This window comes from Dendrobates tinctorius, unplaced genomic scaffold (assembly GCF_039654945.1).
Source record: "Dendrobates tinctorius isolate UK_male_01 unplaced genomic scaffold, ASM3965494v1 ptg000164l, whole genome shotgun sequence".
Lineage (NCBI taxonomy): Eukaryota > Metazoa > Chordata > Amphibia > Anura > Dendrobatidae > Dendrobates > Dendrobates tinctorius.
In genome coordinates, this window is record NW_027361831.1 from 4996701 (window position 1) to 5112218 (window position 115518).

Sequence of the window (115518 nt, forward strand, 5' to 3'; positions counted from 1 at the left end):
ACACACACGGCTCTGCTCCGTACACCTTGTACACACACGGCTCTGCTCAGTACACCTCGTAAACACATGGTTCCGCTGCGTACATGTAGGGAAGGTGACCTGACGGACGGACTAGTCAGAGAGAAGAAGGAAAGGTTTGCACAGTGTAGGTAGGTGTCGGTTATTACAGTGGGGAAACAGCTAGGAAAGTGTAGTGGACGTGCAGTACCTTGGGTTGACCATTAGATAGCAGGGAGGAGTGTGAGCAAAGGACTTGACATCAGCTTAGGGCTTTAGAAACCGTTGGTCATGGGGGGCGTGGTGACAGTGACAGTTTCAAGGAACCGGGTTAGCTATAAATACTGAGGAAGGGTTCCAGAAAGTTCTAGTCCCCAGGGGGAGCCGCAGTGACAGGAGGACTGCGACGGTCTGTGCGCTGTGAGGTGAATCCAGACCAGGGGGACTGAGGAGAGAGAACAACAGGGGGGTGGTCCTGACAGATAGACCGCAACAGAGACGAGATAAAGGGAATAGGCACACCGTGTAAAGTACGACGTCTGACCAGTGAACGGACTGTTGGTGATTTGGCTTAGGGCAGCCACAGTGTCGTAACTACGTCAGGAAAGGAGAAAGGACAGGACGTATATATACGTCCCCGGCGAGAAACACGGTGTGTGAAGCGGCTCTGGATATAGAGGGCCATGAGTGAGGTACTGTGCTGTGTCGTGAAGCAGCTCTGGATACGGAGGGCCGAGAGAGAGAGATATTGCGGTGTGTTGCGAGGGCCGTCAGACGGACGGCGCGCAGAAATAAACTTGGACCTGTTGCACCCAGTACCTGCCTCCATCTTGTCTCTGTTTCGTCTCTGCGCGGTAAGAAGAGGGACCACCCCCCCAGCTCGACCCAGTACCTCTACATTTGGCGTAGTCGGCAGGATCGCCGCCGCTAATACATCATCTTCTGCGGCAGACCTGCCTCAAAGAATGGAAAAGGACTTGGACTACTCTGTTTGGATTACAATTACCTGTGGATTACAAATTACCTACCTGTGGAATACAAACGGGGAGCGCTGTGGCGGATCTGTGTGGCCAGCAGAGGATCCGGGGCGGTACCAGGTACTGTGCAGTATGGCGGTGTTGCTTCAGCGCAGAGGAGAGGTCCGAGTGTTTGCAGTCATGTTGAATGGACTGGGGCCCCCTCCAACGTACCCCCGTGGACAGCAGTATGTGCCCGGAGGCCGACGCTCCCATGTACTGGACCCTGGCAGATGGGTGGAAAGGTCTGCCAACGCCTCACCCAGCAGGAGGAGTGGCACAGAAGAAAAACTTGGCTGCGGCTGTCTGACGCCATTCGAGTGCTGCCCAACAGACGGTATGAGACGCTGCGGGTGTTGGGGCATCGGCCGCCTAGAGTGGCAATGGCGGCGAGAGATGGAGCTGCACGAGAAGTCATCTTCAAAACCACGGGCAGGCAGCGGGATGCTGAGCCGGGGAGCGGAGCCTGAGCGGAGTCAGCGAGAACGGCCGCCACCAATACCAGCAGAGGACTTCTCAGCGGAGCCCCCGAGTGATGATGGGACGGAGGCCGCAGCGCCGGGGAAGGTGAGAGTACCTCCGGCCCTACCAGTGCCTCCGCAAGCGGCCCCCACCATTCTGCTGCAGCACGCGGCCCCCTGCACACCGGAAGGCCTAGTTACCACGGGCCCCGTGGTGTTTCTCGGAGCTGAGCGAGGCCCCCGCTCATGTCCCCGAACTACCCCGGCCGGAGTCACCAGTGCAGAGCTCACCCAAACAAGACGCTGCTGCACTTCCCCTGCGAATAGCAGCTGCATCGTTGAAATTGTCCGTTACTCCGGCTCCGTTGGAAGTAGTGGATGCGGCCTGTCCTGAGGCCGCGGTTATGCCGCTGCTGGAGTCGACTGCGGCCGACTTAGCGGGCCCTGTGATTCCAGCCCCCGAGGACCCGGTTGTCCCCATTTGCCACCTGACCCCAGTGGCTGATGGGACACAGAAATCTTCGGCCGTTTCTGTCTTGCGGTCTTTTTCAGCGGAGTCCCACCCACCGGACTCCAGGGCCCGTGCTGTTCCCTCCGTGTGGGTAGCGGAGGTGATCAGGAAGAAGAAGGCCCGGGAGCAGGAAGTGTGGAACCTGCTCCACACTCAAGGAGAGGCCGGCATGGAAAAGAAGAGGACTTGAATGGACACCCTCAGTATCCCCGGGGGCTCCACAGCTGTGGGGTCCCTCACTACTAGCCACTGCGTAGTGAAGTAGACTGTCGAGAGTTGGGTGCACTGTAGTGCAGGTTCTGGAGAACAGTTCTAGTTTAAAAAAAAAAAATGTTTGATGTGCTGAGTTTGTTTTTAGTATGTTCCTCTTACAGGATAGTCCATGTTTACTTGTTAGACTGACAGAGCAGGGATACTTAGAAGAGAGGAGTGTTCAGGTCCAAGGAAGGGGGGAGAAAGAAGACATGCAATGTTATGCTCCACTCCGTACACCTCGTACACACGCGGCTCCGCTCCGTACACCTCGTACACACACGGCTCCGCTCCGTACACCTCGTACACACACGGCTCCGCTCCGTACACCTCGTACACACACGGCTCCGCTCTGTACACCTCGTACACACACGGCTCTGCTCTGTACACCTCGTATACACACGGCTCCGCTCCGTACACCTCGTACACACACGGCTCCGCTCCGTACACCTCGTACACACACGGCTCCGCTCTGTACAACTCGTACACACACGGCACTGCTCCGTACCCCTCGTACACACACGGCACTGCTCCGTACCCCTCGTACACACACGACTCCGCTCCGTACACCTCGTACACACACGGCTCCGCTCCGTACACCTCGTACACACACGGCTCCGCTCTGTACAACTCGTACACACACGGCTCCGCTCCGTACACCTCGTACACATGGCTCCGCTCCGTACCCCTCGTACACACACGGCACTGCTCCGTACCCCTCGTACACACACGACTCCGCTCCGTACACCTCGTACACACACGGCTCCGCTCCGTACACCTCGTACACACATGGCTCCGCTCCGTACACCTCATACACACACGGCTCCGCTCCGTACACCTCGTACACCTCGTACACACACGGCTCCGCTCCGTACACCTCGTACACACACGGCTCCGCTCCGTACACCTCGTACACACACGGCTCCGCTCCGTACACCTCGTTCACACACGGCTCTGCTACTCCCACCCTGTAAACCCCTCCTGACCCCACACAGAAACTTCCCCTCATCCAGCACCATGACAACCAGCACAGCGGTGTCCTGCCTACACTGAGGCCCCTGATCATGTGACCCCTGACTCCTCCCCTCCTGTGACCTCATCCCAGGTCCTGTGCGCACAGAGCAGCCATATATGTGGAGTGCGGCTCTGCAGGTGGAGGTAGGTGCTGGAGATTCCCCATTACTGGGCACAGGGGGCAGTAACCCCTTCAGTGCTGAGACTATTCTGGTGTTTCTCTGTTGCCAGTTTATAAGAATCTCAACTTTTTTTTGTTCCTTTTCCTCTGATACATACGACCCCACTATGGAAGACAGGACGTGAGGAAATGCATTGTTCTCATAGTACAGGGCCCCTTTCTTGGCCTCACTGTAATGCCCCCATTATACCCCTTATGCAATATGTATTGTGCCCCTTCACACAGTATAATGTTCACCCAGTACCGCCATTCCCCACACACAGTATAATGTTCCCACAGTACCACCATCCCCCACACACAGTATAATGTTCCCCCAGTACCACCATCCCCCACACACAGTATAATGTTCCCACAGTACCGCCATACCCCCACACACAGTATAATGTTCCCACAGTACCGCCATCCCCCCACACACAGTATAATGTTCCCCCAGTACCACCATCCCCCACACAGTATAATGTTCCCCCAGTACCACCATCCCCCCACACACAGTATAATGTTCCCACAGTACCGCCATCCCCCCACACACATTATAATGTTCCCCCAGTACCGCCATCCCCCACACACAGTATAATGTTTCCCCAGTACCGCCATCCCCCCACACACAGTATAATGTTTCCCCAGTACCGCCATCCCCCCACACACAGTATAATGTTCCCACAGTACCGCCATCCCCCCACACACAGTATAATGTTCCCCCAGTACCGCCATCCCCCCACACACAGTATAATGTTCCCCCAGTACCGCCATCCCCCCTACAGTATAATGTTCCCCCAGTACCACCATCCCCCCACACAGTATAATGTTCCCCCAGTACCGCCATCCCCCACACACAGTATAATGTTCCCACAGTGCCGCCATCCCCCCTACAGTATAGTGTTCCCACAGTACCGCCATCCCTCACACACAGTATAATGTTCCCCCAGTACCGCCATCCCCCCACACACAGTATAATGTTCTCACAGTACCGTCCCCCCCACACACAGTATAATGTTCCCCCAGTACCACCATCCCCCCACACACAGTATAATGTCCCCACAGTACCGCCATACCCCCACACACAGTGTAATGTTCCCACAGTACCGCCATCCCCCACACACAGTACCGCCATGTCCCCACAGTACCGCCATGTCCCCACAGTACCGCCATGTCCCCACAGTACCGCCATGTCCCCACAGTACCGCCATGTCCCCACAGTACCGCCATGTCCCCACAGTACCGCCATACCCCCACACACAGTATAATGTTCCCACAGTACCGCCATCCCCCCACACATAGTATAATGTTCCCTCAGTACCGCCATCCCCCCACACACAGAGCATAGTGTTCCCTCAGTACCGCCATCCCCCCCACACAGTATAATGCCCCTGTAAGCTGGTGACCAGATACACTCTAAACATGCAGAGGTGGTGCTCGAAGGAACGTAAAGTCAAACATTAGAACGGTGACTTTCGGCACTCAATAGATCACAAGGAAGTTCTGTTGCCAGTTAATTAAAATTTTATTTAACAGCCGACAAGATGAAGTATACAGATAAGGTCCTTCCCCAAAGTTTCGGCGCAGTTGTCTTTATGAAGGGTATCTATATATATATATATTTGACAAAAGTAATAGACATATGATTAGTTTTTGCATCACCATATTTTGAGAGCTAAAATTTTTCCATATTTCGGCTGACAGTCATGTGAGGGCTTGTTTTTTGTGGTAGAAGTTGATGCTTTTATTGGTACCATTTTCAGGCCTGTGTCATTTTTTGATCGCTTTTTATTCTGATTTTTGTGGAGGCAGAATGAAGAAAAACCAGCAATTCAGGAATTTTTTTTTTCTCCATTCTGCGTGAGGTAAAATTGGTAAAGCAGTTTTATTCTTCAGGTCAGTGCGATTACAGCGATGCCTCATTTATATCTTTTTTTTATGTTTTGGCACTTTTACACAATAAAAACTTTTGTAGAAAAAATAATTATTTTTGCATCACTTTATTCTGAGAGCTATAACTTTTTTATTTTTCCGCTGATGGAGCTGTATGGTGGCTTGTTTTTTGTGGGACAAGGTGGCGTTTTCAGTGATACTATTTTTATTTACATTCGTCTTTTTGATCGCGTTTTGTTGCACTTTTTCCTAGCAGTATGATGATAAAGCATTGTTTTCCACTTTTTTTGTGTTTTTTTATGGCGTTCACTGAAGGGGTCAACTAGTGTGACACTTTTATAGATCAGATTGTTCCAGACACAGCGATAACAAATATGTGTACTTCTTTTATTTTATTATTTTTTTTTTTTTTACATAAAATGTGTATTTATTAGTGGATTAAATACAATGCAGTGCACCAGCATTACATTAAATCTATACCAAAAGCTTCTGACACCATGCTTGTAAGCATGGTCTTAGAAGCTTTCTGTAGCTTGGTGACCCAAGGATCGTCATCACGACCCCGGGTCACCGTGGCAACAATCGGGCCCCCGCAATGATGCCGATCTGAAGGTAGAGGGAGCTCTCGTCCCTCTGCCCCCTCCTGAAAGCTGCGATCACGCTCGATCGCAACATTTAGGGGGTTAACAGCCAGGGGCAGCGCTGACAACATTACTGGCTGTTAGTGCAGATGCATGGCCACTGGCACACCTGAGCTGCTGCACTGATTGGGCAGGAAGTGCTGATATTTCAGCATCTTCTGCTCGATAGTGCTGTGATCGGTCATAGCGATCTGATTGCGGGGACTGACAACTTGGGTCCTTGCTCCTCTTCCCGTGCCTCTCAGCTGTCACAGACAGCTGTCGGCACTGAACTGTTTACACGCAGTGACAGTTTAAATGCATGACGGGCATAATTGTCCTGGAGCGGTAACTGACACCTGGCCATGACGGGCTATGTCTGTCATTGAATGTTAAGGGGTTAACAGGGAGAAATGCAAAATTCTACATCTGGGCAAAAAAATGAAAATAACATCTACAGAATAGCAGGAATAGAACTAAGCAACAGCACTTGTGAAGAGACTTGGATATACTAATAGATTACAGACTGCACATGAGTTAACAGTGTGATGCAGCTGCAAAAAAGGCAAACAGTTCTAGGATGTATTATGAGAAGCATAGAGTATAGGTCATGTGAAGTAATTATCTCATCTGGAATACTGTGTCCATTTCTAGGCACCACATTTTAAAAAGGACATTGCAAAACTGGAGCAAGTTCAGAGAGGAGCTATCAGAATGGTCAGTGGACTGCAAAGTATGTCCTATGAGGAACTGTTAAAGGATCTGGAAATGTTTAAGGCTTAATAGCTGTCAACAAGTATCTGAAGTCATGTCACAGTGTTCAGAGATCATCCTTATTCTCATTTGCATGATACACGAGAAGCAATGAAACTGAAAGGGAGAAGCTACAGATTACAAATTAGAAAACACTCTTTGAGAGTGAGGGTGATATGAGATCCACCAAATGAGTGGACGGGGATTAACTCGGCGACGATATTGAGGCACACAGGAACACTTTTGCTTAAAGTAACAGTCTGTGTGGTTTATTTCCTTCATAAACCAATGTCACAGGAACACGAAGCAAACAGTCTAAGGGTGTGTGCAGACGCTGCGGAATCCGCTGCGGATTAATCCGCATGGATTTTGCAAAAACCGCAGATAAACCGCAGGTCAAAAGACCTGCAGATTATCTGCGGTTTTGCCTGCGGTTTGGTCCTGCGGATTCACCATCTTCACAATGGTGGAGATAGGAACCCGCTGCTTCGCTCTCTCAGGCCTGTGGGCACACAGGCTGTGCCATGTCCAGCAAACATGCAGCGTTACCATGTAAAGCATACAAAGTCTCTTACTGACCCCGGTCAGTGTTACGCACTGGATCACTGTTCCAGACAGTGCCTTGCTCACTAGGCCGTCTACAGTTGCAGTGCCACAACCGGGCAGTAGCTTCCCTACACAGAGCTGTCACAGACTCTACCAGGTCCAGGCCTTTCCACGTGCTCTTCCAGGAAGTTCAGTCCCTGACACTTCCAACACACACAGGCCTTCCGGGACCTTGCACTCTGACCACTCAGGATCAAACACACAACCCATGTGATCAGATCTCAGTCACATTATATATCCCAAACCACCCCCATATGTGGGCAGTGTATGTGTGGCTAACAGATCCCGCCCAGCTCTCTGACTAGCCATATAAGCCGCCCTTATAGATAAACAACTCGTGGACTACAAGTCCCAGCATAACAACGCTATTTTGGCTTATAGCGCAGAGAACCTCTGCGACACATACTGGACATTTACATCCATGCCAGTCACTGTTTTACCATCAATGCCCACATGCATTTTCTGAGTCGCATATGCAGCACCCCCTAGCTTTAACAGAGGTTACTGCACCACAGTGATCAATGAGTGGAACAGGCTTCAATCAGATGGTGAGTGAATCCTGCATTGCGCAAGGGGTTGTGTTGTGAATTCGCTTTTTGGCCTACCTCTGGTTACTAGTGAAGGTAGTGGAGCTGGTTATATTGATAGAGGGGTTGCGAGTTCTCTTCCCTGGCTCCCTCTGGTGGTTACTGGAGGTAATGGAGCTGATCTAATTAACAGATGCCTGCCACCTGATAATGAGGAGGATGACTGGAGATCTGGAGTTTCTGACTGGATTTAAGACAGCTGAATCCCTCTCTCCTTGCTGGTGATTTTTTTTCCTGCCTCCTGAGGTCTTAGTTTCCACCTCAGTCCCTGCATGCTCAGCTAGGTGTTCTTTTGCTATTGTTCACATTTGATCTGATTTTGTCTATTTCAGTTTTGTGTGGTCAGCCAGCCCCGGCTGGGGCTGTGCTGAATTCCCATCCTTATGTTACTGCTTGTGCCAGTTTGTTTTTGTCCCTTATTAGATTGGCCTCTTTTTGCTCTGCTTTCAGAATATATCAGAGTGCTGATATAGTGGGCGAAGTCTAGTGACTTCAGTAATTTTTCTATCAGACATGTTGGGCATTTTTTGCAGGGTTTTTTGCGTGATTGCAGACAGTGTCTTTCCTTTCCTATCCTGTCTAGTTAGTGTGGGCCCCATCGTTTGCTCAGTCTATTTTCCTACCCGCGTTTGTGTTTTCATCTTGTCTCTCCGACAATATACTGTATGTTTGGGGGCTATTTATTCCTTTGGGGTCTGCTCTGGGGCAGTTTAGATTTCCCCTTTCTTGCTTTAGGCTTATTTAGTTCTCCGGCTGTGTCGAGGCATCTAGGATCATCGTAGGTACGCCCCACGGCTACTGCTAGTTGTGTGGCTAGGATCAGGGGTCTGCAATCCGCTTAGTTACCAACCTCTCTGGTTTTCTGTGGCTTAGCCTGGTCTTGCTTTCCTCCTCGGTGACCCAATCATAACAGAATCACCAGCCCAAGGGTACTCAAAGGCAGGAGAGAATTGTAAAAAAAAAAAGTGTCAGAATTTTTTTTTTATATATATTTTTTCCTTTTTTTCTTTAATGGAGATTAAGCAATTGTCTGATCGTGTTGAGCAGCTCGCTGCTGAAGTGCGGGGAATTTCCGCCTATCTCACGCAATCATCTGCTGTTGAACCAAAAATCCCTACTCCTGATGTGTTTTCTGGGGATCAGTCTAAATTTTTGAATTTGAAGAATAATTGTAAACTATTTCTTGCCTTGAAGCCTAACTCATCGGGGAGCTCTGTGCAGCAGGTTAAAATTGTCATCTCCTTGCTGCGCGGCGATCCCCAGGATTGGGCTTTTTCTCTGACACCTGGAGATCCTATTCTGACTAATGTGGACGCGTATTTTCAAGCCTTGGGGTTGTTGTATGATGAACCTAATGCTATTGATCAAGCTGAGAAAACCCTATTGGCATTGAACCAGGGTCAGGATTCTGCAAAGTTATACTGTCAAAAATTCCGAAAGTGGGCGGTCCTTACTACATGGAATGACTGTGCCTTAACAGAGCTCTTTCGGAAGGGTTTGGCAGAAACCGTAAAAGATGTTATGGTGGGATTTCCTGTTCCCTCTGGTCTTGATGATTCTATGTCATTAGCCATTCATGTTGATCGGCGTTTACGTGAACGTAAAACTACACGAGAGGCGTTGCCGCCTTTTGAACAAACGTCTGAATCCATGCAATGTGATAGGGTTTTGTCTTAGGGCGCAACGTCAGGAGTTTGGAAGGCTTTATAAGCTGTTTTTTTTTCCTGTGGAGACGCCTCTCATACTATTTCTGTCTGCCCTAAACGAGAAAAACGTTTTGCTCACACATCTGCTGTGGGCAATGTACAGCCTACAGTTGTGGCCAAAAGTATTGACACCCCTGCAATTCTGTCAGATAATACTCAGTTTCTTCCTGAAAATGATTGCAAACGCAAATTCTTTGGTATTATTATCTTCATTTAGTTTGTTTTAAATGAAAAAAACACAAAAGAGAATGAAGCAAAACATTGATCATTTCACACAAAACTCCAAAAATGGGCCAGACAAAAGTATTGGCACCCTCAGCCTAATACTTGGTTGCACAACCTTTAGCCAAAATAACTGCGACCAACCGCTTCCGGTAACCATCAATGAGTTTCTTGCAATGCTCTGCTGGAGTTTTAGACCATTCTTCTTTGGCAAACTGCTCCAGGTCCCTGATATTAGAAGGGTGCCTTCTCCAAACTGCCATTTTTAGATCTTTCCACAGGTGTTCCATGGGATTCAGGTCTGGACTCATTGCTGGCCACCTTAGAAGTCTCCAGTGCTTTCTCTCAAACCATTTTCTAGTGCTTTTTGAAGTGTGTTTTGGGTCATTTTCCTGCTGGAAAACCCATGACCTCTGAGGGTGACCCAACTTTCTCACACTGGGCCCTACACTATGCTGCAAAATTTGTTGGTAGTCTTCAGACTTCATAATGCCATGCACACGGTCAAGCAGTCCAGTGCCAGAGGCAGCAAAGCAACCCCCAAAACATCAGGGAACTCCGCCATGTTTGACTGTAGGGACCGTGTTCTTTTCTTTGAATGCCTCCTTTTTTCTCCTGTAAACTCTGTGTTGATGCCTTTGCCCAAAAAGCTCTACTTTTGTCTCATCTGACCAGAGAACATTCTTCCAAAACGGTTTAGCCTTTTTCAGGTAAGTTTTGGCAAACTCCAGCCTGGCTTTTTTATGTCTTGGGGCAGGGTGGATTTGATTTAAATCTAACTGATTTAAATCACGATTTAAATCACTAGTCAGTAAGGCTTGATTTAAATCAGTGATTTAAATCAAAGTTTCTACCTAAACTAGTTCTTGCTACTTTAACATGCAAGTAGATGAAGATTTTTAGAATCACTTTTTATATTACTTTTTTCTCCCCAGTTTAATGGGTTAATCATTCATATTTGGACACCACTGTTCTGTTGTACTTAGGAAGGAGAAAAATAATCCTGACTTTAGTAACAATTTAAATAGATTTATTCAACTGAAACAATAACAACATTACAGCATAAGTTAATTGCTTAAACAAACATCCATGTTTGTTAACTAATTTGGCTAAACAAAATATATATATATTTTAAGAAACTTAGACTGTCAGCCCAGCCGACACATGAAAAACTTAAATACTACTGTCCCTGCTGTCCTCTGTAGCTCACTTGTCGTCATCTTCATCATCATCTTCTTCTTTGTTCCTATTCATAATCTGGAAAAGAAAAACAAGCTTTCCTGCTTTATTGGGTCCCAACCGATTTCTCAATTTAGAATGAATGAGTCCAAAGGAAGAGAATATTCTTTCAACGCCTGCAGAAGAAGCTACTGCTGTTAAAAGTGAAATCATTACTTGAACAGTCTCTAAATCCAAGCGCTTAAGTGACTTCCACCAGTTTACTGGTGTGACCTTCCTTAAAATATCTTCAGCAAACATATATTTCTTGAATGGTTCCCCCTTAGCTCTGAAGTTTATTATAGTTGGCATTAAAGATGGATGATTGCTGGATACCCATGTCATAGCTAACTCCTCTTCCTCAGCACTTAGGTTTTGACCCTGATATTGGATATTGACAATATTTGCCAAAAAATGAGCTGGAGTCAGTGCTTGTCCCATTCGTTTGTTTACTGCTTGTAATTTAATTCTGTCCATGTGTAGTTCTGTTTTTAAGTGTTCACTCAGTTCCTTCCAAATTTCAACAGCATCCGCAATAAAACAGCTATTTTTCTGTATTTTGTTTAAAGCTTGAGAGATGGGTTTCAGGAAGCTCAGCATATGTTCAACATTTCTCTTAAGCCCAATGTTGAGGATTTTGGCCGTGATAGTGCCATCTATTTTATCTCGATTTTCTTCACAAAGTGTCATCAGAATAGGCCAGTTTTTGATATACTGCTCAAAACAGTCCACCACAGAGTTCCATCTAACATCTTGTGGGAGCGTTAGCTTGGTTCCACCCATCCTTTTCAGAGCTGCTGCAGCAAAATGATTATTATGGAAGTATTTAGCAATTTCGACAACATTAGCCTTTATTTCTGGAACACTTAAGTCTTTGGCTAAGAGGTGCAGCAAATGAGCACTGCAACCATATGTTATTAGCAGCTTTGTATTCCCTCCCTGCTCTTCTAAATCTCTTCTCATCTTGGATACGTTTGCAGCATTGTCAGTGACCAAACTGCGTACTAGACATTTGAATTTTTGTTCACATGATGTCGTTATAGCTTTTACTGCCACTTCTTGTAAGTATTCTGCTGTGTGTGCATTTCCTGACGTATCAGTTGTTTGTGCAAGGAAGACTTTACCTTCTTCTGTTGTTATACAAGCACATACAATAGGATCATTGTGGACATTACTCCACCCATCAATACTTAGGTTAACAATTTTACCCTCCAGAGCTGTTGCACATTGCTCCATTTCTCTGTCATACACTTGATCCAGCAGTTTCCCTGCAACATCAGCTCTGCTGGGTGGACTGTATCCTGGTCTCAGTGACTGAACCATATTAATGAAATGTGGGTTCTCAGTCAGACGGAAAGAAGAGTTCGTTGCATAAATAAACTGGGCAATTTTTTCATCAATCAACTCTTTTTCTAATCTGCTAGTTCTTATCACAAGCCTATCTATGGTGGTTCCAGGAGGTAAAGGTTTTTTCTTCCTTTTGGGTGATGGTGATATGTGGCTGTGGGTGTCTGATGATGATGCTGCTGCTAATGAAGCACTATCCTGGATGGATAACTCTGAAACTGTAGAACAGGATGATGGTGATCTTGGAAGTGGATAGTTTCCAGAATCCATGAATTCCCCTAAACAAAAAGTCAATGCTGTTATTTTATTGTTTATACAATTTCTGCTTATTGTACACAACACATCACTGCCCCTGCCCCAAAAGGAATATTTGTTTTTCTTCATAACTGTACCAAATGACAGTAACATGCAGTAATAATAAGAAATATAATTTTTCTCACACATGACAGTTCAGTCTTTAGAAATAGGATTCAATAAAAATGTTTACCAACCTGAAGATCCTGCCTGTTCAGAAGTGTTTCTTTGGTCATCTTCATCACCGCACTTCTCATGATGTTGCCTCATTCGCGCCACCAGGCCTTGCATCGTTTGCATTTTGCACGCATGCCTGCCTTACCGATAGGCGAAGGAGCATCATTAAAATATTCCCAAACTGGGTCTCTTTTACGGCCTGCTGCCATTATAAGGAAATAATGTAATAAACCTCAGATCGTACACACAAACAGATCCAGACTTGTCTGTCTGTGGCTATGCTGCAGTATTGTGCTCAAAGTTTCACTTTCATTTTCTTGTCTGCTTGCCCTTCCTCCTCCTCACACTTAGATTCACATTCTTCTTGTGTTGTGCAGATCTATTCCACTCCAAACAATCAGAAACATATTGTCTAACTTCTTGGACTTGGCACTGAAGGGGTTGATTCTGTATTCATAGGTTTGTAGAACAATAGGATTAAGGTCTTTTTCTCAACTCTGTTCATGTTGTAACATTTTTGCCGTGAAGAAGAGACTGGGACCTCTGCGGAGTCAAATTCAGTTTTGAGAACTGCGTAAGTAAAGCGAGCGTCTGTGATAATATAGGAGAGAAACTGCCCACTAATCCTACAGAAACCTCTGGAAGAGCATGGCATTGTGAATGTTACACATATACAGCCTTTATTCTACTGAGTTAAACAACTCAGCTTTATCTCATGATGGAAGAACCTTTGGATGGTAAAATATTTTCCTCAAAAAGCAGTTTATTGAAAAAAATCCGATTTAAATAAAAAAAATCCGATTTAAATAAAAAAAATCCGATTTAAATAAAAAAAACATTGATTTTTATCCACCCTGTCTTGGGGTAAGAAGTGGCGTCTTCCTGGGTCTCCTACCATACAGTCCCTTTTCATTCAGACGCCGACGGATAGTATGGGTTGACACTGTTGTACCCTCGGACTGCAGGGCAGCTTGAACTTGTTTGGATGTTAGTCGAGGTTCTTTATCCAACATCCGCACAATCTTGCATTGAAATCTCTTGCAATTTTTCTTTTCCGTCCACATCTAGGGAGGTTAGCCACAGTGCCATGGGCTTTAAACTTCTTGATGACACTGCGCACGGTAGACACAGGAACATTCAGGTCTTTGGAGATGGACTTGTAGCCTTGAGATTGCTCATGCTTCCTCACAATTTGGTTTCTCAAGTCCTCAGACAGTTCTTTGGTCTTCTTTCTTTTCTCCATGCTCAATGTGATACACACAAGGACAGAGGTTGAGTCAACTTTATTCCATGTCAGCTGGCTGCAAGTGTGATTTAGTTATTGCCAACACCTGTTAGGTGCCACAGGTAAGTTACGGGTGCTGTTAATTACACAAATTAGAGAAGCATCACATGATTTTTCGAACAGTGCCAATACTTTTGTCCACCCTCTTTTTTATGTTTGGTGTGGAATTATATCCAATTTGGCTTTAGGACAATTCTTTTTGTGTTTTTTCATTTAAGACAAATTAAATAAAGATAATAATACCAAAGAATTTGTGTTTGCAATCATTTTCAGGAAGAAACTGAGTATTATCTGACAAAATTGCAGGGGTGTCAATACTTTTGGCTACAACTGTAAGTTCCTTTTGGTGATTACTCTGATCTGCTCCTTGTCTACATTTTCCGCTAAGGCTTTTGTAGATTCAGGAGCAGCTTTGAATCTGATGGATTTATACTTTGCTAAACGTTGTGGTTTTCCTATGATACCCCTGCGGACTCCTATCCCTTTGAGGGGTATTGATACTACTCCTTTGGCGGAGAATAAACCCCAGTTTTGGACCCAGGTGATAATGCGGGTCGCCCCGGACCACCAAGAAAATTGTAAATTTTTGATGCTGCACAATTTGCATGATACTGTTGTTCTGGGTTTTCCCTGGTTGCAAACTCATAATCCTGTTTTGGATTGGAAATCTGTGTCTGTGGTGAGTTGGGGTTGTCAGTGTGTTCTTAGTGACACTCCTGTTTTCTCCACCTCTCCCCAGTCTCATAATCTTCCTGATTATTTGGCTGATTTTTCTGATGTATTTAGTGAGAGTAAGTCTGCGTCTTTGCCTCCTCATAGGAGTTATGACTGTGCAATTGAGTTAATGCCCGGGTGTAAATTTCCCAAGGGTTGATTTTTCAACTTGTCGGTACCCGAACATGATGCTATGTGATCTTATATCAAGGAGTCATTGGAGAAAAGTCATATTAGATCATCCTCTTCACCCTTAGGTGCTGGGTTTTTTTTTGTGGCCAAGAAAGATGGTTCATTAAAGCCTTGTATTGACTATCGTTCCCTTAACAAAATCACTGTTAAATATCAGTACCCTTTACCCCTGATTTCTGATTTATTTTCCAGAGTTAAAAGGGCCTGCTGGTTTACCAAGCTTGACCTCAGGGGGGGCGTATAATCTTATTCGCATCAAGCACGGGGATGAAATGAAGACGGCGTTTAATACTCCGGAGGGACATTTTGAGTACCTGGTGATGCCTTTTAGCTCACTAATGCCCCTTCTGTCTTCCAATCTTTTATGAACAATATTTTCCGGGACTTTGTGGATAAGTTTTTGATAATTTATCTGGATGATATTTTGTTCTTTTCCAGTGATTGGGATTCTCATGTGGAACATGTCCAGACTGTCTTCTGGATTTTGAGGGAAAATTCCCTGTATGTTAAGGGATCGAAATGCCTCTTTGGTGTACAGAGGATTTCATTTTTGGGATTTATTTTGTCTCCGTCGGCTATTGAAATGGACCCGGCCAAGGTACAGGCCATTTATGGTTGGGTTCAGCCCACTTCTTTGAAGGCTCTCCAGAAGTTTTTGGGTTTTGCTAATTTCTATCGTAAATTTATAGGTAATTTTTCTGGTATTGTCAAACCACTGACTGATCTGACCAAAAAGAGCGCTGATGTGGTGAATTGGTCTCCAGAGGCAGTCTCGGAATTTCAGGAGCTTAAGCGGAGATTCACTTCTGCTCCGGTTCTACGGCAACCTGATGTCTCACTTCCATTTCAGGTGGAGGTAGATGCTTCTGAGATTGGTGCAGGAGCCGTTTTGTCCCAAAAAGATCCGGTGACTTCTAAAATGAATCCCTGTGCCTTCTTTTCTCGAAAATTCTCCCCATCTGAACGTAACTATGACATGGGGAATCGGGAATTGTTGGCCATGAAATGGGCATTTGAAGAGTGGAGACATTGGTTGGAGGGAGCTAGACATCAAGTTGTGGTCCTCACTGACCACAAGAATTTGATTTATCTTGAATCAGCCAAACGCTTGAATCCTAGACAGGCTAGGTGGGCCTTGTTTTTCACGCGTTTTAATTTTGTGGTCTCTTTTCTTCTGGGCACTAAGAAAGTTAAGGCGGACACCCTTTCTAGGAGTTTCTTTGCGGATTCTCTTGTTTGACCAAGCCTACTACCATTCTAAATGACGGGGTAGTTCTTTCCGCCATCTCACCCGATTTGAGACGTACCCTGGTGGAATTTCAGGAGGACAAACCTGAACGTTGCCCTATGGGAAAATTGTATGTTCCTGATCAGTGGAGGAAGAGAGTAATGTCTGAAATTCATTGCTCCGCGTTGGCTGGTCATCCAGGTATTTTTGGTACCAGAGATTTGGTGAGTCGGTCTTTTTGGTGGCCTGCCTTATCTCGTGATGTCAGGAATTTTGTGCAGTCCTGTGGGACTTGTTCTCGGTCTAAACCCTGTTCTCTTTCTAGTGGGTTGTTGATGCCCCTGCCGGTGCCCAGGAGGCCATGGACCCATATCTCAATGGATTTATTTCTGATCTTCCTGTCTCTCAGAGAATGACTGTTATATGTGTGATTTGTGATAGGTTTTCTAAGATGATCCATATTGTACCACTCCCAAAGTTGCCATCTTCTTCAGAGTTGGTGCCCTTGTTTTTACAACTGGTGGTTCGGTTGCATGGGATTCCTGAGAACATTGTGTCGGACAGAGGAGTCCAGTTTGTTTCCAGATTTTGGAGAACTTTTTGTTCCAATCTGGGAATTCAGTTATCCTTCTCCTCTGCATTTCATCCTCAGACCAATGGGCAGACTGAGAGAACAAACCAGACTTTGGAGTCCTATTTGAGATGTTTTATATCTGGTGATCAGGATGACTGGGTCTCATTTTTGCCCTTGGCCGAATTCGCGCTAAACAATAGAGCTAGTTCTGCCACTTTGATGTCGCCCTTTTTCTGTAACTTTGGGTTTCATCCTCGATTTTCTTCAGGGCAAATGGAATCTTCAACTTGCCCAAGTGTGGACACTGTGGTAGAGAGAATGCAGCAGATTTGGGACCAAGTGGTGGATAAGTTGTCCCTCTCTCAGGAAAAAGCCCAACGGTTTTCCAACCGGCATAGGACCATTGGTCCCCGGTTTAAAGTGGGTGATATGGTTTGGTTGTCGTCAAAGAATATTCCTATTAAGGTTGCGTCTCCAAAGTTCAAGCCAAGACCTTATAAGATTTTGGAGATTCTTAATCCTGTTTCTTTTCAATTGGCTCTTCCAGTTACGTTTAAGATCCATATCGTGTTTCATAAATCTCTGTTGAAGAGGTTTGTGGAGCCAGTAGTTCCTATGGCGGCACCTCCTGACCCTGTATTGGTTAAAGGCAATGTGGAATATGAGGTAGAGAAAATACTGGATTCTCGTTTGGCTAAACGGAGACTCCAGTACTTGGTCAAATGGAAGGGTTATGGCCAGGAGGATAATTCTCGGGTCTCTGCTTCTGACATTCATGCCGATAGATTGGTTCGTGCTTTTCATCGGGCCCATCCTGATCGGCCTGGTGGCGTGGATGAGGGTTCGGTGACCCCTCCTCAAGGGGGGAGTACTGTTGTGAATTCGCTTTCTGGCCTACCTCTGGTTACTAGTGAAGGTAGTGGAGCTGGTTATATTGATAGAGGGGGCACGAGTTCTCTTCCCGGGCTCCCTCTGGTGGTTACTGGAGGTAATGGAGCTGATCTAATTAACAGAGGCCTGCCACCTGATAATGAGGAGGATGACTGGAGATCTGGAGTTTCTGACTGGATTTAAGACAGCCGACTCCCTCTATCCCTGCTGGTGATTTTTTCCTGCCTCCTGAGGTCTTAGTTTCCAGCTCAGTCCCTGCATGCTCAGCTAAATGTTCTTTTGCTATTGTTCACATTTGATCTGGTTTTGTCTATTTCAGTTTTGTGTGGTCAGCCAGCCCCGGCCGGGGCTGTGCTGAATTTCCATCCTTATGTTACTGCTTGTGCCAGTTTGTTTTTGTCCCTTATTAGATTAACCTCTTTTTGCTCTGCTTTCAGAATATATCAGAGTGCTGATATAGTGGGCGAAGTCTAGTGACTTCAGCATTTTTTTTATCAGACATGTTGGGTATATTTTGCAGGGTTTTTTGCGTGATTGCAGACAGTGTCTTTCCTTTCCTGTCCTGCCTAGTTAGTGTGGGCCCCATCGTTTGCTCAGTCTATTTTCCTACCTGTGTTTGTGTTTTCATCTTGTCTCACCGACAATATATGTTTGGGGGCTATCTATTCCTTTGGGGTGTGCTCTGGGGCAGTTTAGATTTCCCCTTTCTTGCTTTAGGCTTATTTAGTTCTCCAGCTGTGTCGAGGCGTCTAGGATCATCGTAGTTACGCTTCACGGCTACTGCTAGTTTTGTGGATAGGATAGGGGTCTGCAATCCGCTTAGTTACCAACCTCGCTGGTTTTCTGTGGCTTAGCTTGGTCTTGCTTTCCTCCTCGGTGACCCAATCATAACAGGGTTGGACGTGATGACTCTGGAGGTCCCTCCCAACTCTAACATTTTATGATTCTATGAACCCCACACAGTTTAATGTTCCCACAATACCGTGATCCTCCCACGCATATTATATTGTTTCCACAGGACTGCCATCCCCCACACACAGTATAATGTTCCCAATGTACTTCCATTCCACCACTCACAGTATGTTACCACAGTACCACCATCCCCCATACAAAGTATAATGTTCCCACAGTACTGCATCCCCTCATACAGTATAATGTTCCCACAATACAGGCTTCCCCACACACACAGGATAATCCCACTGTACCGCCATTCTCCCACAGACAGTATAATGTTCCTACAACACCGCCATCCCCCGTACAAACAGTACCGCCATCCTCCCTACACATAATGTTCCCATAATACAGGCTTCCCCACACACACAGGATGATAATCCCATAGGACTGGTATCCCCCTTACACACAGTATAATGTTACCACAGTACTGCCATCCACCACTTTCTAATGTTCCACAGTACTGTCCCCTACATACACAATATGGTACCATCCACCCCACCGACTACCCCCTGGCTAATTAAGAAATACTCAATTAGCCCCATTCTTGGTGCAGATACTAATGAACCCAGGACCTATGAGATATTTACCACATGATATTTGGATAGGCAGGGGCGTATCACCCATAGCAGCAGGCCTCAGGACAAATATGATGTCCATGAATTGAGACGACTCGGTGAGGTTTGGCACTAGTCACCTTCTCCTTCTCAATCATCATAATTTCAGCAATTTCTGCATACCCTTGACTGTGATACCATTAAATAGAATAGTGAATCATGGAGTCAAAAGCTCCTGATCCACCATTCAGACTTTGCCTGTGAGTCTGAGACTCCGTGCACTGCAGACACAATGACGTCACTACATCACACCTGTAGTGTGGAGCCTCAGTACTCACACTCCAAAGATCGGAGCAGTGCACCTCGAGAATGGGGTTGGGTGAATAATGTGTGTTTATTTTTAAATATCAGGATTTGTGGGGGTATCATATTAAGTGAAAGGTTGTCGGGCTATCATACTGAGTGGGTGGTTGGTGGGGGCCATTATGCTGAGTAACAGGCTGTAGTTGACTGTAAGGACCTCCATACTGAGTGGGAGTCCCTATTTTGTGTAGCAGGCTTTGGTGGCCCTAATAATGTATGTGGACCATCATACTGTGTTGGGTCTGTGGGGATCATCATACTGTGTGGGAAACCTCTTTATGAGCTACATGAGCAAAAAGAATGAGTCAGATAGGGATACATAAGTAAAGGCCCCGGTCTCACATAACGAGATCGCTGAAACGTCACAGGTTTTGTGACAAAACAGCGACCTCGCCAGTGATCTCGCTACGTGTGACACATAGCGGCGACCAGCCCCCCCCCGCTGGATATCGCTGATCGTGCTCGAATGTCCTGGGTCATTTTTTGATCGTTGGCGTCGCGTTGGCCAGCACGCATCGCTGTGTTTGACACCACCGAGCGACCTCGTTGGCGATGAACTCAGGGACGCAGGCGTGAGTTGTCAGAATAGCTGCTGTGTGAAAGGTCCCAACGACCGCCGAGGTCGTTATACGGATCGACGTATCGTTGCTGCGTCATTGAATAGATCTGCCTATTTGACAGCTTACTAGCGACCATGTAGCGACGCACCAGTGATCCTTACCAGATCTTATCGTCGGGATCGCTGGAGCATCGCTATGTGTAACTGGACCCTAAGAAATACAGACCTTTGGTCTATCTTTTTGCAGACTTGAATTCATATGTGTTGGGTGCCAGGAGGAAGACATCAGATAGTACGTCCTGAAGGAAAGTAAAGATATAATGACAATGGGAATCCGGATTCCAACCAATGAGCATAGCAGAGACAATGAGCAGGGCAAGGTCTTTAGTTCAGGCCTGGAGGTCTACTTAAAATGTAGGGAACTTTGTATGGCGCCCCAAGGAGTATGGTCGCCACAGTGGTATTGCCTTCCTCCTAGGGAGTGTGATGTCATGCGTGGAAGCAATAAAGGATCTCTCTGGCAGTTAACCACAACACACAGCACAGTTCTCATCCAGGCCAGCAGCGGGAGCTCTGAACCAAAACTGGGGGAAGAGCTACTCTCTGGGGGCCAGGAAGGAAAAATGAGGAGTTCGTGTGAGGAGGGCAACGTGTGTGGACGTGGAGGAGAAGTGCTGGGAGATTGAGCAGGGAGATCAGGCTCATTCCCAGCTATAGCGCATGATCTGGAGCCCGGTCTCCAAGGCTGTACGGACACTGATGGTCCTGCAACAGAAACCGGAGGAATAGGAAGCTGTAAATGCTCTATTCCCACATAAGACTCGGAGGCTCAACAGCGACGTGTGAGCCAGAAGAAGAAGGCTACAGCTGTCTGCCATACAATGGAGTTCTAAAGAGAATAAGCAAGTGGAACTTCAGTGTAACACAGTACTGCAAGTACCTAAAACTAAGCGCTAGGAAGGAGACTACACAACCCATGTGCCCAGAGAGATTCCTAAGTTGCTTCCAGGCTAGCCAGCTTCTGTACCATCTGTAATCTGGACCCTGGACTGCATTTGCCAAGCAAATTAAAGGTAAAGAAACTGCACCCTGTTGTGTCCTTGCCTTCTTCCCGCAACCCCGTCAGCAGAGCTACATCTCTGTGCCAGACACTATACCCTCTTCCTCAACACCTATCCTCACTGCCCTGGGATTACTGCCCTAAATGTGGAGGGCCACAACATCATAGCTAAACCACACCATCTGTCCCAGGGGATCTGTCTGCAGCGTAGGCTTAACATCTCCATTGCCGAACACCACAGGTGGCGTCACGAATCATTCACTCATAAACTTTATTCCATCACTTAATCCCTTTTACATGGGCGCCCAGGGCCACAGACCATGTCACCGCTGCTGTGACATTCCCCTTTGAGAGACCGGCCCGGTACCGAGTACCCCACAGCCCTGGGAGGGCGACCCATTTGCCCTGGGTGCACAGAAGGGTAATTAAAGGGAATTAAGATAAGGAAAGATTCCTTATATTAGACAAACCAGATTTAAGCAAACAATTGTCTATACAAGAGAGAAAGCTACAGTGTCACCAAACTGGGACAAAAGTTCCCCTACAGAGTGCTGGAGATGTAGTGCCAAAGGAAAGAATATGTGGCCCTCATCGAATGGACTTTGAGAGTAACATACATAGTGAAGGGTTTGATCTTTATCTCTCAATCGGAGATCTTCAGATATACCGGATGGTAGCCAGATTGATAGCGTATTGCCCGGGCAAGGTGACAGATCGACACCTTGGCTCTAGTGGTTTCCGTGTATGTCTCTTGACCACCACCCAATCTCCTGGTTGGAGGGAATGGGTTCCTTCTTGATTCTCTGGGTCTGGAATAGAATCAAAGACTTTTTTATGCACAAGCGAGAGCCTCTTCTGAAGGCTCTGGACATAGCTAGTGAGATTGTCACACTGTAGCTGCAGTGTCTGTGGGAAGTATAGGCCTAACCTTGGTGCCGACCCAAACAAAACTTCAAAAGGAGAGAGTTTTGTCTTTCTATTAGGTGTGTACCTAATGGAGAACAAAGCTAGGGGTAAACATTCTGTCCAAGGTCCAAGGTTTTCCCAATTCCTCACTTGCTTTTTGAATCTTTAACTTAAGTGTCCCATTCAGCCGCTCAACCTTACCACTTGCTTGGGGTCTGTAGGGTGTGTGGAATGCTTGTGTGACCCCCAACATTTGCATAACATGCTGCATTACCTCTCCAGTGAAGTGGGTACCTCTGTCGGACTCTATGGTTTCAGGTAGTCCGAACCTACAGAAAACTTCTGACATCAGCTTCTTTGCAGTAGCCCTTGCAGTGGCTTTCGGCATCGGGAATGCTTCTGGCCACCCTGAGAAGAGGTCAACACACACGAGTACATATTCATACGTTGCTACTGGGGGTAACTGTATGAAGTCAATCTGCAGTCGTTGAAACGGGTAGAGGGGCTTAGGTATGTGTTTCTGTGGTACTTTCACTACACCTACTGGGTTATGTTGTGCGCATGTCAGACATGCCTGTGTGAACCTAGTAGCTACTGTTGTAAAACCTGGAGCGATCCATTGCTTATCCACCAAAGAACACATAGCATTTTTAGAAAGGTGCGTCGGTCCATGGGCTGCTTGAGCCATGACGGGATACAAGGATCTTGGCAGACACACCCGCTGTCCCACCATCCACAAACCTTCATGGTCACGTGCTCCAGCTTTCGACCAAGCCTTTTTCTCTTCCCTGGTTGTCTGCCGAGTAAGAGCCTGCAAGATACTCAAGTCGAAGTGGTTACACTCAGTGCTTACCATAACCAGTGGAGGTGCCTCAGGGGTCTCATTGTGTCTGGGTCTTCTGGCTGCTTCCTTGGCAGCGCGATCCGCTTTGTCGTTTCCTCTTGCTTCGGTGGTATTAAGCTTTGTGTGTGCCTTTACCTTAATTATGGCAACCTCTTTGGGCAGCAGCAACGCTTCCATCAGTTGTTTGATGAGGTGCCCATGTTTAACAGGAGTGCCTGTTGATGTAAGAAAGTCTCTTGCCCTCCATATAGGACCGTAGTCATGGGCCACCCCGAAAGCATACCTTGAGTCTGTGTAAATGTTGTAGCATCTACCGTCAGCCCCTTTAAGCGCTTCAATGAGTGCCGTCAACTCCGCCTCTTGTGCAGACATATGAGGAAGGAGTGGTTCTGCTTTTACTACCTCATGCTGTGTTACCACTGCATATCCAGTGTAGAACCGTCCGTCTACAACGATGCTTCGAGATCCATCTATGAAAAGCTCAACATCTGGATTAGCAAGGGGTACATCAGAAACATGTGAAAAACCTGCTGTCTCTTGGGCCATAAGGGCCATACAATCATGTTCATGATATACATCAAAAAGCTCTTCTTCAGTCAAATTATGCAAAAACAGTGGTTTACCCTGTCCATCCCCCCCCCCCCCCCTTTTTGAATCCTCCACATTAATGGGAATGAGAGTGGCTGGATTCAAAGTTGTACATCGTTTCAGAGTGACATTTGGAGGCATGAGAAGTGCACACTGCAGTCTCAGATGTCTGGCTACAGAAATGTGCTTGGGTTGAACTTGGTTAAGAATGCTATGTACAGTAAGTCATGTGGAGTGTAGATGGTGACAGAGTAGTCCAGTATGATCTCTGATGCTTTGTCAAGAAGGAGTGTGACAGCTGTTACTGCTCGGACACAAGATGGTGCTCCTCTCGCTACAGGGTCCAGGCGGGCAGAGTAGTATGCCACAGGCCTGTTCTGCTGACCATGTTTTTGGGCTAGGACCCCTGTAGCATGTCCTTGCATTTCTGTGCAGTACAGGAGGAAAAGTTTGGCATAGTCTGGGGTGCCTAGAGCTGGGGCAGAGACGATTGCTAGTTTGAGTGAGTAGAAACTGTCTAGTGCTTCCTGATCAAGTTTGAAAGGTTGAGAGGGCAGACAATCATAGAGTGGCTGCATGAGAATGGATGCAGAGCGAATCCAAGGCCTACAATATGATGCCAGCCCCAGGAAGGTACGTAGATGTTGAACCCCTGTAGGTGGTTTTAACACCTCAATCGCCTTTTTCCTGTCCTCTGACAGATGGCGTGCACCCTGTGATATGCAATGTCCGAGAAACACAACTTTTGGCTGACAAAGCTGTAGCTTTTCTCTGGAAGCAATGAGATTGTAGCTTCGCAGCATACATCTCTGTTTGGGGCACAAAGGAGTAGGTCATCAACATACTGAAGTAAAACAACCTCAGCATGTTTGTTGTCCCAATCCTGCAAAATGAATTGCAAAGCAGCAGTATACAAGGTTGGAGAGTTTTGGGCTCCCTGCGGTAAAACCAACCAGGTATACTGTCGATCCCTGAACGTAAATGCGAACAAATACTGACAGTCCGGGTGCAGAGGGACAGAAAAGAAAGCATTTGCCAAGTCAATGCAACTGAAGTAAGCAGCTGTTGAAGGGATCTGTGCCAAGATTGTATGCGGATTTGGAACTACTGGTGTCAGTAATTCCGTGACAGCATTTATGGCTCTGAGATCATGAACCATCCTGTAACTGGCTCCCCTTTCCTGCCTTTCTTTTTCACTGGAAACAAGGGGGTGTTGGCTATAGATTTTGTTGGTTTTAGAGCCCCAGAAGCAATTAGATCTGCAATATTTTTGCTTATCGCCTCCTCTTGAGCGACTCTTAGTGGATACTGCTTTAATTGCGGTGGTTTCTCTCCTGATTTCAGGTTAATCATTACAGGAGAGACTGGCATGTGCCCGATATCAGTTTTAGACTTCGACCACAGTGAGTCTGGGATCTGCGCTAATTCCTTATTCTCTTCTGAAAGGGCGGGGGAGTCAGAGAAATACATGCAGGCTAGAACTCTTCACAGGGCGCTTTCAGAGACTCCTGCCGTTAACTTCACAGTTCCGTCAGATCCGTACAAAATGTGGGCCTGAATCGCTTGCAGTACATCAGAACCGAGTAAGTTTACAGGTGTTTTGTCACTAACTAGCAACTTAGTTAGGCATGTGTGGTCAGCCAGTCGAAGGGGCAATGGTTTTGTCATTTTACATTCCTGTATCAGTCCCTCAAACCCTTGAGTGTAAATGGTTTCATTGGATATGTCAGATGGTTTAACATGTTCCTGGCGAATAACAGTTTTGGCTGCCCCCGTATCCACCAGGAATGGGATTTTCTTACCATCTGGGAGAGATACTGAGATTACCCCTTGTGGACCTGTTTTTACACATGATGGTGTCCTAAGGGGGTAGATGTCTACGGGGTTGCCTATTTCCTATTGTGGGTCTTGGGTCGGGACGTCCGTCCTGGCCTGATTCTCTTTCCTGGCTGATCTGCACTGTCGGCTAATGTGGCCCATCTTACCGCAATTATAACATTCAATCTGTCTGAGGTGATTTCTGTCTGTGGTAGCTTTCTGACCTGTCTGGGTGTCATTAGATACATACTGTATCTGTACTGGCTTTATCCTCTGGTCTAACTCAACACCTTTTGCCACACGCCCTAAGTCTTCTATGAGACATGTCCTCCAGTCGGGCTTAGCTGCTTGCACCCTCTGTCTGAGCTGTGACCTAAGCCCCGCCATAAAAGCTCCATGGAAAAGTTTCCTTCCTGCTTCTCCCATGCTGTCATAGCCCAGATCTGCATATCTCAGCTTCAAGTTCCCCCAGAACTGGTCTACTGTCTCTTTAGGACCCTGTACCACATCCAAAAGGGAGATAGTGGATTCCCCCACCTTCCCGACACCATGTGTGCAGACCTTTCAGGAAGTGCATCCCTGACTCTATAGTCCTTACGTACTGTGTCCCCAGTCTATGTTCTGCACTGTATGAACTTCCAGCTCTGTTTATATCCTCTAATACTGACTCCATTCGTGCATCCCCAATTTTCCCCCTCAGGAGGGACTCTTAAGTCCATCCATGTGCAGGTGTAGGTGTTGTTTAATCCTACCATCCATCTATAAAAGGCCATTGGTAAGTCAAATGGGTCTGGGGCGTCTTTGACTAGCGTCATTTGGTCCTTTGGACTCCATGGTCAGTAATGAGACACAGTAGTTGTCTGTATAGTCGGTCTTGCGGGGGTAGATGTTGCAGCTGCTGTGATACCAGTCGCGTCCATAGTTTGATAGTCCCCCTCTTCCATTGTAATTAACATACTGTCTTCCGGTTTTATTACCGTGTTATTATACCCAGGGACCTGATACTCAGTCTGACCCTGTAGGACTGGGTATATCCCTGTGCTCTTATGGGGTCTTGGCCTCCCGCAGGCAGAACATTGTTCACGCCAGTCAGGGTTCTGCTGTCCACACACGCAAGTCCATCCTTCTAGTCCTGTCATAGGATGGGCCTGATAAGGTGGGGGCGTTTTTTTTTTCCTTGCATACCTCACTCCTTTCGGGGTTTCTACCTTAACCCAACAACCTTCTCTCTTCATTTCCTTTGCTGCCTCTGCCCAAGCCTCTGCTTGTTTTATTAAATCATTGTCAGCAATCCATCCCCTGCTACCTGCTAAAGCAGACTCCCAGAGAGAGCAATCCAGTGGATCGCGCTCCATTCCTAAACCTTTTAACAACTTCCTTGCGTCTTTTACAGCAAACTTTCCTTTTCTTTTCTCAACTATCTCACACGCCTTGCACCCCTCCTGATGCTCTGAACTTTCTGCATTTCCCATTTTGCCTAATCTCTGTCTGCTTCTTTCTCTGGTTGTTACTCACTATTTTCTTAATACGTGCTGTTATTTTGTGCCCACTTCTCAACTTCCTACTTTTTTATCACTTTGCTAGCAATTTCTTGACCTATGCCGACTGCACTTCGCTAATTCGATGCATAGGCTGCGAGCCGTTGTTATAAGGGGTTCCTGCTCAGTGTCTGAACTTGCATGTCCTAAACTGACGTGACGTCAGTTGATAGGCATCAGACCCATAGGAATCCTGATAAGAAGGTTAATTATTAATTATTTAGTGGTTTGGCCAACGTGACCCACCCGGTCATTTGCCACTAAATCTCTACGTGCTCAGTATGAGATGGCACTTCTCTGTAGTTAGTCCTAGCGTATTCAGCAATTCTATATATCAACCAGAGAGCAAATCCAACTAACCATAGGCAGGCTAATATAACCCAAATCTTCTCATAATCTTCTAATCCCATATGAAGCAAGGCAGAAATTGAACAGCCCTATATCATGGAGGGTGCAATCATGCATAACCCACACAGTTGCAGCTTCCCCAAGATATTGGCTAAGTTGTTGCAAAACCATAGGCCACCAGAAAAGCACGGACAGGACAAGCCCGACTACGTGTAATCCAGTCTTTCTGCGTAGCTCCGCAACAATAGCAAAATATATTGGTTTCAGCTTATCTCATTCACTCAGGTGTGACTATGTGTTTGACTTCCTAGTGTTCCTCCACTCTATTTCTGGTACCAAGGTACCAAGTAACCAGTTAGCATACCTAACGGACTCCCTTATACATTCAGGATTGTGTGTCACAATCCTTATTACATGCATACAGTCATTCAATTCATTCAGGGAGTCTCATTGTCCACAAATGCGTACACATACATACCTCCAATCCGGTATACCCTTAATGTATCACAAGGATATTCTACGGTTCTTTGCTAAACAACTGGTCATATAAGAAGACGGCTATACTTGTACCCGGGGCCCAGCTGCAGAGTATGCGGCAAGAGGAGATACAGAGAAATGTAAGAAACAATGGCTCTTACCTTCACCGGTGATTTTGGTCTGTGTGTCCTCTAGGCCTCAGTCTGCGGTTGCCGGATCTCGGATACTGGGTGTCTTCTGGTTGCGACCAGCCCTCCCAATTGGGACGCCAGATGAAGGGTTTGATCTTTATCTCTCAATCGGAGATCTTCAGATATACCGGATGGTAGCCAGATTGATAGCGTGTTGCCCGGGCAAGGTGACCGATCGACACAGAGACAGGTTATGTATCTGCAAGATGCCATGCTACGCCTGGCCAACTTTAATTAGGTCAAGCTTATATGCTCATTTGAGTAGGCGGTTACATTACATTATCGTATTCCATTGGACAATTGATTATTCAAAAGTAAGCCTAAATGGTTTCAACCAATCATATTCATACTCGTTAACCAATCAGATTGTATTCGGCCGTTAATTATTAGATACATTCGGGAATTTCCAGAAAAGGTTAATGCAAGTTGGTTGTTATACAATACTCTAATATTGCCCTCATTAACCTGTCTTACTAAGGGTTCATAGCCCCTTTATCTATCTATTTCTAAGACTTTTGTACTCATTAGGGCTACGTGGAACTACTGATACATGAATCATAAGTGTCATAGATGTGAAAGCACAGAATAACAGGATCAGGCGAGAGATGATTTCTTCTTTGTCAGCTAATATCATATAAGTATGGAGTGTGAGACCCTAAAAGTGTATGAAGGGACCCCACAGAATCATGGTTTCCCTATCAATAGTAACATATTTTTGAAGGCTGAAGGAAGACCTAATGTCCATCTAATTCATCCTATTTTTAGTGCAGCTGTTCTGCATTGTTGATCCTGAGGAAAGGAAAAAAACCCAGAGTAGAAGCCAGTTTTCTCCATAGGTAAAAAAAATTCCTTCCCCTAAGCTGGGTCAACCTCCTACCTATATAGTACTAGTGAGGAGTCGTACCGCTGCAATTCAGCCAGTGAGGTCCTCACAAATCACATCCGGAATCACCGCGCGTTCTGAAGGGGGCGAGGCTTTGGGCGGATCGAGCTTTTCAATCTGTCCAAAGTGCAGGCAATGCGCTTAGTGGAAACATACCCTAAGGCTCCTAACACTATAATACTACCTTAGGCTAGTTTCACATTTGCGTTTAAGGCAGCGGCGGCCTGCGCACGGCCGCCGCAAAGCCCCGCCCACTGTCGTGCCTCCGCCAGTAGCTCCGCCTACGGGCGCATGACGCTGCATGCGTCATGCGTCCCCTATCTTTAGCACTGGGGACGCAGGCTATGCGCAGCTATGCGTTTGGCAGTGCATGCGTCCTTTTGACGCTGCGCCGACCAGCGCCAAACGCAACAGGTTGCAATTTGGTGCGCTCGGCGCAGCGTCAAAAGGACGCATGCGCCGCCAAATGCATACCTGCGCACGGCCTGCGTCCCCAGTGCTAAAGATAGGGGACGCATGCAGCGTCATGTGCCCGTAGGCGGAGCTACTGGTGGAGGCACGGCAGGGGGCGGGGCTTAGCGGTGGCCGTGCGCAGGCCGCCGCTGCCTTAAACGCAAATGTGAAACTAGCCTTAGGTGGCTGTTATAACTGTTAAAAGTGCGCAACCACCAATGTGGGAGTCTGTGTGGTTCATATCCTGGCTCTGCCCTACATAATATACCAGTAGTGGTTCTTGGGCAAGCCTACCTCAATAAATATGAGAGTGCCACGAACAACAAGGTCCGCGTCGGATGTCAAAGAACCAGGACAATCTGATGATAAATGGGCTACTGGAACAAACGATTCATGGGCAAAACAAGAGAACCTAGATCTGATGAAATGAGAGAGACCAAATGAAAGAGGATATATGAAGCTCTGGATGGATATAAGATCTGCATGTCCACATGAAACAACTAGTCAACCAAAGTTTCAATATCATAAAGAGAAAGCTATTATCACAACTTGAGATGGATCAACTGCACACACGCAGATCCAACACCCATTCTGGACATGCAACTGGAAAGTTCCTGACTCTGCAAAAGCATTCATAAAGTGTTGTGCCTGCTATCTGATGTATATACTTCTCATCAAGTTATTTTAATGAGAAGAACAACACGTGCAACCCCCTGAAGATCCTGATCCAATCCTGCAATTAGAGAGCACTGAAACAGAAGATCTTAGATAATCTAAATACTATCAATATCAGAGATCGACTGCTAAGGCCCGGCAAAGAAACACCACCAGATGAAGATGCCAATAGAGTACTTGCATCAATACCTACCACCACCATAACTCAAACTAATAAACTTATCTATGTTACTGCCTCAGCAATCATGGAAATGCTTGGCTATACAACCAGCAAGAACAACAGAAGTATGCGCCCCCCTTGGAAAAGATGGCTGGAGATAAAAATCATGGTGACACGAAGGGAAGTCAGCCAACTAACAGAAATACAGAAAGTTGTAAAGATCAAGAATAAGACCTCCAAAGTCTACCACTATCCAAAGTGTATTCCATCAACAGCACAAAAGCAGCAACTCCACCAATAGCAGAGACTGAACAATACTGGAGGCACATAGGGGAGAAGGAAGAAACACACAACACCAGTGCAATGTGGCTTTAAGATCTGAGAATGCAACACAGCAACCATCGAGAGCAAGAACCAGTCACCATTACAGAAGCAGACATCCAACAGCGGGTCAAGAACTTGAAGAGCTGGACAGCATCTGGCCCAGACATGATCCACACCTACTGGCTAAAGAAATTAACAGCGGTACATGAACGCATGGCAAAGCAGATGAACCAACTGCTAGAAGCAGGCCACCACCCAGCTTGGCTAACACAAGGTAGAACAGTGCTGATCTTGAAGGATCCTCCTAAAGGAACAGTTCCATCCAACTACCGCCCAATAACCTGCCTTACAACAACATGGAAACTCCTGTCAGGCATCATAGCCACCAAGCTACAGAACCATATGAATCATTACATGAATCCAGCTCAGAAAGGCATCGGGACCGACACCAGAAGCTCTAAGCACCAGCTCCTAGTAGATAGAGCAGTCACTCAAGATCCAGACAGACCAATCTTGGCACAACCTGGATTGACTACAGGAAAGCCGATGATTCAATGCCACAAACATGGATCTGTGAATGCTTGGCTCTCTACAATGTCAATTTAATTAAGAACCTTCCTCAGAAACTCAATCATAGAATCATAGAATTGTAGAGTTGGAAGGGACCTCCTGGGCCATCTGGTCCAACCCCCTGCTCAAAGCAGGATTCGCTAAATCATCCCAGTCAGATGTCTGTCCAGCCTCTGTTTGAAGACTTCCATTGAAGGAGAACTCACCACTTCTCGTGGCAGCCTGTTCCACTCATTGATCACTCTAACTGTCAAAAAGTTTTTTCTAATATCTAATCTGTGTCTCCTCCCATTCAGTTTCATCCCATTGCTTCTAGTCTTTCCTTGTGCAAATGAGAATAAAGTTGATCCTTCTACAATGTGACAGCCCTTTAGATATTTGTAGACAGCAATTAAGTCTCCTCTCAGTCTTCTCTTTTGCAAACTAAACATTCCCAAATCCTGCAACCTTTCCTCATAAGACAGGGTTTGCAGACCGGTCACCATTCTGGTCGCTCTTTTCTGAACTTGCTCCAGTTTGTTGATGTCTTTTTTAAAATGTGGTGCCCAAAACTGGACACAATATTCCAGATGAGGTCTGACCAAAGAGGAGTAGAGGGAAATAATGACTTCACGTGATCTAGACTGTATGCTTCTGTTAATACATCCTAGAACTGCATTTGCCTTTTTTGCTGCTGCATCACACTGTTGACTCATATTCAGTCTGTGATCTATTAGTATACCCAAGTCTTTTTCACATGTGCTGTCACTTAGCCCTATTCCTCCCATTCTATATATGCTTTTTTCATTTTTATTGCCCAGATGTAGTACTTTGCATTTCTCCCTGTTAAAAACCATTCTGTTAGTTACTGCCCACTTCTCCAGTTTATTTAAATCTTTTTGAATCCTCTCTCTCTCTTCTCTAGTATTAGCTATCCCTCCTAGCTAATATGGGGCTATGGAGAACAACACTAGAAGTCAACTCAAGACAACTAGCACAAGTGACCATCAAATGCGGCATATACCAAGCTGATTCACTGTCCCCATTTCTGTTCTGCATAGGCTTGAACCCACTCAGTCAGATAATTACAGAGTCTGGCTATGGACACAAGTTCAAGAGTGGAAGCACCATTAGCCACCTCCACTACATGGATGACATCAAGCTGAATGCGAAAAACGAACGAGACATCGAGTCACTGATCCACCTGACAAGGATCTACAGTAAAGACATCGGGATGTCCTTCCGACTAGAGAAGTGCGGCCGGCTGGTAATAAAGAGAAGCAAGGTAGTCAAGACTGATGGAGTGGAATTACCTGCAAGGTATGTAGCAGATCTATAGACATGCTACAAGTATCTCGAGATCTCACAAGGATACGCTAAGCATGATGAGGAGGCAAGGAAAGCGGGAACATACAAATACCATCAAAGGGTAAGACAGGTTCTGAAGAGTCAGCTCAATGGGAAGAATAAAATCCGAGCCATCAATACATATGCTCTGCCAGTTATCAGATACCCTGCTGGCATAGTTTGCTGGCCCAAAGAAGAGATGGAAGCTGCAGATGTGAAGACACAAAGGCTCCTCACAATGCATGGAGGTCTCCACCCTATGTCTAACACCCAAAAATTGTATACCAACAGAAAGGAGGGTGTTCGAGGCTTAATAAGCATCCAAGCCACCATCACGGATGAAAAAAGGAGTATCCAGGAAAACATCAGAAGAATGGCGCCAAAAGATGAGATGCTGAGAGACAGCCTAAGGCAGCAACAACCACAGATCTGGAAGGAAGAACAGGAACATGAAGCAAGCCGATGCATGGGATGTACCATCGACAGATAATGGAGGTGGGTGACATGGAACAATCCTACCAATGGCTGGAGAAATGCCTTAAACGCAAATGTGAAACTAGGGGAGGATGTCAGGATCGCCTCATCTGACAGGTAAGTAGCGACCCCCGACTCCAGCGATGTCGCTGGTGAGATCTGCCTGTGTGGCAGCTCACTAGCGACCACTTAGCGATGCACCAGCGATCCTGACCGCGTCATATCGCTGGTCGGGGTCATTGGTGCATCGCTAAGTGTGATAGTACCTTTAGACTCCCGTCTAAGTAATTCCAACGTAATATCTCCACCCCTGATGTCAGGCTGAACTGACTCTAGTCCAAGAATCTTAGTTCCCCTCCATTGAGAGTTGTGCATGGCCAAAAAATGTGAGGCAACTGACATGATTGCTTTGCCTTTCTCTTTATCCTTTTTTGCGGTCACTATGTTGGAAAAATGCTGCTGTATTCTTTTCCTTACCTTTTTGGGGTAGCCCCTGTTCTTGAAGCGGAGGGTCAAATCCTTTGCTTGTTCCAAAATTTCCCCCTGCGTACTGCAGTTTCTCCTTAGGCGATAAAACTGCCCCTTGGGTGGGTAGTATTTTTGGTGATTGTTCTATAACAGCAGCTAGTAGCAACACGGAGAATACGGATTTTCAGATGGTGTCAAGAGAACTTATCGGTTTACATAAGTCCCTTACTAAAACCTGGTGGAACATTAAAACTTTGGAGGAGTATAAGAAAGCTGGGTTGGTTCCCAGAGGTCTTAGAATTCAAATTTTTCCAGCCTGGGAGGCTGATGATGGTTTCCAAAAAACTTGGGAGAATGAATTACTCAAATGTTCCAGTATTATTATGGACATGCTCATTGAGCATGACCGTAGTGTTCTGACCAGTTTTAAAGGATAAAATTAAAGTCAGTGAAGATAAATTGGTCAAATTTGATCAGAAAACTTTAGTAGAACCCTTCAAACACAATTAAAGTCCACTATTGATAACTTTGAAAAGGATGTTATTGGGGGTAAGAAACAGAAGTTTAAGGGAGAACAAAATGACTTAAAGAGTGGACGTGCTTACAGATGGGTACACAAAGGCAATAAAAGAGCCACTGGTACAGCCACCATGGCTAACAAGGATGTAGCAACACTATATGAATTACCATCGAGTGATTTTTTTTTTTATCATTCGAACCGAGCGACGTCGAAGGCGAATAGGAGGGGCCGACGTAAGAGACATGTCACAAAGAAAACGTACCCGGAATTTCAGGACATGGTCTCCGAAATACAAACTGGAGACACGGCAGAACAGGAAACGTTGATTGGTTCGGCTGAAACGGGCGATATTTCTGACTCTGGTAAGCTTCAGATTATTAATTTGTCTTCTTACGTTTTGTCAGATGTAGAAACCTCTGTTCTGGAAAAGGGCTTTCTTTTTGCCCGACAAGTTGCCTTGATAAGTTTACTTTGATTAAAGACGTCTATTTATTTTGTAGACAGTTATCCTTCAAATTACTTTATCATCAACCATCTGTCATTGACAATCTGCCGATGGCTGAAAGACAGGCGTTTAGAGATTTATTGGATGAAAATGATGGAGCACTTGCAAGAACAAATTTCTCTGGTAGGTTACCATCGCAAGCTACTCCCTCTTTTTCACTGTTTCCGGCGGTGCAGAGCTTTTTCGATGCTGTTTGTGGAGAAATTAACTCCTTGAAACTTGATCCGACTAGAGATAGAAATTTGAGCAAAATTGAACAAGCGGCTATCAGGAGATTAGGATCAAACAAGGATTTTGAAGTCCGTGAGGCGGACAAGGGGGGGGAATTTGGTTATTTGGCCGGTTGACTTGTATCTCAAGGAAGCCAAGCGCCAATTATCTGATTCTAACTGTTACCAGATTCTCCCTTCAGATTCATCGGATGCCTTTAAAGCAAAACTTGATCGACTATTGGACTCTGCTTTCGCCTGTAACATCATCAATAAGCTTGAGAAAGACTTCATGACCAACCGCCACCGTAGAATGCCTACCTTCTATATGATTCCTAAAGTCCATAAATCTCTTCAAAATCCCCCAGATAGGCCAATAGTGTCGTTGTGCGCCCTCGTATGCAAATTTGTTTTTAGGGTAGTGGGAGATCACCAGGGTGTACTGTCTTGAGATCTTTTCCATCCATGTCATCAAATGCTTTCGATACATTGATGACATTCTATTTTTCTGGACAGGCACCCTGGAGGATTGTCAACAATTCGTGGAGACATTAAATACCAATCCTTGGAACATCTGTTTATCTTCACATTACTCACAAACAACGATTGAATTCCTGGATCTGAAACTCAGCGTTAATGGCTCTGAAATAACCACCAACCTTTATCGTAAGCCTACGGCCACTAACAGCTTGTTGCATTTTGCAAGTTTTCACCCACAGCACCTTAAAAAAGGTATGCCCAAGGGGCAGTTTTATCACCTAAGGAGAAACTGCAGTACGCAGGGGGAATTTTTGGAACAAGCAAAGGATTTGACCCTCCACTTCAAGAACAGGGGCTACCCCAAAAAGGTAATTTCACGTGCCTTTGTTACTGCTAGAGACACTTACAGGAGGAGTCTCTTACAACCTCGGGTGACAAGACCCCCAAAACCACTTGGCATCATTACTGCTTATAACAATCAGTGGCAAGAGGTCCGTGATATTTTGTCTAGGTATACTCCTTGGCGAACCAAGACTCAAACCCCATATTGCGCCGAGGCCAAGTTTAGTAGCAAGGAGGGCGAAGAGTCTGAAAGACTCCTTGAGCCATAGCCATTTTAAACGACCCACGGTGCGACTCAACAGGGGTATTCGCCTTACTGGGACATTCCCTTGTGGGAACTGTAATATTTGTCCCTTTACCATCAATAACAATGTTCTTATGTTGCCTTCTTTTCCGTTTCAGATCATCACTAAGGCCTATTTTAATTGAAAATCTCGAAATCTGATATATGCCCTGGTTTGTCCGTGTTTCAAGATATATGTTGGACAAACGACACAAGAGTTAAGGAAAAGAATACAGCAGCATTTTTCCAACATAGTGACTGCAAAAAAGAATAAAGAGAAAGGCAAAGCAGTCACGTCAGTTGCCTCACATTTTTTGGCCATGCACAACTCTGAATTGAGGGGAACTAAGATTCTTGGACTACAGTCAGTTCAGCCAGACATCAGGGGTGGAGATATTACGTTGGAATTACTTAGACGGGAGTCTAAGTGGATCTTTAATCTCAACAGTTTAGTTCCGTCTGGACTGAATGAAGATTTGTTATTTACTGGATATTACAAACAACTTTGAATTTCCGTCTCAGTTATGATGTCTTGAAATTTCTGACCATGTTTTATATCCTCTTGTTCAAGTCTACTTATGTAATCAGTTCTCTGTGGTCTGTTTTTGTAGCCCATTGGGGGAAACATACAACACATTTTTTCTACATATATATATTTTTGGGGGGGTTTATTTGTTGGGCTTATGTGCTGTGGTCAAATTTGTATGTGTTTTACCCTTTCAGTGGGATCTATTAAAGCGGCATACCATCTGTCTACACTTTGGGTCTCCTTGTTGTGATTAAGTCTTTTTGTCTGGTCTGTTTCCTAGGGGAACACAGGAAAATGGCATTTTATTGCTTTTCTTCATAAATCCACTTGGGTTTCAATCAAGTGGTTTTTGAGTTACCATGATCCGAGCTCTTTTCTGAGCCGTCCTAAATATTTGAATTTTTCACCATTATGGTCAGGTGGGATTCTTTTCAACTACCCGCCTTTCAGATACAGTATTTCTTTTATGTATGGTTAATATATATTTCATATGTTTGACCAATCTCTCTCGTGTTTTCCTTTTTTTATATCCTGTTCATAGTTGAATGTAATAACACCATAGCACTATATTCATTTATGAAGTGTGATTAAATTCTTTCCATAGCCATGACAACGTATGAAGAATCAAATTTTCATTCGGGCATCAAGTATGCCTCTATACATGTGTATCGTTTATTAATTATATGCATGCTTATTAAAGGTGGCCTATAGCACTTGGAAATAAGAGAATGGCCATAGTCTTCCTTTTGGTTTTGTTCTTTATAACCTGAGCCCTATATAATCTCCTTTACATTTATGGGTGCGTTTTGCCAAGAGTGGACGACACAGGCTCGCCATGAATATTGCTGGGCCACTAGAGGGTAACTGGACTTTCTACCTTTTGAAAATATGATTATGTTTTTACAGTCTATACCCTGGTGGACATGTACTTTTCATATATGTTTTTTCAGCAATTTGTCCCAGTGTGGTTAATATTTTATGGCTATGAGTGGTGACGCACTTTTAAATGACATGTATGTATATCAATTTCTAATACGAGAATATAAGCGCCATAAGGGCATTATTGGGCATATTTTGCTATGCCAAGAATTTTACTCCAGCACCTATAGAGGTATATTATTTGTAGTCAATAGGTCACTATGTTGATTGTTTTATCAACTGACAATCTGTGAATTTAATCGTCTTTGACAAAGTTTGTACTATTAGGCTAGTTTCACACTAGCGTTTATTCGACGCAGCGCATGGCGCCGCTAAGCCCCGCCCCCTGCCCGCCCCATCCGGTCATCGCCTCCTACTATCGCACATGGACGCTTTCGATCTGCGCACCCTATCTTTAGCATAGGGTGCGCAGATCGTGCGCTGGCCGTGCGCTAGTAGGATTTTGGCGTGCGCTGCGCATTTTTGAAGGTGCGCCGAAATGCAACATGCTGCGTTCGGCGCACACGGGCGCACCTTCAAAAGTGTGCAGCTCACGCCAAAATCCTACTAGCGCACGGCCAGCGCACGATCTGCGCACCCTATGCTAAAGATAGGGTGCGCAGATCGCAAGCGTCCATGTGCGATAGTAGGCGGCGATGACCGGATGGGGCGGGCAGGGGGCAGGGCTTAGTGGCGCCATGTGCTGCGTCAAATAAACGCTAGTGTGAAACTAGCCTTACACTGGTCACCTGTGTCAGTCCGAGCTTTGGGTAGCTATGGGGTGGATATGATAAACACAGTATTCCATCATGATTGACCGGTTCGAACTTTGCAAGTATTTATGCGTTTAATAAATCTATAGTAAACATGACCTCGTGTAGCTACAGTACTTCACCTTTAACAATTACATCAATGCTCTCATCCGTGAGCGCTCGCTAGCGCACGTGTGGTATTGGTATCACATGTTGGCTTATATTTGCTCGGAGAAATGCCTTTTGAATATTTTTAACACCCGATCAGTTTAAATGGCTATGTGTCGCTCGAGCACCTCGATTCTAGTGACTGTATTGCCTCTGGTCATGAGTGTTAGCGCATGCGCAATAGTGGCAAAGTTCTGTTTGATTAAATAGGCTCGGATAAATGCTTTGTGAAGGTTTTCAACATGTGAGCGGTTCATATGACTATGCGCCGTTCAAGCAATTGGTGTCCAGCAATTGGACTGCTTTTGGCTGTAAGTGTTTGCTAATATATGCATACTACTGGCTTTCTGTGTCTGATCAGATGTGTTCATATGAATATCCGTCAATTTTCCTCAGTACACCAACAGTTAATATGGCTATGCGTCGCTTCAGTATCCTGTCATCAATGTCTGTACTGCTCCTGGCCGCAAGTGGTGGCTAACGCATGCGCAGTGACGATATTATATATTTTTGTACTGAGTACCTTGTATTCTCTTTGGCTCTCACATGGATCGCTGCGCTATACTTTGCTGAGCTGGGACGCACTGTATATTTTTTTGATTTTTTTTTTGATATTACGCCGCTCAGCGGTCTGCAGCGTTGGATATTGGTGGCGCAGTGTACATGTTGACTGGTTGCTACGGCAACTATGTTAAGGAACTTACTTTGGGAGTTCCGGATCTGTGAGCTTCCGCGCATGCGCCTGAATATGACGACATGAGTCATCCTTAGCGTCCTGCAGCTCCTCTAACGCCATATACAAGAGACCGTGTATCAGGCTTGGCGCCGTGTACGGCTCTTTGGTAAGTGGCACAGCTGTCACTAATGTGATATCTTTATTGAATGTATATAGGGGCACAGTTTCTAGAGTGTGATTACCCCTGACGAAGCCACCAAGCATGGCGACACGCGTCGGGTCATTCATTTTACCCAGATAGGCTTCATGTGTGCCTTATATGTGCTTTATTTGACAGTGCTATAGCTGCACCTCTTATTTAACTATGGGTAGTTTTCACAGTAATTTTCTGTGACTCCCATTTTCGTCCACATTTGATCCTTCAAACTGAAATCCCTGTGTATCTTTAGCGGGTGATTTTTGTGTCACAGCAACTCTTGTCTCCGGTGCAATTATTGTCTTTCCACACTGGATTGTGTGGGACCTTTCATGGGTAAGCTGCGTTATAGTATAGGTTTCAGTATCTTTATCTGTGCATATTGAATTTAGTGCAAGCTACCTGAATGCTCTTCACTCCAACAGGGGACTGCTTTATTTGCTGGGGATATTTGTGGGGTAATTGTGAAGTTATATGTATCAAAAGTGGATTTGTGATATATTCCTTCAATTATTGCTTATGGTTTGATGGTATGCTGCTTATATGGGCACTACACATACTATGCACACTGGAGTCTCATGGGTAATGGCTTTATTATGAGCCTATGTATTGTTCATTTGTTTCACATGTGTGACCATTTTTAATGTTTTTAATGTTTTCTGTGTGTTTCTATATGTTCAATAAAACTTATGTGTTTCTATGCCTTGTGGTGATCCCCTCATTATAGCCTATACTTTTCTTCTGTTGCTCTATTTGCAAAAATGTTACTGAAGAAACCTGGAACCTTTTTAATGGAAAAATAAAAGTTATATTTTACCCCACCATTGGACTGATCGCTGGAGAAACCATACTATTTCTTTTACATGCAAGGAATTATACCAATACGTTTTCTGTGCGAACTGCTAACACAGGCTGGACTTATTCCTGGTTTTCTTCAAAGCGGTGAGCTGGCTGTGCCAAAAAATATTTTTTCATTATTCGGCCCCCTGGAACTTTTCAACCTTTTCCCACATGTGCTTCAAACATAAAGATACCAAATGTAAATTTTTGGTGAAGAATCAATAACAAGTGGGACACAATTGTGAAGTTGAATGAAATTTTTTGGTTATTTTAAATTTTTGTGGAAATTCAAAAACTGAAAAGTGGAGCGTGCAATATTATTCGGCCCCTTTACTTTCAGTGCAGCAAACTCACTCCAGAAGTTCATTGTGGATCTCTGAATGATCCAGTGTTTTCCTAAATGACTAATGATGATAAATATAATCCACCTGTGTGTAATAAAGTCTCCGTATAAATGCACCTGCTCTGTGATAGTCTCAGGGTTCTGTTTGAAGCACAGAGAGCATCATGAAGACCAAGGAACACAACGGGCAGGTCCGTGATACTGTTGTGGAGAAGTTTAAAGCCGGATTTGGATACAAAATGATTTCCAAAGGTTTAAACATCCCAAGGAGCACTGTGCAAGCGATCATATTGAAATGGAAGGAGTATCATACCACTGCAAATCTACCAAGACCCGGCAGTCCCTAAACTTTCATCTCAAACAAGGAGAAGACTGATCAGAGATGCAGCCAAGAGGCCCATGATCACTCTGAACTACAGAGATCTACAGCTGAGGTGGGACATTCTGTCCATAGGACAACAATTAGTCTCATACACTGCACAAATCTGGCCTTTATGAAAGAGTGGCAAGAAGAAAACCATTTCTCAAAGATATCCATAAAAAGTGTCATTTAAAGTTTGCAACAAGCCACCTGGGAGACACGCCAAACATGTGGAAGAAGGTGCTCTGGTCAGATGAAACCAAAATCGAATTTGTTGCCAAACAATATGTTTGGCGTAAAGGCACACAGCTCATCACCCTGAACACACCATCCACTGTCAAGCATTGTGGTGGCAGCATCATGGTTTGGGCCTGCTTTTCTTCAGCAGGGACAGGGAAGATGGTTAAAATTGATGGGAAGATGGATGGAGCCAAATACAGGACCATTCTTGAAGAAAACCTGTTGGAGTCTGCAAAAGACCTGAGACTGGGACAGAGATTTGTCTTCCAACAAGGCAATTATCCCAAACATAAAGCAAAATCTACAATGGAATGGTTCACAAATAAACATATCCAGGTGTTAGAATGGCCAAGTCAAAGTCCAGACCTGAATCCAATCGAGAATCTGTGGAAAGAGCTGAAAACTTCTGTTCACAAACGATCTCCATAAAACCTCACTGAGCTCGAGCTGTTTGCCAAGGAAGAATGGGCAAGAATTACAGTCTTTCGATGTACCAAACTGATAGAGACATACCCCAAGCGACTTGCAGCTGTAATCACAGCAAAAGGTGGCGCAACAAAGTATTAAGTTAAAGTGGCCGAATAATATTGCATGACCCACTTTTCAGTTTTTGAATTTCTGCAAAAATTTTACATAACCAATAAATTTTGTTCAACTTCACAATTGTGTTCCACTTGTTGTTGATTCTTCACCAAAAATTTACATTTGGTATCTTTATGTTTGAAGCATGATGTGTGGGAAAAGGTTGAAAAGTTCCAGGGGGCAAGGCACTATATATATATATATATATATATATATATATATATATATATATATATATATATATATATATATATATATTCGAGTATAAGCCGAGGCCCCCTAATTTTGCCATGGAAAACTGGCTAAGCTTAATGAATCAAGTAAAAGCTGGGTGTACATTGTCCCCTCATCCCTGTCCTGCTCTGTGTGGCTCTCCCCCCTCCCAGTACGCGTGGCTTGGCTCCCCCTTCTATGTATGACTCAGCTCCCTGTCCTCCCCCGTGCTCCTCCGTGCTTCCAATGCCCTCTGTGCTGCCCCCGTCCTCCTCCGTGCTGCACCCGTCCTCCGTGCTTCCAATGCCCTCTGTGCAGCCCCCGTCCTCCTCCATGCTGCCGCCATCCTCCTCCGTGCTTCCAATGCACTTTGTGCAGCACCCGTCCTCCATGCTTCCCCCGTGCTGCCTCCATCCTCCTCCTTCATACTCACCCTTTTGTGCCGTCGCTGAACATCCCTGCATCATCCGTTGTCCAGCGCTGACAACTTCTTCCTGCCTTCAGCAGTTACATGGTACCGCTCATTAAGGTCATGAATATTCTTCCACGCCCATGTGCGTCCATATTCATGACCTTAATGAGCAGTACCATGTGACCTCTGAAGGCAGGAAGAAGCTGTCAACGCTGGGACAAGGAGGATGCAGGGGACCTTCAGCGAGGCACGGGAGGGGTGAGTATGACTTGCCAGCCATCGGCTCCTGCCGCCGCTCCCCCGCTGGTTTCTGCTGAATGACTCGTGTATAAGCCGAGGGGGTATTTTCAGCACATAAAAACGTGCTGAAAATCTCAGCTTATACACGAGTATGTACGGGGTGTATATATGTGTATGTATGTGTGTGTGTGTATATATATATATATATATATATATATATATATATATATATATATATATATATATATTCCATTATTTCTAAACAATGTTTTTCGGTGATTACTTTGTATCTCCGTTCATACTGCACCCACAAATATTACACCATTTGAAAGGTAAACTTGCTCCCTTCAGCAAGAAAAGAGCCAAACAAACCACACATTCATGATTTAAAACTAAATACAGTGTAAACATTCATTTTCATAAACCCGCAGAAAGACACAATGACCTGCAGGTGACACCTCAACCGAAAGACATTTTTTGGCCTCTACTACTGTGCCCCCAACGAACAATGTGCGAAAGTTTCACATGGGCCAAGATGTGTGTGTGTGTGTATATGTATATGTATGTATGTATATATATATATATATATATATATATATATATATATATATATATATATATATACACACGAGTATTGTATATACATAATTAAAACTGTGATTTTTTTTTTCACTTTAAACCTTTTTAAAACCCCTCATGACCAGGCCTATTTTGACCTTAATGACCTGGCCATTTTTTGCAATTCTAACCAGTGACCCTTTATGAGGTAATAACTAGAGTTGAGCGAAACGGGTCGAACAATTTCAAAAGTCGCCGACTTTTGGCAAAGTCGGGTTTCATGAAACGAAACCCGACCCTAGGATGAGGTCGGCCACGAGGTCGGCGACTTACGCGCCAAAGTCGCGTTTCAAAAGTTTGTTTAGCGCTCTTTTTCAGCCAATCAGGATCCACGGACACTGTGGGCAACGTGATGACATAGGCAGGGGTCGCCACCATCTTTCAGAAGGGCATGCAAGTGATTGGCTTGCTTTGGTGGGCGTCACAGGGGTTATAAAAGGGCGTGCACGCCGACCGCCATCTTACTTCTGCCGATCTTAGCATAGGGAGAGGTTGCTGATTCTGTAGGGAGAGCGTTAGGCAGGGAAGAAGACAAAAAAACTGCTTCTGCTGCTAGCGATTTTGCCTGTGCAACACACCAGTCACTGTGTGTACAGTGCAAGGGGAGGCTATATTGTGGTGGATCAGCGGTGTTGGTTGTTAGGCTGCCTTCTAAGGCTTCCTGACAGCTGCATTGCTGTTTACCCACTGCTCTGCAAACTGCTTTTTTAAAAGCAATCCCAATTTTTTTTTTTGTCCTGCTAAGGTACTGAGCGTGCATTTATTCACACCATACAGCGGTGTACGCTCCTCACACAGTACCGTGTAACGGCTGTTATCACAGCCACAGTGAAGCTATCTGTGTGTCACTGTGGAAGGATAAGTGAAGGACTTGTTCCGTTCTTACAGACCTACACTCTAGGGAGATTCCTATTCTGCCCAATTCTACAATTCACTTTTTTCACACCTGTGCCATCGAGCCTGTGACATAGCGCTCTGATATTCAGTGGGCCTCACACAATCCAAAAGTGTCCAGTGACCACAAGTGTCTGCAGAAATTCAAAATCTCCCTTATCCTGTAGTCACTTTTTTCACACCTGCTGCATCGAGCCTGTGACATAGCGCTCTGATATTCATTGGGCCTCACACAATCCAAAAGTGTCCAGTGTCTGCAGAAATTCAAAATCTCCCTTATCCTGTAGTCATTTTTTTCACACCTGCTGCATCTAGCCTGTGACATAGCGCTCTGATATTCATTGGGCCTCACACAATCCAAAAGTGTCCAGTGTCCACAAGTGTCTGCAGAAATTCAAAATCTCCCTTATCCTGTAGTCACTTTTTTCACACCTGCTGCATCGAGCCTGTGACATAGCGCTCTGATATTCATTGGGCCTCACACAATCCAAAAGTGTCCAGTGTCCACAAGTGTCTGCAGAAATTCAAAATCTCCCTTATCCTGTAGTCACTTTTTTCACACCTGTGCCATCGAGCCTGTGACATAGCGCTGTGATATTCAGTGGGCCTCACACAATCCAAGTGTCCAGTGTCCACAAGTGTCTGCAGAAATTTAAAATCTCCCTTATCCTGTAGTCACTTTTTTCACACCTGTGCCATCGAGCCTGTGACATAGCGCTGTGATATTCAGTGGGCCTCACACAATCCAAGTGTCCAGTGTCCACAAGTGTCTGCAGAAATTCAAAATCTCCCAGAAATTCAAAATCTCCCTTATCCTGTAGTCACTTTTTTCACACCTGTGCCATCGAGCCTGTGACATAGCGCTGTGATATTCAGTGGGCCTCACACAATCCAAGTGTCCACAAGTGTCTGCAGAAATTTAAAATCTCCCTTATCCTGTAGTCACTTTTTTCACACCTGTGCCATCGAGCCTGTGACATAGCGCTGTGATATTCAGTGGGCCTCACACAATCCAAGTGTCCTGTGTCCACAAGTGTCTGCAGAAATTCAAAATCTCCCAGAAATTCAAAATCTCCCTTATCCTGTAGTCACTTTTTTCACACCTGTGCCATCGAGCCTGTGACATAGCACTGTGATATTCAGTGGGCCTCACACAATCCAAGTGTCCAGTGTCCACAAGTGTCTGCAGAAATTCAAAATCTCCCTTATCCTGTAGTCACTTTTTTCACACCTGTGCCATCGAGCCTGTGACATAGCGCTCTGATATTCATTGGGCCTCACACAATCCAAAAGTGTCCAGTGTCTGCAGAAATTCAAAATCTCCCTTATCTGTAGTCACTTTTTTCACACCTGTGCCATCGAGCCTGTGACATAGCACTGTGATATTCAGTGGGCCTCACACAATCCAAGTGTCCAGTGTCCACAAGTGTCTGCAGAAATTCAAAATCTCCCAGAAATTCAAAATCTCCCTTATCCTGTAGTCACTTTTTTCACACCTGTGCCATCGAGCCTGTGACATAGCGCTGTGATATTCAGTGGGCCTCACACAATCCAAGTGTCCAGTGTCCACAAGTGTCTGCAGAAATTTAAAATCTCCCTTATCCTGTAGTCACTTTTTTCACACCTGTGCCATCGAGCCTGTGACATAGCACTGTGATATTCAGTGGGCCTCACACAATCCAAGTGTCCAGTGTCCACAAGTGTCTGCAGAAATTTAAATCTCCCTTATCCTGTAGTCACTTTTTTCACACCTGTGCCATCGAGCCTGTGACATAGCACTGTGATATTCAGTGGGCCTCACACAATCCAAGTGTCCAGTGTCCACAAGTGTCTGCAGAAAATCTAAATCTCCCCTGTCCCATAGACACCTTTTACCTTGTTTTACATTACTATATAGTTTGTAGGATTTTGTCTACATTTCTACCAAAAATGAGGAAGGCTGGTGGAAGAGGCCGTGGAATTGGGCGGGGGTTGGCAGCTGGTAATGATGGTGTTGGTGGTGGATCTGATGGTAGTGGCAAAAGCAAAATAGGACCGAATGCAGGAGGTGTTGAGCCTGCGTCATCGTCTGGCTCCATAAGGCTTCGAAGGCTTAGTTTTCTAGGAGTTGGCAAACCGCTTTTAACGCCAGAGCATCAGGAAAAAGTTTTGTCTTACATTGCTGACTCAGCCTCCAGCTCTATCGCCTCCTCTTCTGAAGTTGTAAAAAGTAAAAGCACTGAGTCGTTATTGGAGGCTCATGTTAATGAACCACACCTTTCCTTGTGTCCTTCACCACAACCAAGATTGAAGGATGACGCAGGCCATACTACTGATTACTCCATGGAGCTGTTTTCACATACCATGCCTGGATTATCAAGTGAAATGGTGAATCACCCAGGCCAAGATGAATCTGACATGGAGTGCACTGATGCACAGCCGCTGATAGATGATTCTGCTGGTACATTCACTCAGAGCACTACATTGTCCTCGCAGTGTACAGAGCCAGATTCTGACCCTGATGAGACTCGGGTGCCCCTTCCCGCACACAATACCACCATACACGGTGACACAGAGGAAGGTGCACATGACATTGAAGAGGAGGTGATGGATGACCCAGTTGTTGACCCAGATTGGCATCCATTGGGGGAAGAGGGTGCTGCTTCCAATAGCTCAGATGAGGAGCATCCACAGCAGACATCAACATCGCAACAGCTGTTATCTGGCAGGCCCGGAGCACTCCAAAGACAGGTTCCAAAATCAAAAGAGTTGCTGGACAGCTTGTCCAGAGGGTCAAAACATCACAGCGTGCTAGGCAGCAAAATGTCTGCCAAAGTAGGAAGAGTGCAGTGTGGCACTTTTTTGAACAAAATCCTCATGATCAGGCCAAGGTTATCTGTAAGAAGTGCGCAAAGACCTTTAGCCGAGGGAAAAATCTGAAAAATTTGAATACCAGTTGCATGCTTAGACATTTAACCAGCATGCACTTGCAAGCGTGGACACAACACCAAACCTCAAGTGCCACATGTGCAACTGATCACAAAGAAGGTAGTCAGCAACGCTACATTGTTTCCCCCACTGTAAGCCCACCGGTTAGCACAGCAGCAAATGTTGAGGTGTCGTTGCAAGGCCACAGCAGTCAGGGAATCCCACTGTTATATCAACGAAATACTGAATCTAGGCCATCAGAAAGAACACCAACTCCATCACCATCATCAACCCTCTCTCAGTCTGCCCTGTCCACCGCTACTTCCACCATATGCAGCTCTCAAGTCCAGCTCACCCTCCCAGACACTATGAGTAGGTCAAGAAAGTACTCAGTCTCTCATCCGCGTACACTGGGTTTGAACGCCCACATTGCCAAACTAATCTCGTTTGAGATGATGCCCTATCGGTTGGTGGAAAGCGCAGCTTTCCGCGAACTCATGGCCTATGCAGTACCACGCTATGACCTACCCAGTCGCCACTTCTTCTCTCGCAAAGCCATCCCAGCCCTCCACCATCATGTGAAAGACCGCATTGTCCATGCACTCAAGCAGTCAGTGAGTGGAAAGGTGCACCTCACAACTGATGCATGGTCCAGTCGGCATGGCCAGGGCCGTTACGTGTCCATCACTGCGCACTGGGTTAATGTGGTGGATGCAGGGTCCACAGGGGACAGCGGTGGTGGGACAGTGCTGCCTAGCCCACGGTATAGGAAACAGTTGGCTGTAGGCGTTCAATCCTCCTCCTCCTCCTCCTCCAGAAGCGAAAGCTCGTCCACAGAGCGCAGTCGTACGAGCACTCCATCTGCAGCTGCCACTGTTGCACACGAGGTGTCCCCCTATCGAGCAGCTAGTGGAAAGCGTCAGCAGGCTGTGTTGCAGATGATGTTTGGGCGACAGACACACCGCCGAGGTGCTGGCCGAGTACTTGAAGCGACAAACTGAGTCATGGCTGGGCAGTGTACATCTTGAGGCAGGCAAGGTAGTTGGTGATAACGGCCGTAATTTTGTGGCAGCCATAGCCCTTTCAAAACTCAGCCACATACCTTGCTTGGCTCACACCTTGAACCTGGTGGTGCAGTGCTTCCTCAAAAATTATCCGGAGTTAACAGCCCTGCTCCAGAAGGTGCGAAGACTGTGCGCGCACATCCGCCGGTCGCCTGTACACTCCGTTCGTATGCAGAAGCTGCAGCGATTGCTCCACCTTCCCAACCACCGCCTCATTATTGACATTGCAACAAGGTGGAACTCCACCCTGCACATGGTGGAGCGGCTGTGCGAGCAGAGGCAGGCCATAATGCATTTGTGGGAGGATACACGGCCAGGCACTTTGAGAGCAGACATGGAGTTGACAGGTGTGCAGTGGTCGAAGCTGAAAGACCTCTGTAAAGTCCTTCAGTGTTTTGAGGAATGCACACGGCTGGTAAGCGCAGACGACGCCATCCTAAGCATGAGCATCCCACTTATGCGTCTGCTCATGCAAACTTTGACGCACCTTAAGAAGCAGGCGTCTGCAGCCAATGTTGACGAGGAGGAAGAGGTGGAGGGAATCCTTGATGACATTCAGCCATTGTCTGCTCAGGGACCTCTCCTGGACGAGTTGGAGGAAGAAGAGGAGGAGGATGATGATGGGGATGATTACTTAGGGGAGGAGGATGCATCTCGTGGGGCAAGTGAAAATGTTGGCGTGGCAAGGTCTGGTACAGGGTTTGTGCGTGACTGGAGGGATGTGGATTTGCCAGAAAGTGCTCCTCCAACCAGCACTCGCAGTGCATCATTGACACCGGGAACATTGGCCCACATGTCAGATTATGCCTTGCGGATCCTAAAAAGGGACCCCCGCATTGCCAAAATGATGAACGATGACGACTACTGGTTGGCCAGCATCCTGGATCCACGCTATAAAGGCAAATTACAAAACATCATGCCACAGGAGAACCTTGACCTAATATTGGCTAATAAACAAGCAACTCTGGTAAATCGGTTGCTTGAGGCATTCCCAGCACACAGCAGCGGTGATGGTTCTCACACGAGCCGTACGGGCCGGGGGCAGCTTGGCAGAGGTGTTCGTGGTGCACACAGCAGAAGTGGCGTTGGAGACAGGGGTTTCATGACAATGTTGTGGACTGATTTTTCAAGTACCGCTCACACAACTGGTAATACAGCATCGATGGAAAGTGACAGGAGACAGCAGTTGTCAACTATGGTTACAAACTACTTTTCCTCCCATATCGATGTTCTCCCACACAGGTCATTTTCCTTTGACTATTGGGCTGCTAAACTGGACACCTGGCCTGAATTGGCACAATATGCCTTACAGGAGCTCGCTTGCCCAGCTGCAAGAGTGCTATCGGAAAGAGTCTTCAGTGCAGCTGGATCAATCCTGACAGAAAAAAGGACCCGTCTGTCAACCCAAAATGTGGATGATCTAACCTTCATTAAAATGAACCATGCATGGGTTTCCAAGGATTTTGTCCCACCTTCCCCTGATGACACATAGGGTGACAGAAAAATGGCTTGCTTTGGTCCACCTCTTCCTGGGACTTGACCTATTTCGCCTTTTGCATCAGCTGAATGTCCAACATCAACATATGCCACTTTCTAAAACTCCCTAACTGTGCTGCCTCCCCCCCCCCATGGCCGAGGTCACCACCTAGCGCACGACACCGTGCGAGTGCCGTTGCCCTGGACAGGTGGGTATGCCGACTCTTGGGCGCGGGCACTGGCACAGCGTCCCTCATAGTGCAATCAAGTGTCTCTGACGGTGGTGGTGCACACCCGCCGTCAGACACACCGCCGTACTATGAGGGGCCCAGTGCCAGTACCGACGCCCACGAGTGGGCCCCCCTTGCTTGGGCAGGGCCCCAGCATTTGCAATCTTTACCTTTCTCTGCTCCGCTGTGTAGTCTGGGCCGTCAAATCCATACTGTGCCTGACACCGTCTGAGCCTGCCTCCTGATGTATAGACATATCTTTTGAATGTGTACGCTATCCATACATGTTATCCGGGGATACGGTACCCTTTCTCACCTTTGTGCAATAACTTGCAAGCCATACTGGGCCTTACACCGTCTGAGCCTGCCTCCTGATGTATAGACATATCTTTTGAATGCGTACGCTATCCATACATGTTATCCGGGGATACGGTACCCTTTCTCACCTTTGTGCAATCACGTGCAAGCCATACTGGGCCTTACACTGTCTGAGCCTGCCTCCTGATGTATAGACATATCTTTTGAATGTGTACGCTATCCATACATGTTATCCGGGGATACGGTACCCTTTCTCACCTTTGTGCAATAACTTGCAAGCCGTACTGGGCCTTACACCGTCTGAGCCTGCCTCCTGATGTATAGACATATCTTTTGAATGTGTACGCTATCCATACATGTTATCCGGGGATATGGTACCCTTTCTCACCTTTGTGCAATCACGTGTAACCCATACTGGGCGTGAGAACGGCTGGCGAGCTGTTAAGCAAGCTACAGCACCTGTTGTTTGCACACGTAAGTTTTTCATTTTTTTCAGGAATGACGGTTAGGCCTAATTCCGGAACTGCGGTTGACCTGCACTTACTGGGAAATCATCGTTCGCGAGTAATAATTGTAATCAGTGATCCCCATCACTAACGTTGTTCAGCGGGTTATCTGCACCTGTAAGCGACAAACGCTGGCCTTTTCAGTGTAGCGCACATGCAGTCACGGACATGTAAGGGCATGACACACCAGTTATTGGGCAATCTCATGTGCCAGAGCCTCACGTGTCCCTCTAGTAAGCCGGACTCGGACCGCGGGGCATGACGGAGTCTCGTTCGTTAACGGAATTAAGCTTGCAATGTGTGCATCTGTTCTGTAGCTGGCATGTTTGAGGTTGCCCGTGTTGAGTCAAATTACGCCGTAGGCTCCACTTTTGGTGGTGCCCTTCTGGACATTCCTTTAAGGTTCAGCTTTGCAACCATACTGCCCACGTAAAACAAACACTTTGCCTTCATGAACGCTGTTTGGAGGGTCATGACTCATGGGAATAACGCCGCCCAATCATTTAACCTGCTAGAGAGATCGTTCGTTGCTCCCAAGCATGACATCACACTCCCTAGGAGGAAGGTAATGCCACTGTGGCGACCGTACTCCTGGGGGCGACACAAGTGCACTGATGCCCAGCCACTGCTCGATGAATCTGCTGGTACATTGACCCAGACCACTACATTCCCCTCGCACGCTACCCGGCCTGAATCTGACCCTGATGAAACTCAGGTTACCCTTCCCATATACAGTTCCATCTTACACGGTGACAAAGAGGAAGCTGCAGATGAAAGTGCAGGTTCGGCCCACCCGCCATCAGACACACCACCGTACTATCAGGGGCCCTGTGCCAGTGCCGTCGCCAATGAGTGGGCCCCCCCTGCTTGCTCAGGATCACAGCACTTGCAAGGTTGAAATACTGTGCAGTGAGATGGAAGATGGGGACGACGAGGAGTCCAGACTAGTACAGGGATTCCCTAGCGAGGAGACTTATTTGATTGTTTTCAATGTTGGGACAGCAATTTTTGGGGAGCACTATACTCTGGAGAATGATAGATGGGGCCCACCATACACTGGAACATTCCAAAGGTGGACATCAGACACTGGAGCAGCATTTACAGGGCCCATTATACACTAGAGCATTAGAAATGGGGCCCATTATGTTTGGAGCATTATTTGGGCCCATAAGACAGTGGAGCTTCATCCATGGGGACCAACATATACTGTAGCATTATGTGGAGCTCATCATATACTGTTTCAAACATTATATGGGACCAATGATTCTGTATGGAGAAATAGATGGGCCTAGTCATGAGATGTAAAAAGTGAAGTATTTTTCATTGTACTATACCGCTATTTCTCTGCCTTATCGGAGCATGATGAGTTGTGGTATTATGTGTTAAAGGGGCGCTCTTTCGCCCAGGGCACATGAAAACCTGGAGCCAGCCCTACCCCCCCACAACTTTAGCCAAATAACCCCCATTTTTCAGTGCGTAACTTGTATTATGAAGTTAATTAAGGTTGACCAGCTTAAGTAAGAAGAATTGATGCTTTTGGCATTCAAATGAGCACTGTTGGTGTGTTTCCTGTCCTCCTCTCACTGCCGACTTTTATTCCCCATTGACTTACATTGGGTTTCGTGACGACCCCGACTTTTCCCTATAATCGGCCGATCTTGCTCGACCCGACTTTTGGAAAAGTCGGGTTTCACGAAACGAAACTCGACCATAAAAAACCAAAAGTCGCTCAACTCTAGTAATAACTTTTGAACGCTTCAACAGATCCTAGCGATTCTGAGATTGTTTCTTTGTGACATATTGGGCTTTATGTTAATGGTAAATTTAGGTCGATTAATTTTTGCGTTTATTTGTGAAAAAATCGGAAATTTGGCGACAATTTTGCAATTTTCAAATTTTGAATTTTTATTCTGTAAAACCAGAGAGTTATGTAACACAAAATAGTTACTAAATAGCACTTCCCACATGTTTACTTGACATCAGCACAATTTTGGAAACAAATTTTTTTTTTGTTAGGAAGTTATAAGGGTTAAAAATTGACCAGCGATTTCTCATTTTTACAACAAAATTTACAAAACCATTTTTTTTAGGGGCCGCCTCACATTTGAAGTCACTTTGAGGGGTCTATATGGCAGAAAATACCCAAAAGTGACACCATTCTAAAAACTGCACCCTTCAAGCTACTCAAAACTACATTCAAGAAGATTATTAACCCTTCACGTGCGTCACAGGAACTAAAGCAACGTGGAAGGAAAAAATGGACATTTTAATTTTTCCAACAAAAATTTTCTTTTAGCATCAATTTTTTTTTCATTTTCACATGGGCAACAGGACAAAATAAATTCTAAAATTTGTTGGGCAATTTCTCCTGAGTACATCGATACCTCATATGTGGTCATAAACTACTGTTTGGGCGCACGGCAGGGCCCGGAAGGGAAGCAGCGCCATTTGACTTTTTGAATGGAAAACTAGCTCCAATCGTTAGCGGACACCACATAGTGTTTGGAGAGTCCCTGTGTGCCTAAACAGTGAAAACCTCCCACAAGTGACCCCATTTTGGAAACTAGACCCCTTAAGGAACGTATCTAGATGTGTAGTGAGCATTTTGAACCCCCAAGTGCTTCACAGAAGTTTATAACGCCCGGGCGTGAAAATAAAAAAAAATCATATTTTTTCTGCAAACATGATCTTTTAATTCCGTTTTTTTTATTTTCCCAACGGTAACAGGAGAAATTGGACCCCAAAAGTTGTTTTACAGTTTGTCCTGAGTACGCTGGTACCCCATATGTGGGGAGGAACCACTGTTCGGGCACACGTTGGGGCTCGGAAGGGATGTAGTGACATTTTGAAATGCTGACTTTGATGGAATGGTCTGCGGGCGTCATGTTACATTTGCAGAGCCTCTGATGTGCCTAAACTGTGGAAACCCCCCACAAGTGACCCCATTTTGGAAACTAAACCCACCAAAAACTTATCTAGATGTGTGGTGAGCATCTTGAACCCCCAAGTGCTTCACAGAAATTTATAACGCAGAGCCGTGAAAATTAAAAATAATTTTTTTTCCTCGAAAAAATGATTTTTAGCTCACAATTTTTTTTTACACAAGGATAACAGGATAAATTGGACCCCAAAAGTTGTAGTACAGTTTGTCCTGAGTATGCTGGTACCCCATATGTGGGGGGGGAACCAGTTCAGGCACGCGCCGTGGCCTGGAAGGGAGGGAGCACCGTTTTTGACTTTTTGAATGCAAAATTGGTTGGAATCAATGGTGGCACCATGTCGCGTTTGGAGACCCCCTGATGTGCCTAAACATTGGAAACTCCTCAACTCTAACTCCAACCCTAACCCCAACACACCGCTAACCACAATCGTAACCCCAACACATCCCTAATCCAAACCTAACCCCAACACACCCCTACAGTGCCTTGCGAAAGTATTCGGCCCCCTGGAACTTTTCAACCTTTTCCCACATATCATGATTCAAACATTGATACCAAATGTACATTTTTGGTTAAGAATCAACAACAAGTGGGACACGATTGTGAAGTTGAACGAAATTTATTGGTTATTTTTAAATTTTTTTGGAAATTCAAAAACTTAAAAGTGGGGTGTGCAATATTATTCGGCCCCTTTACTTTCAGTGCAGCAAACTCTCTCCAGAAGTTCATTGTGGATCTCTGAATGATCCAATGTTGTCCTAAATGACTAATGATGATAAATATAATCCACCTGTGTGTAATCAAGTCTCCGTACAAATGCACCTGCTCCGTGATAGTCTCAGGGTTCTGTTTGATGCACAGTGAGCATCATGAAGACTAAGGAACACAACAGGCAGGTCCGTGATACTGTTATGGAGAAGTTTAAAGCCGGATTTGGATATAAAATGATTTCCAAAGGTTTAAACATTCCAAGGAGCATTGTGTAAGCGATCATATTGAAATGGAAGGAGTATCATACCACTGCAAATCTACCTAGACCCAGCTGTCCCTCTAAACTTTCATCTCAAACAAGGAGAAGACTGATCAGAGATGCAGCCAAGAGGCCCATGATCACTCTGGATGAACTGCAGAGATCTACAGCTGAGGTGGGACAGTCTGTCCATAGCACAACAATCAGTCGTACATTGCACAAATCTGGCCTTTATGGAAGAGTGCCAAGAAGAAAGCCATTTTTCAAAGATCTCCATAAAAGGTGTCGTTTAAAGTTTGCAACAAGCCACCTGGGAGACACACCAAACATGTGGAAGAAAGTGCTCTGGTCAGATGAAACCAAAATCGAACTTTTTGGCAACAATGTCAAACGATATGTTTGTTGTAAAGGCAACACAGCTCATCACTCTGAACACACCATCCCCACTGTCAAACATGGTGGTGGCAGCATCATGGTTTGGGCCTGCTTTTCTTCAGCAGAGACAGGGAAGATGGTTAAAATTGATGGGAAGATGGATGGAGCCAAATACAGGACCGTTCTTGAAGTAAACCTGTTGGAGTCTGCAAAATACCTGAGCCTGGGATGGAGATTTGACTTCTAACAAGACAATGATCCCAAACATAAAGCAAGATCTACAATGTAATGGTTCACAAATAAACGTATCCAGGTGTTAGAATGGCCAAGTCAAAGTCCAGACCTGAATCCAATCGAGAATCTGTGGAAAGAGCTGAAAACTGCTGTTCACAAACGATCTCCATCAAACCTCACTGAGCTCGAGCTGTTTGCCAAGGAACAATGGGCAAGAAATTCAGTCTCTCTATGTACAAAACTGATAGAGACATACCCCAAGCGATTTTCAGCTCTAATCGCAGCAAAAGGTGGCGCAGAAAAGTATTAAGTTAAAGGGGCCGAATAATATTGCACTCCCCACTTTTCAGTTTTTGAATTTCCACAAAAATTTAAAATAACCAATAAATTTCATTCAACTTCACAATTATGTCCCACTTGTTGTTGATTTTTCACCAAAAATTTACATTTGGTATCTTTATGTTTGAAGCATGATATGTGGGAAATGGTTGAAAAGTTCTAGGGGTCCGAATACTTTTGCAAGGGACTGTAACCCTAATCTTAACCCTAATTCCAACCCTAATCTTAATTCCAACCCTAATTCTAACCCTAACCCTAATTCCAACCTTAACCCTAATTCCAACCCTACCTCTAACCCTAATTCCAACCCTAATCCTAATTCTAATCCTAGCCCTAATTCTAACCCTAACCCTAATGGAAAAATAAAAATATTTTCTTTATTTTATTATTTGTGCCTACCTATGGGGGTGATAAAGGGGGGGTTTATTAACTTTTCATTTTATTTTGATCACTGTGAGAGTTTATCACGGTGATCAAAATGAATTAATGAATCTGCAGCCGGCAGATTCCGGCGGGCGCACTGCGCATGCGCCCGCCATTTTGGAAGATGGCGCCGCCTATGATCCAGGACAGCGGGACACCGGGAGCGACAGCGGCACTCGGAAGGTACCGGGGGTGGGAGGGGGGGTGATCGGAAGTAGCCATGACATCATCTGTCGGGAGACCCCCAATTACATTATATAGTCGACCAATCCCCCAAAATCAGTGCTTTCATGCAAATATAGCCTAATGTGTATGGGGACGTTAAAAGGTAACTTATTGGACCCTTCATCTGGCCTGGCCTAATAGACCTTCATACATTGCAGGCCCAGACACCATTGATAGGTATGTAAGTATCGTGGTAATTAGGCCTCCCATACTATTGAGTACTTGGTGGAGGACGGCATTCAGCCAAACTCTGTCACACCTACTTAGATGACATGTTTGCTTTTGACAACAGCAAGTTTTTAAACTGCCAGGGTTTATGTTGCAGCCGCACCTGTGCCATTCCTGCGGTGTACATCTATGTTCTGGTTCACAAAAGGGTTAATTTTGTTTCAAAACAAATGTTTAACAATAATGAATATCTCCTGCAGTATTGCTACTGCCGATTCCAGTGTCGGTAAATGAGACGAGAATTAGTGTTATGGAAGATGAGGCTATGAGGAACGTATTCAGCTGCCGACTCCGAGGAAGAAACTGCTTTTTATGATGTTACATTGACTACATCTTCTTCTCATTCAGGTCTCTACAATATCCGATCCACTCAGTGAAGATCTTCTATATAAGAGAATTTTCCTGATTTACCCATCAGATGAATATGGACAGGGAGAAGATGGCGGAGAGGATATTACACCTCACCCTAGAGATCCTCTTCCGGCTTACTGGAGAGGTGAGAGATTCTGATGACGTCACATTACATCATTCTTATCTATGGGAATAACAGATGGACAGAACTGGAGAGGTGAGGACTCTGGAAATGTCTGTAGTGAGATTTATTAATGTGTCTCTCCATAACCAGGATTACACAGTAGTGAAGAAGACCTCTAGTGAGCGCTGTCAGGCCCCTGTGTCTGAGGGATGGGGAAGATCCCTGAGCCCATTTATGGAGCCTCGACCTCACCCCCTGATACATGAGGACATCAATGACCAGAAGATCCTAGAACTCACCTACAAGATGATTGAGCTGCTGACTGGAGAGGTGACACTGCTGGGAATGCTGGGACATTATACAGTAATGCTATGATGGGATCGGGGGGATGACGGTATCATTGTATGTGTCAGGTTCCTATAAGGTGTGAGGATGTCGCCGTCTATTTCTCCATGGAGGAGTGGGAGTACTTAGAAGGACACAAAGATCTGTACAAGGACGTCATGATGGAGGTTCCACAGCTCCTCACATCACCAGGTAATAGACAGGACTAAATACACACGGCCTATAATTATCTGTATGTAAAGAATGAATTCAGTCCCGGTGTGTGTTTCCTCCAGCTCTATCCAGTAAGAGGACAACACCAGAGAGATGTCCCCGTCCTCTTCTTCCACAGGACTGTAAACAAGAAGATCCCGATGTTCCTCAGGATGATCAGGTAGATGGAGAGAAGGTGTCATGAGATCTCCCCTATGATGTGTAGACGGCTGTGAAGATCTTGTGCTCAATCTTGTTGTATCCACCAGTATTACAGTGGGGCAAAAAAGTATTTAGTCAGTCAGCAATAGTGCAAGTTCCACCACTTAAAAAGATGAGAGGCGTCTGTAATTTACATCATAGGTAGACCTCAACTATGGGAGACAAACTGAGAAAAAAAAATCCAGAAAATCACATTGTCTGTTTTTGTTTCATTTTATTTACATATTATGGTGGAAAATAAGTATTTGGTCAGAAACAAAATTTCATCTCAATACTTTGTGATATATCCTTTGTTGGCAATGACAGAGGTCAAACGTTTTCTGTAAGTCTTCACAAGGTTGCCACACACTGTTGTTGGTATGTTGGCCCATTCCTCCATGCAGATCTCCTCTAGAGCAGTGATGTTTTTGGCTTTTCGCTTGGCAACACGGACTTTCAACTCCCTCCAAAGGTTTTCTATAGGGTTGAGATCTGGAGACTGGCTAGGCCACTCCAGGACCTTGAAATGCTTCTTACAAAGCCACTCCTTCGTTGCCCTGGCGGTGTGCTTTGGATCATTGTCATGTTGAAAGACCTAGCCACGTTTCATCTTCAATGCCCTTGCTGATGGAAGGAGGTTTGCCCTCAAAATCTCACGATACATGGCCCCATTCATTCTTTCATGTACCCGGATCAGTCGTCCTGGCCCCTTTGCAGAGAAACAGCCCCAAAGCATGATGTTTCCACCACCATGCTTTACAGTAGGTATGGTGTTTGATGGATGCAACTCAGTATTCTTTTTCCTCCAAACACGACAAGTTGTGTTTCTACCAAACAGTTCCAGTTTGGTTTCATCAGACCATAGGACATTCTCCCAAAACTCCTCTGGATCATCCAAATGCTCTCTAGCAAACTTCAGACGGGCCCGGACATGTACAGGCTTAAGCAGTGGGACACGTCTGGCACTGCAGGATCTGAGTCCATGGTGGCGTAGTGTGTTACTTATGGTAGGCCTTGTTACATTGGTCCCAGCTCTCTGCAGTTCATTCACTAGGTCCCCCCGCGTGGTTCTGGGATTTTTGCTCACCGTTCTTGTGATCATTCTGACCCCACGGGGTGGGATTTTGCGTGGAGCACCAGATCGAGGGAGATTATCAGTGGTCTTGTATGTCTTCCATTTTCTAATTATTGCTCCCACAGTTGATTTCTTCACTCCAAGCTGGTTGGCTATTGCAGATTCAGTCTTCCCAGCCTGGTGCAGGGCTACAATTTTGTTTCTGGTGTCCTTTGACAGCTCTTTGGTCTTCACCATAGTGGAGTTTGGAGTCAGACTGTTTGAGGGTGTGCACAGGTGTCTTTTTATACTGATAAGTTTAAACAGGTGCCATTACTACAGGTAATGAGTGGAGGAAGGAGGAGACTCTTAAAGAAGAAGTTACAGGTCTGTGAGAGCCAGAAATCTTGATTGCTTGTTTCTGACCAAATACTTATTTTCCACCATAATATGCAAATAAAATGAAACAAAAACAGACAATGTGATTTTCTGGATTTTTTTTTCTCAGTTTGTCTCCCATAGTTGAGGTCTACCTATGATGTAAATTACAGACGCCTCTCATCTTTTTAAGTGGTGGAACTTGCACTATTGCTGACTGACTAAATACTTTTTTGCCCCACTGTATATGTTTTATACTTGTGTAATGAGAGCGGTGGAGATGGCAGGATTAGAGCTGATCATAGATGGGACTTCTCCATCAGTCTGTGACGTTTACAATATTTGTTTCAGGGTGAATATCTGACCCATATTATTACTACAGAGACATATGTGATGAGTGATGAGCAGTGTAAAGAGGAGATTCCTACATATGACTACCCAGGTGAGTAGTAACCACTAAATGCAGAGAAGTCGCAGATTCTTCTGCGTCACCGGCTCTGGCTGCTTTATTGGTGGGGTAACAAACAAATAAAGTTGCCCTCTGTAGTGCTAAAGCATGAATATATGAAATCTAAATAGCATTACTGCTGTAGATAATAAGAAAAAATTTAGATACTTAGCACTTAAATTTGGCAATTCATGCATGTCCATCAGCCAACGACAAGGCGATCTCCGGTTTTGCTGGGAACCTATCTAGTGTGAACACCTAAATCCTAAAGCCTAAATTTATGGGTAGGAAGGATCCTGCTGCAATTAAAACTGTGGTGTTTATATTTCATATATACATGCTTTAGCACAGAGACTGCAAGTTTATTTGCTTGTTATGTATAGAGATGGCTACTCTCAGTTGGCATCTGTGCACACCAATTTCCTGATTTGGAAGTGCCAGTCAGTCTTTTACTATTTATCGGTGGTGTAGTCTGGCCATATCCCAATTGTGTGATAATTTAAAGAAAAATATTATGATGAGTCTGAAAGACAAAGTGGAGGGGTAATGATGATGTTGTCTTCCTAAATCTTATTGAATAAAACTTGATTCTCTCCCTTCTGTGCTGCTGAATGCGCCCATATGGTCCCTACAAGAACATCCTTAATAGGCACTGTAAGCAGTTTATACCTTGTGGGAATAAAAGGACAAGAAATAGGAAAAACCCAATGTGGCTAAACAAAGAAGTAAGAGGGGCAATTAACAGTAAAAAGAAAGCATTTAAACTACTAAAGCAGGATGGCACCACTGAAGCTCTAAAAAACTATAGGGAGAAAAATACTTTATCTAAAAAACTATGAGGAGAAAAATTCTTTATCTAAAAAACTAATTAAAGCTGCCAAAAAGAAAACAGAGAAGCACATTACTAAGGAGAGTAAGACTACTCCCAAACTGTTCTTCAACTATATTAATAGTAAAAGAATCAAAAGTGAAAGTGTAGGCCCATTAAAAAATTGTGAGGAAAGAATGGTTGTAGATGACGAGGGAAAAGCTAATATATTAAACACCTTCTTCTCCACGGTATTCACGGTGGAAAATGAAATGCTAGGTGAAAGGAGACAAAGAAAACCCAATATTAAGGGTCACCAATCTAACCCAAGAAGAGGTGCGAAACCGGCTAAATAAGATTAAAATAGATGAATCTCCGGGTCCAGATGGCATACACCCACGAGAACTAAGAGAACTAAGTAATGTAATAGACAAACCATTAGATATATATATGTCTAATATATAAAGCTCAAAGTGTGTATGTATGTCCGAGATAGGCATCCGCACCGTCGCAGCTACAGCCACAAAATTTGGCACAGTCACACGTCTGGACTCCGAGAGCGTCCTAAGCCATGTTGTGAGGTGAAATTTTAACCCTGCATGTTCCAATTCACCAAACAATTTTGCCCCTATCTACATACTGGGGAAAAAGTGTGTGCACGTCAAGCCCCGCCCCTCATTATGATGTAATAATGCCCCTATTTGCATAATGGGGAAACAGTGTGTGCATATCAAGCCCCGCCCCTCATTATGATGTCAATGGTTGCCATGGCGACGCTGATGTCATAGGTTGCAAGCCCCGCCGCTCATTATGATGTCATAATGGTTGACTATGGGATGGAGGATGTTTGATGGGTATATGGGCACTGGACTATGGGATGGAGGATATGTATGATGGGTATATGGGCACGGGACTATGGGATGGAGGATATGTATGATAGGTATATGGGCACGGGACTATGAGATGAAGGATGTGTGATGAGTATATGGGCACGGGACTATGAGATGGAGGATATGTATGAGTATATGGGCACGGGACTATGGGATGAACGATATGTATGATGGGTATATGGGCACGGGACTATGGGATGGAGGATAATCATAATTTGTTATAACTAACCACAGTTAGTTACTATGCCCGGGCAGCGCCGGGCTCTTCAGTTAGTTTCTTATATTCAAAAAGGGCTCTAAAAGTGAACCTGGAAATTATAGGCCAGTAAGTCTAACCTCTATTGTTGGTAAAATATTTGACGGGTTTCTGAGGGATGTTGTTCTGGATTATCTCAATGACAATAACTGTTTAATGCCATATCAGCATGGGTTTATGAGGAATCGCTCCTGTCAAACCAGTCTAATCAGTTTTTATGAAGAGGTAAGCTATAGACTGGACCAAGGTGAGTCATTGGATGTGGTATATCTTGATTTTTCCAAAGCGTTTGATACCGTGCCACACAAGACATTGGTACACAAAATGAGAATGCTGGGTCTGGGGGAAAATGTTTGTAAATGGGTAAGTAACTGGCTTAGTGATAGAAAGCAGAGTTCGTTATAAATGGTATATTCTCTAACTGGGTCGCTGTGAGCAGTGGGGAAATATAATAATAATTAATAATAATAAATTTTATTTCTATAGCGCCGACATATTCCGCAGCACTTTACATTTCAGAGGGGATTTGTACAGGGGTACCGCAGGGGTCGGTGTTGGAACCTATTTTCTTCAACATATTTATTAACGATCTGGTAGAAGGTTTACACAGTAAAATATCGATATTTGCAGATGATACAAAACTATGTAAAGCAGTCAATATAAGAGAAGATAGTATTCTGCTACAGATGGATCTGGATAAGTTGGCAACTTGGGCCAAAAGGTGGCAGATGCGTTTTATCAATGATAAATGTAAGGTTATACACATGGGAAGAAGGAATCAATATCACCATTACACACTGAACGGGAAACCACTGGGTAAATCTGACATGGAGAAGGACTTGGGGATCCTAGTTAATGATATACTTACCTTGAGCAGCTCCAATGATCCACCATAAATGAGTGTTAATCCGGTTTATAGTTGGAGTTCTCCCCTAATACGTACGTTGTTGTTGTAACATAGAATAAAAAAAAAATGTCTTTTTTTACAGGTTCATTCTGTATGATTGTTTGATTGTGGTGGGATTGGCCTGCCTCACTTATGTGAGTCTGTAACTCCCATGTAGTCTTTAAAAAAAAGTCTCAATTACCTCTTCCAAATATCCAAGATCGAAATTTAAAACAACTCAGCTCTGCACTATTATAAAGAGTTCTCTTTAAAAGTCTATTTCTTCTTGAAAGTCATCTGACAGAAAATATTGGCCCTTACAATAGTTTAAAGTGCCAAGAGCCACCAAGCCACTTACTCTGATTAAGCCAGAGAGATTTCACCATTATTTACTCATTTTTCACTGAAGAAGACAGTTGAGTTGATCATTTCAGTAGATGAGTTATTTTCTATATTGACAGATATTGACTACAGTAGCTAGTGCCCAAAATACTCTGATTGAACCACTTCCTGCAGCTAGTTTTCTGTTCCTAATCAGGACCCATTTTTCAAGTGTGCCCCTTTATGTGATAACTTTGGGATTCTTCACAAAGGGTAATTGGAAACAAATCGACCTTATAAAATATTTTCCAACTTCTCTTGAATCCGAAAATACCCTAAATACGATTGTACGCTGCTGTGTGGACACATGGCATGTTTAAGAAGGGAAGCGGCGCCATTTATCTATTTGAATCCAGATGTTGTTGGATTAGTTTGTAGACACAATGTGTTGGGAGCACTGTTACACATGGTCATCTGGCAGCTCAAAAGATGGCTACCACGAACAGGCTTGGTGCTATCTAGTTTGTTTTCCAGATCCCTGGGATCGCTTTGCTCATTGCCTTTTAAACCCTCTACATGGATCTGGACTCACACAGAGGTCCCTACTTGGGGCCATGTCGTTACCTGCTGTTCTGTAGAGTGAGATAGCAAGAAGAATAGTCAGGAAGCCAGGGCAGAACAAGAAAGACCGAGAACTGAGCACGCAGGACTGAACCATAGGAGAACAAGGCTTTATCTGGTTGCTTCTGGCAGTATTCTTTGAGCTTTAATAGTGTGTGGTGCTTTCCAATTATTGCCTAAATCAGTGAGCAGATAATAATACATTTTATTTTTATAGAGCCAACATATTCTGCAACACTTTTAATTAAGCCGTGACATATACAGACAATAAATTCAGTACAATGTAAAACAGTTGAATAGTTGCAGGATTACTTTTGTTCCTCCTCGCAAGCTTACAATCTACAAGAAAATAGAGGGGGACACAATAGGTGAAAAGTACTTATTTCAGGTCCAGCAATTATAATAAATGGGGATATCATATAAAGCTGCATGATCCAGTCATCAGTCATTATGTTAAAGTGCAATTATCGTGTGTATGGAGGATGTGGAGATCGATGAATAGGAAGGAGCAGATTCTGAGTAACATTTAGAAGGAGGAAACAGGAGTGGCGTAGTGCCTACTGTGTGTATTGGGGAACACACGCTTGGCAGCGGATTAACATAGTCAGGCACGGGTTTTTCACACAAAACAGTCCATACGGTTTATTTAAGCGCCATCAACCGTGCCGTAAACCAGGTTGCACATCGTCGGAATACACATAGTTCATTACTTTTATCACATAAGCTTGAACAAGCATTCACTATTCACGCCTGACTTTCTCCAGTCACCGGGTGACCGCACAGTTCAATAACTGACCTTTGCCAGTGCACACAGTTCTTTCCCCATGCCCTGGGTTACCTCTCAAGAGCTCCTGCTCCACAGACTTTCCGCTTGTCTGTCCTGGTTCCTGGGGAAGCTGCTGAACTGGGATCACCGTCCTTGTGCCCAGTGCACTACCGACAGTCCAGATCCCCAGACGGAAGGTAGCTCCCCCAAACGCAGTGCCTTCACAGACTCCGCAAGCACACTTGGCCTGTCCGGGTGCTATTCAGGATATTTGTCCAACACCCAGGCCACCAGGTCCAAGGTCTCACCATGTGCTCTAGGAATCCTATCCTACTCCCAGGATCTTCCAACACAGACCTTCCAGGACCTTGCACCCTGAACCATTCAGGTACACACACTCTGACCATGTGACCAGACCTCAGTCACATTATGTGGTTGTAACCACCCCCATGGATGGGGGGTGCACGTGTGGCTAGTCAACTCCGGCCCAGCTCTCTGACTAACCCTATAAGCCCCCCTTATAAGTAAACACACCAAATAGTTGTGCATAATCTTATCATTTTTGGCTTACAGCGCAGAGAACCTCTGCGACACATACCGGCCATTTACAATAATGCCAGTCCCTAATTCACCATCATAGGTTACTGCACCACACAGGGCAGACTTACAGTAGGTTAGTAAGTTGAGGTGATAGGCTTGTTTAAAGAGAAGTGATTTTAAAGCGCACCTATAAATGTGGGGGCTAGGTATCAGTCAGATCGTTTGGGGGAGTGCATTCCAGGGAACTGGTGCAGCACAGAAGAAGTTTTGGAGATGGAGGTGCAAGGGTCAGATTATAGAGGATGTTAGTCTTGGGTCAGTTGCAGAACGGAGGGCACATGTAGGGCGATAGACATAGAAGAGGGAGGAGATATTGGGTGGTGCAGAACTGTGGGGAGCTTTGTAGGTGAGAGAGATGAGTTTATATGGTATTATGTACCGAATGGGCAACCAGTGTAATGACTGGCATAAGGAGGAGGCATTGGTGAAGCGACTGAAAAAACAACATCGGATACTGCAGTCAGGACGGACTGTAGAGGAGAAAGTTTGGTTAGAGGAAAACAGATCAGTAAAGCGTTTCAATAAGCCAGTCGAGAATGAATAAGAGTAACACTCAGAGTTTTAGCAGTTTCAAAGGTGAAAAAAGTCAGATTCTGGAGATGTTTTGAAGGTGCAGGTGACATGAGGAAGTGAGTCTTTGGATATAGAGGATAAAATAAAGTCCTGTCAAATATAACCCTAAGACACCGGGCATGCAGCTTGGAGTTATGGTTGAACTCTCCAAGGTAATTTCAATGTCAGGTAGAGTAAGGTTAGTAGAAGAAGGAAACACAAGATGTTCTATTTTGGAGAGATTCAGTTTCAGATACAGGGAGGACGTGATATTAGTATGGGGGCGATGTCAGGGGAAGAAGTATATAATTGGGTGTCATCAGCATAGAGATGATGCTGAAACCCAAATCTACTGATAGTTTGTCCAATAGGGGCGGTGTATAAAGAGAAGAGGAAGGGGCCTAGGACTGAGCCCTGAGGAACTCCGATAATAAGGGGACGAGGAGAGGAGGTAAGAGTCAGCAAAAGTTGAGCCTCTAGTAATGTGGAAACCTCTCTTTCTCTAGTCACCTTCCACGACAGCATAGGGAGGTTGCCTCTTAGCCCTGATGGGGGACAGGAAACAGAGAGGTTAAAAGGCCCTCCCACTTGCCAGTGTCTTTCCTGATCCACATGGGGCAGGGAGAGGTCTCCGTGTGCTGTAGTGGCTGGCGACTGCAGTACCTTTCCTCCACAGGCCTGTATTGCCAGGCAGCGGTGGTCGCCCTGTGTCTCCTCCATGCTGCTCCTGTCGTCCCCCCTTGCGGTGGCCTCGAGACCCCTCCTGGCCTTCCTGCGCCCCCGCGAGGGTAAAGTAGGTCAGGGATCCCAACCGAGGGCCTCCTGTAGCTCCCCGGTCTTCTCCCCCTCCACGGCGCGTTCCTCGTCATCCCGGAAGCAGCGTCATTGGAACGCGCGCGTCACTTCCGGGACTTGCGTTCCACACTGGAACGCACCTGCACTTCCGGCCTACTTGCTGGGGGCTCAGCGGCGCGCGGTGCTCGCAGACGGTGCTCCGGCCTGCACATGGACCCAGGGAGGAGGAGGGGATCCTAATCACGCTGGGGTCAGGGGCTGGCCGCCATATAAACCTGCCTGAAGTCGCCACAGAGGTAAGACTGATAACCTGCCAGTATGGAAGGCATTTCATGTCCTGCACCTGCAGAGCCCAGCGCTGCCCCTACTGCATTAAGTTGAACGTCCAAGGAGGGGGTCCTTGGACGGTCTAGTCTTAGAGGGCTTCTTCTGATACTACTCTCCCTCTTCTTTTTAGGGAGACAAGTCTATCCCCAGAGCTACTAACAGAAAGAAATGTACTATCTGTAATGTAAAGCTACCCTCCCTACGGGATAAGAAGCTCTGCCAAACATGTATTGATAAAGTAGTTGGAGCAGAGCAACCCTCCCTTCTGGAAGAGATTTGCTCCCTGGTCAAACAGGAGGTTCAGTCCTCCTTGGTGATATTTACTCCTCCACCCCCACCACCCCCTTCTCCAGGGAAGAAGAGGAAATACCTTTTTTCCTCTGATCATATAGAGGAGCTGCTGTGCACAGCACTATGGGGATGAAATAGTAGTCAGAACCTCAGTCCATTCAGGACCAAATGTTTGGCGGGCTGAAAACGGGGAAACGCATAGGGTTCCCGGTACATGGTAATATCCTTGACATGATTTCACGGGAGTGGGAACTGCCAGAGAAGTGCCTCAGCATTCCCTCAGAGTTAAAAAAAAAAAAAAAAAGATTTCCCCTGGAAGGTGATTCCAGTAAATGGGACATACCCAAGGAAGACATACAGGTGGGAAGGGTTGCGAAAAGAACTGCACTCCCTTTTGAAGATTCCTCGCAACTAAAAGATCAAATGGACAGAAAAAGAGAGAGCCTCGTAAAGAAGTCTTGGGAAACATCCACTTCTGCATTAAAGGCTAACATAGCCTCCACCTCTGTGGCCAAAGCTCTCTCCCGCTGGCTAGAGGAATTGGAAACTCTTATATCCCAGGGCACCTCTAGGGGGGAACTGCTGGATTCTCTGCCTATTCTTCATAGTGCCACTAGGTTTTTAGCGGATGCCTCTATGGAGTCCATCAGAGTTGCCGCCACATCGCTTGTACAATCTAACTCCGCTAGAAGAGCCCTCTGGCTCAAAATATGGAGCAGGGATATCACCTCCAAAGCAAAATTATGCTCAATACCCTTTAAGGGTGAGTATGTTTTTGGGCATGCTCTAGATGAAATTCTAGAAAAAGCCACAGACAAGAAAAAAGCCCTCCCGGAGCAAAAACCACCCAAAAGACGTTTTTTTAGTGCCTCCCAGCCTCAAATCTCCCAAGCAAGGGGGAAGGGGAAAACAAAGAGGTGGAGCAATGCCAAGGGTAGGGGGAAAAATATTCTCGTCCACCAGCCCCAACAGGATAAGAAACAACTCCAACCCGGTGGGGGGAGACTCTCAAAATACGTTCATCAGTGGCAAGCTATCACCTGCTGTCACCGGGTCCTCAATGTCATCAAAGCGGATCTACTGACAGAGTTCAACTCCTCCCCTCCACAGGGTCTAAAGGTCACCTCCCTTCCAGCTCCAAGAGCTCAAGCAACACTACTAGTAGGCCTCAGAGATCTTGTAAAATCAAATGCGATCTCTCCGGTTCCAGGGTCAGAGTGGGGCCTAGGCCACTACTCCTGGTTATTTCTAGTAAACAAGCCTTCAGGGGAGGCACGTATCACTATAAATCTAAAGGGGCTGAATCAGCATGTATGGTACCACAAGTTCAAAATGGAATCGGTGAAGTCAGCCATTCCTCTGATTGGGCCTCACTTCGTCATGTCGACCATCGACTTGAAGGACGCTTATTTCCATGTCCCAATCCACCCGAGACACAGAAAATATCTCAGGTTTGCGGTACAGGGGAGCCGGCAGGTGGAGCAGTATCAGTTCAACATCCTTCCCTTTGGCATCTCCTCAGCGCCAAGAGTCTTCTCCGAAATAATGGCGGAGGCGGTGTCTTTCATCCGGAGTCAAGGCGTCTGTATAGTGCCTTACCTGGACGACTTATTGATGATAGCCTCCACCGCGGCAACCCTAGAATCTCATGTGTTGAAGACTCTCTATATTCTAAAATCTCTGGGGTGGCTTCCAAATTTGAAAAATTCTCAGCTGCAGCCCTCCAAGACCAGGAAATTCCTGGGAGTACAACTGGACTCTGCAAAACAAACATCCTTTCTTCCAGAGGACCAGCATCTGACCTTAATAGCAACGGTAACAAGATTCAGGGATCTGAGATCCCCCTACACTTTGGGAGGGCATGTCGGTCTTAGGCTCCATGACAGCCTGTATTCAATTGGTAGCATGGGCCCAAGCCCACTCCAGAGTTCTTCAGGCTCATATTTTGGAAAACTGGAACGGGCTTCCCAGTACCCTGAACAGGAGAATACACACTCCATGTCGTCTAAGAGCCTTCCTGGCATGGCGGTTAAGTTCCAAAAACCTTTCACAGAGGCGTGAGCTGGACTCAGGACTCGCTGATTTCAATTACGTCAGATGCCAGCAAGAGGGGCTTGGTGGCCACGATAAATCATATCCCCTTCCATGCACTCTGGGATCAAAGAACGAGCAAAAAATCATCCAACTTCAGGGAGTTGAAGGCTGTTGAGGAGGCCCTTCTGGCAGCAGGTCGCCAGATCGCTGGACAGCACATCAGAGTATATTTGGATAATATGACTACAATCGCTCATATCAAACATCAGGGAAGCACAAGGATCAACAACCTGAGGAGTGTTTCCAATTGAATATTTAGTTGGGCCGAAAAGCACATACTCTCCCTGACAGCAGTTCATTTGAAGGGCTCTTCCAACATACAGGCGGACTTTCTAAGTTGCCAGGACATCCAGCCGGGGGAATGGAGCCTAAACAGGCGAAGCTTCAAGATACTGGTAGACAGGCAGGGCTTACCAGAGATAGATCTCTTTGCGTCACGCAAAAATGCACAAGTCGAAGCCTATTTTTCCCTAAACCCCAGGGACAATTCCAGGGGAGTAGATGCCTTAGCCCAAAAATGGGACTTTTGCTTGGCTTATGCGTTCCCACCAATTCCAATACAAGTGAAAGTTCTACGGAAAATCCGAGAGGATCGGACCCCCAACTATCCTGGTAGCCCCATTATGGCCAAAAAGAAGTTGGTTCAACCTGGTCATCGAGCTGCAGATAGACAGTCCGGTTCAGTTACCGGTGGAGGCCGACCTCTCGCAGGGGCCCATTCATCACCCGTATCCTCAGAAGTGGAAACTAGCTGCTTGGTTACTGAGGCCAAGGTGCTGAGAGCCAAGGGGTTGTCGGACTCGGTAATTACCACTCTACAGAGCTCCAGAAAGCCAGTAACCAACGCTATCTACAATAAGGTCTGGAAGAAATTTTCATACTTTTGTCTCCCTAACCTACCGGATCCACTTCACCAAAATATATCACAAATCCTGGATTTTCTTCAGAAGGGTCTAGAGATCGGTCTTAGACCTAGTACTCTAAAGGTTCAAGTCTCTGCCCTGAGCTCGGTTTTCGACCAGGATATAGCCGGTCATCGCTGGATTAAAAGATTCTTGACTTTGGCCCTCAGAATGAACCCTAAGAAACAGTTAGTAGTTCCCTCATGGGATCTTAATCTAATGCTCCAGGGGCTCACAGGTCCACCGTTCGAATCCTTATCCTCCTGTTCTCCACAATTCCTTACATACAAGATGGCTTTCTTGGTGGCTATAACCACAGCTAGAAGGGTAGGAGAATTACAAGCCCTATCAATAAGAGAGCCTTATTTATTAATTGGAGATGACTCAATAGTTCTTCATCTCGATTATTCCTTTCTCCCAAAAGTAGTCTCTAATTTCCACTGTTCCCAGGAAATTGTCCTCCCATCCTTTTGCCAAAATCCAGCAAACCCAAAGGAGGAAAAATTCCACACTCTCGACGTCCGACGCATCGTCTTGCATTACTTAGAGCAAACCAGCTCTTGGAGAGTTGATCAAAATCTGTTTATCCATCAGTCTGGGCAGAATAAAGGGAAAAAGGTGGCAAAAACCACTATCTCTAATTGGATCAAGAGAGCCATAGCAGAAGCATATCATGCTCAAAATATGTCACCTCCAACAGGGGTAAAAGCCCACTCAACAAGGTATACATCGGTCTCCTGGGCAGAAAGAGCAGGCACATCTGCGGAGCAGATCTGCAAGGGCTGCGACATGGTCTTCGCTACATACTTTCTCCAAACACTACAGATTGTACATATCGTCCAATAGGGATCTAGTCTTTGGCCGGAAAGTACTCCAGGCTGTTGTCTCACCCTAGCGCAGAATCAGTTGGTATTCCTCCCTATGCTGTCGTAGAAGGTGACTAGAGCAAATAGAATTAGTCTTACTGGTAATTCGGTTTCTAGGAACCTTCCACAACAGCGCTAATTCCCTCCCTATGTTCCTGGATAAAAAATCTGGGATTCAGAAGGTAACCGGTGCTATGGTATCAGTTATAAGTCACTGGCAAGTGGGAGGGCCTTTTTCTCTGTGTTTCCTGTCCCCCATCAGGGATAAAAGGCAACCTCCTTATGCTGTCGTGGAAGGTTCCTATAAACCAAATTACCGGTAAGACTAATTCTATTTTTTCCATTGACAGATGATGGACCTGCGTGGGGACTTGTTTTTTTGCGGGGTGAGAAGTTTTTATTGGTATTATTTCTGCCTTAAGAACATTGTTTTGTGTTTTTTTTTTATTCCATATTTGTGAGGCCAAATGACCAGTTGAACACCACGCTCCACTGGTTCATGCTGTGAGGTTTTCTTTTAGACTGTGAACGGTCATTAATTTGTGAATAATTCAATTTTTCTACTTAACGTTTATAGACAATTTAAGTAGAAATGTTCAAAAATATAAAATTCAAGCATATTTCATTCAAAAATAATAATTTTCTTTTTCTTGGCAGATGACTGTACCAGGAGATTAGACGAACAGCTGTCATATTCAATTTTTAAATCAGATGATCTTGAGATCCCAGTGGATACAATTGAAGTGAATGCCATTACTCCAGATATACCATCATTCTCATTTGATCTTTTGAAACAGGTCCTATGTTCTGATTCATTTCCAACTACTATGGAAAATCAAAGTCACAAACTAAGCGTTAAAAAACAAACTGCTCATAAAGGAAAGAAGCCATTTTTATGTTCAAAGTATAGAAATCATTTTCCCCTCGAAAAGTGTTTTTTTAATCAGCAAAAAATTAACACAGTAGACAACAGATTTTCTTGTTCCAAGTGTATGAAATGTTTTAAATACAAATCACACCTTGTTAGTCACCAGAGACGGCACGCAGAAGAGAAGCCATTTTCATGTTCAGAATGTGAGAAATGTTTTACAGAGAAATCAAGTCTTATCAGACATCAGAGAACTCACACAGGGGAGAAGCCCTTTTCATGTTCAGAATGTGGCAAATGTTTTGTAGATAAATCAACTCTTGTTAGTCACCAGAGAACTCACACAGGGGAGAAGCCATTTTCATGTTCTGAATGTGGAAAATGTTTTAGGAAGAAATCATCTCTTCTTAGTCACCAGAGCTGTCACACAGGGGAGAAGCCTTTTTCCTGTTCAGAATGTGGGAAATATTTTAGACAAAAATGTAATCTCATTGTACACCAAGTAACTCACTCAGGGGAGAAACCTTTTTCATGTTCAGAATGTGGGAAATGTTTTAACCGGAAAGCAAATCTTGATAGCCACCAGAGAATCCATAGAGGAGAGAAGCCTTTTCCATGTTCAGAATGTGGGAAATGTTTTAAACGTAAAGCAGATTTTATTATACACCAAAGAACCCACACGGGGGAGAAGCCTTTTTCATGTTTAGAATGTAGGAAATGTTTTAAACGGAAAGCGCTTCTTGATAGTCACCAGAGAACCCACACAGGGGAGAAGCCTTTTTCATGTTCAGAATGTGGGAAATGTTTCAGCTGGAAATCGCTTCTTGATAGCCATCACAGAACTCACACAGGGGAGAAGCCTTTTTCATGTTCAGAATGTAATAAATGTTTTAACCGGAAAGCGCATCTTGAAAGCCATCAGAGAATCCACACAGGGGAGAAACCTTTTTCATGTTCAGAATGTGGGAAATGTTTTAACCGGAAAGCGCATCTTGAGAGACACCAGAGAACCCACACAAAGTAGAAGTCTTTTTCGTGTTATTAATGTGGGAAACGTTTTACACGGAAATCAACTCTTAAAGGGAACCTGTCACCAGTAAAAATGCTATTAACCTGCGGATATGAGCTTAATTTGCCGGTTAATAGTGTTACTATCTTGCCCGGTGCTTGCATGTAGCCAAACACTGCTGGGAGAAAATTGACTTTATTCTCCCCAGCTGTATTCAGTCTCATTCACGAGGGCAGAGAATACAGAGTGGCTGCTGTAAACCCCCCCCCAGCCCTGACTGACATTGACTCTGCATTGGGGTCAGCTGTCGGTGCTGGGGTGCTGTTACAGCCACCGCTCTGTATACTCAGAGCAGTGACTGAACCAGCGCTGTCACCGCCAAGGTGACTGAAATCGAATGCTGCCTGGCAGAATAAGGTTAATTTTCTCCCAGCAACGTTTGGGTATGTGTATGCACCAGGCAGGTTAGTAACACTATTAACCTGCAGATTAAGACTATATCTGCAGGTTAATAGCGTTTTTGGTAGTGAACATCAGAGAAGTCACAAAGGGGAGAAACATTTTTCATGTTCAGGCTGTTGGAAATGTTTTATACAAAAATTGTATCATTTTAAAGAGATTGTCTACTACTAGGACAACCCCTTGTCAATCCTCATGTTTGGCCTTGTTAAATTAAAAAACACTCATGCTCAGCTATCGTGCAGGTGCCATTCCAGCCGTGTCTGGGTTCATGTTTCCGGGGCTCAGGTGAGGTTGTTACATCTGACGAGCCCTGCGCCCAATCAGTGCCAGCTTCACTGTCCCCACCTTTGAACGTATTGAACATCATCAGGAAGCCAGAGCAGCAGCTGCTCTCTGACTTCCTCGTGATGTTCGATTTGTCTGAAGGTGGGTTCTGTGATGCCAGCGCTGATTGGGAGCAGGGCTCACATGACATAACCTCACATGAGTCGCGAGAATACAAGTGCCGTCACCGGTGGGATGGCGCCGCATGGGAGGCTTGTATAAGTGTTTTTATTTTAACAGGACCAAACATGAGGAATGAAAAGGGCTTATCCAGGTAGTGTACAACTTTTTTAAACATAATGACTTTTCACTGTGTGGGATTTATTATCACACCTAGAGTGTGAAAAATAAATTACTGAAAAGTCGTATTTTGTTGTCCATCAAAAAAACTCACAGTGAGAAACTATATATGTTTTTGACAAATTTTTCAAAAACATATAACAGACAGTTCTATAATTAAATGAAAAAGGGAAATTACTTTAGAATTCACTGTATTTTGTAGAAATGTAAGTTAGAAAAAAATCTTGCTAATAAGTGAGTGCGTCTTATAGAATGGAGACAGCTTCATGTGACAGAGTAGAACACTGAGACAGTGTCCTTCCTGATCATTGAGACAACTGTTCTCTCCTCCAGACCCATGCTTATCTACTTGATTAGTGCAGAGCAGAAGAGGAATGTAGTGGGACCTGCACAGAGGCTGCACGTCCTGAGTGAACAGCTTAAGAACTAGCGTAAGGACCTTTCAGATTATGTAACACTGTTTTACATATTTTGAAAAGTTGTCAGGTTCATTTATGCAATGAGCCATTTCTTTATGACTTTGACCATTTTAGTTATCTCTTGTTTTTATGATATCAAAGACTTTTCCTTTTACATCTACATATAATTAATGAATAAAAGTTTCAGCATGTTGAAACATTATTTTTGCTAATATAAAGATACAGAATATTTTGTCAATTTTCTGATATTTATTTAGACGAAACTAAGCAGCAATTAAATAATAGTTAAATAATAACTAGATGTGTATTTCCTGAAGGAAGTACAGATAGTGGTTTGAAATGGTGCCCGGGCTGCCCCTTTAAGAGAGACTTGCCTGCTGCCCCTGCAAGACTTTCAACTCAGGATCCGTTTTAAGTGTGGGTGCCTCTCGGGGGCCACTTTGGCCTCAGGGTCTAATTTGGTGGGTGGGGCCCCTCAGAATCCGATTCGGTGGCCTGGGCTCCTCAGTGTTTGAATTGGTGGCCGGGATCCCTCAGGGTCCAATTTTGTGGGTGTGGCCCCTCAGGGTCTGATTTTGTGGGTGTGGCCCCTCAGGGTCCGATTTTGTGGGTATGGCCCCTCAGGGTCCGATTTTGTGGGTGGGTCCCCTCAGGGTCCGATTTGGAGGCCGGGGTGGATCAGCCTCCGATTTGGATGCCTGGGTGGCTCAGCCTCCGATTTGGATGCCGGGGTGGCTCAGCCTCCGATTTGGAGGCCGGGGTGGATCAGCCTCCGATTTGGAGGCCGGGGTGGCTCAGCCTCCGATTTGGAGGCCGGGGTGGCTCAGCCTCCGATTTGGAGGCCGGGGTGGCTCAGCCTCCGATTTGGAGGCCGGGGTGGCTCAGCCTCCGATTTGGAGGCCGGGGTGGCTCAGCCTCCGATTTGGAGGCCGGGGTGGCTCAGCCTCCGATTTGGAGGCCGGGGTGGCTCAGCCTCCGATTTGGAGGCCGGGGTGGCTCAGCCTCCGATTTGGAGGCCGGGGTGGCTCAGCCTCCGATTTGGAGGCCGGGGTGGCTCAGCCTCCGATTTGGAGGCCGGGGTGGCTCAGCCTCCGATTTGGAGGCCGGGTTGGCTCAGCCTCCGATTTGGGGTGTCGGCCCTTTAAGACTCATTTGGGTGCGCTGGCCCTTTAACAATCACTTTGGCGCGTTGGCCCTTTAAGAGCTAGTTTGGCTCACTGGGCTTCTTTTAAATCCACTTTGGCGCACACATTCTCTCTCAGGGGCATGTGTCATGTGATGAAGCTAGATTTGCATTTGTGCTGTGGGTTTCGCTTTAAGAGCTGATATGTGGCAGAGGCTCTGTGCTGGGGTTCAAGTGAAGTTCGTAGGCGTTGGCATAGTAACTGGGTCTGCCTGCGCATATCAATGAGCTCAACTGTCATTTCAATCGCCTCAGGGCACGTTTTGCCATTTCCTATTGAAAAGCATTGGAGACAGTGCATTCCAATGACGGGGAAAAAAATTTTCAAACGGAAATTGCGCAAAAACTACAAATCCGATCGACACGAAAAATACTTAGCACACCTCTCATGGACGCTGGCTTCGAAACGACACCTCAACGGAGTCTGTGCGTGTAGCGGATCGGGCCGCATTAATTGCCGAAATCAACTTAATAATTAGATGTGTATTTCCTGAAGGAAGTACAGATAGTGGTTTGAAATGGTGCCCGGGCTGCCCCTTTAAGAGAGACTTGCCTGCTGCCCCTGCAAGACTTTCAACTCAGGATCCGTTTTAACTGTGAGTGCCTCTCAGAGGCCACTTTGGCCTCAGGGTGTGATTTGGTGGGTGGGGCCCCTCAGGATCCGATTCCTTGGCCTGGGTGCCTCAGGGCTTGAATTGTTGGCGGGGATCTCTCAGGCCCCGATTTTGTGGGTGTGGCCCCTCAGGGTCCGATTTTGTGGGTGGGGCCCCTCAGGTTCCGATTTTGTGGCCGGGGCCCCTCAGGGTCCGATTTTGTGGCCGGATCCCCTCAGGGTCCGATTTTCTGGCCGTGGCCCCTCAGGGTCCGATTTTCTGGCCGGGGCCCCTCAGGGTCCGATTTTGTGGCCGGGGCCCCTCAGGGTCCGATTTGGTTGGCGGGACCACTCTGGGTCCAATTTTGTGGGCGGGGCCACTCTGGGTCCGATTTGGTTGGCGGGACCACTCTGGGTCCGATTTAGTGGGCGGGGCCCCACAGGGTCCGATTTGGTGGGTGGGGCCCCTCAGGGTCCGGTTTGGTGGGCAGGGCCTCTCTGGGTCCGATTTGGTGGGCAGGGCCACTCGGTAGGATTTGGTGGGCGGGGCCACTCTGGGTAAGATTTGGAGGCCGGGGTCGATGAGCTTCCGATTTGGAGGCCGAGGTCAAAGAGCCTCCGATTTGGAGGCCGGGGTGGCTCAGCCTCCGATTTGGAGGCCGGGGTGGCTCAGCCTCCGATTTGGAGGCCGGGGTCGATCAGCCTCCGATTTGGAGGCCGGGGTGGCTCAGCCTCCGATTTGGAGGCCGGGGTGGCTCAGCCTCCGATTTGGAGGCCGGGGTGGCTCAGCCTCCGATTTGGAGGCCGGGGTGGCTCAGCCTCCGATTTGGAGGCCGGGGTCGATCAGCCTCCCATTTGGAGGCCGGGGTGGCTCAGCCTCCCATTTGGAGGCCGGGGTGGCTCAGCCTCCCATTTGGAGGCCGGGGTGGCTCAGCCTCCCATTTGGAGGCCGGGGTGGCTCAGCCTCCCATTTGGAGGCCGGGGTGGCTCAGCCTCCCATTTGGAGGCCGGGGTCAAAGAGCCTCCGATTTGGAGGCCGGGGTGGCTCAGCCTCCCATTTGGAGGCCGGGGTCGATCAGCCTCCCATTTGGAGGCCGGGGTCGATCAGCCTCCGATTTGGAGGCCGGGGTCGATCAGCCTCCGATTTGGAGGCCGGGGTCGATCAGCCTCCGATTTGGAGGCCGGGGTGGCTCAGCCTCCGATTTGGAGGCCGGGGTGGCTCAGCCTCCGATTTGGAGGCCGGGGTGGCTCAGCCTCCGATTTGGAGGCCGGGGGGTCGATCAGCCTCCCATTTGGAGCCTGTGGTCACTCAGCTTTCGATTTGGCGTGTCGGCCCTTTAAGACTCATTTCGGTGCGCCGGCCCTTTAACAATCACTTTGGCGCGTCGGCCCTTTAAGAGCTAGTTTGGCTCACTGGGCTTCTTCTAAATCCACTTTGGCAGACATTCTCTCTCAGGGGCATGTGTCATGTGATGAAGCTAGATTTGCATTAGTGCTGTGGGTTTCGCTTTAAGAGCTGATATTATGTGGCAGAAGCTCTGTCCTCGGGGCGTCATGTGACATTAGGCGCTGGCATAGTAACTGGGTCTGCCAGCGCATATCAATGAACTCAACTGCCATTTCAATCGCCTCAGGGCACGTTTTGCCATTTCCCATTGAAAAGCATTGGAGACAGTGCATTCCAATGACGGGAAAAAAAATTTTCAAACGCAAATTGCGCAAAAACTACAAATCCGATCGACACGAAAAATACTTAGCACACCTCTCATGGACGCTGGCTTCGAAACGACACCTCAACGGAGTCTGTGCGTGTAGCGGTTCGGGCTGTATTAATTGCGGAAATCAACTTAATAATAATAATTAGAAGAAGAATAATTTAGCAGCGTTCGGATTACAATATAGTGGTTTTTTCAAACCACTATAATAATAATAACTAGATGTGTATTTCCTGAAGGAAGTACAGATAGTGGTTTGAAATAGTGCCTGGGCTGCCCCTTTAAGAGAGACTTGGCTGCTGCCCCTGCAAGACTTTCAACTCAGGATCCGTTTTAAATGTGGGTGCCTCTCAGGGGCCACTTTGGCCTCAGGGTCTGATTTGGTGGGTGGGGCCCCTCAGGATCCGATTCGGTGGCCTGGGCTCCTCAAGATTTGAATTAGTGGCCGGCATTCCTCAGGGTCCAATTTTGTGGGTGGGGCCCCTCAGGGTCTAATTTTGTGGGTGTGGCCTCTCAGGGTCCGATTTTGTGGGTGTGGCCCCTCAGGGTCCGATTTTGTGGGTGGGTCCCCTCAGGGTCCGATTTTATGGGTGGGGCCCCTCAGGGTCCGATTTTGTGGGTGGGGCCCCTCAGGGTACGATTTTGTGGGTGGGGCCCCTCAGGGTCTGATTTTGTGGGTGGGGCCCCTCAGGGTACGATTTTGTGGGTGTGGCCTCTCAGGGTCCAATTTTGTGGGTGGGTCCCATCAGGGTCTGATTTTATGGGTGGGGCCCCTCAGGGTCTGTTTTTGTGGGTGGGGCCCCTCGGTACGATTTTGTGGCCGGGACCCCTCAGGGTCCGATTTTGTGGCCGGGGCCCCTCAGGGTCTGATTTTATGGCCGGGGCCCCTCAGGGTCTGATTTTGTGGGTGGGGCCCCTCAGGGTCCGATTTTATGGCCGGGGACCCTCAGGGTCCGATTTTGAGGGCGGGGCCCCTTAGGGTCCGATTTTGTGGTTGGGGGCCCTCAGGGTCTGATTTGGTTGGCGGGGCCCCTCAGGGTCCGATTTGGTTGGCGGGGCCCCTCAGGGTCCGATTTGGTGGGCGGGGCCCCTCAGGGTCCGATTTTGTGGGCGGGGCCTCTCAGGGTCCGATTTTGTGGGCGGGGCCCCTCTGGGTTCGATTTGGTGGCCGGGGTCTCTCAGGGTCCGATTTTGTGGCCGGGGCCCCTTAGGGTCCGATTTTGTGGTTGGGGGCCCTCAGGGTCCGATTTTGTGGGTGGGCCCCTCAGAGTCTGATTTGGTTGGCGGGGCCCCTCAGGGTCCAATTTGGTGGGCGGGGCCCCTCTGGGTTCGATTTTGTGGCCGGGGTCTCTCGGGGTCCGATTTTGTGGCCGGGGCCTCTCAGGGTCCGATTTTGTGGTTGGGGCCCCTCAGGGTCCGATTTTGTGGTTGGGGCTCCTCAGGGTCCGGTTTTGTGGTTGGGGCCCCTCAGGGTCCGATTTTGTGGCTGGGGCCCCTCAGGGTCCGATTTTGTGGCCGGGGCCCCTCGGTCCGATTTTGTGGCTGGGGCCCCTCAGGGTCCGATTTTGTTGGTTGGGCCCCTCAGGATCCGATTTTGAGGGTGGGGCCCCTCAGGGTCCGATTTTGTGGCCGGGGCCCCTCAGGGTCCGATTTTGTGGTTGGGGCCCCTCAGGGTCTGATTTTGTGGCCGGGTCTACTCAGGGTCCGATTTTGAGGGCGGGGCCCCTCAGGGTCTGATTTTGTGGGCGGGCCCCTCAGGGTCCGATTTGGTGGGCGGAGCCATCAGGGTCCGATTTTGAGGGCGGGGCCCCTGAGGGTCCGATTTGGTGGGCGGGGCCCCTCAGGGTCCAATTTTGTGGGTGGGGCCCCTCTGGGTTTGATTTTGTGGCCGGGGTCTCTCAGGGTCCGATTTTGTGGCCGGGGCCCCTCAGGGTCCGATTTTGTGGTTGGGGTCCCTCAGGGTCCGGTTTTGTGGTTGAGGGCCCTCAGGGTCCGATTTTGTGGTTGGGGCCCCTCAGGGTCCGATTTTGTGGCCAGCGCCCCTCAGGGTCCGATTTCGTGGCCGGGGCCCCTCAGGGTCCGATTTCGTGGCCGGGGCCCCTCAGGGTCCGATTTTGTGGCCGGGGCACCTCAGGGTCCGATTTTGTGGTTGGGGCCCCTCAGGGTCTGATTTTGTGGCCGGGTCTACTCAGGGTCCGATTTTGAGGGCGGGGCCCCTCAGGGTCTGATTTTGTGGGCGGGGCCCCTCAGGGTCCGATTTGGTGGCCCTGAGGGTCCGATTTGGTGGGCGGGGCCTCTCAGGGTCCAATTTTGTGGGTGGGGCCCCTCTGGGTTCGATTTTGTGGCCGGGGTCTCTCAGGGTCCGATTTTGTGGCCGGGGCCCCTCAGGGTCCGATTTTGTGGTTGGGGCCCCTCAGGGTCCGATTTTGTGGTTGGGGCCCCTCAGGGTCCGGTTTTGTGGTTGGGGGCCCTCAGGGTCCGATTTTGTGTCCGAGGCCCCTCAGGGTCTGATTTCGTGGTTGGGGCCCCTCAGGGTCCGATTTTGTGGCCAGCGCCCCTCAGTGTCCGATTTTGTGGCCAGCGCCCCTCAGGGTCCGATTTTGTGGCCGGGGCCCCTCAGGGTCCGATTTTGTGGGTGGGGCCCCTCAGGGTCCGATTTTGTGGCCGGGGCCCCTCAGGGTCAGATTTTGTGGTTGGGGCCCCTCAGGGTCTGATTTTGTGGCCGGGTCTACTCAGGGTCCGATTTTGTGGGTGGGGCCCCTTAGGGTCTGATTTTGTGGAGCCCCCTGGATCCATTTTGGTGGGCGGGGCCACTCTGGGTCCGATTTGGTGGGTGGGGCCCCTCAGGGTTTGATTTGGTGGGCGGGGCCCCTCGGGGTCTGATTTGGTGGGCGGGGCTCCTCAGGGTCCGATTTGGTGGGCGTGGCCTCTCTCGGTCCGATTTAGTGGGCAGTGCCCCTCAGGGTCCGATTTGGTGGGCGGGGCCCCTCAGGGTCCGATTTGGTGGGCGGGGCCCCTCTGCTTCCGATTTGGTGGGCGGGGCCCTTCATGGTCCGATTTGGTGGGCGGGGCCACTCTGGGTCCGATTTGGAGGCCAGGGTGGCTCAGCCTCCGATTTTAAGGCCGGGGTGGCTCAGCCTCCGATTTGGAGCCTGGGGTCACTCAGCTTTCGATTTGGCGCGTCGGCCCTTTAAGACTCATTTCGGTGCGGCGGCCCTTTAAGAATCACTTTGGCGCTTCGGCCCTTTAAGAGCCAGTTTGGCTCACTGTGCTTCTAAATACACTTTGGCGCACATTCTCTCTCAGGGGCATGTGTCATGTGATGAAGCTAGATTTGCATTTGTGCTGTGGGTTTCGCTTTAAGAGCTGATATTATGTGGCAGAAGCTCTGTTCTGGAGATGTCATGTGACGTTCGTAGGCGTTGGCATAGTAACTGGTTCTGCCTGCGCATATCAATGAGCTCAACTGCCATTTCAATCGCCTCAGGGCACGTTTTGCCATTTCCCCATTCAAATGCATTGAGACAGTGCATTCCAATGACGGGGAAAAAAATTTTCTAACGCAAATTGCGCAAAAACTACAAATATGATCGACACGAAAAATACTTAGCACACCTCTCATGGACGCTGGCTTCGAAACGACACCTCAACGGAGTCTGTGCGTGTAGTGGTTCGGGCTGTATTAATTGCGGAAATCAACTTAATAATAATAACTAGATGTGTATTTCCTGAAGGAAGTACAGATAGTGGTTTGAAATGGTGCCCGGGCTGCCCCTTTAAGAGAGACTTGCCTGCTGCCCCTGCAAGACTTTCAACTCAGGATCCGTTTTAAGTGTGGGTGCCTCTCGGGGGCCACTTTGGCCTCAGGGTCTAATTTGGTGGGTGGGGCCCCTCAGGATCCGATTCGGTGGCCTGGGCTCCTCAGTGTTTGAATTGGTGGCCGGGATCCCTCAGGGTCCAATTTTGTGGGTGTGGCCCCTCAGGGTCTGATTTTGTGGGTGTGGCCCCTCAGGGTCCGATTTTGTGGGTATGGCCCCTCAGGGTCCGATTTTGTGGGTGGGGCCCCTCAGGGTCCGATTTTGTGGGTGGGGCCCCTCAGGGTCCGATTTTGTGGGCGGGGCCTCTCAGGGTCCGATTTTGTGGGCGGGGCCTCTCAGGGTCCGATTTTGTGGGCGGGGCCACTCTGGGTCCGATTTTGTGGGCGGGGCCACTCTGGGTCCGATTTAGTGGGCGGGGCCCCTCAGGGTCCGGTTTGGTGGGCGGGGCCTCTCTGGGTCAGATTTGGTGGGTGGGGCCACTCTGGGTAAGATTTGGAGTCCGGGGTGGCTCAGCCTCCGATTTGGAGGCCGGGGTGGCTCAGCCTCCTATTTGGAGGCCGGGGTGGCTCAGCCTCCGATTTGGAGGCCGGGGTGGCTCAGCCTCCTATTTGGAGGCCGGGGTGGCTCAGCCTCCGATTTGGAGGCCGGGGTGGCTCAGCCTCCGATTTGGAGGCCGGGGTGGCTCAGCCTCCGATTTGGAGGCCGGGGTGGCTCAGCCTCCGATTTGGAGGCCGGGGTGGCTCAGCCTCCGATTTGGAGGCCGGGGTGGCTCAGCCTCCGATTTGGAGGCCGGGGTGGCTCAGCCTCCGATTTGGAGGCCGGGGTGGCTCAGCCTCCGATTTGGAGGCCGGGGTGGATCAGCCTCCGATTTGGAGGCCGGGGTGGATCAGCCTCCGATTTGGAGGCCGGGGTGGATCAGCCTCCGATTTGGTGTGTCGGCCCTTTAAGACTCATTTGGGTGCGCTGGCCCTTTAACAATCACTTTGGCGCGTTGGCCCTTTAAGAGCTAGTTTGGCTCACTGGGCTTCTTTTAAATCCACTTTGGCGCACACATTCTCTCTCAGGGGCATGTGTCATGTGATGAAGCTAGATTTGCATTTGTGCTGTGGGTTTCGCTTTAAGAGCTGATATTATGTGGCAGAAGCTCTGTCCTCGGGGCGTCATGTGACATTCGTAGGCGCTGGCATAGTAACTGGGTCTGCCTGCGCATATCAATGAGCTCAACTGCCATTTCAATCGCCTCAGGGCACGTTTTGCCATTTCCCATTGAAAAGCATTGGAGACAGTGCATTCCAATGACGGGAAAAAAAATTTTCAAACGCAAATTGCGCAAAAACTACAAATCCGATCGACACGAAAAATACTTAGCACACCTCTCATGGACGCTGGCTTCGAAACGACACCTCAACGGAGTCTGTGCGTGTAGCGGTTCGGGCTGTATTAATTGCGGAAATCAACTTAATAATAATAATAATAATAAGAAGAAGAAGAATAATTTAGCAGCGTTCGGATTACAATATAGTGGTTTTTTCAAACCACTATAATAATAATAACTAGATGTGTATTTCCTGAAGGAAGTACAGATAGTGGTTTGAAATAGTGCCTGGGCTGCCCCTTTAAGAGAGACTTGGCTGCTGCCCCTGCAAGACTTTCAACTCAGGATCCGTTTTAAATGTGGGTGCCTCTCAGGGGCCACTTTGGCCTCAGGGTCTGATTTGGTGGGTGGGGCCCCTCAGGATCCGATTCGGTGGCCTGGGCTCCTCAAGATTTGAATTAGTGGCCGGCATTCCTCAGGGTCCAATTTTGTGGGTGGGGCCCCTCAGGGTCTAATTTTGTGGGTGTGGCCTCTCAGGGTCCGATTTTGTGGGTGTGGCCCCTCAGGGTCCGATTTTGTGGGTGGGTCCCCTCAGGGTCCGATTTTATGGGTAGGGCCCCTCAGGGTCCGATTTTGTGGGTGGGGCCCCTCAGGGTACGATTTTGTGGGTGGGGCCCCTCAGGGTCTGATTTTGTGGGTGGGGCCCCTCAGGGTACGATTTTGTGGGTGTGGCCTCTCAGGGTCCGATTTTGTGGGTGGGTCCCATCAGGGTCCGATTTTATGGGTGGGGCCCCTCAGGGTCTGTTTTTGTGGGTGGGCCCCCTCAGGGTACGATTTTGTGGCCGGGACCCCTCAGGGTCCGATTTTGTGGCCGGGGCCCCTCAGAGTCTGATTTTATGGCCGGGGCCCCTCAGGGTCTGATTTTGTGGGTGGGGCCCCTCAGGGTCCGATTTTATGGCCGGGGACCCTCAGGGTCCGATTTTGAGGGCGGGGCCCCTTAGGGTCCGATTTTATGGGTAGGGCCCCTCAGGGTCCGGTTTTGTGGTTGGGGGCCCTCAGGGTCCGATTTTGTGGTTGGGGCCCCTCAGGGTCCGATTTTGTGGCCAGCGCCCCTCAGGGTCCGATTTCGTGGCCGGGGCCTCTCAGGGTCCGATTTCGTGGCCGGGGCCCCTCAGGGTCCGATTTTGTGGCCGGGGCACCTCAGGGTCCGATTTTGTGGTTGGGGCCCCTCAGGGTCTGATTTTGTGGCCGGGTCTACTCAGGGTCCGATTTTGAGGGCGGGGCCCCTCAGGGTCTGATTTTGTGGGCGGGGCCCCTCAGGGTCCGATTTGGTGGCCCTGAGGGTCCGATTTGGTGGGCGGGGCCTCTCAGGGTCCAATTTTGTGGGTGGGGCCCCTCTGGGTTCGATTTTGTGGCCGGGGCCCCTCAGGGTCCGATTTTGTGGTTGGGGCCCCTCAGGGTCCGATTTTGTGGTTGGGGCCCCTCAGGGTCCGGTTTTGTGGTTGGGGGCCCTCAGGGTCCGATTTTGTGTCTGAGGCCCCTCAGGGTCTGATTTCGTGGTTGGGGCCCCTCAGGGTCCGATTTTGTGGCCAGCGCCCCTCAGTGTCCGATTTCGTGGCCGGGGCCCCTCAGGGTCCGATTTCGTGGCCGGGGCCCCTCATGGTCCGATTTTGTGGCTGGGGCCCCTCAGGGTCCGATTTTGTGGCTGGGGCCCCTCTGGGTCCGATTTTGTGGCCGGGGCCCCTCAGGGTCAGATTTTGTGGGTGGGGCCCCTCAGGGTCCGATTTTGTGGCCGGGGCCCCTCAGGGTCAGATTTTGTGGTTGGGGCCCCTCAGGGTCTGATTTTGTGGCCGGGTCTACTCAGGGTCCGATTTTGTGGGTGGGGCCCCTTAGGGTCTGATTTTGTGGAGCCCCCTGGATCCATTTTGGTGGGCGGGGCCACACTGGGTCTGATTTGGTGGGTGGGGCCCCTCAGGGTCTGATTTGGTGGGCGGGGCCCCTCGGGGTCTGATTTGGTGGGCGGGGCTCCTCAGGGTCCGATTTGGTGGGCGTGGCCTCTCTCGGTCCGATTTAGTGGGCAGTGCCCCTCAGGGTCCGATTTGGTGGGCGGGGCCCCTCTGCTTCCGATTTGGTGGGCGGGGCCCTTCATGGTCCGATTTGGTGGGCGGGGTCACTCTAGGTCCGATTTGGTGGACGGAGCTCCTCAGGGTCCGATTTGGTGGGCAGGGCCCCTCTGGGTCCGATTTGGTGGGCGGGGCCCTTCAGGGTCCGATTTGGTGGGTGGGGCCACTCTGATTCTGATTTGGTGGGCGGGGGCCCTCAGTGTCCGATTTGGTGGGCTGTGCCACTCTGGGTCCGTTTTTGGTGGGCGGGGCCACTCTGGGTCCGATTTGGAGGCCAGGGTGGCTCAGCCTCCGATTTTAAGGCCGGGGTGGCTCAGCCTCCGATTTGGAGCCTGGGGTCACTCAGCTTTCGATTTGGCGCGTCGGCCCTTTAAGACTCATTTCGGTGCGGCGGCCCTTTAAGAATCACTTTGGCGCTTCGGCCCTTTAAGAGCCAGTTTGGCTCACTGTGCTTCTAAATACACTTTGGCGCACATTCTCTCTCAGGGGCATGTGTCATGTGATGAAGCTAGATTTGCATTTGTGCTGTGGGTTTCGCTTTAAGAGCTGATATTATGTGGCAGAAGCTCTGTTCTGGAGATGTCATGTGACGTTCGTAGGCGTTGGCATAGTAACTGGTTCTGCCTGCGCATATCAATGAGCTCAACTGCCATTTCAATCGCCTCAGGGCACGTTTTGCCATTTCCCCATTCAAATGCATTGAGACAGTGCATTCCAATGACGGGAAAAAAAATTTTCTAACGCAAATTGCGCAAAAACTACAAATATGATCGACACGAAAAATACTTAGCACACCTCTCATGGACGCTGGCTTCGAAACGACACCTCAACGGAGTCTGTGCGTGTAGCGGTTCGGGCTGTATTAATTGCGGAAATCAACTTAATAATAATAACTAGATGTGTATTTCCTAAAGGAAGTACAGATAGTGGTTTGAAATGGTGCCCGGGCTGCCCCTTTAAGAGAGACTTGCCTGCTGCCCCTGCAAGACTTTCAACTCAGGATCCGTTTTAAGTGTGGGTGCCTCTCGGGGGCCACTTTGGCCTCAGGGTCTAATTTGGTGGGTGGGGCCCCTCATGATCCGATTCGGTGGCCTGGGCTCCTCAGTGTTTGAATTGGTGGCCGGGATCCCTCAGGGTCCAATTTTGTGGGTGTGGCCCCTCAGGGTCTGATTTTGTGGGTGTGGCCCCTCAGGGTCCGATTTTGTGGGTATGGCCCCTCAGGGTCCGATTTTGTGGGTGGGGCCCCTCAGGGTCCGATTTTGTGGGTGGGGCCCCTCAGGGTCCGATTTTGTGGGTGGGGCCCCTCAGGGTCCGATTTTGTGGGCGGGGCCCCTCTGGGTCCGATTTTGTGGGCGGGGCCACTCTGGGTCCGATTTAGTGGGCGGGGCCACTCTGGGTCCGATTTAGTGGGTGGGGCCCCTCAGGGTCCGGTTTGGTGGGCGGGGCCTCTCTGGGTCAGATTTGGTGGGTGGGGCCACTCTGGGTAAGATTTGGAGTCCGGGGTGGCTCAGCCTCCGATTTGGAGTCCGTGGTGGCTCAGCCTCCGATTTGGAGGCCGGGGTGGCTCAGCCTCCTATTTGGAGGCCGGGGTGGCTCAGCCTCCTATTTGGAGGCCGGGGTGGCTCAGCCTCCGATTTGGAGGCCGGGGTGGCTCAGCCTCCGATTTGGAGGCCGGGGTGGCTCAGCCTCCGATTTGGAGGCCGGGGTGGATCAGCCTCCGATTTGGTGTGTCGGCCCTTTATGACTCATTTGGGTGCGCTGGCCCTTTAACAATCACTTTGGCGCGTTGGCCCTTTAAGAGCTAGTTTGGCTCACTGGGCTTCTTTTAAATCCACTTTGGCGCACACATTCTCTCTCAGGGGCATGTGTCATGTGATGAAGCTAGATTTGCATTTGTGCTGTGGGTTTCGCTTTAAGAGCTGATATTATGTGGCAGAGGCTCTGTGCTGGTGTTCAAGTGAAGTTCGTAGGCGTTGGCATAGTAACTGGGTCTGCCTGCGCATATCAATGAGCTCAACTGTCATTTCAATCGCCTCAGGGCACGTTTTGCCATTTCCTATTGAAAAGCATTGGAGACAGTGCATTCCAATGACGGGGAAAAAAAATTTTCAAACGGAAATTGCGCAAAAACTACAAATCCGATCGACACGAAAAATACTTAGCACACCTCTCATGGACGCTGGCTTCGAAATGACACCTCAACGGAGTCTGTGCGTGTAGCGGATCGGGCCGCATTAATTGCCGAAATCAACTTAATAATAATAACTAGATGTGTATTTCCTGAAGGAAGTACAGATAGTGGTTTGAAATGGTGCCCGGGCTGCCCCTTTGAGAGACTTGCCTGCTGCCCCTGCAAGACTTTCAACTCAGGATACGATTTAACTGTGGGTGCCTCTCAGGGGCCACTTTGGCCTCAGGGTCTGATTTTGTGGGTGGGGCCCCTCAGGGCCCGATTTTGTGGGTGGGGCCCCTCAGGGTCCGATTTTGTGGGTGGGGCCCCTCAGGGTCCGATTTTGTGGCCGGGGCCACTCAGGGTCCGATTTGGTGGCCGGGGCCCCTCAGGGTCCGATTTGGTGGCCGGGGCCCCTCAGGGACTGATTTGGTGGGTGGGGCCCCTCAAGGTCCGATTTTGTGGCTGGGGCCCCTCAGGGTCCGATTTTGTGGCCGGGGCCACTCAGGATCCGATTTTTGGGCCGGAACCCCTCAGGGTCCAATTTTTTGGGTGGGGCCCCTCAGGGTCCGATTTTGTGGCCGGGGCCCCTCAGGGTCAGATTTTGTGGTTGGGGCCCCTCAGGGTCCGATTTGGTGGGCGGGGCCCCTCAGGGTCCGATTTGGTGGGCAGGGCCCCTCAGGGTCCGATTTTGTGGCCGGGGCCCCTCAGGGTCCGATTTTGTGTCAGGGGCCCCTCAGGGTCCGATTTTGTGGTTGGGTCCCCTCATGGTCCGATTTTGTGGTTGGGGCCCCTCTGGGTCCAATTTTGTGGGTGGGGCCCCTCTGGGTCCAATTTGGTGGGCGGGACCACTCTGGGTCCAATTTGGTGGGCGGGGCCTCTCGGGGTCCGATTTTGCGGTTGGGTCCCCTCAGGGTCCGATTTTGTGGTTGGGGCCCCTCATGGTCCGATTTTGTGGCCGGGGCCTATCAGGGTCCAATTTGGCGGGCGGGGCCCCTCTGGGTCTGATTTGGTGGGCGGGGGCCCTCAGGGTCCAATTTGGTGGGCGGGGCCCCTCAGGGTCCGATTTGGTGGGCGGGGCCCCTCTGGGTCCGATTTGGTGGGCGCGGCCCCTCTGGGTCCAATTTGGTGGGTGGGGCCCCTCAGGGTCAGATTTTCTGGCCGAGGCCTCTCAGGGTCCGATTTTGTTGGGGCCCCTCAGGGTCTGATTTTGTGGCAGGCGCCCCTCAGGGTCCGATTTTGTGGGTGAGGCCCCTTAGTGTCTGATTTGGTGGGCGGGGTGACTCAGGCTCCGCTTTGGAGGCCGGGGTTGTTCAGCCTCCGGTTTGGAGGCCGGGGTCGATCAGCCTCTGATTTGGACCACTCTGGGTCTGATTTGGTGGGCGGGACCACTCTGGGTCCAATTTGGTGGGCGGGGCCCGTCAGGGTCCGATTTGGTGGGCGGGGCACGTCAGGGTCCGATTTGGTGGGCGGGACCCCTCAGGGTCCGATTTGGTGGGCGGGGCCCCTCAGGGTCCGATTTGGTGGGCGGGGCCCCTCTGGGTCCAATTTGGTGGGCGGGGCCCCTCAGGGTCACATTTTCTGGCCGAGGCCTCTCAGGGTCCGATTTTGTTGGGGCCCCTCAGGGTCTGATTTTGTGGCAGGGGCCCCTCAGGGTCCGATTTTGTGGGTGAGGCCCCTTAGTGTCTGATTTGGTGGGCGGGGTGGCTCAGCCTCCGATTTGGAGGCCGGGGTGGCTCAGGCTCCGCTTTGGAGGCCGGGGTCGATCAGCCTCCGGTTTGGAGGCCGGGGTCGATCAGCCTCCGATTTGGACACTCTGGGTCCGATTTGGTGGGCGGGACCACACTGGGTCCAATTTGGTGGGCGGGACCTCTCAGGGTCCGATTTGGTGGGCGTGGCCACTCTGGGTCCGATTTAGTGGGCGGGGACCACAGGGTCCAATTTGGTGGGTGGGGCCCCTCAGGGTCCGGTTTGGTGGGCAGGGCCTCTCTGGGTTTGATTTGGTGGGTGGGGCCACTCTGGGTAAGATTTGGAGGCTGGGGTCGCTCAGCCTCCGATTTGGAGGCCGGGGTCGATGAGCTTCCGATTTGGAGGCCGGGGTCGATGAGCTTCCGATTTGGAGGCCGGGGTCGATGAGCTTCCGATTTGGAGGCCGGGGTGGCTCAGCCCCCGATTTGGAGGCCGGGGTCGCTCGGCCTCCGATTTGGACCCCAGGGTCGATCAGCTTCCGATTTGGAGGACGGTTTGGCTCAGCCTCCGATTTGGAGGCCGGAGTGACTCAGCCTCCGATTTGGAGGCCGGGGTGGCTCAGCCTCCAATTTGGAGGCCGGGGTGGCTCAGCCTCCGATTTTGAGGCCGAGGTGGCTCAGCCTCCGATTTTGAGGCCGGGGTGGCTCAGCCTCCGATTTTGAGGCCGGGGTGGCTCAGCCTCCGATTTTGAGGCCGGGGTGGCTCAGCCTCCGATTTTGAGGCCGGGGTGGCTCAGCCTCCGATTTTGAGGCTGGGGTGGCTCAGCCTCCGATTTTGAGGCCGGGGTGGCTCAGCCTCCGATTTCGAGGCCGGGGTGGCTCAGGCTCCGCTTTGGAGGCCGGGGTCGATCAGCCTCCGGTTTGGAGGCCTGGGTCGATCAGCCTCCGATTTGGAGGCCGGGGTCGGTCAGCCTCCGATTTGGAGGCCGGGGTCGGTCAGCCTCCGATTTGGAGGCCGGGGTCGATCAGCCTCCGATTTGGAGGCCGGGGTCGATCAGCCTCCGATTTGGAGACCGCGGTCGCTCAGCCTCCGATTTGGAGGCCGGGGTCGATGAGCTTCCGATTTGGAGGCCGGGGTCGATGAGCTTCCGATTTGGAGGCCGGGGTCGATGAGCTTCCGATTTGGAGGCCGGGGTGGCTCAGCCCCCGATTTGGAGGCCGGGGTCGCTCGGCCTCCGATTTGGACCCCAGGGTCGATCAGCTTCCGATTTGGAGGACGGTTTGGCTCAGCCTCCGATTTGGAGGCCGGAGTGACTCAGCCTCCGATTTGGAGGCCGGGGTGGCTCAGCCTCCAATTTGGAGGCCGGGGTGGCTCAGCCTCCGATTTTGAGGCCGAGGTGGCTCAGCCTCCGATTTTGAGGCCGGGGTGGCTCAGCCTCCGATTTTGAGGCCGGGGTGGCTCAGCCTCCGATTTTGAGGCCGGGGTGGCTCAGCCTCCGATTTCGAGGCCGGGGTGGCTCAGCCTCCGATTTCGAGGCCGGGGTGGCTCAGCCTCCGATTTCGAGGCCGGGGTGGCTCAGCCTCCGATTTCGAGGCCGGGGTCGATCAGCCTCCGGTTTGGAGGCCTGGGTCGATCAGCCTCCGGTTTGGAGGCCTGGGTCGATCAGCCTCCGATTTGGAGGCCGGGGTCGGTCAGCCTCCGATTTGGAGGCCGGGGTCGGTCAGCCTCCGATTTGGAGGCCGGGGTCGATCAGCCTCCGATTTGGAGGCCGGGGTCGATCAGCCTCCGACTTGGAGGCCGGGGTCGATAAGCCTCCGACTTGGAGGCCGGGGTGGCTCAGCCTCCGATTTGGAGCCTGGGGGTCGATAAGCCTCCGATTTGGAGGCTGGGGTCACTCAACTTTCGATTTGGCGTGTTGGCCCTTTAAGAGCTAGTTTGGCTCACTGGGCTTCTTCTAAATCAACTTTGGCAGACATTCTCACATGTGTCATGTGATGAAGCTAGATTTGCATTTGTGCTGTGGGTTTCGCTTTAAGAGCTGATATGTGGCAGAAGCTCTGTCCTTGGGGCGTCATGTGACGTTCGTAGGCGTTGGCAAAGTAACTCGGTGTGCCTGCCCATATCAATGAGCTCAACTGCTATTTCAATCGCCTCAGGGCACGTTTTGCCATTTCCCATTGAAAAGCATTGGAGACAGTGCATTCCAATGACGGGAAAAAAAATTTTCAAACGCAAATTGCGCAAAAACTACAAATCCGATCGACACGAAAAATACTTAGCACACCTCTCATGGACGCTGGCTTCGAAACGACACCTCAACGGAGTCTGTGCGTGTAGCGGTTCGGGCCGCATTAATTGCGGAAATCAACTGGAAAATAATAATAAGAAGAATAAGTTGGCAGCGTTCGGATTACAATATAGTGGTTTTTTCAAACCACTATAATAAGTTAGCAGCGTTCAGATTACAATATAGTGGTTTTTTCAAACCACTATAATAAGTTAGCAGCGTTCGGATTACAATATAGTGGTTTTTTTCAAACCACTATAATAATTAAAACCTTCCTAAACACTATTGTGAATTACAAATAGTTACAGAAATTTCTCTATAAAATTTGGTCCTCCATGAGTCCACTGTAAATTTGAAACTGGCAATGGAACCAATTCCCTGGCTGGTAATGACAGATTTAGCGCATGCACAAACTTCACAAATGGATACAAAATCTTTAGTATGATTCCTAGAGGGCCACCAAAAAAACCTAGTAATAGCTTTCCACATAGCAGTGACCCCAAGCTAACCATTCGAGATTGCGTCTGTGGCAGGATTTTCACGATTCATTGTTAGGTACACGACTACAAATAATTTTGACCCAGGAGTGGTGGAAGGAGCCAACACCTGAGTATACCACAGAAAGCACAATGCCACACTTAGGTAGAATGGAGGATGGAGGTCCTGGAGGAAAAACTGAACTAAAACTGCATGATAGTGCGTCAGCCTTCATATTCTCTGACTCCGGCCTGAAAGTGATAGTGAAATTGAATCTTGATAAAAATAAGGACGCTCTGGTCTGTCTAGGAGTTAGCTGTTAAGCTGATTCAATATATGCTAAACTCATTGGTCAGTAACCACAGTGACTTGAGGAACTCAAGAAAATGTCTCCATTCCTTAAAGGCTAATTAACAGAGAGTAACTCATAATTCCCAGGGGGGCGTGGCCAGCAACTGACATGACCAGGCGCACTTAGAGAGAGAGATTCGTCTCTAACTCAGATTACTTACTATTATCCTGCTGCAATCGTGTGACAAATTATATTTTCAGATCCCTCCGGCTGCGATGCATGTCAGCAGAGGATAGTGTAATAGAAGACGTCAATCCTAAGTAGTGGAAAAGCTCCATGAATTAGCTAGGCCCTAATCGTCATCATAAGATGGTTCCGAGACTCCAGTATAACAACTGGAGGTGGCGAGAAATTATGCAAAAAGTGAAGCACATCCGGAAGAACCTGAGCCTACATTAAAGCAGGTATCTGTACAACTCCTCCCAGCTAAACAAGACACCAAGATAGCTTTTACTGTAAAAATAGATGAGGTGAAGATAGATGTGGAATTCTTGAGATTGGACCTGCACAATCTTCGGAGATGGTAAAAGACTGAGACTAGAATATCCTTTTTGGAGGACAGTTCAGCTCTGGTGGTGGGTAAATTGCTATTGCTTGAAAAGGTAGCTAATATGTGGTGTTATAGAGCAGAAGAACTGGAGAATCATCTCTGACGTAATAACATGGGGATCCTGGGATTTCCAGAGCAAGCAGAGGGTTATCAAGGCCCCTGCACATTTTTTCAGAATTGAGCGGTTGTTTCATCGGTATTCTTGCACCTGTGTTGCCATCTTAATTATATGGGTCCACTGCATCCTGATAGTGCATTTGTCTGGAGGCGTGGACGGGTAAACCTTTCTGCTTTTTTGCTGTTTTCCTCTATTATTGGAGGATTTTTAAGTTCTCTTTTTGTGCTATTGTAGGGTCGGTGGGCCGAGCTGGGGGGTGGTCCCTCTCTTACCGCGCAGAGACAAGATGGAGGCAGGTTCTGGGTGCAACAGGTCCAAGTTTATTCCACTCGCCGTCCGCCTGACGGCCTCTGCAGTACACCGCACTTCTCTTCACCTCACGGCCCACCGTTTCCAGGGCCGCTTTACACACCGTACATTACACTAGGGACGTACATACATGTACCGTCCCTACTTCACTTGTTTGATGCTCCTGACAGGTCCGTCACTGTGGCCGCCTTAGGCCCGTAAACCAACAGCAATTTTACTGATCAGGCGTCATGTCAAATACAGTGTCCCACATCCGGTGTCTCGTCTCCACTGCGGTTCTTCCTGTCAGGACCACCCCCCTGACGTTCTCTCTCCTCAGTCCCCCTGGTTCTCCTCAGAGCGCATAGACTGTCGTAGTCCTCCTGTCACCTGAGCTCCCCCTGGGGACTGGAACTTTCTGGAACCCTCCCTCAGTATTTATACCTTTCCTGGTTCCCTGTAACTCTGCCCCCCCATGACCAACGGTTTCCTAAGCCCTAAACTGATGTCAAGTCCTTTGCTCACACTCCTCCCTGCCCTCTAATGGTCAACCCAGGTACTGCACGTCCACTACACTTTCCTAGCTGTTTCCCCACTGTAGTAACTGACAACTATCTGAACTGTGCAAACCTTTCCTCTATACTGACAGGTCCGTCTGTCCGTCAGGTCACCTTCCCTACACTCCCCCTTCCTTTGTCTATTGTCATCCTTGACAATCGTCATCCCTGCCTTCGTCGTTCTGAAGCTTCACCTACACTCTGTTGTCGGACCAGTTGTTGGGCCAAACCCAATACCTGCGGGAGCCGAACCATACTGGGAGCACCATGCTCTGAGTAGCCTACTGCTACTCACCAGCGCGCACGCCACATGACAACGTCTTTCAAACTGGGCTAGGTACACCCATATTCTTTCTATGGTGTGTACCTTCCCCTACTCTCCCCTTCTGTTACCTTCCACTGACTGGTACGCCATGATCGAGGCCTCACACCTACCAGATCATTGCCGGCTTCCATATTTCACCTTCAGGGGTGTCCGTGGTGTCGGGGACCTGACCTAGGACGGCTGTCTTTTCACATCTTCCACCTCTTGTACCTTTCTTTGAATTACATGTCATGGTCGGCGTCTCGGTCTCCCAGACCCTCTTCACACATAGACCCCTCTTCGGATCTCACACTTCCCGTTGGTCCCTCAGACCTTCCCTTACCCGGACCTGTTGCATTTTACTTTTGCATATTATACATTAAACAACTTTATAATAGCTCAAGTACCCATTTTTATATATATATTTTTTTTAATTTTCTTTTGCTCATTTTCTTTAAACCAGTATTTAACAAATAAACATCACATGCTTTTTCCTTCTCCCCCCTTCCTTGGACATATGCACTCCCTCACTTCTTGACACCCCCGCTTTTCCAGGTTTAATATAACCAACAACTTTAACTTCTTATATCAAACTTTTCATTAACGTATACATCAACTGTCCTTTATGCTTTGGCACAACGGTGCAACGAAATTTCGAGAGTTCAAACCACTCCCAGGCAGACGGCAGCGAGGGGCCCCACAGCCGTGGAGCGCCCGGGCTTTAGGGAGTGTCCTAGGAGTTCTTACTACGGGGGTTCACGGTCCTCTGGCTCAGCAACCACAGCTACCGCGTAGTAGCCACGGGGGCAGTACTCCTTGCAGTACGACACCCAGTCCCCCTCATGTAGAGCCCAGCCGTGACGAATAGATGCCACATTAATATAGACCTTTTGTCCAGTCTCATCCCGGATAAAACCGTATCCTCTATCGATGTTGGTGTATACCAGCCGTCCCCGTGATCTCTTCACCGCCATACCAGCCTCCCCCTTTTCATGCAGCTGTTTCCAAATCACTTGCACCCGTGCCTTCTTCCCCTTAATAACCTCCGCAACCCAAATGGAGGGTACAGCACAGACTCTAGAGTCCGGTGGGCGGGACTTTGCCGAAAAAGCACGTGGGGCAGAGGCAGACGATTATTTCTGCGGCCCAGCAGCCGCTGGGGCCGGGTGGCGGACGGGAGCAGCCGTGTTTCCGGAGGACTGAGTCACAGGGCCTGTCAAGCAGGCCACAGCCGGTTCTAGCGCCGGCATGGCCGCAGGGTAGGCTGCATCCAAAACCTCCAGCAGAGCCGAGGTGGCGGCCGGTTCTGGTAATGAAGCTGTTACCGGTCGGGGGAGCACAGCCGCGACTTCTGTAACCGAGCTCCACGCTGATGACTCCGGGCGGGATGACTCAGAGATGGGGCAGGGGCCTCGCTCAGCTCTGCGTACACCATAGGGCCCTCCGCGGCCAGACCTTCTGATACGCTGGAGGCTTCGTGCCGCGGCAGAATGGTGGGGGCCGCCTGTGAAGCCGCTGGCAGGACCGGGGGATCTCTCGCCTTCCCCGGCGCCGCAGCCTCCGTCACATCACCACACAGCTCTTCCCGCAGTCTCCACTCCTCAACTCATCCCGCGGGCCTAGCTTCCAGGCTCAGGGACTCTGCGGGGAAGTTCTCCGCCGGTATCAATGGCTCCTTCTGACTCCGCACCGGCTCAACTTCCTGCCCGTGGATCTGAAGATGACGTCTTCTGGCGCAGCTCAGTCTCCCACCGCCACTGCCACTCCAGGCGGCCGATGCCACGACACCCGCAGCGTCTCATACTGTCCGGTGGGCAGCAATCAAATGGTGCCAAGCAGCCGCACCCAAGCTTTTCTTCTGTGTCACTCCCTCTGTGGGGTGGGGCGTCGGCAGGCCTCCACCTACCTGTCAGGGTCCAATATATGGAAGCGTCGGCCTCCGGGCACATACCGCTTCCCTTTGGGGTACGTTGGAGGGGGTCCTGGTCCATTCTGAACAACTGCGAACACCCGGTCCTCTCCTCTACGCTGAAGCAATACCGCCATACTGCACAGTACCGGTACCGCCCCGGATCCTCTGCTGGCCACACAGATCCGTCACAGCACTCCCCATTTGTATTCCACAGGTAGGTAATTTGTAATCCACAGGTGATTGTAATCCAAGCAGAGTAGTCCAAGTCTTTTTCCATTCTTTGAGGCAGGCCTGCCGCAGAAGATGACGTATTAGCGGCGTTGATCCTGCTGACTACGCCAAGTGTAGGGCCGGTGGGCCGAGCTGGGGGGTGGTCCCTCTCTTACTGCGCAGAGACAAAACAGAGACAAGATGGAGGCAGGTTCTGGGTGCAACAGGTCCAAGTTTATTCCACTCGCCGTCCGCCTGACGGCCTCTGCAGTACACCGCACTTCTCTTCACCTCACGGCCCACTGTTTCCAGGGCCGCTTTACACACTGTACGTTACACTAGGGACGTACATACAGGTACCGCCCCTTCACTTGTTTGACGCTCCTGACAGGTCTATCACTGTGGCCGCCTTAGGCCCGTAAACCAACAGCAATTTTACTGATCAGGCGTCGTGTCAAATACAATGTCCCACACCCGGTGTCTCGTCTCCACTGCGGTTCTTCCTGTCAGGACCACCCCCTGACGTTCTCTCTCCTCAGTCCCCCTGGTTCGGTTCTCCTCAAAGTGCACAGACTGTCGTATTCCTGTCACCTGAGCTCCCCCTGGGGACTGGAACTTTCTGGAACCCTCCCTCAGTATTTATACCTTTCCTGGTTCCCTGTAACTCTGCCCCCTTGACCAACGATTCCCTAAGCTGATGTCAAGTCCTTTGCTCACACTCCTCCCTGCCCTCTAATGGTCAACCCAGGTACTGCATGTCCACTACACTTTCCTAGCTGTTTCCCCACTATAGTAACTGACAACTATCTGAACTGTGCAAACCTTTCCTTCTCTATACTGACAGGTCCGTCCGTCCATCAGGTCACCTTCCCTACATTATTTCAGTATCTTTGGATGCTGCCAAGGCCTTTGACTCTGTAGAGTGACCCTTTCTATTGGAGGTACTTCATCAGTTTGGATTTGGCAGCAATTTTATAAAATGGATAACTATCTTCTATACAAGGTCGGACTGGAGTGTCTGGATCCTTCAGGGAGAATTGAACCTGGGGGCCCACCCTACAGCTATATGCAAATACCAGTTAGCAGTTTTCTCCGTTATAGTGGAGTATCGACTTTAAAACACAGACGGCTACTGTACATCTACTGTGAGCCCCCAAAACTGGATGCACAATTATGGTAGTTTACATTAAAGGGATTATTTTGATCAAACAAGTTATCACCGATCCATGGGCTCCACAGGATAGGGGATCTCGTAGGTCCGACCATTAGAAACTGCCTCGATCGGAAGAATGAAGAAGTTTTATCCCTGATAGGACATTTTAAAATGCAGCGGCAGGTGGGATGTCTGACCACAACTCCATTTATTCTCTTTGGGACTTCTAGAAAAAAACAAGCGCAGCTACTGAGGGAATGAATGGATCAGTGGTAGAATTGTACGCGCCACTCTAGTGGGGATAAAAGTTCCACATTCTGCCGATTGGGTCCAAGTAGTCAGACCTCCACCAATCAATACGTTATCACGTAGTCTGTGGAGGTGATTCCTTTTTTTCACAGGAGAACCCCTGTAAGTGCATCTCTGCTGCTGTATATCAAGTATCTAATCTAATGGAAGAACAAATGACTGCCATGCACAGCACAATCCACTATACCAAGACCAATACCACCACATACAAGGAAGAAATACCACTACACCATGACCAGACCACATAGTGACCGAATTAGTGACCGAATAATACCACATACAAGGACAAATACTGCCACACCATAACTAGACTACATTTTCCACCTCATAGTGACCAAATAATACAACCTAAAGGGGATAAATACCACCACTCCATTAATAGACCACAAATTATCACCACAAAGTGATCCAATACTACAATACTGATCATGAATACAAACCACAATACTAACAACACTGTTATTACCACCAGTGACATTATACACAAGAGCTTTGCATATAGTGTCAGTGTACAGGTAATACAGTGATCATCAGTGACATTATACACAGGAGCTCTGTATATAGTGTCAGTATACACATAATAGTGACTATACTCTGTTTATAGTATACAGGTAATACAGTGACTCACCAGTGACATTATACACAGAAGCTCTGTATATAGTGTCAGTGTACAGGTAATACAGTGATCAACAGTGGCATTATACACAGTAGCACTGTATATAGTGTCAGTGTACAGGTAATACAGTGAGCACCAGTGACATACACAGGAGTACTGTATATAGCATATAGTGTGCAAGTAATACAATGTTCACCAATGACATTGTATGCAGCTTTGTATTTAGTGTCACTGTACAGGTAATACAGTGATCACCAGTAGCATTATACACAGGGGCTCTATATATAGTGTCAGTGTACAGGTAATACAGTGATCACCAGTAACATTACACACAGGGGCTCTATATATAGTGTCAGTGTACAGGTAATACAGTGATCACCAGTAACATTATACACAGGGGCTCTATATATAGTGTCAGTGTACAGGTAATACAGTGATTACCAATGACATTATACAGAGGAACTCTATATAGTTTAAATGTACAGATAATACAGTAATCACCTGTGACACTGTACACAGGAGCTTTGTATATAGTGTATAGTGTGCATGTACATGTAATACACTGACTCACCAGTGACGTCTGTAGTTGAAGTCCTTCATCTTTGCTTTTCTTCTTCATCCATCACAGACTGCCATCACTTCTTCCAGCCAGGACTTGTCTCTGCAAAAAATAGCACACAGTCAACCATAGCTGATCACTTCCAGAGAACTTTCCCCACTTTTGTTCCCCACTTCTACACTGTCAGATGAAGAAAAAAAGCAACATAGTGCCGCACTGCACAGTAACAGAACCCCCAATTTCTCCCTCCATGGAAAACAGTTTTCTAAAAAGTAAATTATATTACAGTAGTAATAATATCCCTAATTGGATCCTAAAGAAATTATGTTCCCCACAAACTTATACAGCATGTTCCTCATTTTGGCCCCCAAACAGTAATTAAGTCCCTCCTCCTGGCCCTCTTTATTTAATAATCTTGCCCAGGCTGGCACTCTTCATTTTATAATATGCTCCAGCCTGGCTCCCTATGTCCCTTGTGTAGAATAGCCCCAATATCTGCAGCCTGGGCATCAGATATACATCCTGCCTCCCCTCAGCTATCCATACTGGCTCCCATATTTCCCTTGTCCTGCTCCCCATGTATCTATCCTGGCTCCCCTATTATCCATCTTGGATCCCGCATATATCCAACCTGGTCCCTTGTCATGGCTTACATGTACCTATTCTGTCCCCCATATATCCATCCTGGCTCCCATTTGTCTTATCCTCCCCCTCATATATCCATTTTACCCCCTCCATATATCCATCCTGGTCCCTTGTACTGGCACCCCCCATATATCCATCCTGGCTCCCTTCATATATCCATTCTGGTCCCTCCATAAATTCATTATGACCCCCCATATATCCATCCTGGCTCCCCCATATATCCTTCCTGGCCTCTTTTCCTGCTCTGCCCATATATCCATCTTGAACCCTTGTGCTGCTCCTCCCATATATCAATCATGGGCCCATGTGCTGCTCCCCCGTATATCCATCCTGGTCCCTTGTACTGCTCCCCCCATTTATCAATCATGGGCCCATGTGTTGCTCCCACCATATATCCCCAGGAGAACATCCTGGTCCCTTGTGCTTCTCCCCATATATATCAATCACGGCCCCATGTGCTGCTACCGCCCTATATATCCATCCTGGTCCCTTGTGCTGCTTCCCCATATATCCATCCTGGTATCTTGCACTGCTCCCCCCATATATCAATCATGGGCCTATGTGTTGCTCCCCTCATATATCCATCCTAAACCCTTGTCCTGCTCCCCCCATATATCAATCATGGCCCCATTTGCTGCTCACCTATATATCCATCCTGATTCCTTGTGCTGCTCCCACCATATATCAGTCATGGGCCCATGTGATGATCCCCACATATAGCCATCCTGGTCCCTTGTGCTGCTCCTTCCCCCCCATATAGCGATCCTGGTCCCTTGTCATGGCCGCATGGACAGAAGAAAAAAAAAAGATTCCTCTTACCTGCCTGCGCTCCCGGCGCCAGGCGGCGTCCTCATCCTCTGCAGGTCCGGCGCTCTCATATTAAGATAGCCACCGACCTAGCAGAGGCCGACGGCTCACTTGTGTGCACCCGTCGTATGCAGTGCATGACACTGACGTCATAAGCCGCTGAGAACAGGCACACACTAGTCAATGTTGATCGGGATATGCGCTGCGGTGGTTCAGGTAATGAACGCTGTGTGTGCGCACCCCTGCACATATGCTCCCTGTGCTTTTAAAGGCTCCGTGCCCCTATAAACCGCAGACTTTTTTTTTTTCCTTCTCTCCTTCCCACTGCCATCTCCCTGGTCCAATACAAAGACCCACCGGGGATTTCCCCGATTCCCCGCCAGGCCAGGCCGACCCTGCTTCTATAAACACCCTAAAGCTAACATTTATTTAAACTGGGGCTTGTCAGATCTTTTTCCTTTATGTAGAAGAGCCCAGCAGGGTTGTCCTCCATTGCTTCTATTATTTGCATTGGTATTGGAGCCGCTGGCCATATGTATTAGATTGGACAAGATTTACCAAGGGGTGAGACACTTATCGGGAGAAGATTGCTTGGCATTACATGCGGACGATCTGTTACTATTTGTATCATCCCCGGACACTACCATACTGCGGATCATAGAGTTGATTAACAGATTTGGTAGCTATAACTGTCTTCTAATAAACTGGACAAATTCATACTTATAAATCTCCCAAGTGACAGGATACACTTGACTAGACCTTTCACAAGTTCAAATAGCGAACCGATTTAAATATTTGGTTAAAATAAATACTAAATTACCCTCAACGTGCCACCCTTAATCCCGTTATTTTGAAAAACATTTACATTTTGGAGCTCGCTTCCTTTTTCTGTAGGAGGTAGAATCAATCTGATTACCCAAATGTCTATATATTCTTCAACATATACAGTGGGGGAAATACGTATTCGATCCCTTGCTGATTTTGTAAGTTTGCCCACTGTTCACAGACATGAACAGACTATAATTTTAAGGGCAGGTTAATTTTAACTTTGAGAAATAGAATATCAAAAATAAAATCCTGAAAATCAAATTGTATAAATTTGCATTTTGCAGTGAGAGATAAGTATTTGATCCCCTACCAACCGTTAAGAGTTCTGGCTTCTACAGACCAGTTAGATGCTCCTAGTCAACTCTTTACCTGCATTAAAGACAGTTATCTTTTTTAGTTTTAAATCAGATAATTTTATTCAACAATTAAAGGAAGTGCAACTTCTATAACATACGTAGAGAGCAATCACATTTTCCACCTCCCTTTGTGAACCGAAATCAAATTTTGCAATATATACATCACTGTGTAATATGCAGCTGGAACAGGACACTCACTCAGGAGACATTATGCACCTCTAATATATCTTAAATGTCCATATACCTCCCTACATTATCTGCAACCATGGTGCCCAGTTCTATACAAACTGTATAATCCACTTGCTGGATATATTACTTTCTAGAGGGTGGTTCAGCCTTCACCCAATATCTGGCAATTTCCTGGCCATGAACAGCAGCCTAGCCACAGCCAACTTCTTTGTGATAGTACTTCCAATTTCTTCAACATACCCCAACACGCACACTAACGGAGTCCTAGGCACTTCACTTTCCCCTCAATCATACTAATCACCACAATCCAAAAAGCTTGTAACCGCGGACATTCCCATAACATATGCAAAATACCTGCACCCTCATTCATACATCTCGGAAATTGAGAAGTGCTTCTTACACTGGGCATGCTCACGAGACGATCTCCCATTGGAGATCGGGAGTCATATGCTCAGGTCCTGTTTCTGATCTCATTGGCCCATCTCGGAGATCTGGAAGGTCCCTCACGGCTATAAAAAGCGCGCATGACCTTTCGGCCAAGCGCTAATAAAAGGCTATACTTGCTAGATGTGTGAATGGTGACGGATGTATGATTCTGGTGACTCACTCATTTGAAACCCCTTCCCTCTGATATTACGCATGTGGATAGGGAATTAGTTCAGCAGTCAGCGCCAGTCAGTGGCAAGCCTTAGGCCACTGTGCACACCGCACCGCTACGCTAGCGTCCGACATTGCACTTGCTTTCTACCTTTGTCGTTGAGCGGCAGTGTCCTACGCCGCGCTGCAGTTGCAGCCCTTCTTGGCGCTCGCAGTAGCGACACCGCACACACGGTAAGTCTAGACGGACGCAGCTCCTCTGTCTTAGGTCCTGCTCCTGTGACCAGATACCGTGTGTGCATTTACCTGAGGCCTGTGATACTAACAGGCTCAGCGTTGTTGTATGTTTATGTTGCGGCGCCTCTGTGTGTGAACAGAGCCCGCTCTGCGCACTTCGGATGAAGTTGAACCCATGCGCATTATACCGCCATATTGCTCGTCTGTCATTACCTAGCAGCGGTGTAACACCAACTGCACGGTGGACCCCGAGCAGCAAACGCACTTTATTATTTATTTTTATTTAGTGTGTTCCGCCGTTCCTAACATCAGGTCTCGTAAAGGGATCATTGGTATGGAAGTCAGGGCAATTCCCCTAAGCGCTCTGGTTCTGACCCCAGGTCCCTCTTTAAGGGATCCCCAGGACAGAAGTGAGGGCAAATCCACTCTGCGCTTTGGTGCTGACCCCAGGCCTCTCTTAAAGGGATCTCCGGTATGGAAGTTAGGGCAAATCTCACAGCGCTCTGATTCTCATCCCAGGCTTCTATTAAAGGGATCATTGGTATGCAAGTCAGGGCAGATCCACTCAGCGCTCTGGTTCTGACGCCAGGCCTCTCATAAAGGGATCCCTGGTATGGAAGTTAGGGCCATTCCACTCAGCGCTATGGTTCTGAGCCCAGGCTAATGGGATGATGTGGGATATTAGTGGTAGTAGTCCGGTGTTTCTGGCGGGATGATGTGGGATATTAACCCCTTCACTACCAAGGGTGGTTTGCACGTTAACTCCCAGGCCAATTTTTACAATTCTGACCACTGTCCCTTTATGAGGTCATAACTCTGAAACGCTTCCATGGATCCCGGTGATTCTGAAAATGTTTTCTCATAACATATTGTACTTCATGTTAGTGGTAAAATTGCATTCAAATAACTTGCGTTTATTTGTGAAAAAAACGGAAATTTGGCAAAAATTTTGAAAATTTCGCAATTTTCCAACTTTGAATTTTTATGCCCTTAAATCACAGTGATACGGCACACAAAAAACTTAATAAGTAACATTTCCCACATGTTTACTTTACATCAGCACAATTTTGGAACCAAAATTTTTTTTTGTTAGGAAGTTATAAGGGTTAAAAATTGACCAGCGATTTCTCATTTTTGCAACACCATTTTATTTTTAGGGACCACATCACATTTGAAGCCACTTTGAGGGGTCTATATGATAGAAAATACCCAAAAGTGACACCATTCTAAAAACTGCACCCCTTAAGGTGCTTAAAACCACATTCAAGAAGTTTATTAACCCTTTAGGTGCATCACAGGAATTTTTTGAATATTTTAAAAAAAATGAACATTTAACTTTTTTTCACAACAAAAATACTTCAGGTTCAATTTTCTTTATTTTACCAAGGGTAACAGGAGAAATTGGACTGCAAAAGTTATTGTGCAATTTGTCTTGAGTACGCTGATACCTAATATGTGGGGGGGAACCACTGTTTCGGCGCATGGCAGACCTCAGTAGGGAGGCAGCGCCGTTTGACTTTTTCAATGCAAAATTGGCTGGAATTCAGATCGGATGCCATGTCGCGTTTGGAGAGCCCCTGATGTACCTAAACAGTGGAAAACCCCCCCAAGTGACCCCATTTTGGAAACTAGACCCCCCAAGGAACTTATCTAGATATGTGGTGAGAACTTTGAACCCACAAGGGCTTCACTGAAGTTTATAACGTACAGCGGTACAATTAAAAAATCATATTTTTTCCACAAAAATTATCTTTTCACCCTCAATTCTTATTTTTCCAAGAGTAACAGGACCCTAAAAGATATTGTGCAATTTATCCTGAGTACGCTGATACCCCACATGTGGGCGTAAACCACTATTTGGGCGCATGGCAGAGCTCGGAAGGGAAGCAGCACCATTTGACGTTTTTGGCTGGGATTGAGATCGGACACCATGTCGCGTTTGGAAAGCCCCTGATGTACCAAAACAGTAGAAACCCCCCACAAATGACACCATTTTGGAAACTAGACCCCCAAGGAACTTATCTAGATGTGTGGTGAGCACTTTGAACCCCCCAGTGCTTCACAGAAGTTTATAACGCCCGGGCGTGAAAATAAAAAAATCGTATTTTTTCCACAAACATCATCTTTTAGTCCCCAATTTTTTTTATTTTCCCAAGGGTAACAGGAGAAATTGGACCCCAAAAGTTGTTGTCCAATTTGTCCTGAGTACGCTGACACCCCATATGTGGGAGAAAACTACTGTATGGGGACACGTCGGGGCTCGGAAGGGAAGTAGTGATGTTTTGGAATGCAGACTTTGATGGATTGGTCTGCGGGTGTCATGTGCGTTTGGAGAGCCCCTGATGTACCTAAACTATTGAAACTCCCCACCAGTGACCCCATTTTGGAAACTAGACCCCCCACGGAACTTATCTAGATGTGTGGTGAGCACTTTGAACCCCCAAGTGCTTCACAGAAGTTTATAACGCCTGGGCATGAAAATAAAAAAAATCATTTTTTTCTGCAAAAATGATATTTTTGCACCCAATTTTTTATTTTCCTAAGGGTAACAGGAGAAATTGGACCCCAAAAGTTGTTTTGTAATTTGTCCTGAGTAGGCTGATACCCCATATGTGGGCGTAAACCACTGTTTGGGCGCATGGCAGAGCTTGGAAGGGAAGGAGCACCATTTGACTTTTTCAACGCAGAATTGGCTGGAATTGAGATCAGACGCCATGTTGCCTTTGGAGAGCACCTGATGTGCCCAAACAGTGGAAACCCCCCAATTATAACTCCAACCCAAACTCCAACACACCCCTAACCCTATTCTCAGCCCTAGCCCTAACCCTAACCCTAATGGGAAAATGGAAATAAAAACATTTTCTTTTAATTTTATTATTTTTCCCTTACTAAGGGGGTGATAACAGGGGGTTTGATTTACTATTTATGGAGGTTTTTATGTTTGGCAGCTGTCAGACGCTAAAAGACGCTTTTTATTGTAAAAATAGTTTTTGCATCACCACATATTGTGAGCTATAATTTTTCCGTATTTTGACCCACCGAGTCATGTGAGGTCTTATTTTTTGCGGGACGAATTGACGTTTTCATTGGTACCATTTTCGGGCACGTGACATTTTTTGATCGCTTTTTATTCCGATTTTTGGGACGCAGAATGAACAAAAACCAGCGTTTCATGAATTTCTTTTGGGGGGGTGCGTTTACACCGTTCCGCGTGCAGTAAAATTGATAAAGCGGTTTTATTCTTCGGGTCGGTACGGTTACAGCAATACCTCATTTAGGTCGTTTTTTTATGTTTTGTCGGTTTTTTGCAATGAAAACAATTTTATATAAAAAATAATTATTTTTGTATCACTTTATTCTGCGAGCTATAACTTTTTTATTTTTTCGCTGATGATGCTGTATGGCAGCTCGTTTTTTGCGGGACAAGATGACGTTTTCAGTGGTACCATGGATATTTATATGCGTCTTTTTGATCGCGCGTTATTGCACTTTTTGTTCGGTGGCATGATAATAAATCATTATTTTTTGCTTCGTTTTTTATTTTTATTTTTTAAGGGGGTCGCTAAAGGGTTTAACTAATGGGACAGTTTTATAGGGCGGGTTGCTACGGACGCGACGATACCAAATATGTGTACTTTTATTGTTTTTTTTTTTTTTTTATCTTGAAAAAATGGATTTATTGGGGAATATTTTTTTTTTTTTTTACTAATTTATTTAGCGATTTTTTTTAAATTATTTTTAACACTTTTTTTTACTTTATTACCTTGTCCCAGGTGGGACATCACTGTCCTGTGACAGATCGCTGATCTGTCACATCACAGATCACTGTGACAGATCAGCAATCTGTCACAGGCAGTTCTGCAGACTTCCTCATGCCTGCGCTTTGCAGGCAGTGAGGAAGTCAGCTCCCTACAGGCCCCCGAAGGCCCCCGTCGCCATCTTGGATCCGGGGGCCTGTAGGGAAAGAGACCCCCGCAGCAGCGCTGCACATTGCGCTGCCGTGGGGTTCTCAGGGAAGCAAGGAGGGAGCCCCCTCCCTGCCGATGCTTCCCTTTAACCCCCGGTACACCGCGATCGCGTTTGATCGCGGTGTACAAGGGGTTAACATGTCGGGGGCAGTCCGTGACCGCCCCTGACACATTGTGCCGGGTGTCAGCTGTGATAATCAGCTGACACCCGGCCGCGATCAGCGGCGCTCACCACGTGGGCGCCGCTGATCGCTGGGACGTAATATTCCGTCCATGGTAATTAGGTCCAGGGTCACATGGACAGAATATTGCGTCCATTGTAGGTAAGGGATTAAGGGTAGTTGTCCGGTGGCTCTGACGGGATGATGTGGGATATTAGGGGTAGTAGTCCAGTGGCTCTGGCTGACGGGATGATGTGGGATATTAGGGGTAGTAGTCCGGTGGCTCTGGCTGACGGGATGATATGGGATATTAGGGGGAGTAGTCCGGTGGCTCTGGCTGATGGGATGATGGAAAGCTCCAGCATATGATGGGCCTCATGGATGATGCTCTAGTGTACGATTGGTCCAAATAATGCTCCATATATAATCTGCCCCATTTACAATGCTCCAGTATATGATGGGCCCCATGGATGATGCTCCAGTGTCTTATGGGCCCAAATAATGCTCCTTATATAATGGGCCATATTTCTAATGCTCCATTGTATAATGGGCCCTGTAAATGCTGCTCCAGTGTCTGATGTCCACCTTTGGAATGCTCCAGTGTATGGTGGGCCCCATATATCATTCTCCAGAGTATAGTGCTCCCCAAAAATTGCTCCCAACCTTTAAAACAAATAAGTCTCCTCACTAGGGAATCCCTGTACTCTGGACTCCTCGTCGTCCCCATCTTCCATCTCTCTGCACTTGGACTGTTTAGGCAGAGGGCGTACAGACGTGATGTCATCACGCTCTCTGACCAGAATGTCACTGTCAGGAAATGCGGAAGACGTCACGGCGGTGGAGCAGGGAGAGGTAAGTATTTCAACTTTGCAAGTGCTGTGATCCTGAGCAAGCAGGGGGGGGGCCCACTCATTGGCGACGGCACTGGCACAGGGCCCCTCATAGTACGCCGGTGTGTCTGACGGCGGGTGTGCACCCCCACCGTCAGAGACACTTGATTGTACTATGAGGGACCCTGTGCCAGTGCCGTCGCCCAAGAGTGGGCCCACCCACCTGTCCAGGGCAACGGCACTCGCACGGGTGTGTGCGCCAGGTGGTGACCCCGGCCCTGGGGGGGAGGCAGCCCAGTTAGGGAGGTTTAAAAAATGGCATATGTTGATGTTGGATATTCAGCAGCTGCAAATGGAGGAATTGGAGAAGTCCGAGGAAGAGGAGGACAAAAGCAAGCCATTTTTCTGGCAACCTATGTGTCATCAGGGGAAGGTGGGACAAAATCCTTTGAAACCCATGCATGGTTCATTTTAATGAAGGTTAGATCATCAACATTTTGGGTCGACAGACGGGTCATTTTTTCTGTCAGGATTGATCCAGCAGCACTGAAGACTCTTTCGGAAAGCACACTAGCAGCAGGACAAGCGAGCTCCTGTAAGGCATATTGTGCCAATTCAGGCCAGGTGTCCAGTTTACAGGCCCAATAGTCAAAAGGGAATGACCTGTGAGGGAGAACATCGATATGGGAGAAGTAGTTTGTAACCATAGTTGACAACTGCTGTCTCCTGTCACTTTCAATCGATGCAGTATTACCAGTCGTGTGAGCAGTACTTGAAAAATCAGTCCACAACATGGTCATGAAACCCCTGTCTCCAACGCCACTTCGGATGTGTGCACCACGAACACCTCTTCCATGTTGCCCCCTATGGCTCGTGGGAGAGCCATCACCGCTGCTGTGTGCTGGGAATGCCTCAAACAAACGGTTTACCAGAGTTGCTTGTTTGTTAGCCAATATTAGCTCTAGGTTCTCCTGTGGCATGATGTTTTGGAATTTGCCTTTATAGCGTGGATCCAGGATGCTGGCCAACCAGTAGTCGTCATCGTTCATCATTTTGGCAATGCGGGGGTCCCTTTTTAGGATCTGCAAGGCATAATCACACAGGTGGGCCAATGTTCCAGGTGTCAATGATGCACTGCGAGTGCTGGGTGGAGGAGCACTTTCTGGCAAATCCACATCCCTCCAGTCACGCACAAACCCTGTACCTGACCTTGCCACGCCAACATTTTCTCTTGCCCCCAGAAGCATCCTCCTCCCCTAAATAATCATCCCCATCATCCTCCTCTTCCTCTTCTTCCTCCATCTCGTCCAGGAGAGTTCCCTGAGCAGACAATGGCTGACTGTCATCAAGGCTTCCCTCCTCCTCTTCCTCTTCTTCCTCGGCTGCAGACGCCTGCTCCTTAATGTGCGTCAAAGTTTGCATGAGCAGACGCATAAGTGGGATGCTCATGCTTATGATGGCGTCCAAAAAAGGAAAAAAAGCCAGCTCACCTGAAGGCATGTGTAGTGGATAGCCCGGACCACGTGCAGTCTTCACGCAATGACCAAGGAAAAGGAAAAAAAAAAGGTCCAGCTTTGCAAATTCAAGTCCAATTTATTGTTAAAAACAAGTCCAAGACAGAGCAAAAAATGGTGTGTTCACATGAGTAACAAGTAGTAGATTACGCGTTTCAAACAATAGCTTGTTCTTTCTCCAAAGAAAGATGGTGGTGACCGCTGCCCATGTCATCACGTTGCCCACAGTGTGCGTCCTCCATCATTGGCTGAAAATGGGCGCTGGAAGCATCATTTGAAATGCGACTTTGGCGCTCTGGTCGCCGACCTCACGTTATGGTCGGGTTTCGTTTCATGAAACCGGACTTTAGCGAAAGTCGGCGACTTATGAATTTGACCGACCCGTTTCACTCAACTCTAATACCAAGCATTACTACCCAAAAGTGCTCCAATTCTCGCAGCAAACCCTCCCACCCCCCTTTAATCTCCCCCCCTCCCACCGCCCCCACCAAACAATCCCCCCATAAAAACCTCCACTACCAACTCCCAACCCCTCTCACCCTCCAAAGATTAGCGTCTCTCTGAGAGTAGGTAAAAGCGCCTAAATCCAGCCCCTTTGCTCTCCTCTCCGATTACACACACCCACAATTCACTCTCTTATATAAACTATAAAATAACTGTCAATTCGCCCCTCCTCCCCTCCCGCCTTTAGTAAACAGTTCGAATAACAACAACTCCCCTTGTAAGCTAGAATAGCTCAACGCAGTGTCACAGCTCAACAGGTGACAGTACAGGATGCCCGTCCAAAAAGAATTACTTCTCTTGAAGTGTTCGGAAACATGAAAACATAAAAATCATTCAAAACTGACTTGCACACGATCCATTCAATGACTTCCTCCGGAGACTGAAAAAAATGGACCTTCTTAAACACCACCACTCTCAGCTTTGCAGGATATAGCATAGAGTATGTGATGCTGAAACCTCTCAGTCTCTTTTTCACTTCGCCAAACCTCATTCTTAATTTCTGTACCGCTGCAGAATAATCAGAATAGATGGAGACATTATGACCATCAATCATCATGTCCTTAACATTCCTGGTTTTCCTCAGAATGCTGTCGCTATCCTAATAATTCAAGATCTTTGCCACGATAGTGGGGGAAGCTGCGCCGGGGGGGCAGGGGTCTTAGTGGTACTCTGTCAGCTCTTTAAACCACAAACACTTCGGAGAGTGCATTTTTTGTAATAACCATCTATATATATAAAATTGAATGTGTGTGTGTGTATCACCAACCAATCACAATGCATCTTTCATTTCACCAGAGCTGTTTAAAAGAAGCTGAACTGTGATAGGTTGTTATGAGCAACAGTTTTCCTTGCAACCAATCACTAAGCATCTTTCATTTCACCAGAGCTGTTTAAAAGAAGCTGATCTGTGATTGGTTGCTATGAGCAACAGTTTTCCCACTCCAGAAAACACCTCAGCAGACACTGACATGGTGGGAGAAATCTAGCATCCCCGGAAACATAAGCACCCAGCCATTGTCTGCCCCCCCAGAGAGGAGCAGAGCGCACATGACAGAAATGAATCCCCCCTCCCTGTCGATATCCCCATCATACATCCTCCATCCCATAGGCACATCTTCCCTCTTAAAGAGATCTCCGGTATGGAAGTTAGGGCAAATCCCTCAGCGCTCTGATTCTGACCCCAGGCTTCTATTAAAGGGATCTCCGGTATGGAAATTAGGGCAAATCCCTCAGCACTGACCCCAGGCTTCTATTAAAGGGATCATTGGTATGGAAGTCAGGGCAAATCCATCCAGCGCTTTGGTTTTGACCTCAGGCCTCTCTTAAAGGATCATTGGTATGGAAGCTATGGCTATTCCACTAAGCACTCTGGTTCTGACCCCAGGCCTCTCTTAAAAGGATCATTGGTATGGAAGTCAGGGCAAATCCATCCAGCACTTTGGTTGTAAAACCAGGCCTCTCTTAAAGGGATCCCCAGTATGGATGTTAGGACCGTTCCACTCAGCTCTGTCGTTTTGACCCCAGGGTCTCTTAAAGGGATCATTGGTATGGAAGTTAGGGCAATTCCCCTAAGCGTTCTGGTTCTGACCCTAGGCCCCTCTTAAAGGGATCCCCGTGACGGAAGTGAGGGCAAATCCACTCTACGCTTTGGTGCTGACCCCAGGCCTCTCTTAAAGGGATCTTCGGTATGGAAGTTAGGGTAAATCTCTCAGCGCTCTGATTCTCACCCCAGGCTTCTATTAAAGGGATCATTGGTATGGAAGTCAGGGCAAATTCACTCAGCGCTCTGGTTCTGATGCCAGGCCTCTCGTAAAGGGGTCCCCGGTATGGAAGTTAGGGCCATTCCACTCAGCGCTATGGTTCTGACCCCAGGCTGATGGGATAATGTGGGATATTAGGGGTAGTAGTCTGGTGACTCTGACAGGATGATGTGGGATATTAGGGGTAGTAGTCCGGTGGCTCTGGCTGACGGGATGGTGTGGGATATTAAGGGGAGTAGTCCGGTAGCTCTGGCTGACGGGATGATGTGGGATATTAGGGGTAGTAGTGCGGCGGCTGTGAGGGGATGATGTGGGATATTATACAAGGGCAACAAGTGAGGATGGAGTGGCCACGCCATAACTTCAATTCAGTAAAAGGATGTCGACTCAGTCAGAAGATGGCCTGGGTTTCAGAGGCGATGTATAGATGTGGATCCCACAGGTGATGTATGGATGTGGATCCCACTTCAGCTGCATTAAACTTACAAATTCAATATTGGCTTTTGAACATTTTATTTACAAAAACAGGAACTGTCCTATAAAATTTGACTAGATATGGGGTCTATGGATCAGTTCTCCGCAGACAGGGGACCATCATCAAGTCTTCAGTGCCTCCATAAGAGACTTAGTTGAAATGTGTTAGATTTGTTGACACTCAATAAAATGAAAGGAAAAAACCCTCACAATTCCCCACAGCATAATTTCTTTCAGCAGATGGAAATTTTCTTGAGGAAAAAAGCACATGGCCACAAATTGGTCAGAGTTGTGGATTCCTGAGATAAAACTATCCTACCCTGACCTCCGAAGCAGCCACCTCCACAATGAAAGGTTCTAGATCAGGTTGGATTAGAACAGGAGCAGACATGAAACAGAAAACGATTCAAGTCCGGCATGCAAAAAATCTCCTTTAAAAGTCCATGTTTATTTTAAAAGTTTAAAAATTATTATATTCATCATGGCGTCATATATAAAACATAAACAAAAAATAGAAACAAACAGACGCGATTCAATCGATACGAGCTTAATGATTGTTAGAAGTAAAGGGAAAACATTCTTTCCTGCCTCTGTTTGTTTGTTATATTTTTCGTGGGCTCCACTCCGTACACCCCGTAAACACGCGTCTCCGCTCTGTATACCTCATACACACGCGGTTCCGCTCCGTACACCTCATACACACGCGGCTCCGTTCTGTACACCTTGTACACACACGGCTCCACTCCGTACACCTTTTACACACATGGCTCCGCTCTGTACACCTTGTACACACAAGCTTTGCTCTGTACACCTCGTACACAAGCGGCTCCACTCCGTACACCTTTTACATACACGGCTCCACTCTGTACACCTTGTACACACATCCTTTGCTCCGTACACCTCATACACACACGGCTCCGCTCCGTATACCTTGTACACACACAGCTTCGCTCCATACACCTCATACACAAGCGGCTCTGCTCCGTACACCTCGTACACACATGGCTCGGCTCATTACACCTCATACACACGTGGCTCCGCTCCGTACACCTCGTACACACGTGGCTCCGCCCCGTACACCTCGTACACACACGACTCCACTCCGTACACCCTGTACACACGCTGCTCCACTCCGTACACCTCGTACACACGCGGCTCCGCTCCGTACACCTCGCACACACGCAGCTCTGCTCCGTTCACCTCGCACACATGTGGCTCTGTACACCTCGCACACACGCGGCTCCGCTCCGTATACCTCGTACACAGCTCCGCTCCGTACACCTCATACACACACGGCTCTGCTCTGTACACACACAGCTCCACTCCATACACCTCATACACACGCGGCTCCGCTCCGTACACCTCGTACACACGCGGCTCCGCTCCGTACACCTCGTACATACGCGGCTCCACTCCGTACACCTCGTACACACGCGGCTCCACTCCATACACCTCGTACACACGCTGCTCTGCTCTGTACACCTCGTACACATGCGGATTCGCTCCCTACACCTCATACACACATGGCTCCGCTTCGTACACCTCGTACACACACAGCTCCGCTCTGTACACCTTGTACACAGACGGCTCTCAGGGCCGCATCATCCATGAACCAATTTGAGAAATCAGCTCAGGTGGCACTCAGTTTCTGAAGAGAGGGGGCGGCAGTCAGATAAGTGCTATGCAACAGAGGCACAGGGAGAACTAGAACTCCCAGTCCCAGCCATGGGCATACCCACCGGTGTATAGACTGTATTGTATGGTGTATACAGGTCATACACATCGTGTGCCGTGTATAGACTGTAGTGTATGGTGTATACAGGTCTGTTGTGAGTTCATTTTCTGGTCTACCAGTCAGGCTCCCTCTGGTGGTAACAGGAGGTAGTGAGGCTGATTTAATCAGTAGAGATCTGCCACCTGATAATGAGGATGACGATTGGACCTCAGGAATCTCAGATTGGATTTAAGACAGCTGACGCCCTACTCTTTTGCTGGTGATTCTTTCTGCTTGTCAGGTCTTGGTTCTCAGCTCTGTTCCAGTCAGCTCAAGATAAGTTTCTCTGCTAATGTTCACACTTGGTTTTGTTGTTCTATTCAGTTTTTTGTGTGGTCAGCCAGCCCCGGCTTGGGCTGTGCTGAATTTCCACTCTTATTTATCTGTATTTGCCAATTTGCTTTTTGTCCCTTATTAGATTGGCCTCTTTTGCTCTGTCTCAGAATATTTCAGAGTGCTGATATAGTGGGAGAAGTCTAGTGACTTTAGGGTTAATTTTGTTATCAGAAGTGTTGGACATTATTTTGTAGGGTTTTGGGCAGATTGACGACAGTGTGTTTCCTTTCCTCTAATTTCTAGTTAGTTGGGCCCCATCGTTTGCTCAGCCTATTTTCGATTCCTGTGTTTGTGTTTTCATCTTGTTTCACCGTCAATACATGTGTGGGGGCTATCTATTCTTTTGGGGTCTGCTCTGGGGCAGTTAGTTTTCCCTTTTCTTGCTTTAGGCTTATTTAGTCCTCCGGCCGTGGTGTTTAGGTTCATCGTAGGCACGCTCCACGGCTGCTGCTAGTTGTGTGGTAGGATCAGGGATCTGCAATCTGCATAGTTACCAACCTCTCTGGTTTTTCTGGGCTTAGCATGTTTAGGTTTTTTCCTCCTCGGTGACCCATTCATAACACAGGTCATACACATGGTGTGTAGCATATAGACTGTAGTGTGGTGTATACAAGTCATACACATCGTGTGCGGTGTATAGAGTGTAGTGTATGGTGTATACAGGTCATACACATCGTGTGTGGTATATAGACTGTAGTGTATGGTGTATACAGGTCATACACATCGTGTGTGGTATATAGACTGTAGTGTATGGTGTATAAAGGTCATACACATCGTGAGTTGTATATAGACTGTAGTGTATGGTGTATACAGGTCATCCACATCGTGTGTGGTATATAGACTGTAGTGTATGGTGTATACAGGTCATACACATCGTGTGCGGTATATAGAGTGTAGTGTATGGTGTATACAGGTCATACACATCGTGTGTGGTATATAGTCTGTAGTGTATGGTGTAAACAGGTCATACACATCGTGTGCGGTGTATAGTGTATGGTGTATAAAGGTCATACACATCGTGAGTGGTATATAGGCTGTAGTGTAAGGTGTATACAGGTCATACACATCGTGTGTGGTATATAGTCTGTAGTGTATGGTGTAAACAGGTCATACACATCGTGTGTGGTATATAGTCTGTAGTGTATGGTGTATACAGGTCATACACATCGTGTGTGGTATATAGTCTGTAGTGTATGGTGTATACAGGTCATACACATCGTGTGTAGTGTATGGTGTATACAGGTCATACACATCGTGTGCGGTGTATGGTGTATACAGGTCATACACATCGTGTGTGGTATATAGACTGTAGTGTATGGTGTATACAGGTCATACACATCGTGTGTAGTGTATGGTGTATACAGGTCATACATGTCGTGTGCGGTGTATAGAGTGTAGTGTATGGTGTATACAGGTCATACACCTCGTGTGCGGTGTATAGACTGTAGTGTATGGTGTATACAGGTCATACACATCGTGTGCGGTGTATAGAGTGTAGTGTATGGTGTATACAGGTCATACACCTCGTGTGCGGTGTATAGACTGTAGTGTATGGTGTATACAGGTCATACACATCATGTGTGGTATATAGAGTGTGGTGTATGGTGTATGCAGGTCATACACATCGTGTGCGGTGTATAGAGTGTAGTGTATGGTGTATACAGGTCATACACATCATGTGCGGTGTATAGACTGTAGTGTATGGTGTATACAGGTCATACACCTCGTGTGCGGTGTATAGAGTGTAGTGTATGGTGTATACAGGTCATACACCTCGTGTGCGGTGTATAGAGTGTAGTGTATGGTGTATATAGGTCATACACCTCGTGTGCGGTGTATAGACTGTAGTGTATGGTGTATACAGGTCATACACATCGTGTGCGGTGTATAGAGTGGAGCGTATGGTGTATACAGGTCATACACATCGTGTGTGGTGTATAGAGTGTAGTGTATGGTGTATACAGGTCATACACCTCGTGGGTGGTATATAGACTGTAGTGTATGGTGTATACAGGTCATACACATCGTGTGCGGTGTATAGAGTGTAGTGTATGGTGTATACAGGTCATACACCTCGTGTGTGGTATATAGACTGTAGTGTATGGTGTATACAGGTCATACACATCGTGTGTGGTATATAGTCTGTAGTGTATGGTGTATACAGGTCATACACATCGTGTGCAGTGTATAGACTGTAGTGTATGGTGTATATAGGTCATACACCTCGTGTGCGGTGTATAGAGTGTAGTGTATGGTGTATACAGGTCATACACCTCGTGTGCGGTGTATAGAGTGTAGTGTATGGTGTATACAGGTCATACACATCATGTGCGGTGTATAGAGTGTAGTGTATGGTGTATACAGGTCATACACATCGTGTGTGGTATATAGACTGTCGTGTGTGGTATATAGGCCCCTCTTCTGGATTCTTCTGAGTGGTTCTTGTATGTGAGGTGATGGCGCTGATATCCTTGTGTTCAGACATCTTTTCTCTATTTCTCTAAATTAAAATGTACAGTATTGCACAAATTTTTACAGGATAGACATGAATCTGTATGAACCAGATTAATTTCTACGGATTTTAAAAATTTACTAGTCGGGGGGGGGGGGGGGGCGTTGTGCAGTTCGAGTCAGGCGGCAGAGAGGCTAGGTTCACCCCTGACGGCTCTGCTCCGTACACACACAGTTCTGCTCTGTACACACAGGGCTCTGCTCCCCTCTGTACGCAAGCGGCTCCACTCGATACACCTCGTACACACGCGGCTCCACTCCGTACACCTCGTACACACGCGGATTCGCTCCATACACCTCATACACACATGGCTCCACTCAGTACACCTCGTACACGCGGCTCCGCTCCGTACACCTCGTACACACACGGCTCCGCTCCATACACCTCGTACACACGCGGCTCCGCTCCGTACACCTCGTACACACACGGCTCCGCTCCATACACCTCGTACACACGCGGCTCTGCTCCGTACACCT

General features: G+C 47.5%; 1 protein-coding gene across 1 annotated transcript; it reads left to right on the forward strand.

Annotated features, from left to right (window-relative positions):
* The first annotated feature begins 369 nt into the window (after positions 1-369).
* On the forward strand, positions 370-73500 carry LOC141052944 (uncharacterized). Its single transcript, XM_073550281.1, has 7 exons — positions 370-3395; positions 56152-56299; positions 56429-56608; positions 56692-56815; positions 56899-56996; positions 58800-58890; positions 70529-73500. The coding sequence occupies exons 2-7, from the start codon at positions 56222-56224 to the stop codon at positions 71761-71763; spliced, it is 1806 nt and encodes a 601-aa protein (XP_073406382.1). The 5' UTR covers positions 370-3395; positions 56152-56221; the 3' UTR covers positions 71764-73500.
* The last annotated feature ends 42018 nt before the right edge of the window (positions 73501-115518 follow it).

Bases quoted from the DNA above. Each gene is read 5' to 3' on its own strand.
- LOC141052944 (XM_073550281.1), top strand. From the start codon at position 56,222: ATGAATATGGACAGGGAGAAGATGGCGGAGAGGATATTACACCTCACC. The intron at 56,997-58,799 runs GTAGATGGAGAG...TATTTGTTTCAG, and splicing joins ATGTTCCTCAGGATGATCAG to GGTGAATATCTGACCCATAT. The intron at 58,891-70,528 runs GTGAGTAGTAAC...TTTTCTTGGCAG, and splicing joins TCCTACATATGACTACCCAG to ATGACTGTACCAGGAGATTA.